The sequence below is a fragment of the Drosophila santomea genome, chromosome 2L, assembly GCF_016746245.2.
Source record: "Drosophila santomea strain STO CAGO 1482 chromosome 2L, Prin_Dsan_1.1, whole genome shotgun sequence".
Classification (NCBI taxonomy): domain Eukaryota; kingdom Metazoa; phylum Arthropoda; class Insecta; order Diptera; family Drosophilidae; genus Drosophila; species Drosophila santomea.
The window spans coordinates 13,957,074-14,079,092 of record NC_053016.2 but is presented as its reverse complement, the minus strand read 5'-3'; the positions used below and the strand labels follow the sequence as shown (position 1 = coordinate 14,079,092).

Here is a 122,019-nt window from a genome sequence, read left to right as displayed (position 1 = left end):
ACTCACGCGGCCAAAGCACCTCACTCACCTTACGTGTGTGTGCGTGCTAGTGTGTATGTGTGTGTGTTTGAGCGTCAAGAGCGAACCCGCGCAGCAGGCAATCACGTTCTAGTTTCGAATATGCAGCTCGAAACGATTTTGTTCTCGCTGAGATTGCCGCGCTGATTACTCAACAACAACGCGTCAATGTGATCGCTTGCAACGCGCATGTTCGTGCAAGTTCGAAGCGGCGATTGAGAAATTTCACTTTTACTGCATCGAACCGCACGCAACATGTTGCGAGCGAACAGGCTGGGTCGCGTGTATCGGATGCGTGTTGCCACAACGTGACCGCCGAGCAGCTCGTCGGAGAAATTCTTTTACAAATTCAATTGCGATTCAGCCTTCTTTCGAAGCGGTTCAGGCGCTCGCGATAAGTCTCTAGGCTATACCGTACAATATAGTATACAGCCGATCGGATTCACAATAGCAACAACTGCCAATCGCGATAAGCAAGTGAGAGCCGTTAAAAGCATTTCGGCCAAGTGCATTAAGCGCAGAAACGTCGCGTTAGCCAACTAAATCGGTTAAACCAAGAACTGTACAAGTGTTTGAAAAACGATTTTCAAAAAATTTGGATAACATTTGCAATTGAAAGCACACACAAAACAATGCCAATTTGTTCGTTTTAACAACAAAACATTATGTCGATTGTCTGCACGCTGGAACAGAAAGTGAACTTTTTCAAAGCGGCTGCAACGACCAAAAATCTGTTGATACTCAAAAACAATACGGATACGAATTACAGCAACAACTACAAGCAGGATAGCGCCAGCAACAATAAATGTAGGTGTTCTAGTGCCACAAAAAAATAAAAAAAAATAAATCAGTGTCATGAAAAGTTTCAACAAAACTGTGTGCTTTTTTAAGCATAATTTTTGAACTTTCCACGCTTGATCCTTAAATCTGAGAATAAATACATACATAACCAGTGTGGGAAAACTTATGAAAATATTTAAATATTTCTGCTCTTTTGCGTAGTAACTTATCCAAATATCAAAAATATTTACTTAACTTAGTCGGTTTAAAACAATAACACAGGAATGTTTGAGACGCAAAACAAAATAACTCGAAAAAGTGTGGGTTAGTGGGGGGTTAAGTGGGGGGCGGTGATGATGACTGGCGAAGCTTAGTCATTTTGTTTTTGTGAATTTTGTCAAGACGCCGACTGCAGCGCTGCTCCTGCTCTCTGTGTCGCCCTCTCTGTTGCTCCCCCGTTTAGGGGTTGCCGGCAGCTGCGCAGTTGGCGTCGGCGTCGGCAGAGTCTGGCCGCCAGAGCGCTAAGCGTACGTGTGTGTGTTTGTGTCTGCGAGCACATTGAACTGTAAATGCCAATTCGATGGTCATGGTGAGGGTGAGTGAGAAAGAAAGAGAGTGGGAGAAAGTGGGCCAAGGGAACGGACGCGGGGGCGCACTCACACAGAGATGTGCAATGTGCGATTTCTTGTTTACATTCTAGCACTGTTCCTGTGGCTGTGTGTGTGTGTGCCTGTGCTGGTTCTTCGTCGCCTTTGTCGTCTAATTCTCGCGCCCTCTCTTTCGCGCTCCCACTCGCCAATTCTTGCATCATTCGCCGTAATCATTGTGTAAATGCCTGTGCTAAAAACGAAAGCAAACGCTAAAGCTATAGACGAGGGCAACAAGCAAGGGCAAGGACCATTGAACAAAGAAAGTTCTATGTGCGTGTGTGTGGCTGTGGGTGTGGGCCAGACAAGATCGCATTAGACTTTTTGGGGACCCAACGAGTTTTGCGTTGGGTGGCGGACCCCTTGTCAATTTGTCAGCTTATCAAATGCCCAGCCTGATTAGTATTAGTATTACTAAATATGTATATATTTATTCTAAGTGTCACATAGCTAGATAAGAACATTTGAAAGAAATGCCATAAATAGGTGATAAGTGATATTGTTTTGGTAGCAGGAAAGACATATTCTGCGCAATCTTGAATTTCAATTGGGGGCAAGGTCTTGTTTGTTTATTATTTTTGGGGCTAAACAAAAGTGTAACCTGCTTCCAGGCGCGGATAGTCAATGGTCTCAAAACGGGTATACCTTACTGTTTAAAAGATCTCGAAAGTGCTAAATAATATAAAAAGTAGAAGGGTTTGAAAATTTGAAATGTTACTGATCTAGCAATAATTTAAACTCGAAAACTCTAAAGAGACTAACCCCTCTATATTTTAATTGCAGTTCCTCGCATCCAAACCCAATCCAACACCAGCCACCTGCAGCACCAGCAGCATCTGCAGCAGAAACTAGCGCAGCTGCATCACTACAGCCAGCAGAAGCTGAGCGGCAGCGACTTTCCATACGGGCCACGCCCACCCACCGGAGGCCAGGAGGAGAAGCTGCTCCTGCTAGCGCCGCCGGGCAAACTCTATCCGGAGGCATCTGTGTCCACAGCAATGCCCGAGGTCCTCAGTGGCACGCCCTCCAACAGCCACAACAAAGCCAACATCGCCATGATGAACAACGTCCGGCTGTCCAATATATCGCCGACCCTGTCGATGAACGGCAGCTCCAACGAGGCTTCTAATTGTAAGTATCCAAGATGAAAACGATATCATATCATATCATACCGTATCTATAGTATCAAAAGCTTGATAACTAATTCGATGCCCTTCTTTTCTTGCAGTGCATCCGTTGTCCATGTACGGCGGGTCAATCAGTCCGCAGTCGAATGACAGCGGCATGTCCGACAGTCTGGGCAAGTATGTCCCGGGAAGTGGCTATGGAGATGGAATGATGGCCCAATCGCCCTCACAGGGTGGCAATGGACCCCAGTCGGCGTTGACCGCCGCTCAAAAGGAGCTCTTCTCGCAGCGAAAGCAACGCGAATTCACGCCGGACAACAAGAAGGACGAGAGCTACTGGGATCGTCGGAGACGGAACAACGAGGCCGCCAAGAGGAGTCGGGAGAAGAGACGCTACAATGACATGGTTTTGGAGCAGCGCGTCATCGAGCTGACCAAGGAGAACCATGTGCTGAAGGCCCAGCTGGACGCCATACGCGACAAGTTCAACATCTCCGGCGAGAATCTGGTTAGCGTGGAGAAGATCCTGGCCTCGCTGCCCACCAGCGAACAGGTGCTGAGCAACACAAAGCGCGCCAAGATGAGCGGCAGTGGTGGATCCTCCTCGGGCTCCTCGCCCACCGGCAGTGGATCGGGCGAGGGATCGCCCCAAGGTGGCCACAATGGCTATCCGGTGGGTCCACCACTATCTCCCCTGATCTACGGACCCAATGGCAATGCTCGGCCAGAGGCCACAGTGAAGAGTGTCCACCACATACATCATGCGGTTGTTGCGCCGCCGCCAACGCACCTACAACAGTTGGTTGTGCCGCAGTCGCAGACACAGCATCTCTACCAGCCACAGCCGCCGCAGCATCAGCCGCATCAGCAGCAGCAGCTTTCCCAGCCAACGCAGCAACAACAACAGCAGCAGCAGGAGCCCAGCCCCAGTGCCGGCTCCAGTTCGCCAACCATCTCCGATCCGCACAACCGCCCGCCAAGCACCACCATCGCCAATCTCCAGGTGCAACTGCAGCAGGCACTTAACCGCAATGTCAGGCCCGAGGATCTGGACAGTTTGCGCAAGGTGGTGGCCGCCGGCGCTCTGTACAATGCGGCAGCCGTGGTGGGTGCACCACCACCGCCACCATCTGCTGCACTCTACGTTCCCGCTCCCAGCGCCTATAAGGATCACCTGGAAGCGGCTGCCGCCTGGAGCCACAATGTCGAGACGGCGGTCAGCAGCAGTGCTGTGGATGCGGTCAGTAGCTCATCGGTGTCCGCCAGTGCGGCCAGTGTGCTGAATCTATCGCGGCGGGCCTGCTCACCCAGCTACGAGCACATGCTCTCCTCCACCACCTCCTCCACTCTGTCCTCGGCCTCCTCATCGGGAGCTGTTTCCGGCGATGATGAGCAGGAGCACGAACCGGCGCACATGGCTCCACTGCAGCTGCAACGGAGCAGTCCGCAGCAGAGCAGCGATGCCAACAATTGTCTGCCCCTCAAGCTGCGCCACAAGTCCCATCTCGGCGACAAGGATGCGGCGGCCACCGCGCTGCTCTCGCTGCAGCACATCAAGCAGGAGCCCAACTGCAATCGTGCATCGCCGCCGGCCTGGAATGATGGCGGCGACAACTCCAGCGACGAAAGGGACTCCGGTATCTCCATCGCCAGTGCGGAGTGGACGGCACAGCTGCAAAGGAAGCTTCTGGCGCCCAAGGAGGCCAACGTGGTCTCCAGTGCCGAGCGCGATCAAATGCTCAAGTCGCAGCTGGAGCGCCTGGAATCCGAGGTGGCCAGCATCAAGATGATCTTGGCGGAGTAAGCTAGCCCCGGGAGCTGGACAGGATCACGACTAGGCGGATCAGGAGAGAGAGCGAAGAGACAGAGGCTCTGATGGGATCAGAGTCGGGGGAGCAGAGCAGTAGATGGCAGAGCAGAGAGTTCCATGGCGCCAGTAGTTCTCCTGGACAAAGAAGTTGATTTAAGCATACTTAGTAGAGATGTCCAAAACAGAGTGTTTACTATTAGATACCGATGCATGCTTGTCTCCATCTCTGTGTAGAACTCTAGGGCCAGGTCTGGACCACAAGGACTCGGATAGACCCTGTGGCCTAAACCTGGCCAAAACGTATCCGTGTGTATGTTTATCTATCCACTGTATTGAGTCTTGTAATCGTGAATGTTTAACTATATAGATCTCGTCAACTCGGAGCTAAACAAATCCTTAGGGTCAGCCCAAAAGAATTTCTAATTTAACCTGTTTGTATACACACACACACACACACACGCTATTTGTTTGCATAACTAGCTGGTGACCTGCGATGAGCATCGGGGTCACCAGCCATGTTATTGTTCTCTTATGCATCCCAAGTTTCCTTATGCACAGCGAAAGTGGAGAAGAAAAAGAATTATTATGTTTGTAGGCAAACGTTACTAAGTATTTGCTGTTGTACATATTACACAATTAATTATACATATACTATATACCTATATTCCTATCGTGTACATAATTTTAGTTGCAAGCTAAGCTTATTTTATTTTATTTTATTTTGTATTGAGTACTATATTGTGTAGTGAAACAAACATATACATTACACTTAAGAAACGCGTGAAGCACATTCAAAACGTGAGAGACGAATGAAATCTGAAAAGAATTGATGAATAAATTCTGCAATAAATAATTTTAAATATCCTACCTTAATGTTTGTCGTTCTCCATTTATTTATGTTTGCTGCTTTGGTCACCCATGTGGTATTAACTAAATGTTATCAAAGTTTATGAAACTTCAAACAAATATGAACTATAAATCACACAAAATACCCATTATATTTGTAGACCATCTAGCTGGTAGATCGATTGGTGTCGTAATTCGTAGTCCATGTGAGGGCGAGCATTCACATTTAAAGTTGTATTAATTTTATTACACTTTACATTAATCGCAGCGGAGCACACAAGAAAATACATATGACTATTACTATAGCTATGCGTATACGCAGCCCTATCTATATGCATATTTAAATAACTCGTTTGTGTTGATCAATGAAAATAAACTATTTATAATGATGAAACAAATTCCCAAAGGTTTTTTACTATTAATGGGTTACTGCAAATTCATTTTTGCCGGTTTGTCGAGTATGATTCACACCAGTATATCAGCAAGGTGCAACTGAAATTGTGAGTTAATCTATTACACAGCTTTTTAAAAATATTACATCACCCTTGCACGAGCTTATCGCTTATTACGCAATGAGCTGTTAAAATCAGCCTTTAAACCTTTACATTTTCCCAGAAAACTTGTTGAAATGCATTAAAACTTCAGGTTTGAGTGGTAAAGAGATTATTTATTCTTAATGACTTTGTTGCCTTGTATTTATACAACGGAAAAAGTTTTGAAAATTTAAATTTATTTAGAATAATATCGTGTTACTTTTCGATTCTTTGTTATCATTATTCGAAATACAGTATAAGTATAATAATTAAATATTCTCTGTCTTTATAATAAATCCTTAAACATCACATGAAAAGTTTTTCTGTTGGGTTTTACTTCTTTTTTTTTTGTTTGTTTATAAGTTTTAAACACTTTCCTTCCGTTCTTTGGTATCATTTTCATATCGGGAAATCGAATATTTTCCGCTTGTTTCGTTAGCCTAGGAAAAACGTATCTAGTCCACAAAAGTTATAGACATAGATCAAGACCTGTTTATAAATTTCGTTTATATATAGGTATATGTAATAACTTAATAATAGTAAGTACCATATGTTGTGGTTGTTGAGGGCTTGGTATTTGGGGGATTCGGTTGTAAATACGTGTAAATACAGAATTTCATTTGGTGTAAGACGATTTCTCACTTTCTGGTTGTATAAACTCTCCAGCCTTAACCTGAAGATTAGCGTTTGCGATATAGGTAAAGAGGTCTGTATATATCGTTTAACTATATAATATATCGCTTTTCGTGTGGGTGTGTATGTGTATTCGTTTGGTTTGAGAGTGCATCTGTAAATTGTAGGTACTTATAAACTAGCTACAACACAACACATGCCACGCCATGTAAAATTGTAGGGTATCGTGTCCGAATTTTGGTGGCTGAAAAAATCCATCAAAATGCTAAATCTTCTAACTAAGTTTCCTTTCGGGTCGTTACGTCGTTTGCTCCTTTTTCTTTGGCATTATCTAAGAGAGGTCAAGAGTGTTTTTTTTTCGTTTCGTTCCTTTTTGTTTTTTCTTTTTTTTGTTGGTTTTGCGTTTTTGGAAAACGTTGATTTGGCCATAAACTTTTTTGGTAGATTTGTTAGCTTCGGTTGGGTTCTGTTTTGTCGTGTGAGAGTGTTTCCTTGTCTGTGGTCTGAGTTTTCGTGTAAAAAGGTACATGATAAGATTGTTTCACGACTGATCGATCCCAAGCTCCTTGACCCTACGTCGCCTGACCTTGGGTGGAATGGCCAGCCGAAGATATCGTTGGTGTGGTGCTGGTGGATCCGACAGCTGGCACTCCGGATGCGGAAGTGCTCTGCTCCAGACTCCACGGATGCACCATATCGTAGTACCTGCGATAGTCGTAGTCAAAGAGCTCGAAATCGATGCGATATATCTTGAGCAATTGGTCCAACGTTGAGCGGTCGAGATCGGCGAAGTATCGCTCGACCAGGGCCTCGGATTTAACCCCACTACGCGCTTGGTTGCCAATCTTGCGCTGCTTTCGCTGCGGCAGCTTGCCCAGTCCCAGGAGCAGCGATTCCAGGCCCGCCTGCCGTATTATGAACTCCGAGTCCCTCTGGAACGTCTCCGTCTTGCCGATAATGGTGAAGTTAACGCTGCAGGGCGTGCAGAAGCTATAGACTGGCGCCCAGTGCTCGTCGAATCTCTTCCCCGCCGCGTGCTCGGCGATCAGGAAGCGCACGAACTCCTCGAAGGTGGGTCCACATCGCGGCCAGGGTCCGCCCAGATTCCGCTTTCTGTAGCGATGCACGATCTTGTTGCCCAGCGCCTTGTAGAAGGTGTTCTTGTTGCCCTCCAGCTTGTTGCGATAGGCACTCAGGATCCGCTCGAAGGGATCGCGCACGAAAAGGAAGGACAGCGCACTGGGCAGCAGCTCCATCAGTTCGCCGAGTTCCGGGCGGGGAAAACGCTTCCTGGCCAACTCCAGTGGCTGCGTCTCCGTTCGCTGCAGATACTTCACATCGTAGCCAGCTGGAAATCCATATTATAATTATAATTCTTACGAGGAATAATTAGTTATGATAAGCATTACAATGCTGTTCCTATATACGATCAATCAAAGGGCAACTATACAAGCTTTTTAATAAAATTGCGCCAATTATTGCCGTAAATAATACATAGAAAATATAGCTTTAATCATAACTGACCTAGTTAATCAAGGTATCAGAGATAATCTTTTCCTGTATATATAATAACAATTTAATTAAAACTTACCCAGTATATTAAAGTAATACATCCACGTACTACTGGCCGCCTTGAAGACGTTGCACCTGCAAGTAAACCGAATAAGTTTCATATAATAGACTATAGACTAGGGATAGGATGCCACTAACCAGACGAGATTGTTGTGGCCAGGTGAGACGAAGAACTCCCAGGGATTCGGTGGGTACTTTTCCTGCAGCTTATACCGATCGCAGACGGCGGCCAGATGCTCGCTCCTCCTCTGCAGCTCCCGCTCCGTGCGACTGTGCAGCTCCTCGGAGTACTCATAGACGGGATTCAAGGTGGTAACCGGCGGCGGCGGCGGAGGAGCTGCTGCCAGGGAAGATGCGCTGCCTGCACTGGCATTTCCGCCAGCGATGGCCTTTCCCTGCTCCTGCTGCTTGGCCAAAATCCTCTGGCGCTGCAATTGCTGCCGCTTCAGCTTGAGCTGCTGCTTCGAGGGCTCCGAGTCCGCCTCCAATTCCGCGGCCGTGGCCCGCTCCCGGTGCTCGTAGGCATTGAGGGATTCGCGGAAGAGGAAGGCGAAGTAGCACAGGCCCACCAGGACACAGGCGCCTATCTTCAGATAGGTCTGCAGGCGTCTTCCATAGCGCAGGCGGATGAGCATCTTGCGAATCTACCAAGGATTCCTGCAGCGACCTCGCTGCATGATCCACGGATGGGCGGTGGTTCCTAGAAGGTTTGAAACTGTCATTATGCCTTTTTTATCATAAGTTGAAGCTTTGAAGGATTATGGATTATCATATTATCATATATAATATCTTATAAATCAAAGAAGAGTATATTTATTCCCGTAAGTACAATCCTATAGAGTCCGTTTCGGATTCTGTTTTGGCCAAGCAGCGTGCATTAATTTTTCAGTCACCCTCCTCATTGGCGCTTTTGGCCAGGCGACACTTGTTGGTGTGTACACACCAAACGACACCCTCTGTCACATACATACGCACATGCAAACATTCGGGCCAACAAACAGGCCAACACACATTCCGACTTGGCAAACTACGTCATCGTGGCCCCAACACAGACGCACTTGAGCGAATGAAAGACTCGGAAAGTAGGACGTCATCCTTAAGCGTCAACATGGCCAGTGCAATTGCTGTTGCTGCAAGATGGTCGCGCTGTTGCAACGCCAGTTGCTGCTTAATGTTGCCATGGGGTCACTTGTGGCCGGGACTGGGAATTGGTCGCTGATATCTGCTGGCACGAAGGCCCAAAGTATTCACGGCACCTCGGAGACCACTTGACCACGCTGTTAAAGCTGAACTATCTGGTAGTTGGCACATCTGTGCGTTTATTTCTGCGTGTCCGGATGGTAATCCGCCAGTAATCTTTGTGCAGGATGTGGCATAACTTACTTTGAAGCGCGGCGGGCGTTGAAATATTTATCCTTTCCTTTTGGGGGAGCTCCCTGTGTATACTGAAAGCCTACGGCTGCCCGCCTCTCCGCCAGCCCCCTCCTTCACCTGGGGCCGCTCTGTTACGTGTTGCTTGTGGCTCCGGGGAATCCTGCTGCCTGCTCCGTTCAGCCGTCCTGCTCGCGGCGGCCACTCGCTCTCAACTGCCAGTCGGCGGATGGTCGCAGCTGCGGGTCCCTGGTGTTCCGAGCCAGCTTTGCTCTCCTCGGAAGCCGACAATCCTCGCCAGGCGCCGGCGCAGGGAGAGCGCACCCACTGGGGAACAATCTTTGGAGTTGGGAACACTCACTGGCTCACTGGCCACCGGAAAAAATCACAGGACCTGCTGGAATCATCAGCAGAGTTTTGAGTAATTTAAAATAATTTCCAACTGATCAAACGACACAGCAAATAATACATTAAATATCAGTAAGAGTTTCAAGAACTCCGCTTTCGATTCCCGAAAAATTCCAAAAACTCCATTTGTTTATTTTTTGTGTATATTAAATCTTTGTATTTTTTTCTTTTTCTATAAATATTTTACTTTAAAGTACAAACAAATTAATAATAAACTTCTAATACTACGTTTTAAGACACTTTCGTTTTTTGTTGTTGTTGTTCATCTTGTGTGGTTTGTTTTAAATATTTAAATATATCATTTATTTGTTTATGTGTGTTGTTTGTTGCCTGTTTGTTTACGAAGCGGTATATAAATTATTTATACGTTCTATACAACATTTCCATTAACGTGTTTTCTGTGCTATAGGGCTTATTGCAAGTGGTTGTTGTGGCTGTCCAAAGTGTTTAAACAAGGTCCACTAAATATGCTTCAGCTTTCGACGGGTTTGCCTTTTGTGTTTATTTAGGGGCCGTGGATGGTGTGGTATGCAATTATGGATTTGGGTTCTATATACGTTAGTTTAGCGGTTCTATATGAATATATGCAAAGTTATGCTAGAGGGTTGGGTTTTACATACGCTTATGCTTTGTTTTGCCTTGCTTTAAAGTAAACATGTACAAAGTATCAAAAGAATTATTTTATGTAGCAATCATACAATATATATAAGGTAATAATAATATTGAACAATATATAATGTTGTTTTGTGTGTTTTGTCTAGCGCTTTGCCTTTGCTTTGCTTCAATTACTTTACTCATTGTTTTTCCCCTATTTGTTCAAGTTCAAATAACATTTAGCAAAAATAGAGCCTGCCTTATATACAATACAACTTTTTGTTTGTGTGGTTTATTTTTCACGATATCCCATTTTCTTATGTGTTTTGCGTATGCAAAATATATAACGTTATATAGTTCTTTTCACTTTGCAAAACGACAGATACTAGACGATTGATTCTCAATATTCTCCACTCACTTCTCGTTATATTTTTCGATCTGTTTTTTGTATTTTTTTTTCGTTTTTGTTTTTTGTAGGTTTTTGTGTTTTCATTTTTCTGGTGCTTGGCCTTTTTACATTTTTGACTAACTTATTGCATAGGTTTCCATGTGCATATATTGTTGGTAAAGAATTCGCGTTAAGATTACTGTCCTTAGGCTAGAGCATTTAAAACTAAAAAACAAATTTTCGAAACAACGCAAGCTTACGGAAACTAATACGCTATATATCTGTAGTATGTACTGTACTGTAATCGTATTTTGAAGGTTACAAAAATATAAAACCTAATGTAAACGTGTGGTCTGCTCTGATCTGCTCGATCCAACGGATCAGCTTCTTATAGACTTTCGACTGGGCGCAGCGCTTATAAGTAGGACAACCTAAATCTAGAAATGTGTTCGTGTTGCATCGTGAAGTATCCAAATATTTACAGAGCGGTCAATGGAAATAAGATTTGTTTTTGTTTGCTTCAAATTTCAAATTAAACTATGCATGCGTGAGAGTTTGGAGATGTTTTTCAGTTTCGGACAACTATTCTATGTTAGTGTTTATGGGAGCTTCTCGAAAAAGTTACTCAACTAATTTGTTCAAATTTCATCTTCTGAGCTATACATTAAATTGCCTGTTTCACATGACTAGCAAATCATTTCCAATGGGTGTATTTTTGGGGAGTAATAGCAGTGCCAGATGAGGGCGGTGGCGGCGGATAAGCTTGGACTGGGGGGCAGAAAACAAAGTGTAAACAAAGGCGTAAATCGGCGCTTGCAACCGTCCGTCTGCGGTGTGTGTGTGTTTGTGTGTGTGAGAGAGTGTGTCTAGGTGTGATGTTGCTCGCTAAGAGACGCAACATTATTGCAACTTGAGGCTACCACTAACTGTACAAAATAATGCTCAACGGAAACTAGGACTAAGAACTACAAACGAAAGCGTTCGGTATCAGTGCGTGTGATATATACAAGTAGCCGTCCGTAATCCTACTTCACTACGCCAGCTGCGGTGAGCTACTGCTGGCGGAGCGCTGCTCATCCGCCGTTGTCGCCTCGCTGGCGAACTCTTGAAAACTCAATCCCAAATCGTTGCTAAGCTGTACGATGTTGAGTACGTCGCCGGCATCGCGCCATGTCTGTTGGTGCTTATTAGCCATGCCACTGACGCCTCCTCCTCGTGCACTACCACTGTCGTCCTCCTCGCTGAGGATGTTGTTCAGGCAGAGGTTGAACTCATCGTAGTCGACAAAGCTGGCGCAGTCTAGGGCCGTGGCGTTGGCCAGCTCCGGCATCAGCACCTCATCCACCTCAACGTCTGCGGCACTGCTGCTACTGTGGTAAGACAGCAAATGATCGGCCTCCTCCATGTAACCGCCGGCTGCTCGCGCCAGATTCTCATATTCGGCCATCTCATCACCGTCCTCATCCTGCGCCTGGGCTAAAGGAAAGCTGCTGCTGCTGATATCCAGCTGTTGCTGGTACTGCTGCTGATGCGGCTGCTGTTGCTGCTCAAAGTCTTCGAAGAGCTCCAGCAGATCGTCTTCGTGTGCATCGCTCGGATGGTTCAAGCCTTTAGCCAAGGCGCAAAACTCTGGTCACTTGTAATCACGCGACGTTCTTCTCCGGCGTCCCTCGGTCAACATGGACTCGCCAATGACTGCAAAACGGAATATGATTAGCTAAGTTAAACCAATTTTTTTCAATATATTCTAACCTGCACTGCGGGTCTTTCGTCTGGCTTCCGCGACACTTTCCACACTGCCGGCGCTGTTGGTACCAACTGCTGCTGCCGCCTTGCCAGGTGTTCCCTTCGGCTCTGCCGCGGCGGCGGCTGCTGCAGCAGCTGCGGCTGCATTGCTGCGACTGTAGATGATCTTGTTGGCTGCCGCACTGGCTCGCACGCTCCTCCGGGTGCCGATCTTCTCGTCCGTGGGCGAGCTGGCCGAGTTATTATTGGTGGTGCTAGCAGCAGCTGCAGTGGCTCCTCGTGTTGCATGAACTACATTCGTGCCGCTGTTGACTTGGCTTGTGGTCACCACAGCACCGCCTGGAATTGTTGGCGTGGTCACTGAGGAGAGCACAACACTGGGATTGTTGGGACTGCTGCTGTTGTGATTGTTGTTCGCAGCAGTGGTAGGACCAACTGGCGCCTGAGCTTTTCCCGATCGCGGTGTTCCAAGGGCAGGTGTGGAGGAGGGAGCATGGTTGCCGACAGTTTCTGTTGTAAACAAAAACATTGATTATTCATAAGACACTTTCTCTTAGCGTTTTGAACTAATCAAGCTTTTAAATTTTGCAATATGCTAAGCACCAAGATTATTGCCAAATCAAGATAAATGGATCAAAGTTCACTTACTGTTCTGCGGGGGCTGTAACTGCTGTGCATTTCGTCGCGTCACGTGCTTCTCCACTCCGGCTGCTGCTGCGGCATCGGCAGCTTCTACCTGGGCCTGTTTGGAGTTGCGCACCTTGCCGGCCACCTCGATCAGCGGCTCATCCGAATCGGAGGACTCGATTTCAACCTTTTTTGGCAATCCCGCGCCGGCATTGTGATCTGCAGCTGCTTCTGCTGCGTTGTTATTGGAGGTGCCGGTGCTTACCCTTGGCCGCTTTATGTTGTTCTCGCCCAATTCGACACCATCATTACTGCTGCCACACTCGGATTCCTGGCGTCTTCGCTTGTTGTTATTGTTGTTGTGATTGGGCGTTGGTGTGACCACTCGCGGACTGGCGGTGGAGGAGGCGCGGGATAGACTCTTGACGGTGGTAGGCGTGTTGGCTGCACTGGCCGCAGTGGTTGAAACACCAGTGACAGTTGTGGGATCAGGACTCGCTTTTGGCGCATCAAGGGGACTCTCCAGGCGACTGCTGGCCCGTGTCCTTATTCTTGGCGTCTCACCGTCCACCTGAGCAGGTATTTCAATAGAAATAGGTTGCAGTGATGCTGAGGAAGCGTCGCTCTGATGCTTTTCCTGCAACTTCTCCTCCGACTTGGGCTCGACTTTCGGCTCCATCTTTACCTCCACTTTGGCTTCCACCTTGAGGCCGCTGGTGAGCGGTTTAATCGCAGGCTCCTTCTTAATAGTGAGCAGCGGGGGCATCTCCTCCAGCTTCACTTTGACCGCCGGTGGCTTGCTCTCTGTGAGTTTCTTGATGAGATCATCGTGTTCGAGTATATGGTGTTCGCCATTCAACTTGATGCTACTTGTGTTTGTGGATGCTGTAGCCACAACGGTTGCAACTGTCGCTGCTGGCAGTGAGCTCTCCAGGCTATTTAGGAAACCACCACCCGGAGCACTGGCACATTCGCTTGTCTCCTTGATCATCGAGGACACAATATCCTCGAGATCATCGGGAAAGTCCCCCTCCATCTTCGCCAGAGCCTTCTCGATCTCATCGTCAGCCTGCTGTTTTTGCTGCTGTTGCAGTGAACTGGTTACGGTTAATGATGTCGATACAGTTGGCGTTGTTCCTGCTGACGTTGAGCTGGGAGCAATCACTGGTGCTATCACCGCCGCGGATGTAGTTGTGGCGATTGCGCTTGTCTGCAGTTGCGGCTGCTGCACCATTGTCACCGTCGCCTTGCTCACTTGGATAGGACTGCTGGACGAGAGTTGATGAGGACTCTTCTCGGAGAGGGCATCCATGGACTCAATGCCACTGTCCTCGCCACCGCCGTTGTTTCCGTGGCCGGGTGTTCCACTTCCATTGCTGGCGGGCGAGTTGCGCAGCGTGCTGGGCAAGGCAGCCGGCGATGAGGTAGAGGTAGAGGTGGTGATTATGGATGCGGAGGAGGCTGTGGATACGGACGATAAGGTCGACAGGGTGGCGGAAGAGGAGTTCACTGTGGCCACTACCACGTTATTGACCGTGGTCATGGGCGGCATGGTCACTGGCAACTTTCTATCACAGATCAGCTGAGTTGTTTGCGTAGTGGGCGTCGACGATGTCGCTATTGTTGCTGTGGCTGCTGCTGCTACGGCTACTGGGGATGGGTTTATGCTAGGAGCCTGCTCTGCCGTGACCTGCGGTGTGACCTTTGTTATCTCCACACGCTTCAGGGTCGTCGCACTGGGCAACATGGTTACGGCCGCCGCCAGTTGTCGCTGCTGTTGCTGCTGCTGTTGTTGCTGCTGCTGTTGCTGCTGTTGTTGCTGCTGCTGTTGTTGCTTCTGCAACTGCAGCTGTTGCACGGCTGTGATGTATGGCGGCGGCTTATGGTTTTTTGTCATCGGCTTGCCACCCACGATGGGTGTTATGGTGGCCGCAGTCTTAATCGGATTTTTCATCGTCAACAGCCGATTGTTGTTATTCCCGCTGTTCACATTATTGTTATTATTGTTGCTGTTGATGGCACTGAGGGTAATGCTGCTTGGCAACGAGGTGGCTATCTTGCTCAGCTGCTGCTGCTGCAGGGTGGTGGGCGTAGGCGTTGTTCCAGTGTTGGTGGAACCCACAATCAGCTGTGGATCACTGAGGGATTGGGCCTGCGCTTGAGCCTGTGCCTTGTGCGCCTCCACAATGGCACTGATCGTTAGACCATTCTTGCCCGCCACAATAGTGGTGGTCTTGGTGGTCGTGGCTACTCCGGCTTGCAGTTGTTGTGGCAATTGTGGCGGCGCCACTGTCGCCGTCGTCTTCTGGATCAGTATGGGCAATCCGTTGACATGTGGCGGTGGCGTGAGCTTGGCTTGCTTGCTTTCTGCAGGGTCCATTAGCAATTGCTGCGGTGGCTGATCGCTGTAGCTGCGCTTCAGTTGACGCTCATCAACGATGGCCTCCTGATTTTGGCCCTTCTTTCGCTCCTTTCGTGTGTTCTTGACCACCACATGATTCTTTCCACGCAAACGGATCTGCAGTGGAGGAACACGCGGTTCGTTGGGACCCGGGACAGTTTGCTGTTGCTGTTGAAAGTTGCTATAGACCGTATGATGTTGTAGTTGCTGTTGAAGCGTCTGCTGCTGTTGTGGCTGTTGTTGCTGGAGCTGAGCAGGTGGTTGCTGTTGCTGAAGCTGAGATGTTTGTTGCTGTTGCTGATGTTGGGTTATCTGGATTTGAGGTTGCTGTATTTGTTGCTGCTGCTGCTGTTGTTGTTGTGTCGGCAGAGCTAACAGTTGCGTCTGCATGGGCAACTGTTGCATATGATTGTTCACAACAATGGTCTGCTGCTGGTTGTTAATAATCTGTCCCTCGTAGCCGGCTCCCGCTGCCGGCGTAGTCTCCACCTTCTCCAGTTTCAGCCGCAGTTTTATCTTCTCCTCCGCCGCCTTCGTCTTGGCATTGCCCTTCGCCCTCTCGCGCTTCTGTTTTGGCGCGGCCGTGGGATCCTTGGCTTTGCGCTCCTTGACTCCCTGTTGAAGCTTGCCGCGCAGCAGATTTGGCTTGGCCTTCTTGCTGGGCGCTCCACCTGCATTGGCTGTCACCGATTGGGGCGAGTTTAAGCCAATCAAAGGCGAACTATTGCTGGAACGGGGCGAGTTATCACCCGCACCGAAATTGCTATGGTTCGCCTTTGCCACCGGCGTTTTTCTAGCCCTGCTGGTGGCTGATTTGTTCGATGCCAGGGAATCGCGTGATCTTTCCTGATCACTACTTATACCCATGGGATGCTGTTGCGCGGAATTGGAGTCCTCCTCGGAAAACAGATTGGTGGGCAGAAGCATATCGTTGGCGGGATTGAAATTGAAACTGCCTAATCCACTGTGGCTGTTGCGGAATTGCGGCTGGGCAGTTTCCTCTTCAGCTTCCGTCTCGCTATCGTCGCTGGCCATAGGTTCCATATCTCCGGTATGTGGATTAATGATAAATTGCTTCTGGGGAGGTCTCTGTGGCTGCTGCGGATGCTGGACTTGCAATTGTGACTGCTGTTGCTGCTGCTGGCGTTGGACCATCTGTAGCTGTTGTTGCTGTTGATGTTGCTGCTGCAGTTGCAGTTGTCGCTGCACCTGTTGCTGCTGCTGGCGCTGTTGCATCTGCGGCAATTGTTGCTGTCTCTGCTGCTGTTGCATCATCAATTGTTGCTGCATCTGTTGTTGCTGTTGTGGTTGCTGCTGGTACGGCATTTGCAACATTTGCTGGGACTGCTGTTGAGGCTGCATCGGCGCTTGTTGTTGTTGCTGCTGCTGTTCCAGTGGCGCTTCTTGCAACGTATTGAGAGCATCTCTCATGTCAACCGCCGATAGATTGTCCTCGATCAGATCCAAGTCCAGATCCTTGGCGTCTTGCAACAGAGATTCTAACTCGTTCTTATCTTCCAAACTAAGCGTGGAGTCCAGATCACAGTTTAAAGTGGGCAGCAGGGCGTCCAAATCGTTTGTGGTCAGGGCATCCAGCACGGAAAGCGAGATTAGTGAATCGACTTGTCCTTGAGCCTGACCTGTAACCTGTGGCTGCTGAGCCTGACTTTGTTGTTGCTGCGTCGGCAGCGCAGGTGGCGGCAACTGTTGTTGTTGTGGCTGCTGCTGTTGTTGCGGCTGTCCCGGCAAGCTGACTTGCTGCTGTTGTTGCTGAAGATTGTACTGCATCTGGTAACGCGTGAATTCTTGAAAACTGCTCTTGGTGGCCGAGTCCATCGGCTTATTGATCCCGGCCAGCGGCCACCGTGAGTTGGCTGCCGCCTGATTGTAATCTGGTGGTGGTGCTGCAGGTACGTGTTGATTGGCTGGCATGAGCTGTCCAGTCATTTCGCTGGGAGCAGTAGGTCCAGGTGTTGCCGCAGGCGACACCATCTGCGGCTGCTGCTGCGCCTGATGATTGGACATCAGCGGACTGTGCATCGAATGGTGGCTGGAGGCGGGAGAGAGTGCGGGTCCAAGGGGCGAGGCTCCGCTCATGAATTGCTGCTGGGGTGACGCTTGCGGCATGGGCAGGCCCATAAGGCGCTGCTGTTGCTGTTGCGGATGAGGCGGCGGAGGAGCCAGCGGCAGTCCACCGGGTCTTAGTTGATGTCTTATCTGTTGTTGTTGCATGGGATTCATGCCCATGTTGTTGAAGCAATCTGTAACAAGGAAATTAAAAAAATTTAGAATAAAAGTCTATGCTTATGCACGGCTTAATAACTTTGATGGTAATCAAACAGATATGTGACATCTGGTCGTAAAGGCATTAAAGTGACGCTTACCAGGCGCAGGCTGAAACTGCTGCTGTGGTTGCTGCTGGCCCTGTAATTGCTGCTGCGGTTGCATGAATCGCATCTGCTGCCGCTGAATTTGCTGCTGTCGCAGGGCCACAGCCTGTGGCGACATTTGCTGATGTTGCTGTTGAAAGCGATGTGGTGGTCCTTGCTGCTGTTGCTGTGGTTGCTGCTGCTGACCCTGCTGCTGTTGCTGAGTATACAAATGATTGCCATTGCCGCTGGGACTGAGCATGGCCTGCTGATGTTGTTGTTGCTGCTGTAGATTCCGCATCACCACGGGCGGCGGGCAAGGAGGAGCCGTCGTCTGGGGCGTTGTGGGTGAGGAAGGCACCACCGGACTCAGTACGTCGCCCATGAGGAAATCGCTGGGCGTCGCCGGACCGGAGGATCGCATAGGGGAGTTCATAATCTGCCCTCCACTGGGGCTCATTCCAATTAGGGGCGACTGCTGCTGTTGGGGCGACTTGAGCTGGTTCGGATTCGACATGCCATTGCCGTCGTTCTGCAGCAGATTCACAAGCAGCGGCGACGATATGGCAATGTTGTTGCTGCCCGTAGACGTCGCCGTAGGCAGCGGCGGATGCCCAAGCGGATGGTTCAGCTGGCTGGGTGCCGTCACAATGGCTGGCTTGGCACTTGCGCCCGCTATGGCAATGGGTGAACTGACGCTGCTGGCCGTGGCAGCTCCCAAACCCGGATATGGCGGCGGTGGTGGCTGGATGAACTGAGATTTGCTGCCGGGCGGCGTTGGTGCAGCTGACGTTGGCGTTGTGGGTGTCAGCTCACCATTCTGAGGTGCCTGCTGCGGTTGCGTCTTCAGCACCTTTAGTGTTACATTTGGCGGAGGCGGTGGCGGTAGGGGCGGACCCAGACCGCCTGCCTCTCGGCCTTGCAGCACTCTCGCCTGCCGCATGCTCTCGAAGGGAAAGTCCCGCGTGGCGGAGGGCGATGGCAGCAGCAACGGCACCTTGCCCTCCATTGGGCACACGGTATTGGGGGATTTAAAGACGGCGGGTGTCACGGCCACCTGCTGCTGCTGTTGTTGCTGCTGCTGCTGCGTGGTCTGGAGAGGCATCTTCTGAAGTCCCAGGCCCGCCGCCGCAGCTCTTCTTTGCTGGAGTGAGATTGCATCGTTTTGGGGCTGTTGCAGGATTCTCTGCTGCTGCTGTTGCATAAAGGCGGAAGCCGCCTTGCTCGTGCTGGGGCCATCGAATCCCGTGGCCAGCAGACCTGTTTTGTTGCCGGAAAGCGTGCCAGCCGCCTCAAGTGTCTCGTTTACATTATCTGCGAAAAGGGATTACCAAGTTTAATGGTTTGTTTTGAGGGCATTTGCTAACATTACTCACCCTTGGTTATCTTAATATCTTGTCCACCAACTTTCAAATTTATCACAGAATCGCCCTCGAATTGCACGGACTGAATGTTGAGGGCGCGCAGCTCCGGATTTCCATCGTTGGCCAGCTGGCGCAGCCGTTGTGCTGCGTCCCAGGGTAGCGAGACCAATATCCGCACCAGTGACGGTTCAAGCTGCTGCAAAGTGGCACACATGTGAGACATTTTGCAAATTTACAACATTTAATTAACATTTAAGGAGCCGTATAGGAAGAGAAAGAAGAAGAGGGATAGTGAAATTGATGGCGATGGCCAGTATTTGTTATCGATATCTATCCAGCGAGGGTTTGCAGCCCTGGTTCCCGACACGCAAACATAGAAACACCTAATTTATGGGGAAACACAATTCTAACCCGTATGTATAAGATGAATTACCTTCTCTAGCTATGCCATACTTGAATTTATTAATTTCTGATATATTTACTATATTATTTGCATTTCTCCTTTTGTTTTTGACCCTGCGGTCTCTGGTGCTAGAGCGGGATGGCCATAGTGCACTCATTGGAAATTCCAACAACAATTTGTTTCGACAACAGTCCCCAAAAGATAATATGCTTGAATTGAGTAACCCAAAAGACATTTCAGCTGACTGCATTTTCCACGCGCGACGGGCCAAAAGGGGGCGGGGCAGCTAGTGCCCACAGGTTGCATTTTCTCATGCGTGCGTGCGTTTTCCATTTCTCTCAGCGGGACGTGTTATCGATACCCCGACTTCGTCGCCATTTTTCTTCTTGGCCTCTTGGAAGGCGGTGCGCTGGTGTGTGTGCGTGTGCTGGGTGGGCAAGTGTGTGTGGCAGAGGGAAAAGGTAACCAAAATACTTGCTTGGCACTAAGGCGGGGGGTAAAAAGGGGGCGGGCTGATTAATAAAATAAAAAGTCGGGGGGGAACAGAAAAAGAGATAAAAAAATAAACACGGGAAATGCGATATTCGACACACTCAAAGCCAACCAATTAGTTCGCCCTTTTCGCCGCCTATTGTTTTTGTTTTTATCCCTGTCTTTAAGTGCGTGGGTGACGCAAGTGTAAAGTGAGCAAAAGCGATGGCAAAAACAGACAAAAAGGAAAAAAGAGGAAAGAAAACGAAGCCCACTTGAAGTGCAATAATCGCAAATCAGCTGTTCTGTTGCGCTCGCCTAAAAAGCGAAACACGATAAACTCAACTCACCTGTTTAAGTGGCATATCATCACACGACAATCGCACGCGTCGTAGGTTTAATTTGTAGAACGCTGCTCAATTCTCGCATTTAGCTTTCGATTGACCGCCGTGGCGTCCTTTGGATTCGAATTGTTGAACCAATTGCATTTTAGGCATAACACTCGATGGCTTCGGTTTATTGTCTTTCGATGTATTCCGCACTCAGTTTTTAACCTCTGCGACTTGGTTTTTGGGCATTTTCCACTTTTATTTTTTTCTTCTCCCCTTTGCTTTTGACTTTTTTTTTAGTAGTAGCCTCACCAACACACGCACACATGCACTGCAACACACACTCACACACACACGTGCGGGGCGCGGATACGGATTTTCCTGCGTCACTTTTCAAGCGCTTTTCCTGCTTTAAATCTTGCGTGCCCGCTTTTCAATTATTGTTTAGGGCAAACTGAATACATTTGGGCCCCCACTGTTCTCCATTACACATTCACTGGCCTAATAGTAATGCCTATTTAGCGGAACTCGAAAATTTTCACGCATTCGGGCAGCCGATTTTCGGGGGCTTAATTTCACTCGGTTCGATTGTGTGCGGGCACTCGTTAAACGCACAGATTGGTGTCGAAAGATTCGCGCTTTCTTTTTAGCCGTCAATTGGCGTTGCAATGATGCGTTTATCCTGTTTATTTTGTACAAAAAACTTCGTAATTATTAAATTTCCACGAACAATAACAAGCACACAGTGGTAGCCATTTTTATTTTCCAGCCGGTGTTGCCAGACGTTCGCGGTCCGAAATTCCCTAATTTTGCCTTCATATTTGTGGTTTCCAGGGCTGCGAAGTAAGTCGCATTGGAAATTTTGCTCGAGCAGGGTTGTCAATTGTTTGGAAGTCTTAATATAAAACAATTAGAGCTTATGTATTATTACTGCTTTTTCATGTTAAATTGTCTATTATTTTCCACCATGTGAAGTAAACATTTTAAATATTCAATATTTAAATTTCATTTGAATTATGAAAATGTTAACTGCCGAATCTATCTGAGCGCATAGGTTTCAGGTTAAAAAATTAAGAAAATTTTTGCGTTGTAAATTTTTTTTTCGGATTAGTCACCTAAAGTTTGCAGCTTATAGGAAGTTATGCATTAAATTGGCTAGGTATCGTGCTAAATTTTTAATCTAATGTTTTTGTTTTTAAGTAACTAATCGATAGTTTTACGAATGCTGCCACCCTTTCTGAACGAGCGATAGTATTGAATAGAAGGTGAATTTGGTTCCACCTCTATCTCAGATTCTGAAATTGCAAATGTGAGTACATAACAAGGTTTTCTTTAATAAAACCAAATTTAAGGGTTTTGGACAGTCAAAAAAGTAAATCAATATCATACTGGTTGACCATATTAACTTAATAAGTAGCTGGGAAGAATTCTGTAGTTGCTATGCGTTTTATTGCAACTGCCTTTGAGCACCTTACGTAACTACCGAGCAATATAATTGATTTTTGTGATTTTCATTCTTTTCAGCGACATGGCCAACACTCCAGCCACCTCCTCTGCCGGACCCGTGCTCCGTGGTCTCCACAACGCCACCATCAAGCGCAACCTGGCCATTTCCCTGGGACTGACCGCTCTGGTGACCGTCGCCTACAAAATTCTGGTCAACGATCCCAAGAAGGCCGCCTACGCCGACTTCTACTCGTAAATATAGCTTACATATGCCATATGAACCATCCACTGATCTGGTTTCTCCCTTATCCCTGCAGGAAGTACGATGCCAACAAGTCCTTCGAGCGCATGAAGGCCGCCGGTCGTTTCCAGTCCTGCTAGGCTATGTTATCCAAAACACAAGTAGTCTAAGTCAAAAGATGTTGTAGAGCAAACGTTGCGCTTCTGTATTGAAAAGTAAATAGATTTCAGTCTACGTATGTGCACGAAGGCGTTTTAATTTGGATCTATGTTGAATTGCTAGCAGGAGCTGCAGCGATCAAACAAATGTAAATGCAAATTATGATTAAATTCTTTATTATTTACTCGTATTTACAATCTTAGCCAAGTAATGCACAAAACAAACACACAAAACTATAAAGCCGCACACCTACTGCGGTCACGGAACACATCTAAAACCTAATGGCAAAGTCCTTGTAGTCCAGTCGGCTGAGGTTGCCCTGGTTTCGGACCTCACAGCGATCGATTTGGCAGCCGGGAGAGCCCTCGGTGGACAGCCAGGTGATCCTAAGAGCAGATTTCATGAGGAATATAACATGGAGAATGTTAATTTTAAAGGGTTACCCACATCTTGTCCACTTCCTCCTTGGGTCCCTGCATCTTGCCCACAATGGTGCCCTGTTTGCTGTTCTTCACCCAGCCAGTAATTCCCGCCTTGGTGCAACGATCGCGGGTGTCTTTCGTGAGATTCAGGCCTGCCGGTTGAAAAAAGCAGAGGTATATATTTTACATAGTCTAGCGCATGTGGAATGGGGCGTGAAACAAAGCCAAGGACACTTTGGGGCCCCAAAGTAACTAGCTACTGAGGGTTTATTTTTAGTCATCCATCTAAGAGAGCTTTCTTATGTCTGGCCCTCGATTCCCGATTCCTAGTGCCCTTGAAGTCGCACCTTGTACATGTCCATAGACCTCAAAGTCCAGCGTCACCAGCAGTCGGATATCCGGAATGCCCATCTCGTTCGATTTCGCACTTTACCAAATCCGCACGTTGGGTTATGTAAATTTGGCAGCAAACAGCTCGATATTTTAGATTTGCCTGATTTTTGCACTTTACTCGCACTAGAAAAAGCACTGAAAATTGTTATATATTCTACGAAAACTGGAATACCCAATTAAGCATATATTTTATGAAAAATATTTGACTCGGAGCGCTTTTTTTCGCCGCGATCGCTAGCTTGATTTTCAGCAAACCGTCGCAAATGTTAAACTAAAATGCCAAGTAGCATATCAATTGGTTTCTATTTTGCGTTTTCGATTTTGTATTTGCGTATTTATTTTAGCCGCACGTTGCATTCTGCCTCTTTCTATATGTTTTTGTTGTTATTCTCGAAATGAAAATACAAATACGATGTGGGAATCTTTCGGGACGGTCACAGATAGTTGACTCTGGTGGTCAGTATCTGAAATTTGGGTGCGCTACAGGGGTTTTTCGAGAAAGATCTTTACTAAATGGTATGGGAAAAGCTTTAGGATCTTCCAAAATCAGTATTTATTAGAAAAAATATTTATACATCTATATTATTTTAATAAATCCGCCCTACAGGTGGACATTACCTCTGCATATAGCATCATTTGTAAAACTGCCAATTGCTCAATTTAACAATGCAATTGTTCACTTTCGTCGCCTCAAGAAATCTTATTGAACCACAACAATGCACAGACTTTGTTTCACTTTCTAATGCACCTATGTATGTATATATTTCACCTATGAGAAATGTGAGGAATGACAAGTTCATAGCAGGCGCATGAGATGGGCCCTGAGACTTTTATAAGACCAGACGACAAGTGCTTTGTATTCTTTTTTAAAGAAAGGGAAATTTATTTGTGCAATGAAGAACAGCACGTAATCTACGGTTTATTTAAAAGAATATTGTCCTTGTATACGAATTCGTCCTCGTAGATGAGGAAAGCGGAAAGCACAACCCAGAATATGAAATAGGGGCTATAAATAAGTTGGTAAAAGTACATTATTTCTATGGGCAATTTCTACGAAGTCTACGTAATAGTAAACTCAAGATTAAAAGGGCTTACACAGCCCAAAGGCAATCATTTCAAAATTATTGCGAAAAACAGTTCTTGGAAATCAAAATAATTGTTGATTTTACACATTTTAGATGTTAACGATTAGTGGAGGAACGAGTATAAATATGGTTCGAATGCTGAGCTAATTATCAGTTTCGAGTTTGAAAGCCAAGCCTGCAATATGAATCCTACAATTTTGTTGAGGTAAGTGACAGGATTTCCCTTAAAAAAGTTTCTTGCTTGAGATTTATTTTCCTTTTTTAGCTGCCTAGTAGTTTTTTCCCTATTTTGGCTGGGGAAAGCACAAGCTGCAAACGATGATGAATTCGGTACAGAAAGGCAGCGCTTACTTCGCGTGTATGGTGATTCCTCGGTTGACGAAGCCACCAGATACAGGAACGTTGACGACCTGGTCAAGTTCTATGACAAGTACTCCACTCTCCTTCCTTTGAAGCCGGATTTAACACAACGCGCCCAGGATCTCGTGAGGCGATACAAGGAGGAAAGCGCTCATGTGGTTTTGGTGGATGGTGCTCCGGCTCAAGGCGGATTCTGGTTGCCCCTGGTAAAGCTACTCATTGTCCAGCTGGGCGTTGAAATTGCCTCCGAGGGATTCAAGCGCGCTATTGAATCTTAATTATCAATTTTAAATCAAATTTAATTGAAAGTTGAATCAATATTATGTGAAAAAACTTAAATAAACCCTTTTGAGCATGTAGAGTTATTACTTGTGCCTTTGTTTTGGAAACTCTAGAAAAATAAATTATAAATTCACCCAACCCCCCTATCAAATATATAAACTTCCAATTTTGGTTCGGTTATATATTTTATATGTAGTATTTACAAATTAATTTATTAGTTGCTTGCGATATATGAAAATACCAATGTACAATGTTTATACGCGTAGTTGAATCGTTATCACTTAGCTAAATGTGAGTGGGTGAGGTTGCCTTTCACCAGGTTAAAGTTTGCCATGTAAACCTGCAGTGGAAAATGGATATACACTTAAAGTCTACATACGTCGATCCTTAAATTTCTGTACAGTTTTGGGATTTGCGATGGGGATAGAGACCACATCTATGGGTAATGCTAAACATCTGACTCTTAAGTAAGCTCGATACGATTAAGCTTAGGTTAGGATTACAACTAGTTTACCAGACATTTACTAGACATAGAAACGCTAGCCATGCTAGCCAGGAAACCGAATCCCTAAACGATCTGCACGGCGGCATGTGGCTTCTCGATGAGGCTGCTCTGTGCCTCCTTGTCCTTCTCCGCGTTCCTTCCGAGTGCGACGTGCTCCGGTTTCAGATAGTAATGCGGTGGCGGGGGCTGCGATGTGGCCTGATGGCCGGCCTTCTTCCGGCGCTCGCGGAGGAAGTGCAGCCGCACATAGTTGATGGGTATATCGACGCTATCGGCGCCCACGCCCTCTCCGTCGATGAACACGCCGCGCACCAGGATGGAATTGGAGCACTTGAGGGCAGCGAGGAGCAGGAAAGGAACGATGTGGCTCAGCCAGAAGCTCAGCAGCTTGTTTTCTAAAGGATAAGGAAATAATATTAACAATAAGCATACAGAGAGAAACATTATATATGTATATCCCACCTGGATACAGATACACATCCAGCAGATTCCAGATGCCGCGCCAGGCATTCACAGCCCCAAAGAAAGTCATCAGATAGTAAATGTCGCATATGATCAGCTTGAGGATTCCGCTGATGCGACGACACACGTACCGCATCAGTGGGTGAATGAGGAACGTCACAAACACCGTCAGATATCCAATCAGCTATACAAAGAAAAAGTACTTTAAGTACTGGTTACGTAAAGGGGACTAGCAGAGATCCCTACCAGCGATCCCCAGGCCGACTTGGCCTTGTCCGCGGGGAAGAGCAGCAGGTCAAAGATTCCCCAGACTCCGCGCCAGGCGATGACCACCAGACTGCCGATCACAAAGACCGAGAAGAGGGTGTCCAAAATGTAAAGGCCAGGTTGATGAAACCCCTGAAGAGTGCCGAAGTTAGACAACCCAAACTATTATTCCGCCGTTGGGCATACAACTTACGGGTATTTTGAACATGGTGTCCACCTCGAAGTAGTCGCTCTTGTGGTCCATGGTCACGGTGTAGGGAGCAGCTCCGAGGTTCCGCAGAGTCCGTGTGGCTACCAGGAAGATAAGTGCGATGCCCGTCACCACGGACACAATGATCAAGGAGTCCACACTGGTCAGCCAGTCGCAGAGCAGCCAGGCACCCCGCCACATATTCACGCAAACGATGCCGAATACGGCCGTATAGAGTCGCGATACGGCGTAGTATGTGAGTCGCCTGCGGTCCGGATGGATGTGCTCCTTAAAGAAGTTCTGTGTGACCGTGAAGAAGAAGTGCCCCAGTCCGCCGATCAGAAAGCTGGCCATCGCAGACAGCGGCAAACTGTCGGGAAACAGATAGACGAACATCAGTTCCCAGGTGCCGCGCCAGTAGGCGATCACACAGGGTGCCACCACCAGGCAGGACAGCATCATGTCCAGCAGCTCGAGCAGCAGCTCATGGAGATCCCGACGTGGCGTCTCCGCCTCCAAGCGCTTCTCGCAGGCGGGTGAGTGTGTGGCGTGTGCGTGTGCGGGTTGCAGGTGCACTGGATGCGGATGCGTGTGTGGATGGAGGTGCTGCAGGAGCTGCTGATCCGACACGGATACCGATCCATGGCAATGAGATTTCTGCGGCCTGCTGGCCGCCAAGCTGCCCTTGTCGGTGGGCAACATCTCGGGTTTAGGGGTTTGCTGGCTTTTAAGGTCTCCTCCGCCTCCGCCTCTGCCTCTGCCTCCTCCTCGTCCTACTCCTCCTTGGTTAATTCCCTTCAATTATGGGCAATTATCACACCGGATATTTCGGCTGGGACCGCTCCTGCTCGCTGCTCGTCGGCGGCTCGGATGTTTGTGAAATGGTCAGGTAACTAAATGCATTCCGCAACCGGTGTGCTCTGCAACCGTCACCGCCGCTGCATCGCCGCTGCGGTGATAATAATCTGGCACTGATAATTAAATCGTCTATCTGCGAACCCCTCTCGATCTCTCCAGCGTCTGGCCGCAGTTGCATAATCCGCACTAGCATTCGCATCCACTGTCACATCCACATCCACGTCGAGGTTGGCGTTCGCCGTCTGGAATCTGGGTGAATTATTTATATTAAAGAACAATCATCAAGCCAGGCTCCTTATCACTATTTCCACCGACTTGAATGCCCGTTATCAAGCTCTGCTCCGGGCAAGACACACAAGACTAGAGTCCTAATAAGTACTTTATAGTCTTTTTTATAGTTTATAGTTTATAGACCTAGCAGCTGCCGTGATTGTCGGCTTATCAAAATCCAACGCTTTGCAGTATTCACCGACATTTCCAACTGGACCTTGGGCACTCTACTTGTGTTCTAAATTTTGGCATTAAGGCAGGCTTACTACACAAGCCCACAGATAACCCCATAGACTTATGAAGCCGCGTACATTAATTGAAACTTTAATTGGTTATAGCTTAGGTTTTGGATTATCATACACTACAAACACCTGGAGAAAACCTTTCCCTGTGACTCATCAATCACTCATTGCTTAAATAATCATCATGGGAATCCTTTATGGTGGCTCAACACTGCCATATGCTAATATGGGTGGCAAAGTAAAACCCATCGCGACAACCAGCGATACGAAGTGCCAGCACACTAGGGGTTGTTTGCCCATGTCAGATGTCCCAGATTTTATGGAGATCACCTGAGAGAGCCGGGCTCTTTTACTGATATCTCAACGTCAACGTGACAATTGTGCGTTGAGTGGCCTCTCCACGCGGCACTTAAGTCGCCCCCTCGGACTTATCTCAAGTGACTTAATAGATCCAATTTAGTGGCTTTGATTAAACGCGAAATGCCAGCGAAACAAAAAGCGAAAGTGATGTCCACCACACGACAGGGCATCGAAATGTGTCGTGAGGAGTCTTGAACTTGTGCCACTTGAACTTGCCACTTGATGTGGGCAGGTCAGGGGCTTCCAATAATCGTCACTCTCCAATGGCTTACACATTCGCTGAACTAAAGGGTGTTCTTCCTTTAAAAGTACTTAGAGAGCTATCAGCTTGGAAATTTATAAAATAATTTTAAATGTCAAGGTTTTTGTAAATTCTTGTAATTTAATATGCATTAAAAAGTAGCTTTTTCTTTATCCAAATGGTTCTTCTTTGTACTTTTTCTAAATATAAATGCTCTTTAATGAATTCTACACAGAATCCATTTATAGTCTTTTGAGTTTTCAACAATTATGCACTGGCAGTGACTAATTAGCAAAAGTCCGGCTCGCCGGCCCCTTGAAATTAGTGCAGGATGTTTGTGATTTTCGTGTTTTGCTTGCCGTTCGTCTGCGGCGGCAACGCGGCGTATGCGCGATAATTAAACACACGACTTGCATGGGGCCGCCGTCGAAGGTCCAAAAGCGGGAATTTCGTTGGACTTGCCACTGGGCAACTGCTGCCTCAGCCATTGCTGGCTGTTTGGGTCAAGCTCATTCGCATTTAAATCTGCTGGCTAAATAGACGACCCACTGGGCGGCTCATTGCGCCCAGCAAGACTTCCTCGTTTTGGGGGTTTCAGAGATTGATAGAGGGATGCTTGTAAATTGAGATCAGGGATCTGTCGGAATCGTGGAATCGTGGAATTGGGGAATTGGGGAATCAGGGGGCTTGGAAATTTTCAAGTTCAAACTCCCCAAGTGGGCCAAGTGACGTGCCGATGCCATGCAAATGCACATTGTACTCCAATTATGCGAGATAATTGACAAAGAACGGGTGACAATTCAAATGCAAAATTGTACGCTGTGACTGATTCTTAATTTTCGCAATGTTCTTGACAAGTCCCAGCCCCCAACTTACAAGTTACTGGACTGCCAGCTAATTAGTTTAGCCAACACAAACGAGCTGCAAATATTACCCGAACTATATCTGTTTCTGTGCAAAGATATATTATATAGATAACTAGATAAGGTCCGCCAAACAATCAAATCCCACAAAATGCCGCCTTTTATTTGGATATCGTTAAGTGTTTATGATCTATGATTATTTGCCTTTGACTAATTCGACGCGTTTTCAGGTGCGATAATGGCCAGCGTTCATCTCCTTACAGCTCGCCTTTTGTTCAGTACGAGTATTTGCTCCACACATTATCAGCTCCTAAGTGCTCGTTTTATTTCTGCTGTTTTTTTCTTAAGTTGAATAATCGCAGCTGATCGAGCTAATTTATAAGTTTGACGGCCACACAATTACTTGGAGATTGAACAAACATTTTTGTATATTCTAGCGACTTTTCTCCATAACACTTCAAGTTTACACTTAGATATGGGAAAAGGGTATTCTAGAGAATTTAAAATTAAAATATTCATTTTCATTTTAACACTAACGACTTTGTGTCTCAGAATAATATTTTGGCATTAAATTTATGTACTTTGTTCAACGAAAAATTCCTAGAACAACACTGCGTATGAGTATTTAAACTTCACTCTTGTTTTTTAGGTAGTATACAGTTTTTGTTAAAAAATTGGAATAAAGAATCTGCATAAATGAACACTCACATTTTGCACAAAAAGAGGTTCTAGTTGAGAATTACATTAGATATGCTACAATTAGATATGCTGATCAAAAGAACAAACTAATCTTTGTTTATCGGTTATTTCCTATCAGTTATCGTTTTAAAAACACTGCAAAGCTAGTTTTGGAATGAGTGAAAGGAAACTAAATATATAATATATTATATTTTAAAAAGGATCTTATAAATACACTCGCTTTGTTTTCGATTTCTTTTATCTAAAACTGAAATAAATTTTTGGTGAAATTTTTCAATATTTTCAGCGGCAAGCGAAATATTACGAAATTTTGCGATTAGATTTGAAATGACTTACTTCGGAATCGTTGTGCCTTATCAGTTATCGATTTACAAATATTACAAAATGATATGAGCGAGCGGAAAATGCGTGTGCAGCGATAAACAAAAAACAAACGCGACCACACACGCATACACACAGACACAGTGGCAAAAGCACACTAACACACTCACAGCTACGTTGGACTACAATCAAATTTTGTGCAAGAACAAAAACATGGGATTACCGTTTAAAATTAGCAGAGCTTGCTGTTGCTGATTTTATTATTATTATTATTATTTTTCGCTGCTGGGTGCGTAAGTCGCCAGTGCGAAAGAGGGAGATGCAGCAGTTATTCAGTGGCCATATCTGTCATCACTTTCACAACAATGCGCACGCACACACACACACCGGAAGTGATCGGGTTTTATCGAATTGCTTCGATTACTATTTACGTTCGGCTTCGATTCTTCGTTTTCGATTTCGTTCGATTGCGACCGTTCGACCGTTAGACGTTGGCCGTAGATGTTGATGCTCGAATGCGCGTACGCGACTTCTGGCGCTACTATATATATGCTTATACCCGTAGAAATTGGCTAAGCTCGCCCGCACACACACCCACACACACACGGACACTCAGAGGCACACACAAATACTGACACAGTTGCAATCTAGTTTGCTTGTACGGTGGTTTGAACTCGGCGGACTGATCGCTCTGATCGTTCAGATCGCTCGTCAGTTGCCGGTGGCCGCCGCTACTAAACTGGACAACTGTCGTTCCGGGGGACTCGAAACTGCGTCTGATTTGGGTCTCCGTCGCGGACTGAGTGCCCCCAAAGCCCCCAGCTCAAAAATCGCCACAGCTTTGCATCCAGTCCCCCTTTTATCGAGTCGGAATCCGAGCTTGAGCATGTTTACCTTTTGGCGAAAACAGATTTTGGCACTTCTAGTTTGGGATTTTCTTCTATTGCCCGAGAAAGGCGAACTATTTTGTGAAATAGTTGCAAACTTATTTAAAAAAAATGTTTTTTACCGTATTTGAAAATATTTAAAAAATATCAACCAAAGCTTTCTTTTCAGCGGCAAGCTTTCTTTCTGCACAGAATGTGGCATCGCTTTCATTTTGCATTATGATCTCCCCTAATAACTACAGTATACTTTGGATACAAAATATTGAATGTAACACGAGTTGTATCATTTATGAATTCATAAATAGTAATCTTAAATTATCACCATGTAATCCAGCTCATTGGCTGTGTATACATTTAGTGACAGGTTTTTTTGTTTAATTATGAATCAATTAATTAATGATACGTGTATTAAAAACCTATTACGAAGCGATCAACACTGTTTGAAGTGCAATTTATTACTGGTGGCAGTAATACGACACAAATTAGCATGGAATTGACTTTGTTAATAAAGTGTGAGAATTAGTTTAGATAGTTGGAAAACTCGGTGAAATGATATTGCGCATCAATATTAGCGAAATCTCATGAAAATGCCCCAAAGCTTCATTAGTAGATATATTTTTGATTGAATTATAATTTGACCAGAATTTCTGAAATAATTCGCACCTAATAAACTAATAAAAACGATGCAAGTGCAACGAGTGCAAATCTATAAATAATTAATTGCGTCTGAGAACTGGAAAACTGGCCAACACAGTTATAGGCACTTTCCCTTCGAATCGAAGTGTTGTAATTTATGCGTGAATAATTTTAGATAAGAAAATTAGGTACTAAGATTATGCAAACAAATAAATTCAATTAGCCACTGTTTGACAGGTTAAGATTTACGGTGCAATTGAGTAAAAAATTCCCTTACCTTCACCACATAAAATATGCGAATGCAACCCATGACCAGGATTTGAGATTAGATAGCCGTTTTTAAATCGCAATCTTAATGTGCTCTTAAATCATAAACTGCCAGCTTTTGGCCGTGATTTCCTTTGTCTAATTGTTGGCACCCGCCAAACAAATTAAAAGATAATGGGTAATTTAATGGCACTTGTGTACTTCATTAGACCATTGGCGATACGCTAATGCCTATTTATGATTTAACCCTGAAATCGGCTGATTTCGATTGTTTTGCCAAAATAAACTCGAGTGCTTGTCTGGATCTATATCTCAGAGCCCAAGGTTTTGCCCTTATCAATCTGAAACTTAAAGGAAACGCATAAAACTCTTTTCAAAAAGTTTGGAAAATGTTGAATCACTGAGCGTTAGGAAAATAATAATTTTTTAATGTTTAGGTAAAACTAAAAAAAATATACTATACATATACAATGTATAATATATAGAAATTTGTGTCACATTTTCGCACTTCACTGAGTAAGCATGAATATTCTTATTGGGAAAAACAGTTGAAAAAAAGAGTTGCCTAATAAGAGAGCTTTATCTTACCAGTTTCTAGATAGCCACTATCAAAATTTTAAAAAAACTTAACAGAGCACACTGATACGTATTTAAAGCCGGTCACAACATTACTAACCTACGACAAACTAGATTCAACTGAAGATGCGATTCGCAGATCACAAAGATATTCCAATGCCAAGTAACCCGTGTTTTTGTCGGTCAGACCTATGCAAATCATACCAAAAATCACCGAATCATCGACTGGCTGGATTATTTATGAATTTTATTAATTAGTCCAAGCTGTGTCAAATATTTACATACGTCTCCTCCGATTCGAGCGCTCGATGATCACAAACTGAACCGTTGCCAAATATTTGGACCTCTCAAGCCACCCAACATCGGTGGCGATTCGTTATCGCCCTCCCAAAATGATAAGACCAAATCAAGAGGAAGGCATAAATACGCGTCTATTCCACACCCTTAAGCTGTTTGACTGGCCTATTCCCATTCGGAATAGGCGGCGATTAGAATTTAATGTAAATATCGTTCCAACTGGATTCGTAGGTGTATTTTTCCGTCATAATAGTCGCAGGTAAGTATGTTGCGATTCCTGTTCTCGGCCATAATGTCAGATGACGAAAGCTGCTGCTATCGGAGTGTGGCGAAAACACAGACATAAAGCCCCAATCGGTTGCCGGGTCATAAAGATCGCGCTAAGCTATCGGCCGCGGTTCCGATGCTGAAAAAGCCGAAGGGGTTCGCCGTTTCGCGCGATTTAAATCGCTCGCAACACGATTGCGTTGGCGCTTTGTATAAAGCGGCACGTTTCTCGCTTTCTAAGATCATTTCTTATCTATAACACAGATTTTATGTGTTTCTACTGGCCAAGTAGTTCTAAAATTAAATTAGCTAGTCTTACTAGTGAAGAACATTTTGAGAATACGTTGAACTGGCGTTAAAATTAATGCGCTGTACAAATGACAAGGTTCTTTTAAATTCAGAAAGACTGATTACAGGTTATTTTGCTGGAAGAATCTGTTGTTGCTCAAAATTTCTACAAATATGCAGCGAACAAATATTTGTTGAATGCAAACTGGTGAAAAATTTAATCATCTGTTAATATTAAGCGTAAATATGGTTGGCCCCGAAAAATGACGCACAAATTTAAAATTTTTTCCATTTTAATGTGGAAAATAAATAAGGTGCGCTTGGTATATGCTGAATGGACTTTTAAATAGCAACTATTATTTAAAGAAACAATAATTGAAAAGTCCACTAATGCATCTTAGTTTAGTTCGACCGCCGTAAGTTTGCTATATATTTTGATGTCTTCCGGTGGCCATTTTGTTTGAGAACCTAAAGGTATGCAACATAATTTGAAATAGCACTAGCACTAGAGCGACTTAAAATCTTAATTTATTTTTATTAGTTTATATTTAAAAAATTACTCAAATTACACGACTAAGCTCTGGCAGCTTTTAGCTCCGTTTCCTTCGCCTTAAAATCCTCTACCAGCTTGAATTTCTGGATCTTGCCCGAGGTGGTTTTTGGGAATGCATTTATGGGGATCACATATCTGGGCACCTTGAAGTGGGCTAGTTTGCCCTTGGCATAGGCCTTCACGGTCGCCGCGGTAAACGAGGCGGGGTCAACGCCCTCCTCAAGGCGAACATAGGCGCAAACTTCCTCACCCAGTCGCTCATCAGGAACTCCAATCACCTGGGAATTTAAGAAAGTTTATTACAAAATAATTACACATTATATTAATCGATTTGCAAACACAACTCACATGAGCCTCAATGATCTGTGGGTGGCTATTGAGAAAGTCTTCAATCTCCTTGGGGAAAATATTTTCGCCGCCACGAATGAGCATCTCCTTCAGGCGACCCACAATCCGTCCATAGCCATTGGCCTCCAGGACAAACTGATCTCCCGTGCGCAGCCACCTGTCATTACCGATGGTTTCCTTCGTTTTCGCCTCATCCCCGTGGTAGCCCAGCATCGTGGTGTATCCGCGGACGCACAGCTCTCCGGGCTGTCCAAATGGCACACACCTGCCCTCTTCATCCACCACCTTGGCTTCGATGTGATCCGTCAGATGACCCACTGAGTTCAGGACAACATCGCTGCTGTCACCGGGCAGCGACTGGAAGATCACACCTGTGGTTTCCGTAAGTCCATAGACACTATGAACCGCTTCCACGTTGAGCACCTGTCTCACATCCTTGATGAGCTGCGGCGATACAATGGCACCTCCGGTGATGGCCTTCTTGATCCTGCCCAGCGGCACCTGCAGCTTCTTCTGGGTGTTGACCAAATCCACATACATGGTGGGTGTGCCATGGATGACCGTGCACTTCTCATTGACGATGGCTTGCAGCGAGTCCTTGGGACTGAAACCGGCTGCGGGCAGGACCATGGTGGCTCCTTTCGTCAATGCAGCCATGATGGTAATGACCACTCCGAAGGCATGGAACATGGGCACCTGTACACAGATCCTCTCGCCCTCCAGTTCATTGCGATTGCCCACATGGATGCCATTGTTCACGAAATTGTGATGGCTAAGGCAGGCAGCCTTGGGATTGCCAGTGGTTCCCGATGTGAACTGAATATTGCACGGCGACTCTGGCAGAATGTTCTTCTGGATTTTGGCCACTTCCTCGCGCTCCGATTTGTTGGCCAGGTCGAGGAAGTCATCAAAGCGCAGGGCACCCTTCAGGCCATCGTTGCTGTCGATGATTACGGATTGCAGGTGCGGGAACTTCTCACTCCGGATCTTGCCAGGCTCCGCATCCGAGATTTCCGGGCAGATATCTCTCAAAATCTCATAGTAGTTCTGGCTCTTGAACGTCTCCGGTGCAATGATGGCCTTCACATTGGCCTTATTCAGGCAGTAGGCTATTTCGGGTCCCTGGTAAGCGGGATTCAGACCCACCGAGGTGAGACCCGCTCGGGCTGCCCCCATCATGCCCAGGTACCAGTGCATGTAGTTCGGTGCCCACAGACCAATGGCATCGCCCGGCTGGAGACCCAGTTTCCGGAAACCCGCCGCCAAACCATCCACTTCCTGCAGCAAACTCTTGAAGGTGTACCGCTTGCCCTCGTGGCAGGAGACAATCGCCTCCACATGGCCGTAATCCTGCGCCGATAGCTCCAACTGCTGGCCAACGGTGCGATACACCAGTGGCTCCTTTCCGATGTGATGCTTATGGCTGATCAGGGTGGGCATCGAGGTGGAGATGCTGCAAAAGAAGTAGGGTAATGCCAGTTTAGTAAATACATTTACAAGGTAACTGGAATGCAGATCTTATACCATGATTCTCTTCTTTTACTTTTAGCTCTTGAGAGTATTTTCAAAAGATTTTACGTGTCAAAAGCAAATTTCACCATCGGTTTGCGCTTTCGCTCAAGGGGTTCCAGGTTTTGTTAAAGTCGAAGCTTTTTGAAATGAAAAAGTTTAGCAGTTAATGTATAGATGGCAAGTCACAGAGTTTTCTTGGGCAAACATATATGTTTTATCACTGCAGATATATTATGCTTCCGCTTTGTAAGCGTAACTTTACTTCCTGTCAAGTGGAAAAAGGCGCAAAGGATCACAATAATATTTATTTAGTGGCTTTATTAGTAATGCAAAATTGTATATTGTAATATGTATAAATGCAGTTCGTATAATTATTTTTGTAAATGTGCGCACTTGTAAATGTGTGCAATAGCAATTTGTTATGGCGCTCTGATAATACATCTTAATACTTGGGCTTTTGGCTTCGTTGCTGGCCACATATATGTATTATCAAGCGAGTGGAAAGTTCTGCTGACGATTTGCTTATCTCTCGAAATTCATCTAAATTGATACCCGATAATTAAAACGAACTTCTGCTGCTCTATGTTTAAACGCCACTCCCCCCTTTGAGTGTGCGACTTTATTTTAAGACCCACTTAGGCCTAATGACTACCAGCTGCTGTGGCCAACTGTACCTTCTATCTGGAATTAGAAGTATTACGCAACGCGGCAGAGGGGATGTGGGAAAGGGGGCTGGTGTATGTGTATATGGTACTGGGCAACCCAACCAAAACTGCGCAATTAGATGGTGGAAACATCCCAACCTCTTCTGCACCAGCAGACCAGCAGTGACCTTGGCCCACACTCCATAAGGATGGACATCCTGGAAGGTCCTGATCCTGCCTACCTGCGCATCGCGTTGAGGGCACATTTCTGCCTCAGCATATATCTGGAGATGGTCTGCAGCTTGCTGTTCATCTTGGCACTTCAACTTGGCACTTATCACAGTTCTTGATTGGTTGAAACGAACGAATGCTTCTATTATTATTATATGTTCATAATATGCACAGGTACACTTTTAGCTAACACGGCTATTAGATTGCAGTTCAGTTCTCCTCGGTTTCTGTACGTCCGCAGCCCGTCAAGTTCTATATCAAACTGAGTGAGGAGGTCTTCTAATCGCCGTATGTTCTGCCAGCTTCGCTGCCTCAGTCGACGCTTTTAGTTTTTTTATTCTATTATTTGTTTTTTCTTTATAGCCAGTCAAGATCATTGCCGGCGTTTGTTTTGCTTTCTGTTTTAACGCTTTTATTTTGCTTGCCTTTTTGTTGGCTTGTGGCAGCACGTGTGGCTGTGCTTTTCGTTCTATTATGTTTGCTCAGTTTGTAGCTTTCAGTGGGCAGAAACGGCGTCTCGACCTAGAAATACCTTATATGATTATTCACAAATGTATTTAAGAGTATATACAGCTTATCTAACGCTATACAACAGTTTAAAAGCTTCAGCAAACTTAATTATTTGCATAGAAAATTTGGATAAAACATTTTATTGCTTTATTTTATTAGAAACAGATGTATGATTATATTTCTTGATTGCATCAAATTTTATATTGCTCAAAACCCCTCATAAATGTGGTTGACTTTGCCCCAGTTGTTTGGGGCTCGCATGTTTGGAGCTTTTTCGCTGTGGCGTGATTCGCAGCTTTTTGTGTTTGATCTGCCAGAAATGTTCGCTATCTCTTGAAAACCAGATCAAATGTTCTGTCTAAATTAATGTGATTATATTTACATTAATCTTGAAATAATATTAATGTCATTGCTGTGGGAGAGTCCACTGAATACTTTTTTTTTACGAGAACCATAATTTACGTGATAGGATGCAATATTCAGCTATAGAGTATTATTATTTTTGCAGTGAGTAGTGTTTTCAATCTTGACTTTCAAAATAGAATACTTTGCATTGGAACATTTATTGATTAAGCGACAAAGACTTACGATAAGATAAGTTCACATTTTTGCTACTTGAGTAATTTGTTGCGGTTTCGCTGAGAAGAAAGCAGACATAATTCGCGTGGCTGGAGGCTTTCCTAGTTACTATCGCTCTATTTTTGTTCTTATCATACCCCAAGAAAAGGTTTCCTCCACTCTAAAAAAATTGTTTTTTATTTAGTTGACCTTGTTGTCAAATCAGCAAAGGAATAACAATTGAGAAATCAGATTTGTTTGTGGAAATCTGGATGAGTTATTTGTGCATTTTCTTGTATATGAAACGAACGTTACTATCTTAGTTTGTCTTTTCGTTAAATATTTAGTTATTTACATAAGTGATGCTTTTTCGTTAAATATTTAGTTATTTACATAAGTGATGCTTTTAGTATTAATTTTAAATGGCTATTTGAGAAACTCTTTATACAAACTCATATAGAAGTGGCTCTATTTAAACCAGGCTAGCCAACAAACAATTAGCCATTCATTTTCCTGGCCATTTGGGATTTTCGCGACCAGTCAGCAAGGACTGTTGCCCATTTGGATTTCCCAGCGGCACTTAACGACGGTGGAAATCCCAACGAAACTTAAGAGTAGCGGCCAGATTTTGGCGCCAAAAAAGGCGGTATTACCCGGATTCAACAATTGTAAACAAACGCTTGCGCGGATGCGATTCGGCTCTTCCTTCTGGTTTTTCGCAGGAGCGTCCCAAGACTCCTTCGAGTTTGGAGCTTCGTCGTGTTGCCAGAGCTACCAAACCGAGTGGAGGGCCGAGTTTTTCCGCTCGAGCGCCTTGGGAAAACTCGACTTGTGTGAAAATGGGACTGGCAAATCAGAAACTCGCAGACGCTCGTGGCAAACGGTTGATTTTTTCTCGTGGCTCCGAAAAGGAAAAAAATAGTAGGCAATCAGAAAGCCAGAGTTGAAGTTGGGGACTCTTTTGGCCAAAAATAATAAAGGGGGCATCGCCGTTAACGCACACGCAACCGAAGCCATAAAGGGGCTAAACATATAAATTTGTGTAGTAAAAGTGAAGAAAGCGAAAGAATCAAAGTGGAATAATAGCGAGTGTTTTTCGGTTTGCTAGTGTGTGTGTGTCAGTTTGTGTGTGATTCCTAGTGTGTCTGTTGCTGTTGCTGTTGCCAATGAAAATGCAAATTGTTGGTAACAAATATTGGTAAAATGCGGAGGCCGTAGGAATTTGTGCAATGCGAGTGCGAAGTGAAGGAGCCCGAAACTATGCAGCTAAAAACATCATACCATCATACCCCGCATCGAATCAATAATAATACAATAACCCAAACGTATTACACGGATAATGGCAGCATAAGCCAGTTAACATCCGACAGTGTTTCCGCATAACCATCTCCGCACCCACCCCATCGAGAAATCCCCATGATCAGCGGAGGATTGTGGAGCAGTAACTAGCGCGGGATACCAGGATGTCGCAGCCGCGCGGAGGGCGTGGCGGTGGGCGTGGCGGCGGAGTGGGCCGCAAAACCCCCTCCTCGCTGACCGGTGCGCCGGATGAGTCGGCCACGCCCAGCGAACGGGCTACGCCCGCCAGCAAAGCGGACTCCGATCCCAAGGACGACAGCTCGAGCAATGGCGACAAGAAGGACATGGATCTGTTTCCGGCCCCCAAGCCGCCGAGTGCCGGCGCCTCCATTCGGGATACGGCGAACAAGGTCCTCGGATTGGCCATGAAAAGCGAGTGGACGCCCATCGAGGCGGAGCTCAAGAAGCTGGAGAAGTATGTGGCCAATGTGGGCGAGGATGGCAATCACATACCGCTGGCCGGCGTTCACGACATGGTGAGTACTGTACAGTGAAGTGCCGCAACGCGACGCGGTTTTTCCGGCTCATTTGCTACGATTTGTAAAATCAATTGCGAGCCAGAGCGGGAATAGGAAGCGAAATAAATACAGGAACAGGTCCTGCACTTGGCGAAAATGTTGAGAAATTAACTTATGTATCAAGGAAGCAGTAAATCCTTTCAAGAAACATTTGTGAACTGTATTGTCCTTATGAAATTCGCAATGACGGATATATTTGAAATATTATCTGTTAAGATAGGTTGTTAATTCCATTTCAGCCATTTAATTCTTTAATTTGAAGTGCATTAGTAAAACTTAAGTCTCTATGTATCAGACTTAAAACTTTCAATAGTTTTGAATAATAAGGCTTGCTATTTTTATTTCGTGAAATATTTCCCTGAGTGTAAGCGATATAGAAACGTCGCCCTTATCAACGTCGGCGGCATTTTCCCATTTCTGGTTGTTTACCAGCCAAAATAACGACACAGGAACTGGAGGCCAGAAAACAGAGCGTACCATGTATTAGCCAGAAAACAGAGGCCAGTCAGCAAGGAAAAAGCCCGAAAAAAAAACAGAGAACAGCAGAATGTTATTTGATAGCGCGGCCCAAATGTTTTCGCTGCCAAGGCGATGGCTTTGGTGGCATTCGCAGAACTTGGAGCTCCAAGTTCCTGGAGCGTCCTGCCACAAGTTGCGCTGACTACCCCCCCTTCGTGTGCCCCGTCTGACCGATAAACTCATAAAACATCGAAGAATTGAAGCGCTTCGATTTCAATTTACCATAAACGCTATGAAACGGAGAAGTCGTTGACATAAAATTAACGTTGCACCGCTAATGAAATGCGGGGAGGTGTGCGGCCAAAGGGTTGAAACATCCTGGCCATGTTTTTTTTCTAGTTTTTTTTTCCCCCCTTTTTTTTTGTGGGTGGTGGTGCTGTACGTGTATCGCAAACAGTAGTGCAGGTTGTCTGCCAGACTAGACTTACGACGAGACGATATTTGCATAAATATAGCTTGGAGTTGAGCTATTTTTGCCTTGATTATTTCCGCTTCTCCAGGATTGGGGTCCTTATTCGGTTCTTGACTTGATGGGCTTGCTCTTGATTTCGTTTTAATTACGAGCCAACGAGCTTATAATATCGAAAGCAGCTTGCTCGCCGAAGGATTCTATCGCAATCAAGATGCATTCAAATGGCCAAGTTGCTTCTCAATGAGGTCAGGACACTGTTTCTTAAATTACTTCTATTGGTACATTTATTTACAGCTCTTTGTACTTTAACATGTCTATTAATATTGTATTATTTTTATTTCGGAACTAAAGTAAGTCATTTCCATTGCAGAATACCGGCATGACGCCGCTGATGTACGCAACCAAGGACAATAAGACGGCCATAATGGATCGCATGATTGAGCTGGGCGCCGATGTGGGAGCCCGCAATAATGTGAGTCTTGAGCGGGAATAGGGCAGGAATAATTTAAAGCACCTTAGCCAGCTCCCCACGGTGTTTTTGGCCAAATATAGAAGCGGCCCAGCTGTTTAAGCCAACTGCGGCAGCAAAAGCCGCTAAAAATGTGTCAAATCAATAAAAACCGCATAATTAAATCTCGAGCGGGGGCGTCGGTGGGCAAACCCATGCACCCACTACTATAACTATAATACGCACGATTCTCACACACCGCCCGCCTTCCTCAATGCCTCAATTCGGCAATACCTCCCTTACTCAATGGGTCAACTTTGCCGGACTTGGCCAATGGTCGACGCACGGCTAGTTCACTTCATTGGTCTTCAGTTGAGTCAAGTTTTCCAGCACGAATGGGAATTTCCTCAAGAAAGGAAAATACCAACACATCGCTTTTGTTTTGATTTTATAACTGCTGCTTTCGTTGGAAACTAACAATTTATAGTGGACTAACAAAAAATTATAAGCTCTTCATTATCAAACACTAAAGTTGAAATTTATAATTGGGCAGCAATCACTTTTACTGGCTAAAAATTGTAATTTAACTTATGTTTTTAGGGAAACAGAGCATGCTGTACTTCTTAACAAAGGAGTTTTTGCAAAAAGTAGAGATGTAAGGTCATCGCTGACGACTATCCTGATTTCCTTAGCAATTTACCATCGTGATTATGGCCAATTCTTGTTTTGATGCCAGCAAGTGAAGTGAGCAAAGTTGGCATCGCCCATTAGGCCAAGTTGCTAACAATTGGTCGAATTCGCTGACCACCTGGCTTTGCATGCCCCAATTACTTAGCACATTTCATTTGAAGTCGCTTTCTTGGCTGCCCATTCACATGTCCTTACGTATACGCAACGTACTTTATTTCGGGGCTAGCGGCGATAAAAATCCTTGACCTAATTACAAAATAATTGTTGCCAAACCAGCGCAGACATGGCGAATTGAATTACCAAAACAAACACAGAAAGTTCAATTTTCCTACACCCCTTGAAAGTTTTCCTTTACAAGTGGAAGACTGTTTGCTTGGGTTAAAGATTGTGTGGGGAAATGTTAAAGGTAAATTTGCACATGAAAGTAATAAAACATGAACTGGCTGCGAGTTACAAGCCAAGCATGAAAATGAAAATCTCGATAAGCATTTATTTGGGCAGAAGAAGGTATTTTGGTTTCAACAGCACATTCATTTAAATGATACTTGGTTTAAAATAAAATATATATATATTTTAATACCCCATAAACATAAGTAATTTAGCTCACATTTAATTATTATAATTATCCATTTTAAAATGTTTCCATTTGGATGATTCTGCCCAGTTGTTGTTCAGCTAATTAAATTTTATATCATTTTCGTGAGTTTATACAAAGCGCACCTTTTGGAAAACATACCCATTACCTCATCTGTATAATTAAACTTTTGTTTTAAAAAGCAAATGTCACTTCGTGACCGAATCGGATAATTTCACGTACACCGTCCCATTGAATTAAAAAACAGGACCCGTGGCCGAGAGAAATGTTTATTGCATTTACAATTTGCAAGTTATCTAACTGTCAGGTCCAGTCCAAAGTAATACCTATACAACACGACAAGGACCAGGACCTTTATGACCATTACCAGAGGATACTTGTATGATGTAACGCCGTGGTAATTAACATTTTTAACTTTTCAACTCCAAGTTGGCTGACTGCCCCCTTTTTTTTTGGCACTCGACTTGGAGGCGTGCTGGCAAACACCTCTTTGCAACTTAAAAGCCAATTAATCAAGCACATGACTCCGATGTACGCCCAGTTGGCCAAAAACTCCATTTGACCTTTCGAGTGCGGCCCAAACCGGAGACCTCGACGTCGGCCCCGACTTCCGCTACATTTTTATGGCCAGCGGCGTCATTAATATGCAATTTTAATTAAATTCAAGTGGAATTCTTCACGCAGTGACCTCTCCACATGTGCGGCGATGACAGCGTGAAATAAAATGAGGAATAAAAACGCCAGTTCATTTGTCAAGTGGCCTCAGTGCGTGAGTGAAGTAATCTGCCCCATCCACGCAAAAGAAGAAATTAATTTACTCCATTAGAATCCAGTGCAAATGCAAGAAGGTGAGGGATTAAGCCAAATGAGCACTGTAATGAGGACTTGCCATTATTCCAAAGAAGGTGTGTGTGACATCGCCAGAGAATGACTTCATGGCTTCCACGAGGCACACTCCTCGAATATCCTCCGACTATCTCTGGGCCGTAAAAACACACTTACTAAACTGGGTCGACTTCGTACACCACCACCCTTTTTGCCTTTTCCACCTGGCAGGGCAAAAATGTGCTGGAAAATTTGCGCTTCCGTTTTGGTTTTGTTTCCGGTTTTTCCTTTCGCCCAGCCAAGCAAACACAAGCACAAACACACGAGACTCGAGACTCGAAAACGAACTCGAACCGGGCTCAAAAGTATGCAAAACAGCGCGTGAAATATTATCTGTCTACCTTGGACCCCAATACAAGCCCAATACAGCCCCAATCCACCAGCAATTCCCCTTCTAGCCTTCTAGTGGCTAAAAGTTTACTTTGCCTTTTCTTTCGGGCCAACGTCTTGGATGGGCTTTCTGGACATGTGTCAAAGCCGTCGACTCGAGCGCCAACTTGCGTTGTATGCAAATTAGCAGGAGCTGCGGCCAGAAATAGTCGCAAATAAACCGCAGGGAACTCGAATTTCACACGCCACGAAGCCCACACACACTTGCCAAGTGGGAAAGTCCCCGTGAGAGTTTCAAAAGGGTTCGAAATACCCATTTGGATTCTGAGAATTCTGTAAACTCATAAGAAGCAGTTAGCTAAATGTTTTTGTAGTGTTTTTGTAGTCAGAAGCTATAAATATAGAAGTAGATCAATGGTAGAAATCCTGGTTTCTACTCATTCTGTAATATATACACTACACTTTTTATTATTTTGTTTTATTTGTTTTATAGGCTAGAAATGCACATCCTTTTATGCTACATTTTATAGACCCTTTCTGCACTAACCAACCTGATGACAGGGCATAAAGCTGGCGTACATATATGGGAAACCAGTTCACTTCCGGTGGGGCTAAGAACAGTGGGGAGGCTTTGTTATAAATTAGAGCCATGGCCCAGGTCCGAGCATACGGGGCGTATGCGTTATGGCTTATTATATAAGGCAATAAATATGGCCTCATGGCCCTATTCACATGTGACTCACTTAACTGTTAGCTGGCGCTAAACTAAGCACTCCATGTCAGACGTTATCTTAAAGCACTTTTCGTTACGTTTCGGTGATTTGCTCAGGGTCATATTTTCCAAGCCGCATTGTTTTATATTTCTTCTTCCTTTTTTTTTGGGGTTCAACCGACTGCCATTGATGCAGTTTTTGCATGTGAGTTTGCGGCTGGGCTGTGGCCATTAAGAAAACCGTGAGTGTAAGTGAAAGTCCGCATGCAAGATTGTGGCTTAAGTAATCATCAACCACTCCCAGTTGCCCCTGCGACTTATCCACATGCAAAACCGTCTGACTTTGACCCATTGAACTGACCCAGCTTGTTTGGTGGGCGTCAGTTTCCTGCCAATGAATTGCAATTGATTTCCCTCCACCTTTTCTTTTTTCTTTTCTTCTCTCTTTCAGGATAATTATAATGTGCTACACATTGCCGCAATGTATTCGCGTGAGGATGTCGTCAAATTGTTGCTAACAAAACGCGGCGTGGATCCCTTCTCCACCGGTGGCGTGAGTATTCCAATGGCTCTATATACTAGAAAGTAGGTCCCCAATAGTTGAGGTAGCGACACGTCAGGCGACACACTCAATACTCGAGTTCCTACTTTCGAGTCATCGAAATCGCTGCATACCGTGGGGCTGCTGTCAGCCCGATTCGGAGGCAATTTGCGGCTATTAGACGCATACTTCAGTTGGCTTCTAAACAAAAAAAAACGTATCCAAAGGTCAGAGCCATGCGAAGATGCAACTTCGAGGCTCGCATGTTGCATGTTACTTTGCCGGGACCAGCAATTAACTGGCGACAAGGTTAAGATGGTAATGTCTAGGCGCCGCTTAAGAGCACTTTAAAAGCCAGCTCGCAGGCCTGAAAACCAAGTTAAAGTAAATGAATTATACAGATGAATTATACAGATTTTATTAAACTCTTATATGTATGTTGCATGGTTCCAAAATCTGTCTTTGGTTTAACTACTGCAACTTCAGGCTGCCTAATGTGTGAGCTAAATTAGTGAAACCATCTGTCTATTGCCCAAAATCAAAAAGCCTTAACAATCATCTCTAAAATTACCATGATTTTAACTCTCATCAGAAACCGTTTAAGCATAAAATATGATGATCACAACGTCGAGCATTTTGGCAATTATTTCTCCAAGTTTATTTCCCGTGTCGGCATTAATTTGCTTTTACTTATTTCTTCTCGGCCGCATTGAGTGCTCGAGACTTTGTGATTTGGGGGGCGTGAGCCTTGCCGAAATTACTGATGGTTATCAGAAGAGAGCTCCAAGCTCTAAGTGGGAGCGAGAGGGGTGGCGCTGCAGAAGCGAGACAGACAGATGCAAAATTTTGTTTTAGCAACAGCCAAGTTTGAAGTGTTCCGTTAGCGTGTGTGCGTGGCAAAAGGACTCCACATCCACATCCACAACCGACACCTGCCCCATGTTGCCTACACCTGCTGCTCGACCACCCGTCCCCCACCATCCCATTTCCACACCTCTCTCGCTCACTCCCGCTGCGGCAGTCGGTGGGAGTTCTTTATTATGCTTTTTTTCGGGCTGTCAATCTGTGATATGAGCGGGAGAGGCCAAAAAAGAAAAATGACACGAAATGTGCTTATAAACGCAAAAACGAGCCACTTGCCTATTCAGTCGCAAATGGGATTTTGAAGCGAATGGGAACCAGTTTGCCAGTTTTTTAGGTGCGAACATTAACCACAGAGCAGTGCACATACATAGTTGCATATTAATTCTGGCTAGTGAAAAGTGTGACCCTAACAATAAGTGCGTTTGTAGTGTGTGCCCAATTTAATCGAAGTGTTAATTGAATTTTTCTATTTCAGTCGCGTTCCCAGACGGCAGTGCATCTGGTGTCCAGTCGACAAACTGGAACTGCAACTAATATCCTGCGCGCTCTGCTCGCAGCTGCTGGCAAGGATATCCGCTTGAAGGCGGACGGCGTAAGTGTTACCAAAAGTGCTTGTGAGTGTGCCAGTGTGGCTGTGTGTGTGTGACGGAGAGCCACAAGTGTTGGCCGCCCAATGGATGCCGCTTTATCTCCACTAGTTATGATAGCTTGGCCCCCCAAATGTAAGCCGATGTGAAGTCAAGTACTCTCGACAGCGGTGCCAGGCGGTGCCGACGTAAACAAAGACTTAATAAAAATCACCAAAAAATATATATATGCATTACAATAACAACAACAACAACATCGAGAGGAGTTAGTAACATAAAGCAAACAAAATTTGTGGAAAAATCGATATGCAAAACGGCTCGCGGTAAATGCATTTCGACTGGCTGTAAATCAGAAAAGGCCCAAAAAAGTTAATGCGACTATTACACAGCGAGAAATTTCATAGGTCAAGTTCCAGTCAATTTGTGCTAGCTTGCTTCTCTTAACAATAACTGAAAGCATTGCCGCATTATTTAAATGTATCAAAAATTATTAGAGAGCTTATGTATAAAAATAAAAAAACATAAAAGTAAGGTATCTTTTTTCTACACTGTACCAATAAGTAGCTCTCACCACAGTGGATAGGCTCCCGTGAGCTTTGAATTACCATCAAAGCAGTCGTCTCTGTCTGATGAACTTGCAGGGACTAACCGAGCACCAGATCCCCTTTTCGAGCCCCCTAGGAAATCTCAACAGAAATGCGGAACTATTTGTCGCATCACGTGTCCGGACGAAGAAAATGCACAGGCGATATTTCCATTACGCACGCGAAGGGAGCGCATAAATTTCCGGCGAATTGCTATCAAACGATTGGGTGGCATTTGGGGTGTATGGGGGCTGATTGAGGGAATCCCGGTGGCACCGATTGATTGTCTAGACAAAATGGTAACCCACCTCGATTTGTGCCTGCGGCAAATGGCAAACAGCAACTTGATTTAAATCAATTAGAGAGAGGTGGAATGGCACTGTCAGGCGAAATTAGTCGGATGAAGTATTTAGCTTTCGATGCCATACAGTTCGATTCGATTCGTTTCGATTCGCTTTACTTTTTTCTACACGCATTTCCGGGGGTGCATATATACATACAGACATATATCTGTGGCTAGTGCTGTAGGTTTAACCCGCGAGGGCGCTCAACTCGTTGCCAACAACAAACAAATAACAAACCGAGGAAAACTCTACCGAAAAAAAAGGGGGTCAAGTCGCTGTACAACTTGATTTACTCGCCTTTCCTGGCAGATAGGGATAATGGCTCCCCGTCACGCCCCCTCTTACAGCCCTTCCCAAAAAGGTAGTTGGTTGCAAGTTGGAGCGCCAAAGTTGCGAACTTGGCTAAAAATAGCGAAACATGTTGCCGTTAACACTTGAGGCTCGAATTGGCTAATTGGATATTTATGATTATATGTTCGCTAGTGTGAATGGATGTGTGTTGGCTGTCCTTATCTTAATTATACTTTATACCATATATAACCTATCTTCCACCTAGCGTGGCAAAATACCATTGCTCCTGGCCGTGGAGTCGGGCAATCAGTCCATGTGCAGGGAGCTCCTGGCTGCCCAAACAGCGGAGCAACTCAAGGTAAGTAATCCGTGAACACGGAGCTAAGTCTCACACTTCTTTATAACTTTAAAATATACATAACAAAGTGGGATATATCTTAATGAATGGCTAGTAAATGAACGATATGGCTTGGTTGTCAGAAAATGTCAAAATTATGACCCATAGAAAGTTTAAAATGTAAATTCCGTTTACCATCTACGCACTTAACTGATTTCGCAGCGAGTTAGGGCCTAGAAATTGTGCATTTTATAATCCCCACGATAGTGTCAATCAAAATGTCCATCCGAGCTGTCGGAAAATGTCCACAAGGTTCTTTAAGCCTTGAACTGTCCAATAACGAAGCGTGTAAATAAATCAAAAATGCAAATTTACCTTGCTCACCTGTGCGTACAGGTGCACAACAAGTGCAACAGTGCGCGACATTGGCAAAGTTTGCGCGATTTTCAATCAGAAGTTGAAGTGCAACACACCAAGAGCAGTGCGTGTTGATTAAATTAACCAAAGGGCGGCTTCGTTTCGCTTTAGGCCAAGGGTTCAAGCCCAAGTTAAAGTTAAAGTTGCGCCTGACTTTGGCCGCTGGCTGAGCACGCAATCAGCCGGCAAAACAGCCGTAAACTGGGTCAAAACTGAGGCGAAAACGCAGCTAAGATGGGAAGGGAGTCTGATTTGCATAGCCCAAAATAAAATGTCGAAAGTGAAATGCAGCGTGAAACACTAGGGAAAAACTTAAGTAAATTATTTAAATTTAAAGCATTTGCAAAGATAGAAAATTTAGTGAAGGATTATTATCATAGGGATTTTTAATTTATATCTTACTGTTCATTCATTTCATAACATAATCAATTACTTTTGAATCTTATTTTTGTGAAGTGCATCTTGTCATGTTAAAGTTTTTGTTTATTTGCTCACAGGCAACGACGGCCAATGGAGACACGGCCTTGCATTTGGCCGCCAGACGGCGGGACGTGGACATGGTCCGCATCCTGGTCGATTACGGAACGAATGTGGACACGCAGAATGGGGAGGGCCAGACGCCGCTCCACATCGCGGCGGCCGAAGGCGATGAGGCACTACTCAAGTACTTCTATGGCGTGCGCGCCTCAGCGTCCATTGCGGACAATCAAGGTGAGTCTGTGGGAATTTGGAGCAAGGAAAAGCATGCTACAAATCGTGTTTGACCTTGATATTACAAAATAAGAATCATGAGAATTTCAGGTTTCAATGGAAATTGGTAGTTATATAGGGAAATTTTTGGATTTGTGGCGCCCCCAGGTGGACCGAGCTAAAAAATGACATTTTCTAATCTCCTGCAGATCGCACTCCGATGCACTTGGCCGCCGAGAATGGACACGCGCACGTCATCGAGATACTGGCCGACAAGTTCAAGGCGAGCATCTTCGAGCGCACCAAGGATGGCAGCACGCTGATGCACATTGCGTCACTCAACGGTCATGCTGAGTGCGCCACGATGCTCTTCAAGAAGGGCGTCTACCTCCACATGCCCAACAAGGATGGAGCCCGGAGTATTCACACCGCCGCCGCCTATGGTCACACGGGGATCATCAACACGCTGCTGCAGAAGGGCGAGAAAGTGGATGTGACCACCAATGTAAGTGGGATAATCTACTTAGGTGGAATCGTATTAATTGCATTCTCTTGAAGGATAACTACACCGCACTGCACATAGCCGTGGAGTCGGCCAAGCCCGCCGTTGTGGAAACCCTTTTGGGATTCGGAGCAGATGTCCATGTCCGTGGTGGAAAGCTACGTGAGACTCCCCTGCACATTGCGGCGAGAGTGAAGGATGGCGATAGGTGTGCCCTCATGCTGCTAAAGTCGGGAGCCAGTCCAAATTTGACCACAGACGACTGTCTGACCCCCGTTCACGTGGCGGCTCGTCATGGCAATCTGGCCACGTTGATGCAACTGCTCGAGGACGAAGGCGATCCGCTGTACAAATCTAATGTGAGTAGACACCTATAACCAAGAGATAACACGATTTAGTTTATACTTAAATTTTATAGACTGGAGAGACACCCCTGCACATGGCCTGTCGAGCCTGCCATCCGGATATCGTGCGCCATCTAATCGAGACGGTGAAGGAGAAACACGGTCCGGATAAGGCCACCACCTATATAAACTCGGTCAACGAGGACGGCGCCACGGCGTTGCATTACACCTGCCAAATCACCAAGGAGGAGGTTAAGATTCCCGAATCCGACAAGCAGATCGTTCGCATGCTCCTCGAGAATGGCGCGGATGTCACGTTGCAAACGAAAACTGCCTTGGAGACCGCCTTCCACTATTGCGCCGTGGCTGGCAACAATGATGTGCTAATGGAGATGATCTCACACATGAATCCCACAGACATCCAGAAGGCCATGAACCGGCAATCGTCGGTGGGCTGGACTCCGCTGTTGATTGCCTGCCATCGAGGGCACATGGAGCTGGTCAATAATCTCCTGGCGAATCACGCTCGAGTGGATGTCTTCGATACGGAGGGACGGTCTGCCTTGCATTTGGCTGCTGAGCGAGGTTACCTGCATGTGTGTGATGCCCTGCTGACCAACAAGGCTTTCATTAACTCCAAGTCGCGCGTGGGACGCACCGCACTCCATCTGGCAGCCATGAATGGGTTTACGCATCTGGTGAAGTTCCTGATCAAGGATCACAATGCGGTTATCGATATTCTAACGTTGCGAAAGCAAACGCCGCTCCATTTGGCGGCAGCCAGCGGGCAGATGGAAGTCTGTCAGCTGCTCCTCGAGCTGGGCGCCAATATCGATGCGACGGACGATCTGGGCCAGAAGCCCATCCATGTCGCCGCCCAGAACAACTACTCTGAAGTGGCCAAACTCTTCCTGCAGCAGCATCCGTCCTTGGTGAATGCCACCAGCAAGGATGGCAACACCTGTGCCCACATTGCCGCCATGCAGGGATCCGTCAAGGTGATCGAGGAGCTGATGAAGTTCGATCGATCGGGTGTGATTTCGGCGCGGAACAAACTCACGGATGCCACGCCCCTTCAGCTGGCCGCCGAGGGCGGACATGCGGATGTGGTGAAGGCTCTGGTGCGAGCTGGTGCCTCCTGCACGGAGGAGAACAAGGCGGGATTCACCGCCGTCCATTTGGCGGCACAGAATGGCCATGGACAGGTCTTGGATGTGCTGAAGAGCACCAACTCCCTGAGGATCAATAGCAAAAAGTTGGGTCTGACGCCGCTACACGTGGCTGCCTACTACGGACAGGCGGATACCGTTCGGGAATTGCTGACCAGTGTTCCCGCCACCGTCAAGTCGGAAACTCCAACGGGACAAAGTTTGTTTGGGGATCTGGGCACGGAGTCGGGTATGACGCCACTGCACTTGGCGGCCTTCTCCGGCAACGAGAACGTGGTGCGATTGCTCCTCAACTCCGCGGGTGTTCAAGTGGATGCGGCGACCATCGAGAACGTAAGATTAACTGGATCCGATTTCTGCACGGAGCGTATTAACACAACAATTGATATTACAGGGCTATAATCCACTCCATTTGGCTTGCTTCGGTGGTCACATGTCAGTGGTCGGTTTGCTCCTAAGTCGGTCGGCGGAACTCCTCCAATCGCAGGATCGTAACGGCAGGACGGGCCTGCATATCGCCGCCATGCATGGCCACATCCAGATGGTGGAGATTCTGCTCGGCCAGGGCGCGGAGATCAACGCAACCGATCGGAACGGTTGGACGCCACTGCATTGTGCTGCCAAAGCTGGCCACTTGGAGGTGGTGAAGTTGCTGTGCGAGGCGGGTGCCTCCCCAAAATCGGAGACCAACTACGGTTGCGCCGCCATTTGGTTCGCCGCCTCCGAGGGACACAACGAGGTACTGCGGTATCTGATGAACAAGGAGCACGACACCTACGGCCTGATGGAGGACAAGCGATTCGTGTACAACCTGATGGTGGTATCCAAGAATCACAACAACAAGCCCATCCAGGAGTTTGTCCTGGTATCACCGGCGCCCGTGGATACGGCTGCCAAGCTGTCCAACATCTACATAGTACTCTCCACGAAGGTGATATAGCTAAAGAATCTCTTTACACCTATTTCTCAATGCAAATGCTAAAATATTTTATATTTTTACTTCTCTTCAGGAAAAAGAGCGCGCAAAGGATCTGGTAGCTGCTGGCAAACAGTGCGAGGCCATGGCCACGGAGCTCTTGGCCCTGGCAGCTGGCTCAGATTCCGCCGGAAAGATCCTTCAAGCCACCGATAAGCGGAACGTGGAGTTTCTCGACGTCCTCATCGAAAACGAGCAGAAGGAAGTGATTGCCCACACGGTGGTGCAGCGATACTTGCAAGTGTGTGATATTAAAAACTAACCCAGATCCCATTTTGTATGAGTTTGATATGATATCTAATATGGATCTATCTCTCCATTTTTAGGAACTCTGGCACGGCTCACTGACGTGGGCCTCCTGGAAGATCCTTCTGCTGCTCGTGGCCTTCATAGTCTGCCCACCGGTGTGGATTGGATTCACCTTCCCGATGGGTCACAAGTTCAACAAGGTGCCCATCATCAAGTTCATGTCGTACCTAACCTCTCACATTTACCTCATGATCCACCTGAGCATCGTGGGCATAACGCCCATTTACCCGGTGCTCCGATTGAGTTTAGTGCCCTACTGGTACGAGGTGGGTCTTCTGATCTGGCTGAGTGGACTGCTGCTCTTCGAGCTGACCAATCCGTCGGATAAGTCGGGACTGGGATCGATAAAGGTGCTGGTGCTGCTGCTCGGCATGGCCGGAGTGGGTGTCCATGTGTCGGCATTTCTATTCGTCTCCAAGGAGTACTGGCCAACTTTGGTATATTGCCGAAATCAGTGCTTCGCGTTGGCCTTCCTGTTGGCCTGTGTGCAGATTCTGGACTTCTTGTCCTTCCACCACCTCTTCGGACCCTGGGCCATCATCATTGGGGATCTGCTGAAGGATCTCGCGCGGTTTTTGGCCGTCCTGGCCATCTTTGTGTTTGGCTTTTCCATGCACATTGTGGCCCTGAATCAGAGCTTTGCCAACTTTTCGCCCGAGGATCTGCGCAGCTTCGAGAAGAAGAACCGAAATAGAGGCTACTTCAGTGACGGTAAGTCGAAACGTTTGCTTTGCTTACTCCAGTCTACCTTTTGAATTTTTTGTTTCCGACTTTTCGTTTTCATTTGGAATGTTTTTGCAAACTTCCTCTTTTGAACGTTCAATGTGTCTTGATAAGTATCTGTGTCTGCCTTGAATGAAAAGCCATCTAATCAATGTGTGCTCGATGTTTCACATAAGTAAAATAAAGCAAAAAAGAACCAACTACAACCACATAATACAACAATTGCATGCTCAACAAGTACAAACAACCCGAACCTCCAACCTTGATGTCGTAATCCCCGTCCACCCTCCCGCCCCCTAAAAGACCACCACTAATAATGTTCTACCTCTGATCTTAACCCCCCTCTCCCCACTGAACTGAATATCTTAACTGAATTATCCGAATGGAACAGATGACATGCCCACCCCTCGTCCTCCGCCGGTGGAGAATTATGTCGATAGTCGCTTCAGCGAATTCCGACGCAAGCACAAGGACGACCGTAAGTCTCCTACCACCCACAACTACCACCCCCTACTTACCCCCGCATTTGCATGGCCCCCCTCTTTCCGGGGGCTGCCCCGCCCCCCTTAACCCACCAATGCCGGAATCCAAGCCGTTGCGTTGCAGATGTTGCCTTCGATGTTGTGCGTAAAGTGTTAATGTCGTTTGTTTTCCAGTTCCCTGGAGGAACATCCACAAGTCCGCACTCGCTGCTCGAAATCCCCTCGCCTTGCTCGTTTCAGTTACTTTCGTTTTGAGGCATGTTCGCGGGAAAAGCCCTTTTCCGCATCCTCGATGTTGTGGATCTGTGTTTATATAGGTATCCATGCGCCAAGCTTTATTATTTAGTTTGTGTCAATTTTGATTTAATAACATTTTAGTTTAAGCAAAGATAAAAAATAGAGTTTAAACAAAGATAAAAAATAGAATCCTAATCTCAAAATTTAATTTAATGGTTTCATGATCTTAATTTCAAAACTTCCTAGACATATTTCTATTATCATTTTCTCGTTATCGATGTGTAACCAAAGCGATACCCATTAGAACTCTGTACAAACTCAAAATTCCAGTACTGCATGTTGATGTTTTAACCCAGTCAATCCAAACCAAAATCAAACAATCAATCAGCAATATCGATATAACCAATGCCCGCCTGCCTGGGGCTTTCAGCTTGCGCCGCTTGCCCACCACCAAATTCTGCACAATCGAAACAATCGAGACCGATCGAATCGAATCGATAACGAAAACCGATAACGCTACTGATACCGATACCGATTACCGATTCCTGTTTTCGTGAGTCATTCGAACCGCTGAGCTGCGAACTGCGAGATGCTGCTTTTGACGTGTTTAACCACTCACCCGCACTCTCCAAAAATCCAATTAAACCCCACCATAAATATACTCGTTTATGTCAACTTCCAAATAACCAACAAAAGCCAAAAGCCATGTTTTAACACACATGTTCGCACACACGCCTGTGCCAAGCCGACAATATATATATATATGTATATATATATCCGTATATACATGTACGCTAGCTGCAGCAATTCGCAAATCGCGCTAAACGAATGCTATAGTTCAGATATTGTGATTGTGAGTAACGTTCCGTTCGGACCCATGTTAGGACCCATGACGCCCTTTCTGGCTTTCGAGCGACTCTTCTTCGCGGTCTTCGGACAGACGACCACCCTGGACATCAATCCCATGCGACACTTGCGTCCCGAGTGGACCGAGGTGCTCTTCAAATTTGTGTTTGGCATCTACTTGTTGGTGTCTGTGGTTGTACTCATTAACCTGCTAATTGCCATGATGTCGGATACTTATCAGCGCATTCAGGTTTGTATTGCCAAGGCCACTAATCAGTATTTTCTCTCTGCTTTCCCTCTTTCCCTCCCCCCGTTTTTTCTTTCTTTCATATTTTCATTTTTCGGAATGCTATTTGTTTGTGCTTTGATTGTAACAACCCCAAAACTGACCGCTCCAAATTGAACCACAATTGGGCATAAACCAAAACTCGGGGTTGGTCGATCGGACAAATCAACGTAACAAAAAAACACAAAAAAAAAAAAAACGAAAACCATAATCGAATCAACCAACCCAAACTGGGCGTCCGTTATCTTTTTATTTTTCAAAATAATTTCCACGCCGGCCAATATATGCGTGCTGTCCGGGGGTGTCTATTTGTATCTGTATCTGAACACATGTATCTGTATCTGGAAATGTATCTATGGGGCTCCGACACAGTGCGCATGCATCCGATTAACTCGTTCGAGTTGTTGTTCTTCGCCGTGTTCGGACAAACGACGACCGAGCAAACGCAAGTTGACAAAATCAAAAATGTAGCCACGCCCACTCAACCGTATTGGGTTGAGTACCTGTTCAAAATTGTCTTTGGCATTTACATGTTGGTGTCGGTGGTTGTGCTCATTAACCTGCTGATTGCTATGATGTCAGACACCTATCAACGCATCCAGGTAGTATTGCTAAAGGCGCTTTTACCTAACTCGACTCTATTTATCAACCCTTACTTTAACCTTAAGTTAAGTATACGATTCTTGCATTCTATATCGCATTGTGTAATAATCCGTTTCTCTTTCAGCATAAAAAGTAAATCCATATATATGAATCTGATTTATTTTCTAGCATAATATTTCGTAGGCATTTAAAAGAGGTAGCTAAGATGTGAAGAACTTAAAGAGCTGTTGTACTAAGGAAATAGTTAATACTAACCGTTAACCGTAAACATCTGTAGAGAACTTGGCATGCTCTGTAAATCCATCAACTGCCCAGACTTGCATCTTCCAGGTTTTTTCAGGAAAATAATGTTAGCAATCTGAGGGATACAATTTTGTGAAAGTGTATCTCAAAGATGGAAGCCTGCCGCCTTCTAGTGTAGTACAGTGCAGACTAGCTTTAGTGGATTAGCGCCTTCAAGTGTGCCCTGCTTTTGTGACCAGTGTTGAGCAGAGCCGAACCAGAAAGTGTTGGTTAACGCATGCTTACAAAACCTCATTTATAGAACTCGTTGCTGCATGTCTATGTGCCTGTGTTTGTCATTGTCTAGGACTTAAGTCTGAAGAGATACACCAATATGGTGGCTAGGTTTTGTATGGTAATTTGTAGAGATCTCAAACGATTGCCATCCAAAACAGGCCTCTGAATTTGTGTATTTCTATTAATAACAACCTGATTTTTGCAGCTCTTAAGTTACGTATTAACAAAGTAAAAATCCTGTTAAAATCCGAGGCTTCAGTTCACGAAACTCATCCCGTTTATTCCTTTGTTCTTGTTCTCCCCAATGTCATGTCTCATCCATTCAACATCGCGCACTCCGCTAACCAATAATAATAAACTGAACAAAAAACCTATGAAATACTAGGCCCAATCCGACATCGAGTGGAAATTTGGCTTGTCCAAGCTTATACGCAATATGCATCGCACCACAACAGCGCCATCGCCGCTTAATTTAGTTACCACCTGGTTTATGTGGATCGTCGAGAAGGTCAAGGTAAAATCTCAGGTGACGAAGGTCGCCTTCCAGCCGCTGTCGCTGTGTATCTCTCTCTCTCTCTCTATCCGTATACTGTATCTTATACCTGTTTCCATATCTGTTGACTATATGACTATATACATATGTGCAACTACCAGAACCGATCCTGAACGGGTGTAGTTTGCTGACCTTTTCCCCAACCCATTTAAAGCAATTTGGCAACAACCGCAATGAGTTTCAACACCGTGAATGCTTTAAGTGTGTTGCCCACATAAGAAAATCACCTTTGCACCTCGCACTTTCTCTGTATCTTCAAACTAGGTGATCGAAATATAAGTATGTACATATTTCGAGCCCCTACTGTACTGCACTTAATGTCCAGCACACGACACCTGATTGCTTTCGATGTGATTAACAATTGCTGACTGCGTTTATGTTGTGTCTCTTGTCTTGTATGTGATCTATGTCCCGTGTCTAATGCGCCTTGATCTAACCCACAAACCTGCAACCTGCAAACCTGCAAACCCCAATTCAAAAAACACGCGCCACAGGCACGCATGAAGAAAAAGAAGCGTCCAAGTCTGGTTCAGATGATGGGAATACGTCAGGCCAGTCCGCGAACCAAAGCCGGCGCCAAGTGGCTGTCGAAGATCAAGAAAGGTGAGACATGTATGTATCGCTGCAGGGCTACTCCGACCAGGACACGTCCACGTCCTGGGAACGCAACCCATCCATCCGAGGGGTTTTGTAGCTAACAGCGTAACAGCCCAAGTGTAACTCTTTCTACTATCAGCTCTTCTGACTGTCTTGCTATCCTTCCTCAACTCTTTTCTCTGAAACTATTGGCTCGCTCTAGCTCGAAATTCTTTCCTCAACTTTTCTCTTCTTTCCAATGTTCGAAGGTAAAAACGCCATAAATCTTTATAAAAAATACACCCAGGAACTACTTATGTAATAGTTTTTATTAAGAAAATCACAAAGTATATTATATTGGTATTTGGCGTTTGTACCTCAGTGCAACTTGCTGTATAATAGAACTCAAATGTTAATGATATTACCCCGAATTCCCAGACTCGGTGGCCCTGTCGCAGGTCCATCTATCGCCCCTGGGATCACAGGCCAGCTTCTCGCAGGCCAATCAGAATCGCATCGAGAACGTGGCCGACTGGGAGGCGATTGCCAAAAAGTACAGGGCACTGGTGGGCGACGAGGAGGGCGGATCCCTCAAGGACTCGGATGCGGAAAGTGGATCGCAGGAGGGCAGCGGAGCACCCCAGCCACCGGCACAGGTGGGCAGACGAGCCATCAAGGCCACGCTGGCAAACACTACAGAATAGACACACAGAAACGACACAGAAGACACAGAAATACCCGAAAACCCAGAAAACTAGCTTCGGATGGTTAATTAACTACGTTTTGATTGCAGGTCTAAGCTTCATCTATCTCTTCAAACTATCCTTCCTGACTATCCCTATCTCTTCTCGACTATCCAAGCGTCTGTCCTTCTGTAACTCTAAGATCTAACCCTAAGAACCTCTATGCCTAAGCTGCACCTTGGGTATGGTTTTTCCACAGACTCTGGTTTACTTAAAAGTACTTTATTTTTGGTACAACTGGAGGTATGGGAAAACCAAACCGAATTCCTTAAGTTAAGCCTTCACTTCCTAAACTAATTTTAGCTAGAATATTGAAATTGTTTTGTGTAACCTTTGATGCGCCAGCTGGTTGTTTATTTTGATATGATTTTCTGTCGGAGATTTCTACGATAAGCGAAACAACAAAAAGTGTTTTCCATGTTCGAGTATTTTGAAGTAAGTAAGTTAATTCGTCCTTTTTGGACCCACTTTGCCTTACAATTTTTGAAACCAACTCCTAGCATTTTGTATTAAGCTAATGATTGCGACATTGATCGATCGACCATATCGTTAATAATGATTGTCTTAGATGTTAAGTAAATCTATCTGTAGCTTCTTGCGAAGCTGATGGCAACTGGTTTTATATAAATATCGCATAATCTCATTGTTTTCCGGTAATTGTCAAGTAGCTACATCCACTCTACTTACTAAGCTTTGATTCATTTTTATAACAAATGAGCGCCTAAAAATTGTTAATTGTACTTGAATGTAAATAAATAAGTCATATTTTAAAATATTGTATTATTGCTTCAGCGTTTACGCATTGCATACTTTTCGGCGGCATTGGCCTACAGCGCCATCTGTCGGGTGAATTAGTATATGAAAATATTGCTTTTTACTATTGTTTAATTTAAATGTTTTAGGGCATGCTTTTAAATGAATGTTTTTTAATTAATGGTTTTTAAGTCGGAACTTTAAAGAAAGAAAATTATGCTTTTAAGTGTGTTTGTTAATTGTTTCAATTTCTACATTGGTTGCGTGCTGCCAGATGGCCAAAATAAGTTCTCGCATATTTCCCATTCACTTGTGCGACATCTGTGTGGGAAATCTAAAACATGCGAAAGGGAATTTGTTAGGATAGTTTCGGTTTCCACATAATTCCGCTAGGTGGCGCAAGCTAGCATTTGAAAGTTGATGTAAATGAAAAAATCATTAAATTCATTGAATGAAATTTAATAAATGGATGAAATCATAATAAAATGTTATACATTGTATTTTTAATTATATATCTTCAAACTTTTTTTACTAAATCATTTAAATAAAAATTGTTAAGATTATATCACAGAATGTTGTTTCTAATTATTAACTTGGCCTAAATTCTCTCCTTTAAACCGTAAAATTATAGCCATTAAGCTAAGAACTGGCTTATTAATTCGCCTGCTGAATTGACAGATTACCAAGAGACGCAGAGGCGTCATTAGCCGGAGCAGCAGAAAAGCGGCAGAAACCGCATCGGAAATTGACCAAGGTGTTGAACTTCGGAATTGCATTTTAATTTGGCTTCAAGCTGCAGTTTGCTGTTGTTTTCGCCTCGATTGCAGGTGTCACAGTCGGTTTAAATGTGTTGAAAACCTCAAGTGGTCAATGCTTGCTGCACTTGCACTCGTATTATTATACATAATTGCCCCTTGCCGTTGACATTGTTGCTGTGTGGCAGTTGCACTTGCATTTGCAGTGCAGTTGCTGCTGTGCCTGATATTTGCCACCGATAAAACTGTATACGAGTATATGCGAAAATATATATGGCAACTAAAAGCAAACGGGTTTCTGTAGCCGCAGCCAAGGTTTATGGCCACAAGCGTGTCAATTTAAGCTGCAATTAGGCAGTTAATAAATTTAACAGATTTTACCAGTCAGATACAGATACAAATACAGATACAGGTCCAGATGCCAGCTGATTAATGCCACTTTCCCAGCGATTCGGTAGCTGCAACGTAGAAACTCCAAATGGATACCAATCGGATTCGATGCTGGCTGTGGCTATCCGTCATCCATCAAAGGTCTCTTCTTCGGACCAGGAAGCAGATTCGATTCAATTCGTTTCGATCCGGGCTGCCATGGTCAGTTTCAGTCTCAGTCGCAGTTTCAGTCGCAGTTTCAGTCGCAGTCTCAGCCTTAGACTCGGCATCGTGCAACATGTGTGTGGTGTGTTGGCACAGCAGGTGACATTTCCAGGCCAGATCAGGAATATGTAAATAAATGATCGGACATCGGACGACACCCATGCCCATATCCATACCCATTCACATACCCATACCCATATGATCACCCTGGCTGAACACGACATGGAGCAAGTTGTACCTGGTTATACGGCTATATGTTGCTGTTCATGTTGCTGTTGCTTTGATATACAAAACACTTTTTCATATCGAAATTTGTGATAGGCCGTGATTAATGGCGAGCGACACAAACACTTAATTTGACGCCAGGCCCGTAGCTGGCGCCTTGGGGAAATGGCAGAGATTCGAACGCCAACTCTTCGAGTGCACAGGGAGAATTTCCGAAGAAAAATTGCTAATTTTCCATGTAAAAAATGTAGTTTCTCCCGAAATGATACATAGGTAACAATTTAGACATTTCCTAACATTTAACATCTAAACATTCTACAAAACACACATCTCTGAATGGTATTGAACAACTAGCAACACATAAACTACTACTTTACAAGTAATTGGTTTATAAATAATTATTTGGTTATATCCAAAATAGAGACACCTATATTTCTCTCCCTGTTATTTTGAATTTGCTGCTGGTTAGCTGGCTGGGAGAAACAATAATCTCGGGCAAGATTAATTATTGTAATCACATCAACAGCAGAGCCATGCGAACGGATTCGTATTCGTTTTCGGATTGGGAGTCAGAGAAAAACCAACACGAAAATGATCAATGATCATCGCTGTGTTTCTCTGTTGATTTTTATAGCGAACGCCCGATCGCCGGCCTGGGTTACACATTTCATTGGCTAATCAAGATGCTAATTTGAAGAAGATTAATTCGTGTGCGAGTTTCTGACTGCCTGCCAGGCATACCCGAAGATCCGTAGATTATAATCTGCTAAGCAAGAGGAAACTGAAGGCTTATTATTAATACAGGCCAACACAGCGCCCAGAAATGTGTCTTGTATTTAATTAAATACGCGCACACTGGAAAAAGGAATTTGAATGGTAAACCATCTACTTAGTTACTACTATAGTTAGCTACTTTAATGATTATGTCTCATAATGGAAACCATTTCTTAACATTAAAAATCTTTTATCTTAAACCTTTTGTATAGACTTCAATTTATTTGTCCCAATTTTTTTGCGTGTACCTGCCATTTGGCCACATCCCAGAAATGTAGAGAGATTCGGGTGAGTGTTGGCTTGGCAGTGCAGTGAGACGCAGATTAATTGAAATTTTATGAGTAGCGCAGACGTAAACAATCAGCGAGACCACCTTTTGCCAGCCCCTTAGGTCATAGGAGCTCGCCAAGATCCCCCTGCCCGGATAGCGTATCCATGTCCAGATTCCAAGCTCCAGCTTCGACTCCGACTCCACTAACTGGCCAAGTCGGCATTGGACAGCTTTGTCTCAGCCCGTGGCCAAAAGAAACTTGCAGCATTATGAAAAATGGACCACAACCACACGCACAGTGGTGTGGAAATTTTGAAACCTCATCAACTGGCGATCAATCAAAATGTAATTTTCAATTTAAATGCTATAAAATTTTAACTTGAGATAGTCTACCTTTTCTAATCTAAGATCATTCAGTATATCTATATACATATATAATTTAGTAACTTTTCTTGATACCACTGTGCGCTGTGATCCTGCTGACGCGATCGCCACGCTAATTGATAGACTGTGAAATTATTTAACAACGGCTGGAAAGTGAGCTCGGCGTGGCTGCGTGGCTCGAAAGGAGCTTCCAAGCGTGGCCAGTTGGGTCAGATGGCTTTCGACCCGGTCATCAAGTGCCTGGGACGGCACTTCTTTTGGTGGCTCTGGCCCCCTGGCCACTCATCCATCCATCCAGCAGAGGATCGCGGACTCGCGGACTTACGGCTAAGTGAAAAGTGTTAAAAAGCGCAACTCACGGCGGGCAGTTGGGTTGGATTTGAAGACAAATGAGCAGCGTCTTTTGACATTTGCAAAATTTAAAATGTCAGCCAAAAACTGGTGGTCCGACTTCCCATTGACGAAGGTCCCGGATGGGAGGTCCCGGTTCCATGGCGGATAAGTTGCGGAGAATTTAAATTAAAACTCAGGTGAAAGGTTATTAATTCGCAAGTGGAACTGGGGCGTAGCTCGGCTCACTGTTAATACTCGAAATCTCCACTCATTTGGGTTAATGCTGATGGCACTTTGACAGGGATGATGATGATGCGGATATGACGAATGCCAGCGGCGATGATGCCAAATAAAATGGCAACGACAGATGCGATTGTGTGGGTTTTAATTAATTAGCATATTTAGAGAGAGAGAGAGAGCTTTCTTTTTAGCAGAGAAATATACAACAATGTTGCAAAATACATAGAGAAATATACGTTGTAAATACATAGAGAAATATACGTTGTAATGAACTCTCGACCTGACACCTAACAGAAATATCCATGTTCTTTAAAAGTAAATTGGCTATAAAAAAGGAAATTTATCAGCAAAAGTGGAATGTCATACCTCGTTGAACGCGTCTCAAAATTCCCAAGCGATGGGCATTCAAAATTGAAAAATTTTAATTTGACCAATTTTCGACAAATTTTAATGATGAACCCTTTATAAAAAAGTGCAAAAATTTTCAAAAAATGTTAAATTTCAAAATCATCCAAAAAGTATATGGAATAGTTAGTTTTCGTCGTGAGCTGCACAAAACAGTCTGCCATTTGTGTATGCGCTTCATTTTGACTGCTTTTCTGTCGCCATACTTAAAAAAAGTGTTTTCTGTATAATTTACTTCTTACTATATAAACATAAATAAAGAAAGAGTTATTCTTTCAAATTATCTACTATAATCTTTGCGTTTTATTGTACCGCAGCTGTAGTGTGAAATTTGCTTAGCTACCCAGGGATTAGGGTTCCAGTTCGAAGTTACGGACAAGATCGGCCCCTGGGTCTTGGGCATGGGCATGGGCATGGGCATGGAGTGAAGTTAATTCGTGGCCCGAAAGATAGGTAGCCGGGCGAAATGCCAACGAGCCGTGGCCATTTCCACTTGGTAACGGTAAGCGAGGGAAATTCAGCACGCACGACACACAAAACGCGGCGGAGTGGGACCAGGGGCACAAAAATAGGCAACTGTGTGACCATAACTTATGCGCAAATGATTCGATTTGGAGGCGTACGAAATGCAGATACCCCGTGCACGGCTACCCAATAATGGTCGGTCTCTCTACCGAAGAAGCTGTGAAAGTTGCACTGCGACTCGCGGGTGAAAGAGTGGCAAATTTGTAGAAAATTGAATGCCACCTAGCCGTCGTCAGTAGCCAAAGATGGTGGCAGCAAAAGAAAAAAATACAAATTAAATAACTGACCACGTAGGCGGCACACGGATGCCGATGTGTAATTTTTGTGAATTTATTTTATTTGGCAACCGCAAGCTCACTTCATGCACTGCAAAAACATTGAGTGTCTTCGAAAATAAACAAACAAACGGACATTTTGAATGAATGAGTTAAATAAGAAGCTTTTTCATATATGTATGTATAATATATATAACTTTAGGATCATTACAACATTTTGCTTACTGTCCCCGAATTTGATGAATATATTTTTTAAAGTGACTTTAAAGATGAGCAAAAAGGCAGGAGCAGCAGCAGAAAATCACAGAAAATAATTGGCAAGTTGTGGGAAAGATTTCTCCCTGGGCACTTTGTCTAATTGAAATTCCCATGCTCATCGCTCAGCGCCTCTAATGGCGACCCCAGCTGCCACACACACAATCTGAATCTGGCCGGGCCAATTTGAGCCAAATCGCCCAACAGCACGCACTTTTGGCCAAATGCACGCACTCGCACTCGTGGGCTAGAAAAACCGAAAGGGAGCGGGGATTGGGAAATGGGGGGTGAATGGCGATGTGGCAGGACGAAAGGCCGAAACTCGAACTCTCTGATTGTCTCTGGTTGCATTCAACGGGCATTTTCGGTGCTTTTAATTGTCAGTGACAACCATGCTCCTTCTTTATCTGGTCAGCGATTGCGAAATGGTTCTCATGTGACCCGGGCTTTTAATGCTGCTAACGAAATTTAATTGGCCTCTAAATGATTTTAATTGTGCCACTGATGTTGGCCATAAGTTACATCGCAAATGGCCAGCCATTCTAGATGTTGCAACGCAGATAGGTGCCTCGCTGTGGCACTTCAAAGTGGTGGAGAAAAATAAGTGCAATCGGGGAAAGCTTAGCATTTCACATATTTTCCATATGCTACGTATTTTAAAGGATTCCATTTGAATGTATTCAATTAAAAGTGATTCCCAATTCCGTGTGATATTGAAAGGCTTTAGCTGCCCTCTATTAGCAATAAATATGATAATGCTGAAATACTTTGCCATCTTGGGCATAACAAACTGCACAAAAAAATAAACGATCAACGATCGTCAGTTCACTTCGCATCCGCAATAAATCCGCAACACATCCGCACCGGCATCCGCGTCGGCGTTCTCGTCGCCGTCTTTCATTTCCTTTGATCTCGTAGCGCCGATCAAATCGATCAAATGTAATTTTCGCAGCACGAACGTGCGGCATGGCCAAAAGAGACCAACCGGGCCAACTACGAGAGCGCCAAGTGCCAGCCCTCCGATTTTGGCCCCCTTTTCCCGTTTGCATTTCTTGGCCGTGGCCAAGTACATTTACACCAATTGCACTGATCGATCTGGGTGTAAGTTATATGCCACAGCAGCAGCAGCACCGTGCCAAATTCTTAATAGTTGCGGGTCTACTACGAGAGCATCAAGGCATCCAGAACCCTGAACACAAAACGCAGGGCCTGGAATCACAAGTCAGGAACGAGAAGATTCGAGGAGTGAGAACCGAGAGCCGAGAGTAAACAGCCAGCGACAGGGCCAAGACCATCACGATGGCGTTTTGTGGTTAAACTTTGGCTGGGAGTTGCGACTTAGCCAAGAACGGCGGTACACACGGAGAAATGTGATGCTAAACTACTTGAATTCTACAATTTATGTGTGGCAACAATGTTATCTTAACATACAAAGTTTATATAAAATATGGCAACAAATGTTATCTTAACATACAAAGTTTATATTATATATGGCAACAAATGTTATCTTAACATACAAAGTTTATATAAAATATGGCAACAAAGGTTATCTTAACATACTAACTTACTAGAGTCTTTTATAATATGTATACATAACTTGGTCAAAATGGTCGCACAGCGAAAATGAAGACTGTTTTGTGCTGCTAATAAACATGGCTAACTATGTGTATCCCTTGTTTTTTGATTTTCGAAAACAAAAATTTGACACATTTTTGCATTTTCGATAAACATCATTAAAATTGGCAAAAAAAGGGGAAAAAATTATGATTTCCTTTTATAAGCACGTATGGATAGGAAATTTTGTTACAAATTCAACGAGGCATGGCATTCCACTATTGGACAATTATTTTTGTTGCTATCGAAAAAAACGGATTATTTTTTATCAAAAAATCGAAACAAGATTTTTGTAAAAAGTTTGATATTTTTAATCGGCGTTTTCGTCATATTTTTAATTTGTTATGCTTTTTTCTAATGAAAAACCCATGTCATTAAATTAAATTGATTACATTTTTTGTTTTATGTTAAAACATATTTTTTTCCACCTTTCTGTTATAATTATTCTTTCGTTAGTCTTCCGGGTATAACGACGTAAAATCGTCGGTCCCTTGAAAGTCGTTATAACCGGATTCTACTGTATATGGTAGCAAGTTGTACTTTAACATACTAGATAACTAGAGCCTTATAGTATAGTAATCAACTTGTTAACTTATTTTTGAGAAGTATTCATACAGAAATTTCTTTTAGTTACTAGTTACAGAATTGTTTTAATATTTGATTGGTTTTGTACCAATAAAGTTTTTTCTGCCAGTGTAAGAATGAAGCTTGGACGCTGGCGGTTTCGCTATAATTAAGGACTTTGGTGTAATTTGTACACCTATTTAGGATCGCGTTGATTACAGGCCGGCGTTTTATTGCTTTTGACACCTAAAGGGAAACCGGCTTTGTCCCGCTGCTCCTCCACCTCATCCTTGATAACCACCACCCCCCGATCCTCGTGCCCTGCCCGCCCCCCTCCTAACCCTTGCCCCCTTTGGAAGCTGTGCGAAAAGCATGGAAAGCAGAACACCCGAGAGTGAGATCCCTCGATTGGCGCACTGAAGTGGATTTATTGGCTGACGTGAGTGTTTAGCGTTGACGGCATAGAACAAAAGGAATCGCCAGTTGACTCAGGCCCTGGGCCTCCAGTGCAGCTGGGCGAACTCCCACATCAAGGTCCTCGATGGAGTGGTGCTCCTTCGCCGGACATCCGCCATTATCGCGGGTGGACTTCCTGATCAATTAAAAAAAACATAACTTATAATATTATATAACTTTTATTAATAGTTCAATCACTTGCATTCCAAAGGTCACCTGTTGTGAAGGCCGTTAAAATCAGCGAATCGTGGCACACAATAATTAAGCGCCAGACACTATAAACATAATTCATTATCGCGCTCGCAGTGCCAGACTAAATATGGTAATTTGTCTAGCCCCGAAAAAAAAAGAAGCGGGCTACCAAAATGTGTATCATAAATAATTTGTCAGCAGTTTGCCAATACGCGAGCCCAATCTGGCGGCATTATCGCCGGCAATTAGTTGCCAATGGCCACTGCCAATTCGAGAGTGTGTGTTAGCCAGTAATGGAAATCAGATGGCGTCGATGGTTATCGGCCGCGAAAAACAATCGCCCGTCGACCGAGCGAGCGACTATTGAAAGCATTTGTCGTCGCCAGTTTTAGTTTTTCGGGGGCGTTTCTCTGCCAGCGGATTCCGCGAAATAACGCCCACACAAATTCGCGGCTCCTTGAACAAATTGCTTTGACACTTTTCCAGCGAATGCCGTCCACTTTGGATACGAAGTACTGGTGATTCTGACCGGGGCTCTGAACTTGGGCACCTTGGAGCTGGGCAGCTCACAGCGGGTGAGCGACTTCGACACTTGAACGCAGGCGCGGGCAGCTTGAAAAATTGCGGATATGTCACACGATTTTATGGCTATACTATATATATACTATATAGGGGGCATCCCCGGCAGCAACGGCAACGGCATGTGCAGGAGCAACTGCAGCAGTTGCAGTTGCAGTCGCTGCGCTGTCTCCGCGGGCGAATGCTAAATCATCATAAAAATGTTGCAAATCGCAACAGGACTTGCCTCACCATCGCATTTTGCCTCTTTCCCCTTCTTAGCTATACCCTTGCCCCAAACTTACCTGTTTCTGATCTGTTCTGGCCCAAACAGTTCGAGGCATTCCTGATTACTTCGTGCGGCAGCGGCACCGTGGTAAGATGCCATTTATAGCCCACTAATTACTTAGGCTTTAGCGCAGAATAGTAAAGTTTGAAGTGGTTACAATAGGATAAGAGTAATGCAATATGAAATAAATATAGTTTAAAAGTAGAAATAAAAATGCTTGTAAAAATGCATTACTTAATTAATCCAATATATATTAATTTGCATTTAAATTGCACTTAGATTGCATGCCCAGCAAACTAGTTCAGCACATGTCGCTGTTAGGCGATTAAGCAAATCCACACCATGGGCTAAATAAACTTTAAAGCACTTTCTATGAACCGAACTAAATGAGAAAGCAATATGATTTGGAATTTTCCCAACTATGAATCTCGAACTACTATGCAAATGAGGCCGTCCACTTAGCGGGCATTCCAGCTGCTCACTTACGGCAAATGACAAGAAGGCTTCACACCTCGGGGAGTCTAGTGCCGCTTCGAGGATCAGCCCCTCCCTCCAGAGGATCAGCAGTGGAGGAGCACTTGGAGCGGGCAGCAAATGTGACAGCCTCCGATGGGAGGGCCCACTGTAGATTACGAGTGCACGGCATGGCGGTTGACTTGATTCGCCGCTGGGCTGCAATGCATTGCACAAAAGTTATGTATTAGCGCTTTTATTGGTGAAATGCACATGTTGCATGCCAACTGCTCGTTCGCATTTGGCCACATTCCACTATTGATGTGGGTAATTAAAAGCACACGATCCTGAGGCTCTGGGCTTTGGCTTCTCAACGCATGCCATCTGCTGAAAACACGGCGACTTGGCATTCTATATCGCATAGAAACGAAAATAAAAGCTGGCTAAATAGGTCTTAATAAATAGTTCTTATTCTGTTTAACCGACAGTTGCTAATTTCCAACCCGCTGATGTGCAAAACAGAGTTATCAAAGTTGTTGTCCGAATGCAAATTACTCGGGGCGTAATTTAAATTCGAAAATGAAGATTTGCGGAGCAAAGTTGTTTCGCACACTGAAAAGAATGGTCTCTTTATATAATATTTTATAGAAATATGTGGTGATTTTATAATTGCTATTTAAAAATATAGTTTTCTTCTTCCATTTCTTGCTGAGTGTGTGTATAAGCAAGTTGATAGTTTATCAACTCTTGCAATTTGCCAAACTTTTTTTGCTGTGCAGACTTGGGACCTTGGAGCCGCAGTTTCTCAGCTCCTCACTTCAATCAGTAATCACAAAATTTGCTGGCTGAAAGAGGAACAAAACCTGTACACGTTTGGCGGCAACTTGGCAAAGGCAGCTTCCCGGCCTTCGATTCCATGGCCGGCATCCTTTGAGCCTTTTGCCAAATTACCGCGCATTTAATTTCCACTTTGATGTTGCATGCGGCAAGCACTTCAAGCCCGTCGATGTGTTGCCCATTTTTTCGTCTTCTGTCAGCGCGACGCAGCAACTGAAAAGCCCCACGAAATCCGATTTGCATGTAAATTTTCCAGCTCGTCTTGATCTCTTGCCCGCTGCTGTTCACTCATAATTACGCCAACAAATTGGAGTTTGATTTTCGGCGGTTTGGATATGGGTGGGTCCTCTGCCAAAAGTTCAATGGTGTGTGGGCCAGAATTTATGGACACTTTTGATGGCAGCGAGACGACTCACAACGCCAGCGGCCAAATGGCCAAATGGCCAAATGGCCAAATTCGATGCCGGATTTGTTGGTTGTGCTTTTTGGCGCTTCGAATCTGCAAGCCGTTGACAACATGTTGTTGGCGCATTTCGAGCGGTATTATGATAATTTTATGGCAAATCATTTTGTTTACAATTTTACAGCCCCACGAACGCGGCACGCCCAAATTAAAACTGCCATGTGGGCGGTGCACAAAATGCTGCGAATGATTATCGATTTTACATGGCAAATTACAGGTTGTGAGTGTCAATTTGGATAAACTTTTGATCCCCTGGAAGCGCGGTGAATTTAAATGCTTACTATAGATGCATCTAAATCTGTTTAGCAGCGGATTAGTGCTCTTTCATATACGTTAACTTACTTAAGATGAACTTGTAAAGTTTAAGATGCTTTTGTTTGACTTTTATTGAACTAACAGATTACCATATTTACTTAGTTTATTTTAATATAATGTAGGAGTATAAATGCTACCTATTGTGTGCCTCAGCTTGGCAATTGGCTGGCTCACTTTTGCGTGGTAGAAACCCGTCGGTGGATCATCGCCAATTTCTGGCGACTCTTCTGCGAGGTTCGACCCACTCAAACAAACCACCTCCACATCGACAACCGCGACAACCACTCGGCTGCAAACCGGCCTCGAAAGTGGGCAGAGCCACAAAGAGATCCACTCAAGAGGAGCCGCCAAGTTGGGGCCACAAAGCCACTTCTATACATGACAAGTACACACACCGATCTGGTTTTCTTCTTTTTTTGTTTCCAGGGGTGGTGGTCTGGTGGTCTGGTCCAACACTTTGGTTTTGGGAACGAGCGCTAAAGAGCTGCTGATGCTGATGCCAAACGAGGCAGAAGAAGCCACCCGAAGACTGCAAACCAGTTTCTTCAGCGCGACTCAGGCCCCAAAACGAGTTGCCAGCGAAGATTACAATTTGTGGGCATTTTTTTTTCGGCATTTAGCTTTTGGCGAGCTGAACGAATCAGTGCCAATGAGGTTGGAATACATGCGGAGATGGAGCTGAGGCTACGCCCACTTGGAGCTCCAAAGAGCTGGCCAGGAAAATGGCTGCTTATTTTCCCAGTTTGAATCACTATCAGTTACTGTTTAACTCAATATATCTGCTAAATGGATTTAATACTAACCATGACTAAGATCTATTGAAGAACATATACAATACAGATTTAAGGAGTATGTGCAATGCCTATTCTTTGCCTTAAAGAGATAAGCCCACAAGAATTGGTATCAGCTTACTTGTTCTTACAGCCAGTGAAGCGCAAAGTCTGAGAACATTCCCTTTACCAGCGGATATGCAATTAATTTTACTAAAATTACCCAGCTCCATTTGTGATATCCCTGAAATGGGATTACCATAGGGCACAAAAAACCCCTGATGGATGGATGATCGATACAGTGTGTGTGTGGTTTTTCACACTTTTTTACTTCACGCCTCCCTGCACTTGCCCTCGTCTTCGAAAGGGGGCGTGGTCTGTGTCATTTCCCCGGCAATTTGGTCCGCTTCTCCGGGGCCTGAGTTCATTTAATTTCCCGGTGGAACTTTCCTCGCAATTAAGCACGCTTTCTGCCCAATTTTTACGTTTCACAAGCAGTGCACGCATCTCATGTAAAACGATGCCACATGTGTGCGCCAGTATCTCTCGGATTGTGTGTGCATGTATCTTAAAGTATAAGTATCTGTGACTGCTCACGTTAAGCGGAAGATCGGTTTTGGCTCGCTTTTCACTCGGAATCTTCTTGTGCATTTCGTATATCTGGGTATCTGCTCTGCGCCCTTTGTTTTTTAACAAATATGAAATTATCCGAGCTGTCGAAAGTACATGGAAAAATATTCGTTTTGGTTTGCATGAAATTATTTTGGATTTTCTACGCTTCTCAGGGTTACAGATGTGAGAGGTGAAATGGTGTTTTGTAGGTGATTTTCCTTTAATACAATAGTTTAGTATTTAAACTTAAAAAAGTATCTAAAGATTCTTATTTATTATGTTATTACCTCTAATCTCCATACATAAATATCTGAAATTTAACTTGTGCTATAAATGGGAAAAGGCTGTACACTTTAATACTGCACCCTTTGGCCGATCATAATCTCAGCTTTTCCCTTTCGTAGAAGAAGTTGCCTGTCACAAATATTTCGCCCGTTCCAGCGGCTGTGGCAATTTGCATACCAATTGCACCCGGCCGTATGTCAAAAAATGTGAAAGTTTAATATAGAAAATGCTCAAAGCCCCGGGTCCTGGGCCCAAAAGTTCCCTGCCACGAGGATGCCAATCCATTGACTGACAAGGACAAGTCGTGTGCGACAGTTGACAGCTGCTGCCTGCTGGCTGCCACCGTTTGAATCTCTTCTCCAATCCACTGCAACGTACTCCACTCCCGATGCCGAGTCCAGTCCTGGGTGGTCGCCGCCACGGGATGCCCACCGTACAGTAGTCACTAATGGGTGGCTGCTGATGGTTTTGGAGGTGGTTCTGGTGTTGGTGGTGGTGGTGGGGCAGCTCCAATGGCGCCAGGCGGAGCTTGGACAAATGACAGTGGACGACTGCAGCTGATGAATTTATGCGGAAGCCGCGATGAGAAATGCATTTTTCATAATAAATTGAAGGAGAGTGGGCACGTTGGCAGCCAGTGGAGTATCAGATTTTTCAATTAAATTTTAAATACTACAGTAGATAGCAGATACATGGGCAATTATCTACTAATTGATATTTGCATGGGGTGTGCTTTAAAACAACATTAAAAATATATTTTAGCTAGTCACAAAACTGTGTTAAAACACAAGGTATCCATCCTAGCATTATAGAAATCAATTAATTAGGTTTATTTACTGTGCAATTTGGAAGTTGCCTACGTATTTCCAGTAGTGGGCAATAAATTTCCATCGGGAGAAAACAAACTGTCAGACATTTTTATCAGCAATTAATCGTGTTAATCAAATGCCTTGTCAGCATCATTTACCAAGAAACGAATTTACGTAATGCCTCGCGATCCATTACGGCTAACAAGAGTTGAGTGAAAAGCTCTTTCGAAACGCCATTGCCGATGGCCAATCAATCAATGACAGCGACCTCAGCTCAATCGGGGTTCGATTTTCGGGTTTCGATTTTGAAGCCAAGTTAGAAACTCATTGCACTTCATAGCCGAATGCCAAACAAATTGTTGAAATTAAGCGCACGAGTCACCAACATGATCACAATGGCGTGAAAACAAGTCAAAGTTGAGTTCGGTGCTGACTGCGTGACCGAAGATTGGATGTGGGGATGCACTGGGAGAAATTAGCAGCCACTCACAGGTCCTATGTGCCTGAAGCTATGATTGCTGGTATTAATTCATGGACTAGACTTTCTGAAATAATAATTGGCATTTACAAACAACACATGTACCATTCAGTAATTATATTTATTATCAGTTTTTTCGCCATGAATGCATTTTGTAGTGTAAAGTTCAAACTGGAAAAATTGTTAAGCAATGCTTTGGGCCCAGAAAGGTTTTCCATGCTCGTGCCATAGAAAGTTGTTGTCCTTATCGCGAACCCCTCATCTCGAGTTGTCATGTCAACGCTTCTGATTCCGATTTCTGGCTGCATTCCACACATGTCACGGTGCCCGAAAGTTGAGACTCGACCGCAGATTGATGCCCCCGGCACAGTGGGATACTTGGATGCTTGGGCACAGTATCCATTGGGATGGGGATGTAGATGTGGATTGGGGATGGGGATACTTGGCTAACTGATGGCTGGTGCGGCTGGCAGCTCCTCAATGTCAGCATCAGTCGACCAATATCATCAACCACGTCGCAGTCGTCAGCGTGATTAATTTGCCGGTCTTGTAACTTGGAACTTTGGAACTTGTAACTGCCAACTTGGCGGATCCCTCGGCAGTCTTAACCCTTTTGTTACCTTTCTGGCTGCCGCTGGCTGGCATTTATTAAATGCGGATTTAGTTAATGGGTTATTTTTGGTTGGATGTCGCTGTCTGGGCCATAAATCAGCGGCACAAAGTGCGGGTATCGGTCAGGGCTTAGTCCGTTAATATGCAATGATTAAAAGTGTCATTTGTTATGGCTTCGAAAATGGATTGAACAATGCCAAACGGCTTGCCAACTGCTATGTGATTCAACATTATAATTTTGCCTCCTTTTGCAACAAAGAAAAAGTGTAAATTTGGAAATTTCGATGCACAACGAACTCATATAAAATACTATCGAGAACGGGAACGATCATTGAATGTGATCGCCCACCGCCACTTTAATCCTTACGATTGGTTCTTCAAAGTCAAGGGCCCAAATCACAAGGAACATAAGGAATATACCCATGGTCACCAAAAAGGAACTGGACGTGCGAGTAACAAATCGATCCCCAACATCTAGCATCAAAAAGAAACGGCTTTTTGGCTTTTGTCTTTTGATCCTTCTAAACTTCTTCAGTGCGAGGCCCTTAAAATATACTGTATCAACAACGTACACTTCCTTTTGAAACTTTTCCTTGCTGTCTGATATAGGTTTTGCATTCGGAGGTGGAGCATTACTGCTTTTAGATATAGTTTTGTTATTCGAAGATGGAGCAGTAACGCTTCTAAATATAGTTTTCTTATTCGGAGGAGGAGCAGTGATGCAGTTTTTTTTAGTTTTTAGTTTTTTTTTAGTAGTTTTTCCATTTGGAGGTGGAGCAGTAACGCTTTTAAATATAGTTTTCTTCTTCGGAGGAGGAGCAGTGATGCTATCGGATATAGTTTTTCCATTTGGAGGTGGAGCAGTAACGCTTTCGGATATAGTTTTCTTATTCGGAGGAGGAGCAGTGCCGCTTTCGGATATAGATTTCTCATTTGGAGGAGGAGCAGTGCCGCTTTCGGATAAAGATTTCTCATTCAGAGGAGCAGTGGCTCCTTCGGATATGGTTTTCCCATTAGGAAGTGGAGCAGTGCCGCTTTCAAATATAGCTTTCTCATCCGGAGATGGAACTATAACGTTCTCTTTGATGTTATCTTTGACTGCGGAACGGATCTGAAGATCCACCTTTTTTGGGGATATGTATTTCCTTGGAAATGAATGCAATCGAATGTAGGGAATACTTGATCTGGGCCTTCTCGATGTGGTGGCTGATTCATCCGGCGATCTGGGTATGATTTTTCTCGATCCACTCACATGAGAACTTTTCTTCGGTACAATATCAAACTCATCGCCTTGGCCTTTGTTTTCTGTTCTATCATCTTCGACCAATGGTGCACTGTTGTTGTCAGTTATTAAATGCGCCATTATCTGAGTAGAAAATTATAAATTATAGAAAGTCTAGCTTTTGGAAAAGTTGTAGTCACTCAAAATTAGGGTTTGTTCCAAATTGTGATAGAAACCACTATCTACGTCTTTTTCAAAGCCTACTTTCAGTTGGTGCAAAGTGCTAAAGTATTATCTATTACTATTTGCATATATAAGAACATACATGTTTCTTATAATATATTCAGGTATAGCCAATGCAGTTCTTTGTAATTTTTTTAATAATTAATAATGCGAAAATGACGCAGCGAAAACGGAAACGATTTGTCGAAAGATGCGCAAACAATGCGATGCAAAATTCATTTATAAGGTTCAAATCTGCCAAAATAATATTCAAAATTAATGCGGGGACAGTTGTTGCGCCGGCTGCACCCACATGCCGATCTCTTCACACCTGTTCCACAAGGATCCTTGCCAGGGAAGGGCGTATTGTCAACATGTGGTCTCTGGTCAGGAATCCCGCTGGGCGTCGATTCTGCCCGGAATCTGTGTATATTCGGGCACAGTGTGTGCAAAACAAAACGACGCCGCTTTGTCTCCTGTTTTGTTCAAGTTGACAGGACACAAGGCAAAACACAAACAATGCAAAACCGAACATCAGGAATGCAGAGTGGAGAATCGGAAACCAAAGTGGCAGTTTTTATGCCCACATTTTGGGTGCATAAACATTGGCAGCCACATAAGTACGTCATGTTTATGGTGCCCCATGGTGTGTGGGTTGAACAGTTGCGGTCAGGGAAGTAGGTTTCTTTCAGTCTTAATTCTCATACCAGACCTTATAGGTTTTTATCAATATTTAGATGCAGCCTTTTATGGAATACATGTTGAAAAATATATGTTACTTACGCTTCTATTAGGCAGGAAAATTTATCTAAGGTACGTTGTCCTAAGGTATTTCTTAAGTCTAGATACTCACCCGCTGGTGTGAGCACAGCACTCCACTCCCACACAAGCATGGCACATCCTTAAAGGATATTCACTTATGGCTCGTTGCTTATTAATGACTTGGCTCAGGGCCTCATTGTCTACAGATTGCGGCTGCATTGTGTGCGCTCTTTACCGCCCCCCAGATGGCCATCTTTGAGTCCTGTTTGAATTTAGCCGCTAAATAAGCGGAAATAACGGTCCGCTCGAGCCGTCCACTAACGGTACCCAATGGCTACTGTGCGCGCGCCGCTTTAACATGGAATCTTTATTATCCTTTGCGGTGTGGGAAACTCGGCCCAAGGATGGCCAAGTCCCCAGGGTGAAATCTTGGTGAATTGAAACAAATAGCAAGTGCGCGAAGGAGCTGGAAATTCTGGGAGCTGTGTGAAAAATAATGCAGCAAGGGTGAAGGAAAAAATCATTAAATAAATGTTATATTAAAAACGCTATCCTCAAAAAAAATACTTAAAATTACTTTGTTGCCAAAAAGCCATTTCTTTCTTCGCCTATGGCCACTGATAATTCAAAAGCGATATGACAAGATCTCCATAATTATTTGGAAACCCTTTTCCGAATTTCCCCTCAAAACTTAAAATTTAATTCGTAAATATCACTTGCCACTAATTCAGGTAATCTGCATTTATTAAGAAACACTTCATCACCCCCTGGCTTATTTACGTTGGTGTTTCGAACAAACACAATACTCGTATAATACGTGAAGAATATACAATTTTTGGCTTTATAGTTGCCCCTTTATCGGAGTTATCATTCACAATTTATCGGACCGCGGAGACGTTTGGTGTCAAATTTGGGTGTTGACCACAGCCGCGTACATGGCAATCAACGCCAAATTATTTCTTTTGTGTGCCACCGCAGAACGCCCCACTGCGAAGAGGAGTGGATGTGGATGTGGCATCCAGTGGTGGCATGAAGTGGTGGCATCCTTCCATTCCTTTTCCGTGGGCTGCCGCAGCTGCCCCGTCAATTATTTCAGGTAGCCATGAGGAATGCGGAGTGCTCTATCTATGGTGTAATTTTCGGTTTGGAAGGAAATCGAACGGGAAAGGTGCACTCGAAAAAATATAGAAACAGCTTAAATAATGTTAGAAAAAATTTAAATATTAAACAAAATATATGAAGAACGCGTAAAGATTCAAGAAATGTACATGGAGAGCATCATAAGTCTCCAAAGAGCTGAACTTAGCATTTATGTGCTATTAGTTGAACCCATTTTGAGAAGTTCTTTGAAAGACTCCAACAAAGTTGACCCCCTTTTCTCTCAGTGCCCGGCCAGGACGCATATCGATGGCGACACCTTGCGCCATCATCGCTCGGGTAGATTACCACTGTAAATATTATTAAGCACGATTACAATCGCTCCGGCAGACGGAACCGTTCATTAAAATTATTATGCATATACCTGTGCACATAGAGTTCATTTTGAATATACGCGCGTATCAGATTCCGTGTTTGGGCCAAGTTATCCAACCGGGTTGCGCATGCGCAATGGGTTCGCTGTGGATCCGGTGAGCTGGCTATCTGGGTATCTGTGTGTATGGGTACCTGGGTATCTGGAGATCGGCTGATGTATCCGATCTGCGGTTGACAATGGTCGACTGGGGGATGGGACATTTTAACATTTTACGCGTAATTGACAAGCTTTGTGGGCCCTGCTTTTATGCGGCATTTAAACCAACTAATTGCCGACCGAAATTTCCCTCGATGTGAAAAGTTCGTCGTCTTTTTGTGTCATGTTTAATTATATCCACATTTATGTAAATAGCTATAGTGTTTTTATTTTTTTCTACCCCAGGTACACAGTTATGCGCACAATTAGATACCCGAAATTGTTGCGTGTGTTTAGGTGCGCGTGAAAACAACCAAAATGCCTTTTAGGAGCCACTCAAAGTATTCAGTGTTTTGTGTTTTTTGGGAGGCGGGTTCAGGGGCCAGTGGATTCGTAAATTATTCAACAAACTGTCACGCAATATTTGGGAGGCAGGAAAAAATGTTTTGGAAATCAAAGCGAAATCGGACCACACATTTAGCCAATTGATTTGGCCGCCCCAAAAGAACGACAGATAAGTCCACACACGCACCCGCAACAACAACCACTCTTTGCAACAACAAATCTCTTACCAACAATTTCGGACAATTAGCGGCGCTTTTCATGTCCATTTCGATTTACGTATCGAGGTCCCCCGTCATATTGACAATTTGAGCGCAAATTTGTTTCAACATTCAGCGACTCGTCTGCGATTGAAAGCCGATTTCTGAATGTGCCTCCACGCAAATGTATTTCCATTGTTAGCAAATCGAATCGCGTCGAGCATTTTTGACATTTAAATGACATTTGAATTGGGTTAGAAAGCCAATTGGCCAGGTCAAAAATGCTGATTTCCGAGGCAATGACTAAGTGCGATCATGTTGAAAGCCGAAGTGGTGAGGTAAATGGCGTTTTTTGGTAAATGGTAGAGACAACTAACATTAAATAGTACCATTAATTTTAAAAGAAAAAAAGGATATATTTAATATCCAAATGTTAGCCGTATATGTTACGAAACCAATATATTTTTAATATGACTACACATTTCTTTGAAAAGCCTAAAAGTTCACGCAAATCCCAATCCATTGACGCATTTGCAATGACTCAAAAAATGCCAAACGATCCGTTTTTCCCTTGCAATGCCAGAAAATAAAGAGCAAACCACAAACAAGTTGAGAGGAATCCATCGTAAAATCTTAAGTCATAAAAATTGTACGCAAATTGTTGCCATCGAGAAGGAGGAAAAACAAGAGAGAAAAGCCGGGAATCGCAGATGGTATAATGAGCATTATCAATTTCTTTTGAAATTTACTGCCAAAATGCTTAAGCATGGCGTCGATTTGCTTAAAGAAATTCCATTGGTCCGCAATTCGAATCGAACCGAAGCGAAACCAGAAGAAAAAACAGAGATCAAAGCCAAGAGGGAGCGGGCGGAAAACTGGGAGGTAATTTTCAATTTTCCACAATTACGCCGCAGTGGGAGGAGGGGAAGAGAGGGGGAAAAGTGATCCGTTTTGAGGGCGGTGGATGCTGCGTGTTTGGCACAAAGTGTAGATAAAATTAATTAAAATTTAATTCAATTCAATTCACTTGCGCCGGCGCAAGAAACAAAGAGATTTATCGCTGATAAACGCGCCCAGAATGGGAAACCTTCGGGTAAAGTGGAAGTGGGAGGTGGGAGGTGGGAGGTGGGAGCTGGTGGCGCACAAGATCAATGGCTGGATTGTGGATGTGGACCCACTAGCCACCAACGGATCAGGGTGGGTGAGGTGGTGGCCCCCAGAGCGGTTCGACTGGCGCAATGGATCACGCCGTTGATTAATTCCCCGTTGTTGCCTGGCCGGGCCATTAAAATGCCATAAAATTATTAATTAAGCAAGTGCACTAGGAAAAGCCACTTGCCAGATTTCAGATTTATGTGCCAGCTGTACCAGTGGCGATAAAGTGGCCATACTCGTCGTACATACGTTCGCATCGAATTGAATTGAATTCGACGCCAATCGAAGTTCGATTTGGATTCGAAATGCCTTGGAAATGTTGGAATTGCTAAATGAAAATCACTGAATATCGCTGTGTGTTGCAGTAGTCGCATTTGCCGAGTGCCGCCTCAAGCATTATGGATTTTTAACGAGTTTTCAATTTATTTGCGCGCCAGTCGCGGAAAAATCTTTCGAGTGCTTTTCATACAGACACTCGAGCATCATCAAGTGGCTTTTCCTTACTCGAACTTTGGGGCATGGACCATGGCATGTTGTTTATTTCATTTCAGCAACTGTTCGAAAAGCTGTGGACTAGTCGAGAAAATGCTGTAGAATGTTTTTCGAAAAAGTCTAGGCAAAGAATAAAGGATTTGTAATACAAAAGATATTCAAAGAGCTCTGTGCACTGCATTTATCAACTCTAATTTTAATTCCACACTTCTGTGAATCTCACAACTGCTGAATCCCATTGCTATGCATCGATTATCTTGGCTAATTAGTGGCCAAACGAGCGAGTAAAACCCCTATTAAGGTAACCGCTCCTCAATGAAATGACGCGCCAAGGAAGCCAGTCAAATTCAGATGGCCAAAAGCCCGTGGGCCACAATCGTGCTGGCAAATAAAAGCCGCCAAGGAAAATGCAGCTCAAGGAGAGGAAGCGAAGACAATGAGAAAAGACTAAAAAAAAGGGGGAGTGGAAAAGCCAGCAACAATAGTCAATAAAACATGCGGCAAATCATGTTTATCGCATTGATTTATGCATTTTTAATGTGTTCGCCGTTGCTTATCGGCAATGCGCCTAAATCAACGGGGCCCCCAAAAACCGAACACACTTTCACTGCAATGCCAAAGTCGGGTCTTCACAAGCCACGGATTCACAAGGCCCCACTATAGCCCCACTATAGCCCCACTATACCATATACTATACTACAGCAAAACACGCTGCTCCTCGCGTTTGGGCCACGTTAATTTTTAAATCTCACCGCCTGATTAGTTTGCTTCGCGCCAAAGAGCCAATGCCGCTGCAATTGTGCGCCATCTTGATTAGACCGCCGGTTTCGAAGCTCGGATGCAGCTGAATTGGCCAGCCAACTGCAAGCGGCACTCAGAGAAAATGGTGCATGAAACAAACAAATTTAAGGTATTTACATATAATTATAAAGTAAATGTGATACTGAAATGGTATAAGCCTTAGACTCTCTATACCAAACAAAAAATATGCAGTACTCATTGGGCGTTCGATGATATAGCAAGATTTCGATTAGATAATCATTTTTTTGAGTGCCTAACTTTGGTCCAACTTTTTTGGCCAGCAGAGCAGCCGACTGGCGGACGGAGCATCATCAAAGGCCGCCGCCTTCTGCCGCTGCCTTTTGTCTTATTAATAATTCACATTAACGCTTGCGAGAGTGCGGCCAGGTTGCCGCCCGTTTTGGCCAGGTTCGCATCTCCGCGGAGCAGAGATGAGCCAAGTCTGGCCGAATCCCTGGGCCAGTGTGGCCAGCCCCCAGAGGAACTTATCGGGAATGGCACATCTGGGGAGTCGCGGCTTAAGCCTTTTGGGCCGCTTGACATAAATGCCGAAAGCGCACGAAATGCGAGCCAAGTTCGAGCCAGGTTCGAATAAATGGCCAATAAATAAGGTGTGAAATAGCCAAGTGGGCTGAACTGAATCTGGAATCGGTTCGCAGGGCGGGCAGCCAACCGATGAAGTGCTTTTGATATTTAACACTGGCCTAATGTTATTTATTTTAATTGGGCGGCTAAATGCAGGGAAATCAAAGACGGGATATGAATATTCGCATATACTTAATGGGAGAATATTATTATAATTAAATTTTATATTTCAGACGCCATAAAGTTTGCTAAATCATATTTCATTTCATTAAAGGTTGACAGTTTTCAACGAATCAAATAGCATTCACGTTTCAAGGTGATCGTTTTACTCAAATTTACTGAAATGCTGATCGTTTATTTGCCTTCTAACACTCACCATAAATTACACCCGTTCACACCCCTTTTCCGTTGATATTTCCATTTTGGTTTTCGATTCCGGTGAACGTCTGTCACATTTGCACGCCGTTTGCTACGTTTGGTTTGTTTGCCTGTGGATTCATAATTGCAGCAGCTCGCAAGGATTAACCATGTCAGGGCAACTAATTTGCATATCCGAAAAGGGACAACGAACGGAAGTCAATGGAGGTTAAATTATGACAGGAGGCGCATGTGTCAAAAAGTAAACAACTCGGCATTTGCATAGGCAAATTAAAATGGCTTAGTGCTTCTTTATTGGCCGCTGTGGAAAGGTAAACAATTTTGGCAAAGTATTAGCTGGATTTTCGAAGGGCATCCTTGGGACTTTGGAGTGGAGCAAGATGGTCTGCATTTCTTCTCATTTTACGGAACGTGACCCAGCCTGTTCGAGAGGCTTACGGATTGGCGTCCGCGTCCGGGTTTATGGCCACAAAAACGGCTACAGATACGGATACGGGATACGCTTAATTGCCACAGCCGTGAGTGTAATCAAGGCGAAAGCCATTCGGCCACGTGTGTCCTTTTGATTAACAAAGGGTTTTCCCCGGCCTCCTCGATTTTCCCCGCCACCTGCAGTTTTCCACGCGGCTCGCTCGTAAATCTCAACAGGCAGCCACATCAGGACAAATTAATACGGGCGCAGCAGTCCATGGAGCTCCATTCATTGCGGTCATGTAGCGTCTTAGCCGCATATCCCTTAAATGATGTACCAAGGAGTGCTCGAGGGTCGGGGCTCGAATAGCAGATACCTTGTGAGTGTGCAAATATATGCAATATACACACATATATATATAATAACATTACATAAACTTCTAATGCGAAAATCTAGGTGGAAGAAGTTTATATATTTCCCTCAACTTTGGAATATTACTCTCTATATTTTCTATATGTCAAATAAACTGTAGAACTGAGTTGCAATAATCCATGCCAGTTCTCACAAGCCCATCCAGATCCCATCATACCACTTTCGCCCACTTTTCGATGGGTATTAAAAGAAGCTGGATGAAGAAACAGCAGCAGTGCAAAAAAAAAAGGAAATGAAAATGCCAGCAAAATCGTAGAAAAAAGGCCAAACGATGGCCATAAATGGATCAACTCGCCAACTCGCGCACCTGAGGCCACGCAGAATGGCAGGATAACGATGCAGGAGCAGGAGCAGGAGCAGAAGGAGCAGGACCCCTGCCAACTGGAAGGGCAATAATAGCCGGAGAGAGTGCCGCCGTTTTATGGCCCAAACATGCGTCCACATCCCCTCAAGGATACCACCACCACCACCTACGAGTACATCTCCCTTCGGTTTCAGCTGCAACAAATCAGTGCAAGGATTTTTTTACGATTAACTGCGTAATTGAGTCGTTTGGCTAAGGAAGACGCAGCCACAGGACGAATTCCGGCCAGGGTAAATTTAATTAAACTGTAATAAAGCAAATCCCGTTCCCGCCCTTTTTGTAATGAGGGCTAAATCGGGCTTAAGCCAAACCGCCCACTAAGTAAGCAGAAAAAATTGACATAAAACTTGTCTTTCATGAAGTGGGTGTGCGGGGGGTTAAGGTAAATAAGGCCATAGGCCAGCCATCGCTGCCACGCCCCCTCGATATGGCAAATTGAGGCAGATTTATCAAAGACAAGAACAACAGTGGGTGCCATAAAAAAGTTTACGTCTTGCCAGCAAGGAAGGTGAGTACGAAGCGGAAAGAAATTGCGGATAAGCAGCGAAAGATGTGCCGCACTGAGAAAAAAATCAAGGAAAAAGGAGGAGGGGGTGGTGGGGAAATGCAAAGCATTCGTCGAACTTCTGGTGGGTGGAAAATGGCAGGAAAATTGTTGGAAAACCTCTGTGGGTGGGGCAGGTGAAGAAGTTGCCGTGGAACCGCAAAATGGCTGCTAAACTGACAAGCGAACTTTATTATTTGTATTTTTTCCGCATTTTCCCCTTCATTTGTGCAGAGAAAAAATATGCTCGCTAATAAACTCGTATGTACGAATGTATATATATACATATGTGAACTTTTTCAAGGAATTGTGGAACATCAGAGAATTATTTATTCTAGATCAAAATGAAAATATACGATAATGCTTGAGAAAAACTCTCCCTTGCAGTTGAGATTTTTACAAGTGTTCAATTTTTTGCATTCAGATTTCTTTTATAACATTTCCAGAGTTTCCACCTCAGTCCGCTTTCCGTATGCAAAGGGATTTGTTTCGATATCAATGTGGAACGTGGCGCTGGAAGGACGCAGCTGCTCCGGCCAAATTGCTTTGCATGCAACGCTTAAGTGGCAAGTGGGCGGTGGGTGCAAGGATTTTTCATGGCTAGGTGTTTTCCATAAGATTTTCCACAGTTCAATTTGCTGCAAAGGAAATGGCAATGTGTTTATGCGTAAAGATGTGTGAGAAGAGGCTAAAAGAGGAATAATCAAAGGAACTTGGAACGTTGCTAGCTAATACTTTGCCTCAGTAGAAAACAGTTCGTGGTACTTTTCCCAATATGCACATACAATTGTTATTGTTCAAGAACACTATACTAAGTATTAAGTGATGGCATACATTATCGAATGCTTACTGTACTCCCTACTGAAAAGTCCTAGTAATTAGGTCACCTTTGAATGTAGATTTGCGTACGTTTTGCATACGTTTTATGACACCCTGCAATTAAGGTGGCTGCAGTGCAATTTGAGTCTTAATTGCTAGGGCTTTCGACACGGCCGACATGTGGCAACTTCCTTGAGTTATAGAGTTTGGCATACTGTACAGGTAAATTAGCTTTATGGATGTCTTGTGGATGGATATGGCCGAGATCGTCATATTTTGTACGCTAAGTTGGCAACACTTTGCAGTTGGAAATGCGTGTGTCGGCCTCTGTGTGTTTATTTTTTAATTGCCGCAGCTTTTCAATGGAAATGCAACTAATTACAGACACGCAGCAGGCTGGCAAAATTGTTAATAATTAACAGGTTTTTCTCTCTCTCACTTGGCAGAGGAAGTTTTCTTTTTATCCCAGCACTTGGCACCGCTCGAGTGTTGAAAAATGCATTTCACATTCGCAAACGAAAACGCAAACGCAACGCCAATTGCAATTGCTATTCACAATTGCATTCACACACGACTGGCGCTGCATTGCAATGGATATTCATGAATAATTGTCGGTCCATAATGAAGAGTCAAAGTGCTGAGTTTAAGCGGAAAGAGGAGTTTCTGTTACAAACTAAATTATGTCATTATGTTGCAGCGAATGGAGTGGGCAAATGGTTTGCGAAAGAGTAATTACGATGTGTACTTTAAAATAAATAAAAATATATATAATACTTTCCTATACGGACAAATACAACGCATAAAGCAAATATACGGACAAATATTATGCAGAAGCCACACTTGTGATCTTTTGCTGGCCCATTCAAATTGATTATCTTGCCTTTCCCAAACCAAGCACATGATTAAGCGTCCATTTCAGTGCAATCAATAATCTGGGATCCCCTTGGACTTGGAGGTCTACTCCACATATCCACATATTTCCGCTGGCACATTTACACACCTATCAAAAAGCGCTTTGTCTCCGCTGAGATCCGTGACCGAAATAAGCCGTCAAAATAGGAGAAACCACCAGATGTATAGCATATAGCATATAGCATGCTGCTGGTGGTCAGTGAGCACCAACCACACATAAATTAAAAACTAAAAAAAAAAGAAAAAAATGAACTTAAAAAACAACGAAAAACAGAGACAGAGAAACGTTTAGTGGCGCAAATTAATTGAGCAACATTAATTTGAAACCGACCGAAAATAACTCACACGAACACCGAGCCAAAGTCAAATTAATAACCGAAAATTGTTGCGACCAACGTCGGAGTTTAGAATTTTTGGTTCACTGGGAGCTCAGAACTCAAAACTGAGAACTGAGCCAACGAGTCATGCAACCACATTTTTGACGCCTGCTGCAAGCGAAGCGACGCCAAAAACTTCATTTACAACTTAATTTGGCGCCATCAACGGCTGCCGGCCGACAGCCCCCCCACCGCCTCCCCTCTCCCCACTGACCGGCATAATTATGGCAAATTAAATGCAAAATGTGTTTAATCTTAAACACGACGAAACGAACCACGAACGTCGATCGCTGCACAGGCTTTTCTTTACTACTACTTTTTTTTTTTTTGTTGCACTTTGATTGCGCTGTAAATTTGTCTGCCGCTCACCGCTAGGCAATTTTCGCAGTTTGATAGGATTTCGGGGAGTACATTAGTTTGGCCATTAACTTGGCTAGTCGGCAATGTTGGAAAATGGGAAACTCTGGGAACCCATAATGAAAGTGATGAAGTGCAGCAGGTGCAAGAATGGCAACTCCTCTGAGTAGCCTAAAAATCCTTGAAAATATCTAAGAAAATTGAAAAGATTGTGTTTAACTTATAAAATAAAAGAAATAGGTTTTTCCAGAATAAATCAATAGAATAGGAGTTAGTTTTCGAGAGTATTACCAAGTCCTGCATGGCACATAGTACTTGGCGAAGTGCTCGAGAATCCCATGGTCGTTTCGTGGTCGCAGTGGCTGTCGTCGGTAATTATAGCGGACTGCACACTAATCAGCGTAATGTGCGAGCCATAACTATAGGTGCAAGTCAACGCACAAACGGGCCAGAGGGGGCGGACGTGAAAAGCACTCGACTTTGATTACACGCGAATGGCCAAGTCGGCTGACTTATTGAAAAGCGGCAAAAAAAAAAGGCTGAGGAAAAGCTAAGGATGCGAAAATCGCTGGCGGCGTTAACTGAAAACTCGAAATCGAGGCTGTGTCAAAACAATAAAATACCCAACTAATTAAGGCCGAGATGAGGCCACAGCTGCCATGACAGCACAGGATCCTACATACAAATATATAGATGGGTATTCACATTCACATGCCCATTCACCCTGCTCCCATTCTCCCAATCTCGCATTCTCTGGGGATAATTTATGGGCAACTTCACAGGCCAAGCGAGAACATAAACAGCCATTCGGAGATCTCTAAAATCTGTCACTCCCCGTTCGCCAACGAAATGAGGATCGTTGTCCTTGTGGTGTGGTTTGGGCAACAATTGCAGTTGGGCAGGACGAAAACAATTGCAGGGGTTTGTTTTGGGCCATTTTATTGCGTTTGCTCATTAGTGCAAATAGAAGATCGTTTCTTTGCGAGCCCCTGAAAATTCACGTGAAACTTGTTTGCTCCTTTTTGTTTAGCTATTTACACAGCTTGCCAAAAGAGATGGTCTCGTAAAACTGCCGAAAGGTGTTAAACTGGCAAAAAGTCACTCGATCGATCGGAGGCTGTGCTGCTTTTCGGGTTCGTTGAAAAGCTGAAAATCTCCCATTGTGCCACATTGTGGCACATTGTGGTTTTCGGGCTCGGTACTTGAGCAAACAAAGTGTCCCGAGCCCCGATGAACAGCGTGCCACATTCATTTATCACACGGGACAATGGTCTGTTCAGCCTCATTTTTTTGGCACGATCTAGAGAATAATGTTTAGGAATAGGGAACACTATTGTAGTGGAAATCAAGTACCAAAGTGGGTGTTTTAAATGTGCGATCATAACTCAAACCATTTCAAACATTGTATAGTTTTTTATTAGTATTTATTTTGATACCCTATATTTACAATTATATTCACAGGACCTCACAGATACAGTCTGCATAATTAAACCCTTGAATAGACAGGAGATTCACCTTTTAAAATGGAATAAAATTCAGCTTTGTTTCATTCCCCTTTAGTTCGCCCACAACTTCTTGGCTAAATGATCTTTATCGCATTGTCCTGACCCGCCGTTTGTTTTGACCGCGACTCGCCAACAAATGAGCCTAATTTGTCAAAATGCCCGGTGGGCATTTCTCCGGCTTTCATTCACCCCGAATTCCAGTCTTTTCTCTTTTCAATTCGCTTCAATTCAATTCAATTCCCGATCCGAATTCCTCGCCTGCGCGCATGCGCATTTCATTTGACAGGCCTTGTGCGCGCCTCGTTATTAATAAGTCCTGAGATCCTGTCAACTTACGGCACATGTCGAAGCGGACCAGGCCAAGAACAGCAGGAAGCAGTCGGGAATACCGTACAGTGCCGGACAGTGATTAAGCGAGAATTAAATGTCAGGCGGCTCGGATCGGTAGCACCAGATGAGGGATCCAGATCTCGGCATCCCCGAGCCAAGCGTGAAAAGTGGAGAGGAGATCTTGACTAATACGCTACGCCCCGAGCAACCGGGCATCTGATCTCTGATCTCCGATCTGTGATCTCAACCAACTGTTACAGCAGAAAGCCAATCTTGAACCAACAGCAAATAAAATATGCAAATAAGGTGGAAAAATAAAAATAAGCAAGAGCATTTTAAATGCGAGACGTCAATCAACACAGCGTCAGCTTCCAACTGCCAAACTGCCAACTGCTAACAAAGGCCGAAATTGAAATGATTAAAAAAATATTATAAAGTTCGCCAGCATCGCAGGAAAACAGAGAAATTTTGGAAATATAAGTGATAAACTGAAATTCATTATTGCAATTATTAAATCGTACAAAAGTATTAAGCTACACTTTAATCAGTTTTTATAAGTTTGCATTTCGTTTTTGTATTATATTTTTAGAGATCTTAGGAACTGCTAGTATATTTCGCTCTGTGTATGCATATGCTACACCTAAAAGTGAATATCGGTTTTACGGCTTCGTCGTTCACTCAACTCAGCTCATTAAGCAGCCATGACGAATGGAATTGAAACTGATATATGAGTGTTGTTCGACTCCAGACTGAAGACACTTATGATCGCTTTATATGGCAGCCAACGCTGCCAGCGTTCACTGTACAGTGATCACTAATCACTGTGTCAATCCGCTGGGTGGTCTCTTGCTGATTTTCAGGTGACTTGGCGTGAATTTGTTAACGTTTGCTCGAAGCTGGCAGCTGGTTTTGTGGCTAAGGCTCGAAAAACAAGATCGAAACGAGTATGAAATGCATTGCAAAATGATTGTATGTTAGTTAAAGCAAGCCTGAACAAACTGCCAGATATTTATTTGCTTTGTTTTCATAAAAACAATGAACTCTGGATCACCTAAGCCTTCCACTAACTCAAGCTGTTGCCCAGCATAAATATTTCTGCGCCATTTTCCAAGCAAAAAAACTGTGCTCTAATGCGCCTAAGCTGGCACCCGAATAAAGAAATAAAGGCAAACCGAAAGCGAATGTAATCTAATCAGGTAAATTTGTCATAAAATACCACACAACAACAGGGTATCAACGAAAGAAAAGATGAAGGAAAAACTAATTTTGAAATGGATTTCGTACGCAGTTTTGAGCACAAATGGTCCCTGGACTTTGGGCTCTCCGCCTTGGACTTGGACTTTTGCTTGGATGTCTTGCAAATTATGCGAAACCATTTCGAAATTGAACGCATGACAGGCGGCTCCCCCTGTCCCCCCAGCCCCATTTTCACCCATATACAATGTGTATATACTATCCCCAGCATTACGACATTGGTCAGCAGAAAAGTTGCAAGTCAGGCGAATGGGCAGTGTCCTTACTGCTCTAATAATAAAACAGCTTGGGACAAAAGAAAAGAAAAACTAATAAAACAAAAGTTTCCCCCATTGCCCTCGTCCATTTGTTGTTTACCTTTTTATGTTAAATCACCGCAGCAATAACAAGAACAAGGATGCCCCGCCACATACAGCATCATAGCATCCTGCATATCACATATGCGACCCGTGTCTGGACCAATAAGCGGTCGCAAAAAGAAGAGTCGCCCTATACGGTGGAAATTGCCTAAGACGAACCTTCTGTAACTTGATAGTTTTCTACTTTCTAGTCTGTATATTAAAGTTCAGCTTTGCATAATTTGTCCTTACGTTTTAGCTTCAGTTAATTTGTAGATATAGATATTTCTTAAGAAATCTGAGGTAATCGTCTAGATTTAAAATCTCTCTTATCGAGCATTCACTATATCCCTGCACCTTTGGATGTCCCAACTTCAGTTGTTTGTGGCTTGGGTTCGTGATTTGCTAAACTTATGAAATTACTTTATGAATTTACGTGTATCCTGACCATCTTCCCCCCTTTTGGCCTAAAGCCGCCCCCCCTTTTTTTTTGGCCCTTGTTCGGGCCATTTGGTCAATTCCTGCGGCTGTCATTGTGCTATTCCGACGCCTTATCTCTTCAGGATTTACATAACAGCAGGAAGGAGGAGGGGCAGGAGGTGCAAGGACTCCTTTTTCTTTTGCTGCTGCAAAAGTTTTACGCAAGTCCATATGTTGGATTAGACGACGTGTGTGTATTTGTGTGTGTGTGTGGGTGGATTGGTAGGAAAAAATCCCATAAATAGGAAATCACATTAAGTTTTGAAAACTCTGCTGTCCGTTGTTTGCATATCCACAATTTCTTCGCAGATAAGCAATGGCAAAGTTTAGGTTTATTGCCGCCACGTTCCATTCAAAACTTTATTCCTTTCTTATTTTATAAATTTTTTATTTATTTTTTTGGCATTCACATATCGATGGTCAACCGTAGATTAGCAGTGGTATGCGGTAAAGGATAAGTACATAAATATCAAGAGGTGGGCATTTTTTCAGCAAAGAAATACTACTTTCAATTAAAGATTTATATTCTATATGCATATATTAGGCCAAGAAAAGCTTTTTTAGCTTGCTTAAAGTACTACAAATAGTTATTTTCTCCTCTGGAAATTCTCGTTTTCATTGGCCTGTCAAATGGATACGCTTTTTCTTGTGCCTGGCACTCGGCAATTTACGAATTGACATTCTAATATTTGTACGCAATTTACGCAGAGAAAAACTGAATGAAAACCCCCGCAACTGGGTTAATAAAAGACCAACGAAGCGTTAAGGAAAAGCAGTTAGTGGGTACTAGACTTTGATTGCATCACACAAAAAAATGGCTAAAAAAGGCCAAAGGAAAACAAAGAGTTCAATAACAAACAATTGGGAAGGAGGCTCTTAATTTGGGCAAATATTTCTGCCAGCGTGTAATATTGACTACAAATGCATGTGCAAATGTTGCCACGGCTTGAAAGGATTCCAAAGGCGCAGGATTACGAATAACAGCGGCTGTGACACGCCCCCTTCTCCGCCCAGATTTTTGTGGAGCTTTGGCAAAAAAAAAATCAGGCAAAGCAATTTAAGCCAGAAAAGGGTGTCACATGTGCCAAATGACTTTTGCGTGTGGAAATGACAACGATTTCTGCTATGTAGACAATAACGAAATGCAAACAAAGGACAAACAGTCGAATGATGGAGGATCCGAGGGAGTAGTTGGTGGCAAGGGGTGCAAGGGGCAGGACATCACGGCAGGACGAGTTCATAGAGCGACATTTGCATTTGCCTGCCATATTCGCAAATGAAATTGCGAACCGGGACAGCCAGGAACTTCAAATTAGTTTTTGGCCAAAATAGTTGGCGCTGCCAAGGAAATGATTAAGCCACCAAAGTGGAGCTCCCCTATTCCATTGGTACACTGGGAAAAATAAAACACCCTCCTATTATGCTTGTGATATTGAGTAGTACATGAATATAGGTAGTAATTGTACAATTTCAAGCTCACTTTATTATTACTTTTGATGAGATTGTGATAGCTGATTGAAGTAAACATTTGGTATAAGGTTTATAAATATACATAGTTGAACTCCAATAAGTAGAGTTTTCGCGCTGTGCATCCATTCCCATCCTGGTTCCTGGCAGGACGCGTCACATGTTCGCTCATAAAGCTGTCACAAAATGACTTTACAACTTAATACACGGACAGGGCCAAAAGCGGAGCTTGAGGGCCGAGCTGGAGACATAGACATCAATCACATTGACTGCCGCAAATATAAACGTCAAGTCAAGTCGGGGGAGTCCTCTCCGCAAAGCTATAGCAATGGCGTGATCCTGCGCACGGAGGGAAGGACATCTGGCGTTACCCGGTCGCGTGAAGTGCCATTAGATGGCTGGGAGGACATTATTTTGACCGCCGAATGCCAAGTTATTGTTTTGGTCTAAACCGCGAAATCGCATCTGGCAGCTGTCTAAATGTCCCGCACACTTTTTGCGACACTTGTCGCGGCCCAGAAGTTCCAAATCCCGATTCGATTAGCGGAGAAAATCGGACAGGACATCAAGGACCCAATGTCTATGGTAGTGTAAGGCCATTGCAGGACGCAAATTGAGGACAGCCAAAACAGCACATCTCACTCAAAAATAAGTGCAAAATTGAGTTAAAACTAATTTCCTAAGTATTAAAAAATACATTTATATTTATATTAAACTAATGTTTAATAATGCTAAATGAGTGAGTATTTGAGTGATTGTTTTGCCTGTTTAATACCAATATTTGCCAGCCTAATTTCCCCAACAATTTTTCAATTTTCATTATCCAATTGATTTTACAAAAGGCAGCTTGCCATTTCCCAACAATAGACACACTTTTCAAATGGCTACTCTCATTGCAAAAACACGTGCGTTTTTGTTTAGAATTTAGATGGCAATTAGATGGAGCAACAAAGCGGCAACCAGACGATGATAAAACGAAAAAACTACCCGATGATTAGTTACCCTCGGAAATGATTATTATTGTATATTTCTAGACGTAATGGCCGCCCCATATCGCACATTTACACTCCTCCAATGGCACTCAACTGTAGTTGCATGTCAACTACAGATATGTAACCCTCTGAATAATCAAAGTCAGGGGCGTAGACGGCAGTTACTAAACCCTAAAGGATGTGGTTTACTGCGCGGTTATTACACAGTAAATCCATTTAAATCTAACATATTTATATACTTAAGTCTAGGATCTTAGATTATTACACAGTAAATCGATTTAAATCATACATCATACATAACATATTTATATACTTAAGTCTAGCATCTTGGATTTTGGTAGTAAAATTTCAGTTAAAAGCAGTGTATATTTGCATTATCCCTAGAGTTTCGGCGCCACTGTGCAAAACTCTAACTATAAACCCGAAATTATCGAAATGGCAACCGTTTGCGCTCTAATTACACGGCCCAATCCGACAGGAAAAACAAAGGCAGCCAAATAAAATTGTCACCTGATGGTGTAGTTATTATTTCTGTCTGAGTGTGTGGGCGGTACGTTGGCATGGCCATTGTTTTTTTTTTTCTGTTCCCCGCACGTAATGCCAGCAAATATAATTGCCATAAAGCGCAGAATACTGGCGAGTAAAACAAGCCGCAATGGCAAATGGCTTGCGTGAATTTGTTAAAGTTTAGAGCTTCATTTTGCATTTTGGCCGCAACCCACACAGCGAAAACTAACTGAAATCCAGGAAGGCAGCGAACAAAAAGCAAATGTCGCGCACGAACTTGGCCATAGTTAATTGCTGGCTGCACCTGCTCAGCGGTGGGCGTGGCCAACGCCCCTTCCCCTCGAGTCGAGCTATTTGAAATTTTCCAGATCCCAGATGCAAGATTGCATCTTTTGTCGCATGGGGCCAAACCCCAATGCGATCGTCGTACCCACCCAGTCCATGTAAATTACCATCGGTGGGTTGAGGTTGATTCTCGGGGTACGGGGCACCGAGATTGGGGATTCGGGGATTGGGAGATTGGGGTATTTGGCGGGGATTGCGGTATCCAGGGATACAGGGTATGCAGACTTGGGCATACATGGCATGGCTTTCATATCCGCATCGCGTGCTGCATGTCAACGCGTGTGTTCCACGTAATTGTCGCTGACTTGGTGGCCATTCGCAAGATGGCCGCGTCCTCCGCATCCACCTGCTTACCATGGGTGTGGCTCATAAAACCACAAAGGGAATCATTAACTAGGGATTCCTTTGCTTACAAACTTGGTGACAAACTGCATACTCTAATTAACAATATGTCCTTCTGAACGTTGAGATTTTTACTAGAATTTCACTACTCTGGTAATGTTTAGTTACTATATTTATTTAGGATTCGACAAATGCTGCCCACTGTGCAGTGACAGCAATTTGCGACGCCTGCATCCGAGAGCGTGTTTGGCGGCCATCAGGCGGAGCTTTTGCACCGCCCTGTGATTAATTGCAATAGGCGCTCGGCAATGATTGGTTCCTGGTAAACTTCGCACTGTCATGACATCGACGTGGACATGGACACGAGAGTGCAGATGGAGCGGAGATGGTGGCTTCTAGCTGGATTCTAGGAAGCCAAACGCACCGGAATGCCAGACAAATCAGCGTCACCTTGTTCGTAGCTTCTCGGTTTCCCGATTTCTGGATAGCGCGATTCCTGGGAGACAGAACGACTCGTCCGGCGATAAGATCACCCTATAGAGCATCGTCCCACGCCCGGATATCTGAGAAAGCAGGGGGAAAACGCCGTGGCTCGTTGATCTTTCACACCTTGCACCGGAGTCAGCTTCCTACCAGTCAGTCAGGTCAGGTTAGCCCCACGGATGGGAATCCCATCCATTGTTGTAGCGATTTTCATTGTTTTCCACTTGGCGTTTTCCAGGGATCGGGATGCGATGTCCTTGCGATATAAATCGCATTAATCACATGATGGCACACAATGGGCGAGCAAGGTGTGATCACAGTTTTGACAGCGACAATGACAAGAGATTTTTAATTTTATTGGCCATTGGCCAAGCAGCGAGAACAACCTGTGTCTCCCTCCGCGCCCCTTTCTTTCAACAGAATACCTGACTAGGCGAGCTGACATTGTGTCTGCCCGATCCATTGTTTGGGTTTTTTTGTCAAGATCTCTCTTTTACGATTGGGAAAGAAAGAAATCCCCTCGAAAGAAATCCAACTCCGCGTCATTCGATGGCAATTTATTAATATTTAATAAGCCTCGCGTTCTGAGCTCTTCATCGTGTGGGTGGCTGCTTCTCGATGTGGGCACATTCTTCGCATCCCATTGAAGATTGTCGCGGTGTGTGGTTCTTCCCACCTCGGAATCTTCTCGTTCTCGCTTTCTTCTTCAGCTGCCCAGGGAATACGGCAGCCAGTCGGGCGCTTCAGCTGCGTTCTTCGCTTTGATCTAACCGTTTTGTTTATGTTGCATAGGCAATTTGCAGGCTAGACACTGAAAAAATGCAGGAAAACTATATTCAAATTCAAATACTATAACTATAGATATACTTGTTACTATTTTGGCAAAATATTCTCTTCCTTCTGCAATTCTTTACATTTAAATGTGAATGAAATGTAGAAAGTATACATAAAATGGTATAGAAAGGCCTACAAATATGTCCTAAATCTAATTTTCTTTTGATTCATAGGGGGTGCGTTCTCCCCCTGAGATTCCCCAGTGTACCAATTAACTGTCGCAACTTTATCATCGACAGCAGCAAACAGCCACTGCAAGTTGAGCTCATAAATTTTGACAGCAAACGGAACGCGTGTTAATAATAATTTCAATTGCTGCGCTAGCATTTGATGTTCTCCGCCGTTCGGGGGATGCCGCAGATTCCGATTCATCCGTCAGCCAGGATGTGGTTTACACCGAAGATCGTTAATCTCCGGGGTTCTTGCGCCTGTGGATTGGTTGGCATTGGGGTGCTCCACTAGCGCATTTGATGTGGCAATTACCATGTGGCAGGAAACAGTCGTGCGGCCAAAACAAATGTAGTATCTGCACACATTTATCTCAGCCATTTGTATCTGTATCTCAATCTGTAAGCCCATCTGCATCTGGAACTCTCGGATTCCGTGGCAACAGTGGGCGTGCATCATTGCCAATTTTACCATATTATCAACGCATCTGTGAGCCGACAAAGTGTTTTCAACGCTTTCGGTAGTTGCCGCTTTGGGAATGTTGCCTTTGCAAGTTGCAAGTTGCAAGTTGCTAGTTGCTGCTGGCTGGCTGCTGCAGCTGGTAGGCGTTGCCGGAGTTGCGAGCCCGCTTCGATCCCGATTCGATTAATTTTCGCATTAAGCCCGGCACAACTCCGCCCTGCACATGGCCAAAAGGATTCGCTTTGCCTACACTGAAGAAAACTATGGTATTAAAATTAAGTAAAATTAACATGCCACAAACAGCTAGAAAAATTCATCACCTACTAACACTATATATTTTATATGGCATAATTTCTGTTGCATATTAATAAAAGATTTTTCTCACCCTAAATATTATGATCTAGTTGGCCAATAAGTTAGTAGATTTTTTGTTTGGAGTGCACGATTTTTTGCAGTTGTGGGCGCGGTAATGAAATCAAATTAGGCAGAGATCTCGTTGCTGGCGGCGTAATTGATTTGCTCCGCTCGTCTGCGACTCCCTCGCTCTTCGGCTCTCATACTCTTTGGTCTCTTGCTGATCCCAAGGATAATTGCCAGTGTCCTTGGCGTTTGGTCGCACCTGCCTTCCGGTGACACGCTCCGCTCGCACTTCGCCCACTCAGCCTGGCAGATCTGCTCTCAAGGATGGCCGTAATGGCCATAAAACACAATTGTTCGCAATTATTAATTCTCTGTTTGCCTTGGCGCAAAAGGATTAAGGTTGTGCAGGGGGGCGACTTCAAAAAAAAAAAGAGCAAAACAAAACCATTCGCTACGCAATTCGTATGCAACAATAGCGGCAGGCTGAAAAACAAAAGGGGCTAAAAGAAGAAAAAAATAGATTCGAACACACATGTTGTTTCGATTTCGGGTGGCAATAAAATTGATATATCCTTTGGCACAATATGGCCGCCATGTGCATTTAGATGGCCATGTCCTGGCGGCTTAGTTTCCGCCTTTTTCCCAATTTCCGAATTTCCCACCGCCGCCCGCTTATTGGCCATTTAGTGCACGTAGGCAAAAGGAGCAAACGCAAGGAAAATAGTGAAATTTCCAAAATAAAAACTAATAGCCATTGGGAAAACCGTGCTCCATTCTGCGGCTTTTCCGCATGCGACTTTCCCGTAATCTCGTCAAAGCGTAAACAAAATAGGAATACATGGGTTATTCGAATTTCGAAATCTGTTCCATTCAATGAGAATCGCAATGGCTTCTAGAGCAAATATATCTCCTGATTGGCTTTTCCGCGCAGTTCCAACATTTTTGCTACGGCTTCCGATTTCTTTTCCGAGGATAAGTCATTGCTTTTGGCAATGCCGTTCATAAATAACTTTGAAGTGCCTTGTTTTGATTTTCCAGTGCAGCAACATTATGCAAATACGTCAAGTCATCATTTTGTGCGTTTTTGTAAAGAAAAACCGATGTACGTCATCTTGTAATATTCATAGAATTTTAATATTATTATATATATATATATATAAAAAATTCGTTTCTTAATCTATATATCATTTTTTAAACCTACCAAAAAATCACATAAAACACTTCATTCATTATCAAGAAATGTCTAAACTTCTCAATTAACTCTAAGCACACTTCCGCACTCTACGAACTTCATTAGCTCGGTGATTTCCACGAAAATCGTTGAAAACTATTTAAAGAAATGACCATTAGGAAAACACGCCCTCTTAATTTCATTAAATCAAATTCAAATTGCCCGCGACCAACCCACAATGAAAACAAAAACAAAGCGATTGCAATTTTTCACTCCCCCTGAAAAGAATATACAAAAAAAAAAAAGGAGCAGGAATAGAAACGGGGAAAAAGCCGGAAAAAAAAAACCTGGAAAGTTGAAAAAATATGGTGGCATATGCAAATGAGATTTCAGGGCAGGAAACAAATCATTGAAAAATTGTCACCGAGCCGCGACAAAGCAAACAAAGCGAACTGAGGCCCACCCTGTCTGAATCCCTATACTCCCTATACTCCAGATACAGATACCACATACATATAGCTGCTACGTACTCCCTCCACCACCGATCCGACCACCATCAACATCACCATTAGTGGCTCAATTGTGCGCCACATCGGCTGGCAACCACGAATCGCATGCAAATGAAACCGCAGACACAAAAACAACGGTTACACCTGGAAAAATTAACAACAAATGGATTGTCAATTTGAAATTAAATAGATTACATTAGGTTATTATAAGTAATTATTATTAGGGTATTTAAAATTAATAAACACATCCATCGAAATCATAAAATCCTCTAAAAAACTATTTAATGTTAAATAGTTACCAAAGTTAAATAGTTCCAAAGTAAATACGATAAGACCAGGACATACAAGAATTTACATTCAGAAAGTCAATATTTTGGGTAATGTGTTAGAATCTTTTAAATTAGTATTTTTTCAGTGCTGGGAAAAGAGGACATCATCCTGGGAGGACGAAGGGCGCAGCTGACGAATTGTGAAAAAAGTCTGACGGAGGGAAACAAGATGGTGGCACCACCCGAGCCCCTTCCCATTTCCCCGCCCCCTCCTCCCATCCCCCACCAGTTTCCTCCCTTTTCCCTGGGTCTATAATTTTCTGCTGCGTTCACACGCCATCGTCGCATTTTTTTTCCGACCATCTTTTGTTGTTTCCTTTGAGCAAACATTTAAATTAAAAACATTTACATACGCTGGTGGGCGGTCAAAAGGGAGGAGTGCCGGGAACGCAGATATTCAATTATGATTTTTCAATTGGAAGACCCAGCACACGAGACACTTTCTCAGATAAGTCCTGTCGCAGGACTTTTTGTTTTTTCTCATGGCGGCATGGAAAATTATAGGGTGACGGTTAGAAAGTTTATTTTAAATTTAAAGGGAACGAGTAATGATAAGCATATTAAATATTTTAATCTTTAAATATATTGAATATATAATTGTAACAAAAACTTACATACAAAGTAAGTATCTACAACACATTCAAAGCGCCTTAAACATATCCCAAAATTATTATTACAACTTTTCTGAATAAAATGGGAAAAATGTCAAAATAAAAAAATTTTGGAACATGCTACATGAAATGCTGGTATGCAATGAAAACTATGGTAAATTATGGTGATGCGGGATAACCCGTTTGTCACTTTTTTAGGTAAGTTTTTATTATAATATAATAAGGGTATGTTTTTAAATTATCAAAAATATATGTTTAAACTTGCTATTCCTACCCATTCTTTAATTATTAGTTTAATTAAGTTTCTTTTTGCTAGCTTTTAATTTAAAATTATTTATACAATATAAATATCAGAGATATATTAAGATACAAGTTTAAAAAAAAAACCTTTTCATTTATTCATTTTATACAGTAAATGTAGCTAGAACTTAACTCACTCGCATTTCCACTCAACTCAGTGTGTTGTGGTGAATAGCCAAGGCCAAAGCGAAACGGAATGGAATCGGAACGAGTTGAGAATAATCGTAAATAGTCGACGAAAAGCGGTGAAACACACCCCCAGCCCCTTCCAACAAAACCCACTCACACTCACCATAGCAACAACAACAATGAACCAAGGAACTGTCAACAGCCAAAAACAAAATGACGAATTTATGAACTCCTCAGCGCGCTCTCTTTCGCTCTTCCTTCCACATAGCTGTACGAGTGAGATGGCAGCACCAAAACGCTCTCACTCAACAACTGCAATATCTAGTTGGCTCGCTCTAACGCGCGGATAGCTTATGAATTGGTATTGTTTTGAGTGCATGGGAATGTGTGTTCGAATTGGAAAATGGAAATGAGTTATGCCTTGACGCCGACGTCGCTGCAAGCAGCATGGGAATGCGCTGCATGTACGGCCATCTCGCTCACACCAGTCTAATTGAAAAACGTATTTTTTTCCCATCTTCCGTTTGTGGCTTAAATTGGCGGTTTGCCTACGTCACGTAAGGAAAGTTTCGGGCCAGGTTCTCTGGAAATGTTTGCTTACGTCGCGTTACGTGGTGTTGAAAACCTTTCGCCGTAAGACACATCAGCTGTTGTTGTTTCTGTTTTGGGGGGTCAGTCGACGTCGCAGTCAACGACGCTGCCGGCGTCCTCGTATTTGTTGTTGATTTTTGCGTTGCGTTTTTTGTTGGTTTTGTTGGCTTTGTTGTTTTTGGCTTTAGCTTTGGCGCTTTTGGCGTTTACATGGCGAAAAGCGAATTGGGATTCATTCAATGGTCAGCTGCGTGACTGTGAAGCAGCGACGGCGCTCCGGAATTTCCCGTTTCCTCCTCGAAAATACGAAAATTACGATAAATAGCACGAAAAACCGGAGACCGCAAATACGGGCGTAAAGTCGTCAAGTCGCAAATCGTGTCGTAAAACGTTGCAAACAAATATTTATCATTTGCAAAATATTTTACACAAATTTTATAATACCATGTTATTTAATAAAAAAAAACAATCGTAACAAATGAAAAGGAAACAAAGAGCAAGACTGTGTGATAAACCTGTTCAAATTATTTAAAGCGAATATGCAGAAAATTGTAAAGAATTCCGTTTAAATACCAATAGAATTTCCTAATGAGCAGCAAAACAAAAGAGTCTCCAAATAATTGAAATAATACCAACAAGCTAAATAAAAATTTAACATAAAATGGGCAGCAAATAGGCAACATCATCCTGCAAACTGAAAAGAAAATCCCAATAAAAACGCGGAGAAAAGCCCAAAACCGTTGAGAACATATATTTGGCAAGAATTGGCAAAATCCGTGCAGGAGTAATACCAATAAGTGGCGGCCCGAAAATGCTTTTGAGCAACCAGCCGGCGAATACGAAACCGCAGCAAACGCCTTCGCCGTCGCAGACGCAGAACTTCAAGTCGAAGCTGCAGCAGCAGATTGTTTCGGCGGCGGCAGCGGCAGCGGCGAACATAGCCAACGGCAGCGGTCATCATCATCATCAACAGAACCATCATCATCATCACCATCCGCTGAACAACCATCACAGTCACAGTAACAGTCACAATCATAATCACAATCAGCACAACATTTCCTTCGCCACGGATTTCTCAATTGCGGCGATTATGGCGCGCGGCGGAAACGCCTCGAGTAGCCGGGAACCTTCGGAACGCAGTCTGAGTGAGTAAAGTAACTCCAGCCACCCAAAAATCAGGCCTACATTCCAAACTCGACTTAATCGCTTTTTAAAAATAGCCAATCCATTTTGGGGCTTCTTTTCGATGGGGTTTCAGGGCAACTAAGTACCTTGATATCGCCAGTTTGCGAGCAACATCTAACCCATGAATAAACGGGCTTTAACTTCATTCATAAGTATAAGCACCTTCTGATTCCTGAACTCAGACTCAGCTCTTTACTGCAAACAAGTTTCACTCTATTAACATATCCAATATTCCATTCTTTTGATTGAGCATAATAAATTTGTCAGTCAAAGGTTGAAAAGATACCTCACATGTTGAAGTTTATTCCAAGTTACGGGCTTGTCCGCTGATTTAACTATAAATATTTACGATCCAAAACTTGAATTCCAACAGGATTAAAATATGAAAGGCTGCTAAATGATTGGAAATAATAAAGGTGTGACGAAGAGCCAATTATACCATTTATGTATTATTTATAGAAATTTCTAATACTGATTTCAAAAAAGAATACGAAGGTACACTCAAGAACTGAAATAGTAAAAGAGAAAAAAAACACATGTGTGCGAATACTTGAGACTTGATAAAAAGCAATGAAAATTGTAGGTTAGTGTGTTAGCAAGGAAAATCAAAATATAGCATGTTTTTAGAAACACATAGAGCACTTTAGAGAATATATCAAACTTATTGATTTTCATTGGCTGGTGCAAAAAGTCATGTAGTCGATTGCTTACGATTGCTTCGCTTTTTTATCCACCCCTTGAAAAAGTGTCGCAGCTGCATTACATTTCTATATTTTCCGCATTTTTTGCCCGCCTTTTTTCCGCCATATAAATTACATATTGATGACAATGCAACGTTGATGACTTGATAATTGCAGCAAATGCGCGGCAATAAAATAATCAAAGCCTATTTGAATGCGCCAAAGGGGTTGGGAAATGCACATGCCAGGCGCAGAGCAGATATAACATATATAATCGCATATATATGTATGCTTGTATACTCTGAATGCAAAACTATTTAGATGCCATAATTGGGCAGAGACAGAAGCGCAAACAGATGCATTCATTAGTGTGAAAACCCCCATTTTCATGCCCCCCCTCCTCCTTTTTCAATTGGCAATTTTCATTGGCAATGCCAGCACACAAATACACACGAAATTAACATATGAAATTGCATTTTGAGCAAATAATTGAATTTCTGGCGTAATCTGTAAAATGCATCTGGTCGCGAACTGGATTCTCGTTGGCATTGCTGTTGCGACTCGTCATTGCCATCGACAACATGCAACATGTTGCAGCCCAGCAACGCAGCAGCAACTCCCACGCTAACGAGCCACTTTGATGACTCTCTTTTCTAAATGCACTGAAAGAATGGGTGTTGTTCTAATACGATAACGAGAGCTTAGCACTCATGTTTGTTAAAAAGTGGTAAATTTAAATATACTTGCCTTACGCTTCAAAAATATTAGGAATATTATTCAGAAGCAGCACAAATAAGCATTTGCATAAGAGAAACTGCTTTATATTTATGAAACCAATTACCAAGATATCAATTGACTTATTTATCCACTTATCTCAAATATACCCTTCAAAAAAAATGTATCTTGTAGTCCCAGTTACCATATAACGTGGCTTAGTTACTGATGCATTCGGCCCCTTTTCATTTCTGGTCGTGTAGGTCCCGCATCTGTGGAGCGCTTTTCAGGCCAGGATGCGGACGATGATGTTGACGTTGATGTGGTCGACTGCAGTGACTCGGAAATGCCGACGGCAACTGCAGCAGCAGCAGCAGCAGCGGCAGCGGCAACAACAGCAGCGGCTGCAGCGGCAGCATTGCAGGCGCAGCAACAAGCGCGTCAGGCATTGCGTGTTGCACAGCAACAACAACAGCAGCAGCAACAGCAGCAGCAACAGCAACAACAAAGGCAGCAGTCACATCACCACGCAACAACTGGCAAGCAACAACGTCAACATCACAATCATCAGAGCAGCAACACCAACAACAACAGCAACTCAGGCAACAGCAACAGCAACAGCAAATCAAGCAGCCAGCGAGGGCGTTCTGCTGCTGCAGTTGGAGCCGCTGCCACGCCCTCGCCGTCACCGCCCCCGCCCTCGCAAAGTCCCGAGGAACTCGAACGCCTGTCGCCAGAGGAATCACCAGCCCAGGTAAAGCTACACTCAGAGATATTCCCTTTAATTTGTATAGAACAAGTTGAGATAAAAGAGTATTTATAAGCAAATTACAATCAAATATAACTTCAATATAATAGACATCCAGTTTAAAGCACACATTTCACTTTCATAAACTTTAGTTGCAAGCATTTCTAAGTAGGCATGCTTTTCTTAGCGTGTACGCATCAGCAACTAAGTGTGGCGAAAGAAATATGCATCTCCTCGAGCGTCCTACTAAAATCGCCTCCTAATTCTCTACTCCTTCTTTTTCATCTCTCCTTTGGCAATGCCACGCCCACACAGCAGCCCACGCCCAAGATAGTGGGCTCGTGCAACTGCGACGATCTCACGCCCGTCCAGTGCCACCTGGAGACCAAGGAGCTGTGGGATAAGTTCCATGAATTGGGCACTGAAATGATCATTACCAAATCGGGCAGGTGAGTGCCATTGCCATGGCGGCAACAACTTCATAAATTAAGGGGTTTACGCCTAAGTGAGTGGGCTGGAAAAACGAGGAAAACCCATTGATGCAGTCATGAATGATTTTAAGCAGAGATGAAAGCGGAGATATAAGTCTACTTTATGCTATTTTAAGAGGGATATTCTATATACAGAGTGGCTCAAGTTTGTAATTAAAAGATTTCATATTAAAGTAAACCGTATATACATATATAATAAAGGAGTTCAAATGAATTTTCCCACTTTCTTATTTGTTGAAACACACCTCAATCATTGCACCAACTAATCAAGTTAGACATTTGAAAACTCCACTTATCGGCATATCCAGTTATTGAAAGAAATTTCCCGATAATCGATCACATTTCGTTTATAGCCCGGGCAACATGCATTTTATTTCATTAACCATTCGTTGGAATTCAATTTGCCGGCGGCCATAGAGAGGCGGACTAGTGGGAGGGGATGGGGGGCGGGAGTGGCATGGGGCAGTGCGGGTCATAACCATAATGCCGCCCCCGGCAATTGGCCACCAATCGAGCCCACGAAAAGTCCTCGAACGAAACACAATCAATAAAAACTTTAATGCGCCTTTCACCCATCGAAAGCCGAATCCCCAACTTCCAAGCTGTAAGCTAGCGGCCACGCCCCCCACTACGCCCCATTCCGTCTTAACTGGAAATATCAACAGCTTTTCGGTTAGTTCCTCATTTACATTCAGTCATTATTTTGTTGTAGTTTTGATTGACAAGGCACTGAAGTAATTTGCGTCGATTTTCGATTAGCACAAAAACAAAAGACAACCATTTCGTCAGCTGTTTTGGCTCCAAAATTATACTTACCCCCCAGAGAAATCTAAACACGCATACACACATAGAAAAAAAAAAGAAAACCGAGTTAAACGACTTTTCATTCGCAAGTCAAGCAAAGTTGAAGGAATTATTGCTCGACGATGTGTTCGATTCTCGTGCGAATGTTGTGGCGCAGTTTTCAGGGGGCAGCGTTTTGAAATGCGAATACAAACGAAACATGAACGTGCAACATAACCGTTTTGGGGCAAGGAACTTTTGTTTTTTTTTTTTGCCCCTGTTTTCTCTCTCCCAGAAAACATGCGAAATGCGCATTAGTCGCTAGGTGGTAGTTAGGATCTCCCTGCCTTTGTTTGTCGATTTTTTCGGGTTTATATTCGGTGTTTATTTTTGGTCGCGGGTATGATGGAATTTCGCTGTGATATGATACATAATTCTGGGAATGCATATTTATTCCCTTTTCATAGTTATTCATATAAGTGGTTTACTGTTTTATAGGGTACTTTACAGTCTACCCCCAGTGTGAGTTTATTTTTTATATTTTTGCTACTGTTTCTTTGGTTTTTTGCCTGGCAACTTTTGTTTTTTCGGCTTTGTTGATGCTTAACCCTTTGCTGGCCGTCAACAGGCGGCTCTGCACCCCCTCCCTTCCCCCGCCCCATGCATTTAAGACACATTAACAAATTTACTCCTTTGGGCAGCCCCAGTTCGGGACCCCCATACCGAGATCCACACCAAGTATAAATTGCATTGTAATAGCTGCCGATTGTCGCGCTAACAACGCATTTGCATGTCCTTTGGCTTTCGGGACATTTGCTCCTTTGGCTTCGTGTTTTTTGCGTTTTTTTTGTTTCTGTTTCTGTTCCTGTTTGTGTGTTTTTGTGTTTTTTTCGGCCCTGTAATTAGTCAAAGGATACCGATGAACGGCCAACACTTATTTACATTTGTGCGGGTTTGACGGACGCATGCAACACAATTGCAAAGCGAAGTAAAAAAAAACGCCACAAATTCGATGGAAAAACAGAAGTCGAGGCAGTGGCAGAATAATTCCCATTCCCAGCGATATCCATCTATGTCAGCACATCGTTTGCTAGCTAAACATGTCCACGAAGGGGGCGGGCCAGGTGGCTAAGTGGGTGTGGCAATGCGGGACTTTTTTATGTGTATGATACATTTTAAATTGCAAAAATATACGACTGGCGCTTTTCAGCTTTCACGTTCACTCGATGGCATGACTCGGTGCAGTCTGTCATGGCGGATATAATTTGACAACGGTACAAATATGGAAACAGATCATTGGCCGCACTAGTCAATAATTTCAAATTAAAGCAACCAAATATATACAATATATATTCTTTAAATTATACTAGGAATATAGAAGCTAAGAAGTAAAGAGCTAGAAACTAAGTACTAATTTATTTGCTAAGTTATTTTATACGACATAACATTGCATCTGACAAACCAACGGATGCATCTGGCTAATCAGAAAGTGTTCCCCATAATAACCCGCAATTTTTGAGGCACTTCGCCTCGGCGGCAGCTGTGAAAATGTTGCTGCCACATGCAAATGCGCATGCGTGGCTCTCATCAGAAAGAAACCGTGAAAAGCGGCCAAGAAGTACCGCAAATTGCCAACACATACGAAATGGAAAAAACTGAAAAACTGAAAGACTTTTCAGATGATTTACAAGCAGGGGCAGTGAAAAAAGGCGTTAGAGTCTGAGCGTTAGAATTCGTTACCTGTTACGTGGTCAGGTTGGGATGGATTGCTTTGTTTGTGCGTTTGTGCGGTTGCCGAGATAAAATATCACGTGGTTTGCGATTTTGTCACGCTGTCAGCGGTTTTGAGGTTGCCGGTTGCCATTGGCCGAAGACAAAGGCGCAAAAGTCAGCAGACGGGCTAATTGTTTGTTGACCCATCGCAAAATACCCCGAGTTTGTCAATATTTTGCGACAAACGCTTCACGCCTGTTAGTCGAGTCTCTTTGCCGCCGCAGGACATTTAAGGACAGTAGTCTACTCGCCAAGGATGCGTTCAAATTGCAATTTCCATGGTGCAACCCCTTGCAGGCCAAGATATTTCCCTGCCACTCTGGCATTTTGGTTAAAACAGTTTTCACAACTTCATTAATATTTCTGGGCAGCTGAAATGTGCTATATGGCCTATAGATTGGGAACAAGGAACAAGTTAATCCCCAGTTGTTGGTGGAATGGTGCAGGGCATGAGTTATGAATTAATCAACTAATAAAAGATAGCGAACGGGAGGGGTGGAGTGTTGTCAGCTGGCGATAAGATCAAAGCTATAGTCTATGGAGTATAACTTGTCTTTTTCGGGGGTTGCTTTTTTAGTTTCGCTTTGTTCACCTACTCGCTGGCTAATTTGCATTTTATTAATTTAGACCTTGCGGCTTAATTTGCTGTAACAAAGGTGTTGATAATGAATTGCCATTCCTGCATGTTCTATAAGCGGGAACTATACTATGCAATACTATACTAATTGAAAGCCGAGCGACCCCATGGCAAATGGTGTGTAAACTTCATAATTGTAACCTTTGGCACCTAAGCACTCTTTGCTCGAGTAAGAGTAAGAGCTAAAAGCCATTTCCCTAATTTTCCCATAAACAAATACATAAAATCCACACTTAGAAGCTCGGCCAGCGGGCGAACTAAACCGGCAAAACCCCCCTCCCCCGCGAAAACCAAATAGCCAACTTGCCATTGGCTGGGGAGTGGCTATTGCTCGAGCTGCCCTCGGGCGGCTCTTCAACTCGTAAAATGTATGTAAATGCTGGAATATGATTTACGACATTTCCGCCTAGCAGTCGAAACACCAAACTCCACAAAAAATGGAAATGTGGGGGCGGCATTAGATATGGCCCATCAAAACGGGGCGTGGCAGTTGCTAGGCTTTCACACATTTATGGATTACGTTAGCAGGTCGCTCAAGCCATCGCAAAAGCAGAAAAGTGTTAACATTTTATTCCAAACTAAGAAAAATATTTGCTAAAATTATTGAATTCGCTTGAGAACTTATTACTTAATCCAAATTTGTTAGCAAACCTTTGTAAAGTTATTTTAATGAATAAAAATGCACATAATAATTTTCATTGAGTTCTCAAATAAACCTTGTGGTTTTCGCCCAGTGCATGATGTGTAGAATGAGCTTCTTATGGAAATTCTTCACATTCGTTTCGGGGGTAGAAACAAAATGGGAGCTTCCGGTTTGGCGGCTTCCGTTCTCGAGTTTTGGCGGTCAAGCTCGAATGCAGTTAGTCAGTTGAAGTCGGTTTGTGGGTCCGTGCTGATATCGAGATAAGCGAAACACGTTAAGTGCCCGCTACAATGGTGCTAATTGTGGCATGCAACTGCGAGTGCAACAGAAACAGCTTACAGCACAAATCGCAATTACAAGTTGTGATTCGGATTCGTTTTGGCCTGGTAACTGCGATAAATACGCGGCCAAAACAACAATCACGGTGACACTGGACCCGCCCATTACAATAATGGGCTGTAAACACAGCTCGAACAAACAAGAGTTGTACGTTATGTATACGTACATATGTCGAGTAAAATTCAGGAGAAATGGGAAAAGTGGATTGGAAATAAGTCTTTAATCTGCGCTACAAACCTAAAATGGTACAAATTGTACTTGCGTGTCTGAGCATTGAAGTTCTTTCCAATTGAAATGCTCATATTCACACTTTTGTGGTTAGGTAAATATAACTTTACCTAATTTGGCAAGAGTTGGAATAATATACCTTATATAAATATCAGTATTCTAGTTTCTGTGCATAGTTCTCTCCCACAAAAGCACAAAAAAACCTTTAAGTATACTATTTTGTTAAACAAATGTTCCCAAATCAATTATAATTATACCGCCGAGAATATCGGCTTCACTATTTGATTCATGGTAGGCGTTCATTCCGCAAGACAAATGACAAAAAACTGGGCTGGGTCATTAGCGTCATTTACACTTACCTGCGACCACAAACACGATTTTCCGTGGGTGGCGGGTGGTGGTAAGTGGGTGGTGTTGGTAAGTGGGTGGGTTGGCGGTACACACCCCGTTCCGCCCACCCGCTGGGCGGAGGTCCTGCGTTCAGGACGACGACATCGCTTGCGGAAATGTGTCAAAAACGTGCTAAAAGTCATAAAATTAAATATGCGTCTTATTTACATACCTTGCTAGCTCACCACCTACTTTTTTTTTGTGTTTTTGACGTCGCAACACAATGGCGGGCAATAAAAAAATAGTTCACGATTTTCTTCTTTTTTGTTGTGTGTGTTTCCGTGACTGTACTCACATTTTTGGTCGACTTTGATGCGCTAGAAATATATACCACTCAATGCAATATAATTAATTTGGTTTTAGTAATGTTGTTATTATTTTATGTTATAAAAAGTACAAAATAAAATAGTTATAATCCTACAAACGAATTTTTTATTCTATTTTAGACGCATGTTCCCCACCGTTCGAGTGAGTTTCTCGGGTCCCTTGCGGCAAATTCAGCCAGCGGACCGATATGCCGTACTTTTGGATGTGGTACCGCTTGATTCGCGGCGATACCGTTACGCCTACCATCGCAGCTCGTGGCTGGTGGCCGGAAAGGCGGATCCGCCGCCCCCCTCCCGCATTTACGCCCATCCGGATTGTCCTCTGAGTCCGGAGGCACTGCGAAAACAGGTCGTCTCCTTCGAAAAGGTGAAGTTGACAAACAACGAGATGGACAAGAGCGGACAGGTGAGTCGAGGCGTCTCAATTTGTGGAGCAGGAACTTCAAGACAGAAAAAGTGCGAATGGAATGATAGTTAGTAAGGACCGATCACTTTCAGTTGAAAATTTAAGTTTTTATTAATAACACCTTTGAGCTTAAATAACCTAAGCTTTTAATGCGATCCAATAGCTCAGTTAACTTTCTGCGATTAAAAGTAATTCTCTTAAAAGTGGTGCAAAGTTGGCTTCACATCTTTTATAGCCCAATCCTGAGTCATCTCAGATTTTGAATAATTTAGGCCGCAAGACAAACACATAAAGTGGCGGCCCGGCTTGCCATTGTCTTGCGATTCGGCGGGGTCAAATGGGGTCAGCCAGGGTTGCCAACGAACGCGAATGCACGTAGTATGCAAATGGCATTGCGCGCGCACAAAAATGAATGAAAATTGTTGGCAATTTGGTGGCAAATACGAGCCGACTCAAGACCCTGTTGGCATACATACATACATATATGCGAGTATATATTTCTGGGGATTTTCGAGCCTGCTACCGTTTTTATCACGGCCATAAAGGCGGTGGATGTGTGTGAAGGAGTGGAGTGGAGTAGAAAGACGCTGCGAGGACAGTCAAAACAAACGTCGACTACTTTTTTATGGACGTACATTTTTTATTGGGCCGTGTGTGTGCGCTGCCAAGCAAACACCAAACAACAAACAATCCGCAACATTCATGGAATTTGTCTTCTCCAAAAAACCCACTTTTTGCAGGTCGTGCTGAACTCAATGCACCGCTACCAGCCCAGGATCCACTTGGTGCGTCTGAGCCATGGCCAGAGCATGCCGGGCAGTCCCAAGGAGCTGCAGGATATGGACCATAAAACCTTCGTTTTCCCGGAGACCGTATTCACGGCCGTGACGGCCTATCAGAATCAATTGATTACGAAACTGAAAATCGATTCGAATCCGTTTGCGAAGGGATTTCGCGATTCGTCGCGTCTCAGTGACTTTGATAGGTAAGTTTTTTTTCCTTCTAGTCTTCCTTCCTTCGATTTCCATTCCTGTAGCCCGTAGTTGCTCCCGTTTCGGTTTTTTATGGGGTCATGTCTGATTTATGGCCTGATTTACGATGGCCTGTTGAGCCGTAAAGCCGATACAGTAGCCCAACTTGCCGCTGATTAGCAAAAATGTGTGAAAGTGCCACTCCGCGAAGCGATTCCCGCAGGTTCTTCATCTTCAATTAGCGTGCAACGTGCAGCATCCCCAAGCAATCGTATCGAACTTATATGATTATATGATCGATGTCGGCGTGTGATTTTTATACAGATTTTACTTAAAAGTATTTAAGAAAAGTAGGGCCATTTTAAGTGGTACTAGCATAATTTGTAGATAAAAAAGTGGTTTTTAATCGGAGATATTTCCAAAAATATATAAATTAAATACTCTTCATTTGGTCGAAATTGCTGGCAACATTTGCGCGCATCAGCAACATTGGAGTGTCTTGTAGCAACATGTTGCTCTACTCCCGACAGGATCTCGCCAAAGGCATTTCTTCAGCAGCATTTCGGAGGACTGCTGCCCTCTTTTCGACAGCGACTTCAAAGTGTTGCAAGGCGGCGACTATTAAGACGGCAAATGCCCTGCCGCCAGCAGCAACACGGGCGCAGCAGCAGCAGCAGCAACAACAGCAACAACAACAGCAGCAGCAACAACAGCAGCAGCAGCGGCAGCAACACCAAAAGCAATGTTGCTGTTGTAGCCGGCACGGCGGCGGCTTAAGTGGCGTAAATTACAGATCGGCGCTTTTAACTTTGAAGCCGATTCGTACATGAAATGAAAACACGAAAATAATGAGTGAATGTGGCTCTTGTTGCTGTTGTTGCTGTTATTGTTATTGCTGGCTTTGTTGTTCCTGTTGTTTAGTGTCGGCAATTGGCAGTTACTTTCGACGTAATTATGTTATTGCTCCGGCTGAAGTGGCAGCAGCAACAAGTTGCTCATCGGGTTCTGACACTCCAAGTTCTTTGAGCCAAGCTCGAACTTCCCCCACCGAAACTTAATAGAGTGGCAATTGCTTTTAAAAGCTAACTCTGTCATTGTTTCGGCTGATTAGAGCCATGAAATCAAAAGAATTCATTAATGAATTCTATATGTAGAGTTAATCAATATTCGAAAGAGCCCTATTAGACATTTTAATGATCCCTATAACACTTGCTACTTTTCTAGGGATCCCATGGACGCGTTCTTCTTCGACCAGCACATGCGCACTGCGCCCCTGCGTTTCTTCCCCGATCCGCTGATGTCGCAATTGACTCCCCAGGAGGCAGACGCCGCATCCTTGGCGCTGTTGGAGAAAGCCCGCCAGCACCTGCAGATGTTCGGACGATCGCCGTACACGGAGATGTTGCTGCCACATTTGTATCAGCGCTCGGCGGCACCGCCACCACCCCCACCGGCCCCCCACCTCAGCGCCTTTCAGCTGGGCATGTGGCAGCAGCAATGGCCCCAACTCACCGCCGGATTCCTGGCCAGCGCCAATCAGCAGGCGGCCTTGGCCTTGGCAGCGGCGGGCGCCAATCGAACGCCACCCCCTCCCATGGCGGTGGCGCCACCAGCTCCTGCCACGCCCACCTCCTCCTGCGGATCCGCCTCTCCGGATCTGAGGGCCAGACCCCAGCTGAGTCACTATCCGCAGCGGTTCAGTCCGTACCAGGTGCCGCAGCATCAGGCGTCGCCACCAGCCTCCAATCGGGCAGAAAGTCCTTAGGATACAGGATACTAACGCAAGCAACTGAACCACCCAAAACACCACCCAAAACACGACCCACTTCCCCAACAAAAATTGAACTCTGATGTGGTTTTTAAGTCGTTGGAAAATACAAATGAAGATTTATTAGGGAAACCATTTATAAATAGCAACTTAATCTCCATTTAAGTATCAAATATTAAAGTAAATGTATAGTATTTACTAACAGAATGGGCTGTTTCAAAGTGTAACTTGCTAATCCGGTGCAATCTAAAAAAAAACCTTAAAATTTTTAGACAAAATATCTCAGATATTTCCCAGACCTAAAGACCACATCAGAGTATTAACGAAATGTATGTGCAATGTTGTTAAACAAACAAAAAAAAAAATGAAAAGAAAAGATATCCCTTTGTAAATAACCCCGAAAATGTTGCTGCGACTTCCAATCGATGTTGCATGTGATGCTAAGCTAGAGAACCGTCTTAATCGGTTTCACTGTATTGTAATTTTGGTAGCATTATAACAGTATTAGTTAATTTAATTAGGCCTAGGCAATATGCATACCCCACTTTCAGCTGTGTGTGTTTTTTGTTGTCGTCCCATGTGTTCCTAATACTGCAAATTATTGTGAGAATTCCGCGCTGAATTAAACCCTCTAGACACTCCCCGCAACAAGCAATTGCAAAAACCAATTACTATAAACACTTATTTAAATTATGTTCAAAAAAAAAGGAGGAATCGAAATGAATAAACAATTTATAACACAAAGAGAAAGGCATTTATTCATAATAATTGGTGCTCGTATTTTTCGCAATATTAATATTATGGTTTAATGCCTTCAAATGGGCAGCAAAATAAATGTTTTTGAATACATGGAAAACGATTAATGGGGTTAATACTGCTGATGGGTTGACTTTCAGGTTGCAAGTGTATAGTTGCATGTTATTGCGGGGGAGCAACGAACAACGAGCAACGTGCAACGTGCAACGTGCAACGTGCAACGTGCAACTTGCAACCTGCTACACGTGATGCGCAGTCGCGCATGGCCACTGACATTTAGGAACGGCAATGAAATATAATTTATAGAATTCTGTGCTCTTTATGAAAGTCTAATTAATTACCACTCCGTGTTTCAGTCCATGTTGCTATTCGTAGTCGCAGTATCTGCCCCCTAAAAGGGTTGCATGCCATCGACTATGAATGCAGTTGCACGCGACATGCGTCATCAATTTCTAATGATGTATGTCTGCTCCACGGACATTTGTTATTAATTTCTGTTGGCCCGCTCTTACACGGCCATTAACATTTTAAAGTGTTGTTTGTTCGAAAGGGTTGCACATCGCGACATAATCTACGGATAAATGAGGTAGTGAATGTTGTCTGAGTTGTTTACAAATTCTAATTGAGTGGGTTTTTAATTTGTGGGTAATTCCATTGCAAAAGAACACTTTATTCTTAGAAAGTAACTTAAGTATAAGAGACATGAAATTTATCCATTTTGGAATCTGTTTTTATTAGATTTGAGTTTCTCCTCATACAAAACCCTAATTTTTCTCACATTTGACAATATACTTCCAAATCATTCTGTCAATCGCCGCTAATCACATACCACACTCAATCACGTAGCAGCAATATTTAATAACTTAATTTTCTTGGCCATAGGCCATGGGCGGCGAAAATTCAAATGGGCCTCTAAAATAAGAGGGTCAGAAAAGTAGACAGTGGTTGACTGGGGAGGACTGAGGAGGGGCTGGGCCCACATTTAAATATGGCTTATATAAATGCCGAGCTGAGGCTTTTTACCTAACCGATAACTAACCAATAATTATACACTTTGAAGCGTGCAATTAAAAAATCGTTTTTGACCAACAAACCAAACTTTCCAAATGTCTTAATTTACAGTGTTGAGGTCGGTTGTTCAGTTTGGGTAAAACTGTGAGAAAGTGTCATTCTGTTATGAAAAATATATCAAGTTTTTCCTAACATTAATTACAAGGCTAACAACAAATTATTGGAAAGTTTGGGGGAAATAGGGTGAAATAGCATTCATTTGATTTCATTTCCATGCCACTTTTTAATACTCACTACACACCATTTTTGGCCCTGAGAATTTATGGCTAATTTGTCCAGTAATATTTTTCATTTAATCACTAAAATTGGGTTATCTTGTTTTACAAAGCGTTACAGCATTTTTATTTCCATTTTAAGCAGAGAAAAATTTAATCATTTCGGGATGTACCACAGATACCTGAAATTTTCTCACTCACTGCGACAAAGTCGTACACAAATTATCTCGCCACTAAAAATTTGCCTAATTTCCAACATAAATATGAAGCAACTTATCTCGAACGACCGATCTCTCAGGCGGCACAACCTTAGCATTCTATCTCCCGACTAATTTTTCCGTGTTTTCTTTTTGTTTTTTTTTTGGGCACGGGACAGGAACAGGAGCCAAAAAAAATATACAAGTCAAAAACACCCTCGAAAGGATGGGTTTTTTGGGATCTTGACCAGGCAGGCAGGCGCTAACAAATTTATGTCTTCTTCGGGCTTAGAAAACATGAAAGGTGCTACTAACGGCGAGGGTGAAGAAAAAAATACGACAAAATGCAGGTGAGGGTGAGGTCAAAGGTGAGGGGAAAGGGAAAGGCAAAGGCAAAGGCGGTCGCCGCTTAGCTCATTACACACAATTTGCAGTTAGGTGCGAGCATATAAATTTCTGTGGCCGCCTTATCAGAATTATGCCAACCTTTATCTAAATTATGTTTGTGTATTTCGGTGTCGGCTGAGGGTGCTTCTCTTTTCACATAAATTGTATCTCTTTGTGCGGATTTATTCCTCTTTCGAACGATGTATCCTTAAGATACTTTCTGCATATACATGTACTCGTATTTAAAGCATATTCAACTTTACAGATACAGTTCACAAATATCGTGATCCACTTAACCGTTTTGATATTTAATTGCGAGGGCGGATCGCGTTCACATTAGCCATGAACACGAGCTAATTATACCATAAAATTTATTCAATTTATCAAAGAACCAACATGTAGAGAAAAAAACAAGAACAACAACTGAAAAACAACGCTATAAACGTCAGCATGTCAAATGAAGATACGAGTACATTTAGCCAGCGGACGAATGATTTGGCAACTTTTTGTGGCTTTTCAATTCTGAGTGGTATCTGTATCCGAGTGGTATCTTTGTGGCGTGTGTTATGAGATGATAAATGATAGTTATGGACAAGTATCTTCGGGAGGGCTAGTAGCCATGGTAGCTGGGAAAAAGAAGATGTCAGGGGAATTGAAAAATATAAGGGTTTTCCTGAATGGCATTTTTAATGTGCGGTTTTCAAGTTATTAATTCAAGTTATAATTTCAATTTTACTATAACAGCTTTTTATTACTTCCAGCTTGTATTTTTAACCATATTATTTTGTGAGTATTTGCTAGCTTAATATTTACAAAAGTCTCAAAATGAGTTTTAGAAAGCCACTGAGTGCTGTGCAAACTAGCCGGCATTATTGGGCCCCTGGTCAGTTTGGTTTAATTATGGTAATTTGAGCGCACATACACACTTCATATAGAAAATAAAGAGCACTTTTTAACGAGAGCGGAGAAATTAATTTCACGACACAGAAATGTGCCAAAGGCCTCTTGGCCCGGCCAACAAGCGAAGCCTACATCACACTTCAACACAATCGGGCAATTTCATCGAAAGGGGGGCGCCGTTGAAAGGGGATGGGATGGTATGGGATGGGCTGCGATGGCCCCAATTGCATTTCACGTTCCGCCAGTGAAAATATCCACCCATCACCCCCTCAGTCTATAAGTCCACCAGTCCACCAGTTCAACAGTCCAGCAGTCCACATCCACATCGGCGATTCTGGGCAGGCATGCATGTTGTGCCCGTGTCTGTTTTGTCTGCATATTGAAAATTTGCATGTTTAAGCATATCCTTGCCAACACTTTCCGAGCTGAACGCAAAGTACATGTTCCATATACTTTGTCTGCGCTATATATTTATATATTGTATATGTATATATACAGCCAAGTAGACGGACCGGGCTCAACGTGCCGGAAGTGCTCGCAGTTTAAAGCTTATCGCTGCCATTTAAGTTGGTCCTGCGGGAGGGATACGCTTCATTTCGATACCCAGGGAAATGGAAGCTATCAGGTACTTCATTCAAGGAAATGTTTCATATTAAAGTCACGAATATGTGCAATTTTAAGACATAAGTTACCTCACTATTTTATTAAATTTCAAATATAAATTTCAAGTATATCTACAGCTTGCAAAAGAGTAGCACCCAACCCTGAGATTGGAAATGCCAGTCCATTTAAGTAAAAGTAATACCATTGTAAATTATTTCGCAATTTCGTGCACGACGGCCAAATGAATCGTTCAATGAACTGGCCGCAAAAGGAGTTTGTGCTTTGAAAGGTTCATTAGCAGCTGTCAACTGGCTAATGAAGTGGCCGAGAGGAGATCCTTCAGATAATCGGGAAAGTAAGAAGTACGCAGTACGTACTATGCATACATGTGGGCCAACTGTTGGCAGCAAATGAACTGCCTGCTGATTGATCTGCTGAAGTCTTCATCAATATCTTCAGCAGCATCTCGGCAACTCAGGGTGAACTTGACTATTAATAAATGACAAGTCTGCATTAACAAATGCAACCAGGCCATGAAAAATGTCCATTTCATTTGGGGCCAGATGCAAAAACAGCAGCAAACAGAACCAGCAGCACCAGCAGCAGCATCTCAGTTTTCGGTGTTGACATTTGAGAAATTTGTAGCTCATCTTTTGCCGGCATATCTGGATGGCTGAGCATTCAGGAGGCAAAAACTTGCCACTAATTATGGGACGACATATACGCACACAGACTCACTCGCTCGAGTGGCACATTTGCACATGCGGCCGCCCGGAATGAAATGTATCTTACGGATACGGATGGCAGGCATCTGCTCTAAAGTTTATTTCTTACGGGGGCGTCAGCTGCAGCCGACTTAATTGCCTTGCTTATTTCGTTATTGGCCGTAATAAGATGTCAACGCTGGGCAAAACGATTTTCCGCATTTCCACAAAGGCGCAAAATATGGGAAAATACATACACACACATTCTCATATGATGGATGGTAAAAGATAAATGTTTGTGAATATACTTTGAATTAACTAGTAATACAATGTGGTTGCCTAAATTACAGCCAGTACAAGTAATAATTTAAAATATATATATTTTGATCATTGTCATCTTTCACTGTAAAAACTTCTTAACACACTATCTGCGTAGTTTTTCAGTCCTAGAAGAAAGCGACTTTTTCACATTTAATTAAATGACTAATACCATCATCTCATAAATCTTTTCTTTATATTCTCACGCTTCAATGGTCCACGAAGTGATTTTAATGGCGACTGGGTAAAAAAACTACATTTTTCACCATAAATTACCTAGTTTTTTAGTGGCCCTCGCGTTTTTCGTCGCCTTTACACATTTTTTATGGCCTGTGAATAATGTGCGACGAAGCATGGAAAATAATAATCAAAATAATCAGCGAGCGAAGAGCGCAAATAAAATTTAATATTAATCAGGTGCGAAATATACGCCACATCAAAGGAAATATGGGGCGTATACTGTATGTATATAGCACATGGCAATATAAATAGAAACCGGACGACGAATTTTCGTGCGAACGGCAGCTGCGACGAATGCGAAATGAAAGCGAAGGAGCAAGAAAAGAGAGCAGGTTTCCGAGTGAGCGAAAAACTTGCAGGCGGCCATTTTGGCGGGGGGGCTAAGCTCGGATGCGTGCGCGAGCGGGACGGGGCGAGTCGGCCAGAAAGAGAGCGAGCACTCTTCCAGTGAGGGGAAACTGAGTGCGAATTTTGAGTGCCAAACGGGCGGATGATTGAGGGCGTTCCTCGGCAAAAATGGCAGCAGCAGAATGTTGAAAGCTCTAACTACGGCGCACGCACTCAACGGGGAGCGAAAGAGAGAGCGCGGCAGTTGTCCCGAGGGAGAGAGAAAGAGAGCGTGGTTGATGGGTGGGAGGGGAGGCGAAGAAGAGGGCGGCAAAACAAGATGGTAGTGCAGCAGACAAGTTGCAACTTGTCCGTAGCTTGTTAACAATTGCAGCACTCAAATAAATGAGCCACAAGGAGCCTGGATTGAGTGCCACGGTGTGTGCGAGAGTGTGTGGCTACACTGGAAGAAATTTATAGTTATCTGGAGTAAAATATGGATAAATTCCGTTTCCTACCACAAATGGTTATACCACAAACTTCATAATTACACTGAAAATGTTCAGTTAGGTAACATTTTGTATGTCTGTAATACAATAAATAAGACATGACAGATAATTTCTTTCAGTGCCTGGAGAAATTAGTTCCGACCCAAGAATAAGAAGCAGCAGATGTTGCTGCTGCGTTTTTGGTGTTGCTGTTGCTGTTGCCAGGCTGCAGGCAATATACTTAATTAAAAGTCGCACGAGGCAGAAGCCAAGCAAAAAACGATTAAAAAGAGCAAGATTTTAGCACAACTGCTGCACTGCCTCCCTGCACCAAGCCACCCCACACCGCCCCCTTTTCTGTAACCTCTTCAACGCCCCAGGGGCATCCCCTTTCCTGCCCCGCCCCCTGCCGCCTTTCACTTGCAATTGTTTGTCACTCAACAACGTTGTTTCGCTTTTATTTCTCCTCTCAGTGCTTTTTGCCATTTTCTTCTTTTTCTTTACACGGCGACACTTTTTGGTGAGCACATCAAAGTGGCTTTTGTGCTGCTGTTGTTTCTGTTGTTGTCGCCGCCAATTCTGATTATTCACATCGATTGGAATTTGTGAAATTTTCACGAATTGACACTCTTAGCCACTTGGGTGGTTCCCGTTCTAAATTTACGCACCTTGCTGTTGCAGCAGCAGTTGTTGCTGTTGCTGCTGCTGTTGTTGCTGTTGCCATCGCCACATTGCTGATGCAGTGACAAGCCAATTGATTCGATTGAAATGCCAGCAATTTATTCACGAGTGCAGCTAATGTGTGGTCTAAACAGTGGGAAAAAGAAGTCAAACTAAACAAATAGAAATGGCAAATAAAAAAGGTAAGTAAAGAGCTAATATAGATCGGTGTTTTAAGGGTATATCCTTACACTTTTAAAGGTCTTTTACTAAATAGTTTCAAATATTTCTTCAGCCTAATTTCACTTTATTTCTCCTGCCCCAAAAAGAATTAATTAATTAACCCCTCGGATGACTTTTCAACTTGGCTGCTGCATTTCTCGGCCTGCTCGTGTTAGCCAAAGGCACCTGTCCAGCGGTTTTTCCTCTTCGGTGGACGTCATGCGGCTTTTCCAGCTAAAACGGCTACAGATCGATTGAGAATTTTATGGGGCGCGTGTTGTGTTGGGGCTGGTCAACGGTAGGCATTAAATTATTATAGTTTACATTCGGGTTTAATTAATTACAAATATTTGTTCTCCGCTGCACTACAGCAAAAATGAAGAAAACGACAAATTGATAAATGATCGCTGATGGGAATTTATGTGCATTCTCGTGGAGCGGAATTCACCTGTGCAGCTGGATGTGGAAACGGTGGAAAACACATGTCACTCGCTGAATATGATGAACTCCCCTTGATGGCTATAAATAGTCAACGACTCACACAAATCGCCCTTGATTAATGCCGGCCAGTTAGTGCAAAATTAGATGAGAAATTGTCAAATGAAACATTTATGGCCACTAACCAAATAAATTATTATTTATGTCGCAGCCAATGTGAAAAGTGACAGCCAACACACATCCAACAGCCCCACACACATGTGGCGATATCGGATTTCAAACACGGCCATTAAATTATTATGGAAATGTTCTCATTTCTTTTCGCTGTAGTTGCTTTTTGGGCGTCACTTTTGCGCACGAGTTTTGGAAAATGGGTGGGCTGAATTTTCCGATCTTTGGGCCACACAAGTGTGCAGCTAAGGAACATCACTCATTTTACAAGAAAATTTATAGGAGGGACTGACTACTTTACAAAATAATCCCCAAGAGTACAACCTGGTGGGATGATGAGTACTATAAAGTATATTTGTGTAGTTTCACCTGAAAAAGCAAAGCTTCAAATTCCACCCACTTATATGGCTACAATATCCTTCGCCGAGAGTATAAATAACACGATGCTAATGAGCGCGTCGAAATTTGTGACACTCGACATGGAAAACCAGCCTCACTTTTCTGTACATTCCCATATGCACTGCATAATTCTCACACTTCGACAGGCCAACGAAAAAAAAACGAAATAATATAAAGCAGAAAAGCAATGCACAACAAATTCAAATTGAATGCCATGTCGCCCCCAAAAGACCCCAATACCACCACCAGTCGCCCCTCTCCCGTCTGATTGCCAACACATTGGAAATGTCAAATTTAGCTGACAATTAATAAATTATGCGAACGGAGCGCTTAAATGGCGCCAGTTCGGGGACCAGGACGTCACATTTTCATATTGCCATTAATTTTAAATAATTACGAGAGGGACGGCCGGCGAGTGAAATCAAAACATTCCCAATGGGTGGGCCATATGTGTGTGTGCTGGTGATGGGGAAATTCCGCGGCACTCTTAATTAACTGAGTGCCAGCGAGATGGGATCCTGCCCACAAATTGTTCACACTTCAACGTTTTCTCTGCATTCTTGGCTTTTCGGGGAACTCTCCTCTAGTTGGCCTACCTTATGGCAGCCCCTCAGCCACGTGTTTGAGTTTTACGGATAAAAAAACTTCCCCCCCACACAAGAAAGTTCTTGGTTTTGGGGCATCTAATTGACATGTTAGTGACACATGTTGCCGCAACATTTTCGGCTCGAAAACGCGACTCCTGGGCGAGGACCTCACACGAAAGTGTCAGCGTAATACGAGTCGATGATATATGCTTAGGGAGCCTCGGTTCGTTAGTTGGGAATTATTTATACGGAAATCTCCTGACATTGACGGAGAGCCAGTAGCACCGCGCGCAGCTTTTGGTTTCGCGTATCGAAAGTTCGGGGAACTGGCAATGAACTTGGAAAGTGTCTGCTTGATGAACTGGGGATAGGTATACAAAATCTTAGAAATTATTTAAGAATTAATGAAAGAGGTTTTTAATGATAAAACAATTAGAATTATGTTAATACTGCTCAAATCTCATCGCCAGCTAATCCAATAATTTGTACAAACACCGCTTTGCTGGCAGCAGCGGATATCATTTCAATTAGCCAGTATAACAGCACACTTCCTGCAATTTGACACTCGACTCGAATTTCCCCCACCCTGTCACTCAACCTGACCAACGCCCGCTCATCTGCGGTAATCCCAAAACAATCCCCGCTTTTCATAGGCCATTAAAATTAACAATTGTGTTGTTTCCGACATACATACAGATATCTATTCGGGGAGTATCCGAGCTAAGCCGCATTATGCGCAATGCCAAATCCGTTTCTAATTTTTAAAATGTGGCGAGGGGGGGAAGTCGAGTTTCGGGCGATAATCGCCAATGGACCAACGCTCGTCCAATGCTGGCTAACTAAGCCACTGACACCCGCCCACTCACTTACACACGTGTCACGTCTACGTGTCCGCCTTTCTGGCCCACTGACAGCTACAAATTGTAGCACAAGTCGCAGTTTGCACTGAGAAAAAATGCCAAAAAAATAGAAAAGGTATGTGATAATAAAGATGTAAGTGTGAGGTTTTTTCGACATATGTATATGGTATCATATTATATCTAGGTATTTTTAATGTATATAATAATATTTTAATAATATTTTATATGGACAACCTGCAACATAAATTGCACATTACTGGTAGCTACCAGATTTTTTGCAGTGCTGATTGGCTTTGTTTCTTTGGTGGGTGGGGTCGGGTTGGACACATCTCGCCGTTAGTTGCGTAGACACTTTGGCCCGAAAAACAGGGTAAGAGCGTACTGTATGGGTAAGCGTCAACGCCGACGCCACGTTCGTGTAACTTTCAGCATAATGACCCAGACACGTGGCTGTCTAATGTGGCCAGGAGAGTGAGAATGTGGCCAAGAGATGGGCGGAGGAGGTGGGGGAGGTGTCGCTGCCACCAGCCGCCATTGTTTTTCAACATTTTTATGGTAAAATGTTAAATGAGCTGGGTGGTGGGGATTTTATTGTCTGGCCCAAGCCTCGTTTTTAATACATTTTATTGCAATTTGGGATTTCTCGCTGTGCTGTCAAGGATTTGTGCTCGGGTTTCGGTGCAATTAAATGCGTGCCAAATCGTTGGACTAATTGAAATTGCCCCTGATATCCAATTAAGCTAAGTGCATCTTCTTGATTTTCGGTGTCGGTTGCTCAAGTTGGTGTGAAGTGTTCAACTCAATGAGGAGTAGTAGTTTGCCACGGGAAAAGCAGTTCATTAAAAAGTTGTACTTTAGTTTAGGTGGTGGTGAAACTTCCAGTTTATGGGATATCTTAAATAAGTTCGAATCTATTAATTTTCTGCAATAAAAACAAATAGTCGGCAGTGCCTTTGAATACACAAGCCTATGACTTCATTAGCTAACTTCCCCGCCCTTCGCCGCTCAGATGAGTTGTCATTGATATGGACAACCGGACAATCCATCAATCATACATCCGAGTTCGGGTGGTACCCTAGATTCTAATCTTCATACTTGGGCCAAAAAGTTAATTTACTTATAATTGCCGAGTCCGAAACCGAGTTCTCCGCTCACCTCGGCCGCGTAATGACTTGTAATTCCGCTAATGAGAGCCAAGCTAGCCTTCGTGGTAACATGTGTATAGTAATGGTAAGTGTGACGCTGGCGATAAGATAGATAGGCAGATAGTTAGACTAGAGACCGCAACCCGGAGTCGAGCATTTCAATTAGACTGAATTCACTGGGATCCGGGGGATTCGAGGCAGCGGAGAGGCAGTGCCTGCAGACCGGAGGGCAACTGGTTCGGTTCAGCCATGGATCTCTTCCTGTCGATATTAACGCGCAATAAATTAGCACAACCATCGCGGCGGCGAGGTGAGAGAATGTCTCATCTCGGGCATTTTCCCCTTTTCCCATCAGCGAGTCTGCAGGCCATCGAAATCGCAAACGCGTCTAGCATGCAGAGGCAGCGTTAGCGAGCGATTCGCTTCCCAGTTCTGCCCCTCGAATGCACTGCGAAAAATGGGCTTCCATCTCTGAAATTTGTAGATTTTTATGATTTATGGAGAATTTGGCAGATAAATGTTAACTGATTACCAACATATTTTTAATACAAATCAAGTCTGCACAATTTAAGAGTATTTAAAGTATATAAAACCTTTTTAAACATTTTATTTGTGTACTTGCAGTGCATTTGGCCACTTGCTCAGTTCTCAATCTCGATGCGCAGCGCATAATCTTCCCGACTCTTTCGACGGTTAATTTCAGTTTGAGATAATTATAGAGCGGCTGCCACCAAAGGCATATCTCCGCTCCCCTCCCCTCCCCACACTCCTCTCCCCTTTTGGGCCAAGAGTGGTGGCAACTGCGGCAGTTGCAAGGTGCCGTGTGCGGTTGGTGGATGCGGCTGCGACTCCAAGGGGCCAAGGTGGCATGCGCTTGCACGCGCTCGAATTTATTATTAGACCTCTCAGACAATCGCAGCGATTCTGGGCCCG

General features: G+C 43.9%; 11 protein-coding genes and 3 long non-coding RNA genes across 21 annotated transcripts; 8 read left to right on the top strand and 6 right to left on the bottom strand.

Moving 5' to 3' along the window:
• The first annotated feature begins 363 nt into the window (after nt 1–363).
• On the top strand, nt 364–5,626 carry LOC120456968. Its single transcript, XM_039644119.2, has 3 exons — nt 364–825; nt 2,229–2,576; nt 2,674–5,626. Exons 1-3 carry the CDS (start codon nt 684–686, stop codon nt 4,374–4,376), a joined length of 2,193 nt encoding a protein of 730 aa, XP_039500053.1. The 5' UTR covers nt 364–683; the 3' UTR covers nt 4,377–5,626.
• A 325-nt stretch (nt 5,627–5,951) lies between these two features.
• LOC120458809 (carbohydrate sulfotransferase 11) lies at nt 5,952–9,539 on the bottom strand. 3 transcript variants are annotated; one of them, XR_006356487.1, is made up of 5 exons: nt 9,350–9,539; nt 8,105–8,666; nt 7,986–8,041; nt 6,309–7,742; nt 5,952–6,250 (listed from the first exon to the last, which is right to left on the bottom strand). XR_006356487.1 is itself a non-coding variant. In XM_039646606.2 (4 exons), exons 2-4 carry the CDS (start codon nt 8,599–8,601, stop codon nt 6,967–6,969), a joined length of 1,329 nt encoding a protein of 442 aa, XP_039502540.1. In that variant the 5' UTR covers nt 8,602–8,681; nt 9,350–9,539; the 3' UTR covers nt 5,958–6,966. The 3 variants fall into 3 exon arrangements, 2 of the variants coding, with proteins under 2 accessions (XP_039502540.1, XP_039502539.1); XM_039646606.2 differs by having other exon boundaries at nt 5,958–7,742; nt 8,105–8,681; XM_039646605.2 differs by having other exon boundaries at nt 5,958–7,742.
• A 519-nt stretch (nt 9,540–10,058) lies between these two features.
• Nucleotides 10,059–21,208, bottom strand: LOC120444023 (nuclear receptor coactivator 6). Of its 2 annotated transcripts, XM_039623523.2 has the most exons (7): nt 20,459–21,208; nt 19,247–19,430; nt 17,886–19,184; nt 16,711–17,762; nt 13,122–15,933; nt 12,480–12,983; nt 10,059–12,422 (listed from the first exon to the last, which is right to left on the bottom strand). In XM_039623523.2, the coding sequence occupies exons 1-7, from the start codon at nt 20,471–20,473 to the stop codon at nt 12,361–12,363; spliced, it is 5,928 nt and encodes a 1,975-aa protein (XP_039479457.1). In that variant the 5' UTR covers nt 20,474–21,208; the 3' UTR covers nt 10,059–12,360. The 2 variants fall into 2 exon arrangements, with proteins under 2 accessions (XP_039479457.1, XP_039479456.1); XM_039623522.2 differs by having other exon boundaries at nt 13,122–17,762.
• Nucleotides 21,209–21,663: 455 nt separating this feature from the next.
• Nucleotides 21,664–22,362, top strand: LOC120452932 (cytochrome c oxidase subunit 6C-1). Its single transcript, XM_039637413.2, has 3 exons — nt 21,664–21,746; nt 21,962–22,135; nt 22,201–22,362. The coding sequence occupies exons 2-3, from the start codon at nt 21,966–21,968 to the stop codon at nt 22,262–22,264; spliced, it is 234 nt and encodes a 77-aa protein (XP_039493347.1). The 5' UTR covers nt 21,664–21,746; nt 21,962–21,965; the 3' UTR covers nt 22,265–22,362.
• Nucleotides 22,363–22,442: 80 nt separating this feature from the next.
• On the bottom strand, nt 22,443–23,372 carry LOC120452927 (acylphosphatase-2). The gene is made up of 3 exons (XM_039637399.2): nt 23,053–23,372; nt 22,731–22,857; nt 22,443–22,669 (listed from the first exon to the last, which is right to left on the bottom strand). The coding sequence occupies exons 1-3, from the start codon at nt 23,114–23,116 to the stop codon at nt 22,555–22,557; spliced, it is 306 nt and encodes a 101-aa protein (XP_039493333.1). The 5' UTR covers nt 23,117–23,372; the 3' UTR covers nt 22,443–22,554.
• An 887-nt stretch (nt 23,373–24,259) lies between these two features.
• Nucleotides 24,260–24,902, top strand: LOC120452919 (protein Turandot M). Its single transcript, XM_039637386.2, has 2 exons — nt 24,260–24,388; nt 24,449–24,902. Exons 1-2 carry the CDS (start codon nt 24,366–24,368, stop codon nt 24,819–24,821), a joined length of 396 nt encoding a protein of 131 aa, XP_039493320.1. The 5' UTR covers nt 24,260–24,365; the 3' UTR covers nt 24,822–24,902.
• An 89-nt stretch (nt 24,903–24,991) lies between these two features.
• Nucleotides 24,992–30,620, bottom strand: LOC120452908. Its single transcript, XM_039637374.2, has 5 exons — nt 30,327–30,620; nt 26,253–27,356; nt 26,039–26,191; nt 25,793–25,976; nt 24,992–25,725 (listed from the first exon to the last, which is right to left on the bottom strand). Exons 2-5 carry the CDS (start codon nt 26,949–26,951, stop codon nt 25,394–25,396), a joined length of 1,368 nt encoding a protein of 455 aa, XP_039493308.1. The 5' UTR covers nt 26,952–27,356; nt 30,327–30,620; the 3' UTR covers nt 24,992–25,393.
• Nucleotides 30,621–33,808: 3,188 nt separating this feature from the next.
• LOC120458043 (medium-chain acyl-CoA ligase ACSF2, mitochondrial) lies at nt 33,809–36,870 on the bottom strand. The gene is made up of 3 exons (XM_039645552.2): nt 36,621–36,870; nt 34,223–35,675; nt 33,809–34,152 (listed from the first exon to the last, which is right to left on the bottom strand). Exons 1-3 carry the CDS (start codon nt 36,689–36,691, stop codon nt 33,895–33,897), a joined length of 1,782 nt encoding a protein of 593 aa, XP_039501486.1. The 5' UTR covers nt 36,692–36,870; the 3' UTR covers nt 33,809–33,894.
• A 1,600-nt stretch (nt 36,871–38,470) lies between these two features.
• LOC120458124 (serine/threonine-protein phosphatase 6 regulatory ankyrin repeat subunit A) lies at nt 38,471–58,403 on the top strand. Of its 4 annotated transcripts, XM_039645660.2 has the most exons (18): nt 38,473–39,512; nt 40,856–40,957; nt 44,597–44,698; nt 46,026–46,142; nt 47,622–47,714; nt 48,608–48,821; nt 49,010–49,305; nt 49,359–49,661; nt 49,721–51,148; nt 51,210–51,746; nt 51,826–52,032; nt 52,118–52,811; nt 53,215–53,301; nt 54,427–54,638; nt 56,182–56,310; nt 56,844–56,952; nt 57,364–57,581; nt 57,719–58,403. In XM_039645660.2, exons 1-18 carry the CDS (start codon nt 39,141–39,143, stop codon nt 57,722–57,724), a joined length of 5,226 nt encoding a protein of 1,741 aa, XP_039501594.1. In that variant the 5' UTR covers nt 38,473–39,140; the 3' UTR covers nt 57,725–58,403. The 4 variants fall into 4 exon arrangements, with proteins under 4 accessions (XP_039501593.1, XP_039501596.1, XP_039501594.1 ...); XM_039645659.2 differs by having other exon boundaries at nt 38,471–39,512; nt 57,364–58,403; XM_039645662.2 differs by lacking the exon at nt 54,427–54,638 and adding an exon at nt 55,047–55,276 and having other exon boundaries at nt 38,472–39,512; nt 57,364–58,403.
• Nucleotides 58,404–72,254: 13,851 nt separating this feature from the next.
• Nucleotides 72,255–74,229, bottom strand: LOC120458854 (flocculation protein FLO11-like). The gene has a single exon (XM_039646681.2). The coding sequence runs from the start codon at nt 74,125–74,127 to the stop codon at nt 73,093–73,095; it is 1,035 nt and encodes a 344-aa protein (XP_039502615.1). The 5' UTR covers nt 74,128–74,229; the 3' UTR covers nt 72,255–73,092.
• Nucleotides 74,230–80,544: 6,315 nt separating this feature from the next.
• On the top strand, nt 80,545–82,150 carry LOC120455187. The gene is made up of 3 exons (XR_006356536.1): nt 80,545–81,110; nt 81,208–81,383; nt 81,461–82,150. It is a non-coding gene; the product is annotated as an uncharacterized LOC120455187 (long non-coding RNA).
• A 5,491-nt stretch (nt 82,151–87,641) lies between these two features.
• Nucleotides 87,642–88,241, top strand: LOC120457071. Its single transcript, XR_005616907.1, has 2 exons — nt 87,642–87,840; nt 87,933–88,241. It is a non-coding gene; the product is annotated as an uncharacterized LOC120457071 (long non-coding RNA).
• A 10,324-nt stretch (nt 88,242–98,565) lies between these two features.
• On the top strand, nt 98,566–111,117 carry LOC120458833 (T-box protein H15). 2 transcript variants are annotated; one of them, XM_039646656.2, is made up of 6 exons: nt 98,566–99,461; nt 101,159–101,649; nt 101,962–102,092; nt 107,374–107,659; nt 108,400–108,644; nt 109,855–111,117. In XM_039646656.2, exons 1-6 carry the CDS (start codon nt 99,128–99,130, stop codon nt 110,393–110,395), a joined length of 2,028 nt encoding a protein of 675 aa, XP_039502590.1. In that variant the 5' UTR covers nt 98,566–99,127; the 3' UTR covers nt 110,396–111,117. The 2 variants fall into 2 exon arrangements, with proteins under 2 accessions (XP_039502590.1, XP_039502589.1); XM_039646655.2 differs by having other exon boundaries at nt 101,959–102,092.
• A 6,062-nt stretch (nt 111,118–117,179) lies between these two features.
• On the top strand, nt 117,180–118,113 carry LOC120458188. Its single transcript, XR_005617168.1, has 3 exons — nt 117,180–117,467; nt 117,594–117,784; nt 117,858–118,113. It is a non-coding gene; the product is annotated as an uncharacterized LOC120458188 (long non-coding RNA).
• The last annotated feature ends 3,906 nt before the right edge of the window (nt 118,114–122,019 follow it).

Excerpts from the sequence above, each read along its gene's own strand:
- LOC120456968 (XM_039644119.2), top strand. The coding sequence starts at position 684 with ATGTCGATTGTCTGCACGCTGGAACAGAAAGTGAACTTTTTCAAAGCG. Across the intron at positions 826-2,228 it reads TAGCGCCAGCAACAATAAAT|TTCCTCGCATCCAAACCCAA; the intron begins GTAGGTGTTCTA and ends TTTTAATTGCAG. Across the intron at positions 2,577-2,673 it reads CTCCAACGAGGCTTCTAATT|TGCATCCGTTGTCCATGTAC; the intron begins GTAAGTATCCAA and ends CTTTTCTTGCAG.
- LOC120458809 (XM_039646606.2), bottom strand. The coding sequence starts at position 8,601 with ATGCTCATCCGCCTGCGCTATGGAAGACGCCTGCAGACCTATCTGAAG. Across the intron at positions 8,042-8,104 it reads GGCCACAACAATCTCGTCTG|GTGCAACGTCTTCAAGGCGG; the intron begins GTTAGTGGCATC and ends GTTTACTTGCAG. Across the intron at positions 7,743-7,985 it reads GTATTACTTTAATATACTGG|CTGGCTACGATGTGAAGTAT; the intron begins GTAAGTTTTAAT and ends ATGGATTTCCAG.
- LOC120444023 (XM_039623522.2), bottom strand. Across the intron at positions 17,763-17,885 it reads GCAGTTTCAGCCTGCGCCTG|ATTGCTTCAACAACATGGGC; the intron begins GTAAGCGTCACT and ends TCCTTGTTACAG. Across the intron at positions 12,984-13,121 it reads GTTACAGCCCCCGCAGAACA|AAACTGTCGGCAACCATGCT; the intron begins GTAAGTGAACTT and ends TGTTTACAACAG.
- LOC120452932 (XM_039637413.2), top strand. The coding sequence starts at position 21,966 with ATGGCCAACACTCCAGCCACCTCCTCTGCCGGACCCGTGCTCCGTGGT. Across the intron at positions 22,136-22,200 it reads GCCTACGCCGACTTCTACTC|GAAGTACGATGCCAACAAGT; the intron begins GTAAATATAGCT and ends TTATCCCTGCAG.
- LOC120452927 (XM_039637399.2), bottom strand. The coding sequence starts at position 23,116 with ATGGGCATTCCGGATATCCGACTGCTGGTGACGCTGGACTTTGAGGTC. Across the intron at positions 22,858-23,052 it reads GGTCTATGGACATGTACAAG|GCCTGAATCTCACGAAAGAC; the intron begins GTGCGACTTCAA and ends TTCAACCGGCAG. Across the intron at positions 22,670-22,730 it reads AAGGAGGAAGTGGACAAGAT|GATCACCTGGCTGTCCACCG; the intron begins GTGGGTAACCCT and ends ATCTGCTCTTAG.
- LOC120452919 (XM_039637386.2), top strand. The coding sequence starts at position 24,366 with ATGAATCCTACAATTTTGTTGAG. Across the intron at positions 24,389-24,448 it reads AATCCTACAATTTTGTTGAG|CTGCCTAGTAGTTTTTTCCC; the intron begins GTAAGTGACAGG and ends TTCCTTTTTTAG.
- LOC120452908 (XM_039637374.2), bottom strand. The coding sequence starts at position 26,951 with ATGTTGCCCACCGACAAGGGCAGCTTGGCGGCCAGCAGGCCGCAGAAA. Across the intron at positions 26,192-26,252 it reads ACACCATGTTCAAAATACCC|GGGTTTCATCAACCTGGCCT; the intron begins GTAAGTTGTATG and ends GGCACTCTTCAG. Across the intron at positions 25,977-26,038 it reads AGTCGGCCTGGGGATCGCTG|CTGATTGGATATCTGACGGT; the intron begins GTAGGGATCTCT and ends TTCTTTGTATAG.
- LOC120458043 (XM_039645552.2), bottom strand. The coding sequence starts at position 36,691 with ATGAACAGCAAGCTGCAGACCATCTCCAGATATATGCTGAGGCAGAAA. Across the intron at positions 35,676-36,620 it reads GCCCTCAACGCGATGCGCAG|CATCTCCACCTCGATGCCCA; the intron begins GTAGGCAGGATC and ends CTTCTTTTGCAG. Across the intron at positions 34,153-34,222 it reads CACAGATCATTGAGGCTCAT|GTGATTGGAGTTCCTGATGA; the intron begins GTGAGTTGTGTT and ends TTAAATTCCCAG.
- LOC120458124 (XM_039645662.2), top strand. The coding sequence starts at position 39,141 with ATGTCGCAGCCGCGCGGAGGGCGTGGCGGTGGGCGTGGCGGCGGAGTG. Across the intron at positions 49,306-49,358 it reads AAGTGGATGTGACCACCAAT|GATAACTACACCGCACTGCA; the intron begins GTAAGTGGGATA and ends ATTCTCTTGAAG. Across the intron at positions 49,662-49,720 it reads ATCCGCTGTACAAATCTAAT|ACTGGAGAGACACCCCTGCA; the intron begins GTGAGTAGACAC and ends TAAATTTTATAG.
- LOC120458854 (XM_039646681.2), bottom strand. The coding sequence starts at position 74,127 with ATGGCGCATTTAATAACTGACAACAACAGTGCACCATTGGTCGAAGAT.
- LOC120458833 (XM_039646655.2), top strand. The coding sequence starts at position 99,128 with ATGCTTTTGAGCAACCAGCCGGCGAATACGAAACCGCAGCAAACGCCT. Across the intron at positions 107,660-108,399 it reads AGATGGACAAGAGCGGACAG|GTCGTGCTGAACTCAATGCA; the intron begins GTGAGTCGAGGC and ends CACTTTTTGCAG. Across the intron at positions 108,645-109,854 it reads CGTCTCAGTGACTTTGATAG|GGATCCCATGGACGCGTTCT; the intron begins GTAAGTTTTTTT and ends CTACTTTTCTAG.